This window comes from Embiotoca jacksoni, unplaced genomic scaffold (genome assembly GCF_022577435.1).
Source record: "Embiotoca jacksoni isolate LCO1_2020_lvr unplaced genomic scaffold, fEmbJac1.0.p SCAF_67, whole genome shotgun sequence".
In the NCBI taxonomy this organism is placed as follows: domain Eukaryota; kingdom Metazoa; phylum Chordata; class Actinopteri; family Embiotocidae; genus Embiotoca; species Embiotoca jacksoni.
Window position 1 is genome coordinate 974782 of NW_027185422.1, and position 141717 is coordinate 1116498.

The 141717-nt window shown below is 43.1% G+C and overlaps 9 protein-coding genes, 1 non-coding gene and 1 pseudogene across 15 annotated transcripts in view; 7 read left to right on the forward strand and 4 right to left on the reverse strand.

Moving 5' to 3' along the window:
- The first annotated feature begins 15933 nt into the window (after nucleotides 1-15933).
- Nucleotides 15934-26525, forward strand: pitrm1 (pitrilysin metallopeptidase 1). The gene is made up of 27 exons (XM_069175457.1): nucleotides 15934-16093; nucleotides 16920-17025; nucleotides 17464-17570; nucleotides 17713-17864; nucleotides 17958-18072; nucleotides 18224-18320; nucleotides 18650-18810; nucleotides 19009-19135; nucleotides 19251-19339; nucleotides 19470-19598; nucleotides 19691-19804; nucleotides 20290-20386; nucleotides 20707-20841; nucleotides 21119-21257; nucleotides 21504-21620; nucleotides 21723-21852; nucleotides 22804-22924; nucleotides 23166-23242; nucleotides 23330-23495; nucleotides 23692-23792; nucleotides 24006-24126; nucleotides 24625-24675; nucleotides 24909-25021; nucleotides 25174-25299; nucleotides 25550-25695; nucleotides 26023-26125; nucleotides 26294-26525. Exons 1-27 carry the CDS (start codon nucleotides 16047-16049, stop codon nucleotides 26385-26387), a joined length of 3081 nt encoding a protein of 1026 aa, XP_069031558.1. The 5' UTR covers nucleotides 15934-16046; the 3' UTR covers nucleotides 26388-26525.
- Nucleotides 26526-27387: 862 nt separating this feature from the next.
- Nucleotides 27388-49204, reverse strand: pfkpb (phosphofructokinase, platelet b). 4 transcript variants are annotated; one of them, XM_069175418.1, is made up of 23 exons: nucleotides 48986-49203; nucleotides 46122-46195; nucleotides 45388-45465; nucleotides 44642-44831; nucleotides 44387-44552; nucleotides 43952-43996; nucleotides 43596-43704; nucleotides 42660-42755; nucleotides 41990-42082; nucleotides 41779-41904; nucleotides 41184-41248; nucleotides 40961-41030; nucleotides 38803-38949; nucleotides 37343-37413; nucleotides 37009-37096; nucleotides 35238-35390; nucleotides 32904-33056; nucleotides 31378-31542; nucleotides 30404-30465; nucleotides 29648-29759; nucleotides 29455-29554; nucleotides 29247-29352; nucleotides 28272-28428 (listed from the first exon to the last, which is right to left on the reverse strand). In XM_069175418.1, the coding sequence occupies exons 1-23, from the start codon at nucleotides 49092-49094 to the stop codon at nucleotides 28272-28274; spliced, it is 2535 nt and encodes an 844-aa protein (XP_069031519.1). In that variant the 5' UTR covers nucleotides 49095-49203. The 4 variants fall into 4 exon arrangements, with proteins under 4 accessions (XP_069031520.1, XP_069031518.1, XP_069031517.1 ...); XM_069175419.1 differs by lacking the exons at nucleotides 35238-35390; nucleotides 42660-42755 and adding an exon at nucleotides 43031-43126 and having other exon boundaries at nucleotides 27388-28428; nucleotides 48986-49204; XM_069175417.1 differs by lacking the exon at nucleotides 35238-35390 and having other exon boundaries at nucleotides 27388-28428; nucleotides 48986-49202.
- Nucleotides 43296-43387, forward strand: trnar-ucu (transfer RNA arginine (anticodon UCU)). The gene is given in 2 exon segments: nucleotides 43296-43332; nucleotides 43352-43387. It is a non-coding gene; the product is annotated as a tRNA-Arg (tRNA).
- A 2178-nt stretch (nucleotides 49205-51382) lies between the features above and the next one.
- On the reverse strand, nucleotides 51383-94169 carry LOC138214056 (nuclear receptor coactivator 2-like). 3 transcript variants are annotated; one of them, XM_069175415.1, is made up of 23 exons: nucleotides 94026-94169; nucleotides 86108-86173; nucleotides 78417-78530; nucleotides 77233-77405; nucleotides 73945-74048; nucleotides 71507-71684; nucleotides 70903-71091; nucleotides 69073-69174; nucleotides 68366-68506; nucleotides 67879-68026; nucleotides 66314-67475; nucleotides 63305-63566; nucleotides 63004-63198; nucleotides 62689-62853; nucleotides 62506-62611; nucleotides 62256-62421; nucleotides 61847-62155; nucleotides 59663-59740; nucleotides 58530-58785; nucleotides 57229-57535; nucleotides 56949-57111; nucleotides 56698-56772; nucleotides 51383-56024 (listed from the first exon to the last, which is right to left on the reverse strand). In XM_069175415.1, exons 3-23 carry the CDS (start codon nucleotides 78509-78511, stop codon nucleotides 56013-56015), a joined length of 4386 nt encoding a protein of 1461 aa, XP_069031516.1. In that variant the 5' UTR covers nucleotides 78512-78530; nucleotides 86108-86173; nucleotides 94026-94169; the 3' UTR covers nucleotides 51383-56012. The 3 variants fall into 3 exon arrangements, with proteins under 3 accessions (XP_069031516.1, XP_069031514.1, XP_069031515.1); XM_069175413.1 differs by having other exon boundaries at nucleotides 63004-63201; XM_069175414.1 differs by lacking the exon at nucleotides 86108-86173 and having other exon boundaries at nucleotides 63004-63201.
- Nucleotides 94170-95703: 1534 nt separating this feature from the next.
- On the reverse strand, nucleotides 95704-100286 carry lactb2 (lactamase, beta 2). Its single transcript, XM_069175458.1, has 7 exons — nucleotides 100060-100286; nucleotides 99183-99343; nucleotides 98954-99074; nucleotides 98641-98819; nucleotides 97944-98092; nucleotides 97639-97726; nucleotides 95704-97479 (listed from the first exon to the last, which is right to left on the reverse strand). Exons 1-7 carry the CDS (start codon nucleotides 100179-100181, stop codon nucleotides 97436-97438), a joined length of 864 nt encoding a protein of 287 aa, XP_069031559.1. The 5' UTR covers nucleotides 100182-100286; the 3' UTR covers nucleotides 95704-97435.
- Nucleotides 100287-121441: 21155 nt separating this feature from the next.
- The window catches only part of LOC138214078 (receptor-type tyrosine-protein phosphatase N2-like), a 147981-nt pseudogene continuing 127705 nt past the window's right edge, over nucleotides 121442-141717 (reverse strand).
- Nucleotides 125215-127537, forward strand: LOC138214081 (tripartite motif-containing protein 16-like). Its single transcript, XM_069175449.1, has one exon. It carries the CDS (start codon nucleotides 125227-125229, stop codon nucleotides 126970-126972), a length of 1746 nt encoding a protein of 581 aa, XP_069031550.1. The 5' UTR covers nucleotides 125215-125226; the 3' UTR covers nucleotides 126973-127537.
- Nucleotides 129062-131343, forward strand: LOC138214098 (tripartite motif-containing protein 16-like). Its single transcript, XM_069175467.1, has one exon. The coding sequence runs from the start codon at nucleotides 129111-129113 to the stop codon at nucleotides 130776-130778; it is 1668 nt and encodes a 555-aa protein (XP_069031568.1). The 5' UTR covers nucleotides 129062-129110; the 3' UTR covers nucleotides 130779-131343.
- On the forward strand, nucleotides 132868-135149 carry LOC138214099 (tripartite motif-containing protein 16-like). Its single transcript, XM_069175468.1, has one exon. The coding sequence runs from the start codon at nucleotides 132917-132919 to the stop codon at nucleotides 134582-134584; it is 1668 nt and encodes a 555-aa protein (XP_069031569.1). The 5' UTR covers nucleotides 132868-132916; the 3' UTR covers nucleotides 134585-135149.
- LOC138214083 (tripartite motif-containing protein 16-like) lies at nucleotides 136697-138964 on the forward strand. Its single transcript, XM_069175451.1, has one exon. It carries the CDS (start codon nucleotides 136723-136725, stop codon nucleotides 138385-138387), a length of 1665 nt encoding a protein of 554 aa, XP_069031552.1. The 5' UTR covers nucleotides 136697-136722; the 3' UTR covers nucleotides 138388-138964.
- Nucleotides 140434-141717, forward strand: part of LOC138214082 (tripartite motif-containing protein 16-like) — a 2365-nt gene continuing 1081 nt past the window's right edge. Inside the window, exon 1 of the mRNA XM_069175450.1 lies at nucleotides 140434-141717. This exon is cut by the window's right edge and continues 1081 nt beyond it. Coding sequence (XP_069031551.1) covers nucleotides 140446-141717 — 1272 coding nt within the window. The 5' untranslated portion in view covers nucleotides 140434-140445.

Here is a 141717-nt window from a genome sequence, read left to right on the forward strand (position 1 = left end):
CAAGCTCTGTCAGTCGACCAGTATCGGATGGATTGGTTTGTAATTTGGTGCACATCCCCTGTAGATGAGCTGGATTTGGATGATTCCCTGCCGAGGTGGCAGGTGCGTCTCCAAGAACGATGATGTAACGACGATCTGCATGCTGAAATAAAAAGTCGGAGTCTGACATCAGATGAAGAGGCTTAGTCTGCCGAAGTTTGAGCTGCCAGAAACCAGACTCAGAAAAAGACAACAACAAAAAAAGATTCTGAGTGAAAATAGGGGCATGCATGTCGGAGAAGTGGACATGAATAAATAATAGGACCGAGATCAAAGCTGGCGCAAATGAGCATGTATGTGAAAGTCCTCCGACTCACTTCAGGTTCCCATTAGCCTCCGGTTTTTGTTTTTTCCCCCTCAAGGCAGGCCTGATTGGAGTTAATAGTGCGAGAGTGTGTGTGTGTGTGTGTGTGTGTGTGTGTGTGTGTGTGTGTGTGTGTGTGTGTGTGTGCGCGCTAACTGACTGTCCGACGGAGTCAAATTGGTCAAATGAAATTTCTCTTTTTAAGCGCTGAAATGTCACAGGAGAGTAATTTGCGCCTGCTGGATGAGATAGTGAAGTATCTTGCAGCCGGCTGCTGACTGGTGACGATTCAAAGCGTGTGTGTGTGTGTGTGTGTGTGTGTGTGTGTGTGTGTGTGTGTGTGTGTGTGTGTCAAAGAAGGTGATCAGAGTTTGTATTGAATAAGATTAAGTGCTTATTTCTTCATCTTCACTCGAAGCCGGTTCGTTTTTTTTCCTCTTTATATTTTCAGCTGTCACACTTCCACCTACACACTTGTTTATACGTGCGCGCAACACACACTTAATGTGCATTAACAGATACACACACACACACACACAAAGACGGGAGAATACAGGTAGAGCGTTTCACACCGACATTGCAGGATCCCACACGATCACACATTCCTTCACGCACCCGAACACTCCAAAATATTTTAAAAAATCATTTTTTTTCTGTCCTCGTGTTTGTCTCATAAATTCACACAAACAAAGACATATTGACACATCAGCAAACAGCCACGTGTACGCAGGCTTCTGTAAACAACTGTGTACACATAAAGATAAACACAAACGCCGCTGCTGCAGTTTGTACGTTTGCTTTACTCGTTCCAACAGAACTAAATATGCAAACGCATGCAACACATGCAAAATGCACCAGCGAGTCGCCCAGACACGGACAAAGATGGTGGGACGTGAGCACACGCAGCACACATGCATGACAGCATCGCCATGAATGCATGTGCAGGCACGTACAGAAAGTACACACACACACACACACACACACACACACACACACACACACACACCATATGCTATCTATCGCTCTCTCTCACACACTCTCAGAGTGAGAAGACAGACCTTCCTCCCTCCAACACATTCACACGTGTGCAGCCACCAAGCTTGTTTCCATGGAAACCTCCGGGTGCGAGGTGCTAATGAAAGTCTTTCTGATTGTGTAACCGTCGCAAAACGTTCACCTGTACCTGCACGACGAACGTGGGGTCACGTATTGTTTTTAAGTCACGTGAACCTGTCATTCCTTGAGGATACAAATTTCATCCTCCAGACTTCCTGTTTATTATCTCAACTCTTGTATTTTTAGATTATTCGCAAGTCGTAGGCTATGTTCTCAGATCAGATCTTCACGACAGACTGTCTGCGCTGTTCTTTGCAAGATGAGCAGATGAGATTCGGTGTGTGCAGACATCACCAACCTATCCGCGTCGGTTGCCGCGGTAACGACGTCCGCGCAGCTACGCTATTTCCGCTTCTGTCTTTGGGCGTTTTTGTTATCGTTGTGCTCCACGGAGCAAAAATCTGATCGCTCCGCAAGCGGTGGCGCAGATTCTGCTCACTCGGTGTCTCTGAAAATGACATCATCATTATGCGTCGCATTGCGAGTGACGCAAGAGAATCCGATCTGAGCCAGCGGCAGAAATCAGATTTGAATCACATTTCAAACCTTCTCTAAATGCGGTTTGGATCCAGATTTGCAAAAATCGCATTTCACGTGTTTTTTCTGCTTTTCAGATTTTCAAAAATGAATCTCGATACGACAAAAATCAGATTTAGGCTGACGGTCTGAGACTTAATGTCGCTCGTTCTCTCACAGTAACCAAAACATTTCAGTCAATGTGTTCGTTGTCTTTGTGGCAACTGATATTCAAAAACACTCATTTCCAATATCACCATCCAGGCTGGAAATACTAGACTTGGAAAAAAAAATCGATTTGCATACGGTTCATATTTCTGCATCAGTTATGTAGTATCGTGCTGTTGTAAGTGTTCAAAATGCATCTGTGGGTTCATAGAGTGCACAAACAAACAAAAAGAGGTTGTTCCTTCTCCTTTTGTTTCGTATATAACGCTTAAAACTGCATGAAACTGTGTCCTCCAGCTTGAACTCGCTCCAGTACATGTACAGTACTGTGCACTGTATAGAAGTCAGTGATCAAGGCCTTGCACCCCCCCCCCCCTCCATCACCTACCCCCTACCCCCCCCCCCCCCCCCCAGCTGCCCGTCGGGCGTCGTGTTGTGAAGTGAAGGACTGAAATGTTGCATCACAGCTGCTGAAAGCCTCTCTGTCTCCTCCCGAAGACATTTTTTAGAGTGTTTTGTATTTTTTTAAATAAACGAGAAGATATCAGTAATAACGTGTTCATCTTTTACATGATGCATCTTCTCTGTCCTCGCTCACACCTTTTACTGAACCCACATAATTCCCAATGAAACAAATTCTTGAAGCGGACCGTTTTATTTTTTCCTCGTGTGGGTTTCAGCTCTGGAGGAAGATGCTCGGAGAAGCTGTGAAACCCTTCAGCCTGGCTTTTTTTTGGGTTTTTTTTTCCTCTTTCCTTTTTTCCAGGTGAGTGAACGTCAGGGGAGATAAGCCTGTCACAGCTTCCCTGCAGACTGAAGCACGAGAAGCACATCTCAAACAGCGGGACGACTGGCCAACAGCGATAGCCAGCCAACAACTCGGTGAGACGGGTGAGGCGGGCAGGGACGGGGGAGGGGGGGGAAGGGGGGGGACGCATCAAAAACTTGGCATACTTTCAGAGGAAGCTGAAGCTCTCAGCAGACGTATCTGTGACACAGCCGGCGTAATTGTTTTTGCTTCCAAACGAGATTCACTTTTTAGTCCGAAAAGACAAAAAAAGAAAAAACGAGCTGATTGATGGAACTAAGTGGTGAGTGATGGTGAATGTGAACGAGAGGTTTACTGAAGGCTGACGGTATATTAACAGCCGTTTGTACTCAGCTCAGTATCAGCTCAGATACATCAATGCAGGAACACTAAACACGTCCTCTATCTCTTCATCACTGTTGTATTGACGGGCTGTTTAATGAGAGGTATTCCAACAAGGAAGCACAAAACATGTGATGAATACTGATGTTTTATTATTAGTTTTGGTAAAATGAGAATAAACCTTCAGCTGGTTGAGGTTTGTGCTGGTAGGTGTGGTTTCATTTACGGCTTGGGATTTGATTGGCATGCGGGAAATTCATGAATACGTCTTTTCTTCTATTAAATAATCATTAACAAACCAATACAGGACCAGAAAAGCAGAATTTTCACCGTTACAACGAGAAGTCAGTCAAGATCAGGGGTTCCCAACACGAGCTACCGGTCGCTGAAAAGCTCGCAGAAGGTTCGAACAGCACGCAGTGTTTCCCGCACGTAGGTTTACGTGGGCACAGGTATCATTTTTTATTTTTTTATTTTTCAATCTGTCCGAGAGAACGGCGCTATCACTGCGATGGATTAACAGGTGGACGTTCTCCCCTCGCCTCCCTCCACCTGTGTCAGTGCAGCAGAGGTGGAGGCTCCGCCCACCGTGACACACACAGAGATCAGAGGACAGAAACACAGCAGAGACTCTCACACTCGGCTGGAAACAAACGGCTGCACGTAAAGCAGGTAAATAACACAAATACAACATTTTTCGGCTGGACAGCAACAGCTGGGGGCGGAGCTATAACGAGCGTCTGTCACTGATCGAGTGAGATCAAAGTTCCATCGTAGTTAAGCTGAATGCCACGAGTTTTTCAAAATAAAAGCATACTGCTTCAAAACGTTGACTATCAATTTGTTATTGGTCACATGATGGCACCTTATTCAGCTAGTTTGGGTGGAGCTCAACTATGTGAATAAATGTTACTCAACATAAGTAGCTCTCAGAGGAAAAAAAGTTCGATTGCACCAACTCAAACTTTGAAGCCTTAAATCTAATCTTTACCTTAAAACATACGTAAATTTATAATCTCAGATGCTTCTCTAAAATGAGGACAGACAAAAAAAAAAGTATTTATTTTCCATCACACACACACACACACACACACACACTCCCACACACACACACACACACACACACACACACACACACACACACACACACACACACTCCCACACACACACACACACACACACACACACACACACACACACACACACACTCCCACGTGCACCTCCACACCGCGCCGTCGGGGCTAATAAACGTTCTCCGGGTTAATTATGCGTGCTGCTCATTACGTGACCATCCTGGTTAGAGCCGACGTGTGTAATTTTTCCGACGTTTATGAATGGAGCCCAACAGCCCACCAGAGGCTCATGGGAAGCAGGTGGCTGCCGGACGCTGGCTCTCCAGCGGGGCGACAGGGGGCTTGTTCAGCACGGTGAAACGGTCAAGGACCACGAGTTTAGTCTCCGAACGAGAAGAGCACTTTGGACGGCAGAAAAAAAAACAGCAGAGGTTGAAGTGTTATCTGTATCTTTGGACTCCGTCGGGGATAAATTTGAAGTTTTCCCATATTACAACCGCAGCTGGTTCAGTATATCCTCCGAGTGAGCCACTTTGGCTGGTAACCATTTGTCATTTTGCCATTACTTTGTGCAGTCGAGTATGAAAAGGGTAATTTTCTGCCTTGTTATTTAAAAAGTGGGGTGTGATCTGTTCCCTGCTCGGGCCAACCCGCAGAATCTGTAAGCGGAAGAGAAGTCAAATATGTCAGAGCTGTAAATCTGAATGTTAATTGGAGTCAAACTGTAAAACTTGTAGTGCGTTTTTTTTTATTGTAGCAGGGAGGTCTTTACTTTATCTCGCTGCCCGAGCTGAAGTTATATTCTTTAGCAGTTTTTCCCACAACATTGACTTGAGTGAACGCCAGATTGCATGCTAACGTTGCTCTTTCTCTGGTGGAAATAGGCGAGTGTTTGCTTGCATTATGTGTTGCAATCCATATCAGTGACCTTTTATTCATAAATAAAGTTTGATTGTTGTTTGCTGCTTGTGTTCTGGTGGCTCTGTGTTGCACTTTCTGCAGAGCACCTGTCAATCAAAGAGTGTGGGCGGTTACTGCAGGGGATGTTTTATTAATTTAATGTAATGTAATGTAATGTTTTTATGGCCTCTTTTCTGGCTTCCTGTGGTTACTGCTTTTAAATCAAAACGGTAAAATGTTCAGTCATTACATGAACCAACGACAGACGGTACAAGAACACATTTTGTCAGTTGTGTTGTTTAATATGACTTTAATTGCACGTGAAACAGGTGTAACACGTGTGAGCTGTAAATCTCTGTATGCTCAGTAACCTGTGTGTTACCTGTTGACTGAAACACGCCAATGAATGATGAATGAGCTCAGAGGCAATTAGACCACCGGCACATTAAGCATATAGCACACACACACACACACACACACACACACACACACACACACACACACACACACACACACATAAAGGCTCTTCTTTAAGGTGCAAATGAAATTAATGCCGCTGGGAATCAGTTTGACTGCTTCCCCACATTTCTTTTTTTTTTTGCGTTTCGTGGCCTCATTGGGGAAAGCACAGGAGTATTTACATCATACCTCCACCACCCCCACCTCTCCTCAATACCACCAACACCCCCCTCCCCCTCTCCACCATCCACGGGTTTGTATTTTAACAGCTCTCCAGGCACTTCTTCATTATTGAACACTTTTTCTGACATCTTTTTCTGATCGCCTTTCGAATCCCGGTGGAAACTCGAGAGCCTGCAATTAAAAATTTCGACAAGGGAAAGAAAGAGAAAAAAAAGACTCAGAGGAAATGTTTCCGCATTTGTGCCATTTGATGAATATTTCTCTTCTGTGCCTGAGTGTCTCAAGAGTTTAAAAAAGAAAAGAAAAGTAAAGAGCAAAAAAAAAAACCCACCTTATTTGTACTTTGTTTGTCACCTCCGGAGCGCTGGGGTTGTTGTGAGGTAAAAAAAAACATAAACGAACTCTGCAGTGAAGTTTAGAGGATGCTACCCGGATGGTACGCCTCACCCACGCATCACCCATTTACACCCGTCACAAGGCAGAGATGGCAACGGAGAGGACTGGAGTGCTGTCAAGTACAAAGTGAAGGAGTTAAAAAAATAAAAATAAAAAAAAAAACCTGAGAAGAGGATGTGTGGTTGAGAGTCGGCTGTGGATTTTGACTTTGGAAACCATTCTGGTTGTTGAACACCAGCACCACACTGTTTGGTCTTCCAAAGAGCTGCACTGTGGCAGAATTACTGCATATTGCCTATGACAGCGATAACGACTCTGTGCATATTGGGATTATACTGCTGTGTGAAGTCTCAGCGCCCAAACCATTAAATATGCATGAATGTTTGAAATGAATTTTGGAGGATTTTTTTCTTTCCCCCCCCCCCCACCCCCTCACCCACCCATCCCCTCCTCCACCCTCTCCTGCTCCCCTCCCCTTCATTGTCAAACTATATAATCATATTCCTGTCTATTAAAATTCAGATGCATAATTTAAACATATGACAACAACGGGCTCTGAAAGAGAAGGTTTCTGTTCAGCAGCTGGCAGCAAGGTTGCTTTTGATGAGCGCTGCATGCTAAATTGACATTGTTGTGGTGGAAAAAAGCGAAACAAAACAATAAAAGACAAAAACAATCCTCCAAAAATTTCACCCTTGTGAAAGTCGATGCCGCGACTTCAAAAGTGTGACACAGAAACATATTGCCAGATATGAAATATTCAGCAAGGTTAGAGCGAGGCTGCAGCAGGTGGAAGCACGCCGCCGCCGCGGCAAACACCTGTCAATCTGCGGCGGCTTCATACAGTTTAATTTGAGTCAGAGACTTTATCGGCATGACAGTTGTTCAGAAACAATTTCTGGCGAGAGAAGAATGTAGGTTACATTTTAACAAACAGAAAAACAATTTACAGGTTCAAACCAAACATTCACACTCAGGGTGGCGTGACAACGACGGCAGACGAACTTCAAATGAAGCAATCAACTATCAATCGAAAGTTAGCGTTTAGCCTGTCTAAGACCTCCGCCAGAACAAACAGAGAAAAGATAAACATGAAGAATAGAAAAAGAAAAAAGGAAGGACAATGTAAATCAATGTAACGTAAATAAAATGAATACATATTGAAGCTAAATGAGAAGAAAATTGAAAAACCTCAAACGACCGTCAAATCATAAAGGATCCGTCTGGAGTTTTGTCTCCTGATGTTGCAGAGTTTAACCGAATGTTTTGTTTCTGTCCTAAATGACAAAACCTAAATGATTCAGAAGTAATATATTTTGGAGGAAACATAATTGGATTATCTTCACAGGATGCATATTTCCAGTCTACAAAAGTTGTTGTGCCGCACTTTACAAATTACAGGAAGTGAGTTGGTCGTGCAAAAGGATTGTGATACCAGAGACAACCTGGGGTTACGTTTAGTCAACAAAACACTTTCATTCAGTCTTTTCTGGAGTATTTTCAGTTGCCCGAACTTGAAAACAAATTTCTTTTTATCGTGGTTGGACATTGTGGAACAAGTGAAAAAAAAGAAAGAAAGTTGCAACAGGAGACTAAAAAGCTGCACAGACATCCTGAATAAAACCTCCTTTTCCACGCAGGTACATTAATTAGTCTCCTCTCAACATTCAGGTTCCAATTCTAATTCTTTAAAAAAGTCAAACTGACATAATTAGAGGGACATTTAGGTGAATTAGCAAGACACCGAAAACACAATAAGATTTCCTTTTTTTTCCTCCAATAACAGCAGATGCAGAGAGTGAAGGTGTGCATGCTCCTGTGTAGGTACAGACTGAATCATATATATATATATATATATATATAATACGCAGATATGGAGAATGACAGACCAGGTGCACACACACACACACACACACACACACACACACACACACACACACACACACACACACACACACACACACAGACACACACACGGAGATGCAGCGATAGACAGAGCGAGGAAATTCTGAGGGACTGCGAGAGTGCAAGCTTGAAAGTGAATGCAGAAATTGGAGATATAGCTGTGGGTGGAGGGCAAACTAACTTTGAACATTCATTGCAGTGAAGTTATTATCTGTCATCTCTGGAGGTCACAGCCGAGGCTGCTGGGAAGGCTCCTCAAACAGGAAAAAACTCCCACATACTGAACTCACAGGGCACAATATGAGCCTCTGCTTATTCCCCAGACCTTAGAGCAAACGATCTTCAGACAGACAGACAGACAGACAGACATATAGATAGATAGACAGACAGACAGACAGATAGACAGACATATAGATAGATAGATAGATAGATAGATAGATAGATAGATAGATAGATAGATAGATAGATAGATAGATAGATAGATAGACAGACATATAGATAGATAGACAGACAGACAGACAGATAGACAGACATATAGATAGATAGATAGATAGATAGATAGATAGATAGATAGATAGATAGATAGATAGATAGATAGACAGATAGACAGACATATAGATAGATAGATAGATAGATAGATAGATAGATAGATAGATAGATAGATAGATAGATAGATAGACAGACAGACAGACAGACAGACAGACAGACAGACAGACAGACAGACAGACAGATAGATGCCATGGCGCCACAGTTCAGGTGGTTTTCAGTGAATGTTTTCCCCTCAGAAGGTCCCGGTAGAACTCGGTGTTGACAGTCTGACCCTGGGGGACGAATTCAGGGTTGCGCAACAGTGAAGCTCCGCCCCTCTTGAAACCTGAATGTCAACTCAGAACTTACTTCAGATCTTAAAGCATCTTTCAACTTATACTGAAGGATTTTGTTTGCAGAAAACTGAAAGAATCCAGTGTTAATTTTGGTTTATTCATTCTTGATGCAACCAGTGAGGAGTGCCGAAGTTAGAAATTCCAATGCCACCCAGTGGCTTTAAAGAATTATATCAAATAGTATAATTTCAGTTTATGAGATGCTGCATATTTAGTATGCATGATGTTTGACATTTGTAAAGTAGTGTTGTGTTACCTTCTTACAATAATTTCACTTCAGTCACGTAAAAAATCCGTCCCCGCTGCCAGAAGTGAAGTGAGAGTTGTGCATATTTCCCTCCGAGGCTCCTTTAGGTCTTATTCTGGCTTTTCAACAACAGAGCAGACAATTATAGTATTACAACAGTAAACATACTGTATAAACTCATAGTCATCCAAGTTTAATACATTTGCACTCTGGCAGAATTTGAAGTTGTTTTAATTGCGGAAAATAAAATAACGCTCTTACTTAAAGCAGACTGAATAAAACTGCAGTTTTATGCAGTTTTTGGTACTTTAAGCAAAGTTCAGACTTATTATGGATATTAATTGTTTAAAAAAAATACAATTTTTGAGTCCTTTTTTTTCCGTGTTATTTCTATTCTTTGGTACGTTGTGCCACGGAGAGGGAATCAATCCCATTCAGAACCAACACGGTGGCAGCACACACACCCACTGAGGGCCTATTAGAAACCAGCAAACAGCTCAATACTGAACCCACAACACCTGAACAAGAGAATTCACAGCCAATAATGTTCTGAACCCAGTGGCCCCACGTTATTGATTTCCCTTTCTGAATAGAAACAATGTGTGGTTCAGTGTGTGTGTCTGTGTGTGTGATGGTTTGCTTTTTTAATTTTTTTTTACCACTGTCCAAACAAAAACAACAGAGCCTCAGGTTGTGTCAGGGGAGCCATCTGAGCGTCTGCTCGCACGATCCGTCCAGATTAGCGTCAAACACTCGATCAGCGCTCCAGATTTAACCGGCAGATACGCGCTGCTGTGCGATCCTCAAGTTTTAGGCAATAAAAAGGCATCAAAGCGAAGGACGCTTTCCAAAAAAAACAATGCCATGAATGGATTTTGGTTATCTGTTAACTTAATACAAAGTGCGGTAAACAGACAGAAAGCTGAACAAATCAATATTTGGTGCGACCATCCTTTCAAACTCCGCCAACTCTCCCAGGTACACTTGTGTGCAGCTTTTCAAGGTACCTGGCAGGTAGATTGTTCCTTCTGTTGATTTGAGCCTCCTCAATGTCTTCTGTCTCTTCATGCGATCACCAGACTGAGTCCATGATGTCGAGGTCAGGACTCTGCGGCCGCCGCACCGCCTCTTCGTTTGTGTGTTGCTGCTTTCGTACGGGGTCGTATTTATGCATGAACGTAAAGGAGAAGAGTCCGTACGAACGGCGGCCCGTTAGCTTGCCTCTGTGGCTTCTAGACGCCGTCCATTTTGCCGTTGCCAAGCAACTGTGTTATTAGGACTTAATCATTTGAACTAGACTGCTGTATCTTGGGAGTGCGAACGATTGGTGCCTGATTTTTGAGCTTAGGATCTATTATTGTACGTGTTTATTAATATTTTCATCTTTTGCTTGTAAGCTTGAATTGAGGTTTAGGTAAGAGCATTTTTCTGCAAAAAATCAGTACTTTAAATATCAAAAACTGCTCAGAAAAGTTCGCTCCTTCCCTCTTTCCATGACTCTGACAGCAATTTAACACGTCAATCTCACGGCTGAATAAGTACCTTGATCACTTTTATGTAAAAGTCGTGACCAGTAGCTTAAATGGTTCGACCTAGTGACATTTCTGTAACACTTTGCACGTGGAACAGATAATCAGACGGGTAAAACCAAACCAGAAAACAGCAGAAATGGCAACAACAATGCATTACTCAAGAAACAGGAAGTGTAGTAAAGCAGGAATTGCAGGATAATGGCGGGTTTGCTTTACAACCTCTGTGATTGTGAGTGCTCATGTTTTTCTCCTGTCTGAAGTCTTTCAGCTATTGTGTTCCCAGATCTCAGCAACGAACATAATAATTGTATTATTTCTGATAAAAAACTATGGTTTTAATTAACCAGAATTTTTCTAATCCCAGTAAGACTTTGGTTTGATCACAAAGTTTGGATGGTTAAGGTTCAGGGCTACTTGCGTGTTGAAGTTACGAGAGTGGAGACGATAGCATTTTATGTGTTAGACCGTCTGCACTACACATGCACTTTCATGCACATGCATCCACACGTTCAGCTCCGACTGTTTCTCTGGAGTCTCGGCTCAATAAGTTGGCAGCAAATGCAAAAACCTGCAGGATCAAAGGGAATATCACCCTGCTAATTCAACTTCAGATCAGAGAGAGATCTTCAAATTAAGCGCGAGTTTTTGAAGTAAACGCTGTTTTGCTACCACGTTTCATTTATTTTCGGCTCCAGCACCCTAATTGGCCCCAGAGGTGAGGTGGAAAGTGGATGGGATGGGAGTGCGGGCCCAGGGCCAACTATCCATCTAAAATGTACACTAATGAAAAGGTCTGGGGAGAAATTGACATTTCGGTGCAAAAAGAGCAAAGCCTCGTCGGATTGACGAGTGGCCGAGCAAACAGCTTTGTGGGACTGAAAGCAAGTCAATACTTCAAATCATATAGGTATTAATTAGTCTCTGCATAACAGATATTTACACCTTTTATCACAAAATATGTCTAAACGCAGATTTTGACCTCCGTTGCTCCTGCAGAAAGTCTGTGAAACTACTTTTATTCTATCTGAGCACCTGCATAAGCAACTCGGATGAGTACACGAATCCCGAGAGGCACCAGGCGGCAGGTAGCACATTTAAATTCTTTGTTGCCGTCTCCTGTTTTACAAAAGCATTGCATGCATTGATGGCTGGCATCAAATGACTTCACGCTTTAATGCGTGTTGTTTTACAGGAAGGAAATACTTCATTGCGAAACACATTTTCCCAAATTAATCCAGTTTCTGGGAGACAAAAATGTCGCTGGTTATTGTGCAATTTCTGAAAATTACACATCATTCCACGTGTTTAAAAATGTAGGTTATTATTTCACATACAAACATTCCCTCCTCCTCCGTCCTATTTCCTGGTGCAAGTTGGTGTGATATGATTGACTCGAGGGGGAAAGTTTTGCCCTCCCAAGACGGACCGAGCTTAAAGTAAACAGCCCGTGATAATTTATTTTATTGAATACCCAACCTTTTATTTGCCCTTCGTGAGGCGAGTGATAAAGGGACCATGAGGGAGCTGTGAGATAAACCTTTGCATTGATATGGCAGGTAGCTGACCGGCGCAAACCAAAATGCCACCAACACTCGAATGTGGTTCATGTGCGAGGAATTCCTGGAAATATGGAAATTAAAAATGACTATAAAATTATTTTAAAAATACGACATTCAGGGTCTCCTCGGGATGAATTTTTATATCTTCGGTGTTCCCAAGATGTTGTCTCTGCCGTCTTCATGATCTTAAAGGTGCATTGTATAAAAATCCAATCTTGTAATACCACTTTACACCTGAGGAGGCGATAGTGAGCCGCTGTAGGATCGAGTCTGCAGTCAATCCGCCTTGAAGTTTTGGCAGTTTGGGATAATTTGTCATCTTTCTTATCCTGTCGGTCGTTAATAGTTGGCTTTTTTTGTTTGTTTTAAAGCTGATGATTGTAAAGTTTAAGGACATTTTCACACCTGAAATCCGGACTGATGTTTCTGTTACATTTCGTACATTTGTTTGGGTTAGTTTTGGTTTCGCTTTGCAATTTTGCGAGTGAATTAAAGAACTTTGCACGACGGTTTGTGTTACCGAAGCATTTTTCCCTGAGTAAAGTCTATTTTTAATGTGATCGGTGGGTTTTTTTTCAGAACGCAAGCAGCGTGAATTGGTGTTGAGCTGCGCTTGTCAACGTCTCTTTTTACCGAGCCGTCCAATCACAGTGAAGGAGGGGCTAGACGTGTTTTTGGACAATAATCACAGCAGAAAACTGAACACTACAAGTAATTGCCAGACTTTTTGAATTAACTGGTCGAACCAAAGCCTTGAAAATCCGCCCCAGAGCGACGAGGACTGGACTTCCTTGACATCTTTTACAATATATTGTACATGACAGTGAGAATATGTCGGCGGTTGTTGTTGGGGAGAGAAACATCCTCGCTCAGCAAACTGTCGCTGGATAACAAAGCTGTGGAAGACAGAAGTGAGGAAGAGCGTGAGAAGCCGGGGGTTTTGTTTTCCATTTGACAATGATGGATCGCTTAAGCCTGGATGAACCGGCATCTGGACAGTCCAGGCGTTTATAAAATCCGGTGGATTACGGGAGAGAAAAGAGCGCATCAACAGCAACACACCACCAGTCACTCACAACCCCTGACAACATTACACATACTGTAAATGTAGAGCAAAATTATGTTTCCACTATCTACTGTATGCTTTGCATTTCATTTGAGGATTTTCTATCCTCTTCTTTGGGGGCTCCTTGTTTATAGTTTGACCACCATATTACTTTATTCAAATAAGGGCTTGGGGAGCAGAAGGAGTATAGAGTTTCCTCAACCTAATAGAGGCTTGTGTGTAATCCTTCAGTTGACCTTAAAGTTACCATGAAATGAAAAATGACTTTGTAAAACTTGTTTGTTAATTTTCCACCCTTACAGTATAATCCTTTTTACGAATGCGTTACAAAAATATGTGCACAATTTTATTTTCTTGTTTGTTTGTTTGTAGAAAAAAAATAAAAGTTGGTTCAGACTTCTTGTTTGATCCAGCCTTGTGTTAGCCCCGCCTCTCGTCCATGTTTCAGCAGCAGCAAAAGCCAATTAACAATGCAGGGTGCATACAGACAAAATGTTTTTTTGTCCTCCCGTAGATTGAAGACATCATTTCCACATGAAAATAGCTTCAAGCTGCAAGGTTAGATTTCACCGGCCGCATTTTCCTCTTCGTCTAACCACGTTTCTACGGTGAATATTTTTGCCAGTGTTACAATACTTTTACTTGTTTCGCTCCTCTTTGTGTGATCAAGGTTTTTTTTAGTTTTTTTTTTTTTTTACTGATAACAAACATGTAGGCCTGCTGGCAGACTGGAGCCGTGCAGCGACCGCGTTGGAAGACGCTCCCGCTCTGTCAAAAAAAAGCCTCCTGCTTCCTCACCAAGGCCTCCTATTCAAGCTGCTGGAAAATCTCCCACATGCTGTCAGCGGAGACACAAGGGATGACCGTGGGTGCCTCAAAAGATATTCACACAAAAAAAAAAAAGGGAAAAAGGCCGTCGACTGTTGCTGTCAATGCGGGCATGAGTGGAAGAAACAAGGTGCTGCAGAGTTCATACTATAATGAGAAATGACTACACTGTTCCTCTTCTAATCCCAGAGGATCTCATTGTGAATCTGCAGCTCTCAGTGAGAAGGGTGGTAGTGACTGTATGATACTTTTATAACCCCTCTATAATATCCTCTTAGGATATCAAATGAAGCTTCATTTCTTGCTTCTTCTGTCTTTTTCCACCCACTGACCTGATGGTGCAGTTTTATACCGTAATAATGGTGCTGTGGTTTTTTGAGTACATCCTGCAACCGTATTACCAACTGGAAAGAGTGGGCAACTGCCCCCAAAAGCACAACTTTACGATGTGGCAACTGGTTTGTGGTATGCTGCAACCACCGAAGTACAATATGAACATGATAAACCTTAATTAGCTTCACTGGCTCCCATGTGTCCCCCGTCCCTACATTATTACAGTTCACGTTGTGCTTACAAGGTATATATCCCTAAATTAATTTATATTGAATCACCACAAACATGAAGCAAACAGGATGTAGAAAAGTAAAGTACACAGATGTGTTCAGGGTTATTTTTTTTAAGTTAAGTTTGAAACTACTTGAGAAGAATTCTTTTATTTAGGAGAAATTCAAATTAACCTAAAGAAGATAGAGCAGGGTGATGAAATATTTCTAATCCTGCAGACAGCTCAGACTTGGATTAAAGAGGGCAAAAACTCTTTTGCATGCCAGTGATAGAAAGGTAGTTATTTTTGACGTGGCAATAACTCACGGCAGGCTGTGATTATTATGCAAATGTTCAATAAAAAAAAACAGCAGTTATCCATAAAATTAAACACGTATCAACTGTAGAAACTCTGTTGAGAAAAAAAAATGCTGTCTTTTAAACAAAGCATTAATTCCTATAAATTTTATAAAGCTTTACAGTGAAACAATGTCGTGGAATAAATAAAAGCGACAATAATTCTGCATTGATTTATGTTGCTGTTTGTAAATTAACACTTCAGTCATAAACCCACGTGGTTTTCTTCTTTGATGTAAAAGTGGTACGTTTAGAAAACTTTCGTCTTTAGTGACTAAACGTGATATTACGGTGACATCTGCTGGAGTTGTTTTATAGTTGCATAATATTCAAAAGAAAATCATAAAAGACGACATCTGTATTTTATTTTTAAATTAATTGATGTCGTTTATAAGGTGTAAAAAAAAAAAAAAAAAAAAAAAAAAAAAAAAAGGAAAAGTTTGATATTTGCTTGTTTTTTTTTTAGTTTGTTGTTATTGCTGTCCTTCAAACTCTCCCTGCGCCGTCAAGGTTTGGTAACCTGGAGACGTGACGTAGCTCAGCCAATCATATCTGTTCTTCTTACCACGGCTGGCCAATCACAGACAAGGACGCATCGAGGTGGATGTTCCGCTTGCGGGTGTCGAAACATTCGCTCGCCGTCTTCGTAGATCTCCAAGTCACGTGGTCGGCGCAGCTGGGCTGGAATCAGCTGTGAGATCTGCGATAGGCTCAGCGGTGTTGCGGCCATTTTTGTTTTTTTGAAAAACGTGTGTCACGTCTGACACGTTGAGCCGAAATAAGGACGGCGATGCTGGTCGGACTTAGCGACTAACGGAACCATGTTTCTGCAAACGAAGGCGGTTCTCCAGAAACTTCGGTATCTCGGGTAAAGCTAACTGACGGTGGAGCGCGGAGCTAACAGAGCCTCTGCATGTTTTCAGAGCAGTTTGTTTGTTTGTTTGTTTGTTTGTTTGTTTGTTTGTTTGTTCCTGTCGACTGCTCACGTGGCACGATGACGTCTCTGGACGCGTGGGACGAGATATTCTGATATTTGTTGATAACAGAGGAAACGCGGCTTTAAGCTGATGAAACAGCTGATGCGAAGCTAGCTGGAGTCTGTCACTGATGATGCGCAAAGTCACGTGACGTCACAGTTAAAGTCCTTAAAACAACAGATGATAAAAGTTAAGATCTCAGTTTTTCACCATTATTTTGAGACAAAAACTGAGGATTTGCAGTGATAGATGGAAAAAAAAAAATCTGTGCAGTCCAATTCTTTCATCTTTTTGTTGTTGATTTTTTTAAATTGATCTGTACAGCAGTTATGTTTTTAATGTTTAACCTTCAGGTCCTACTTTTAAATAGCTGATGATGCTGTTGAATTTCATGTAACTTAATCTGTCGAAGAATTACTGTTTATATTGGAACTAGTTTTTCTCTGATTTCTGTGTAAGAAGATGCCAAAGCATATAATCTAAATCTGTTTAGGCAAACATTTGTGACTTATTCTTTCTTTGTGGTGTGTATACCTGTGACTGCTTCGGTTGCCGTGGTTACTAGCCCCCCACCATCCCATGAATGAGAGCCTCCTTCTGCAGCAGGACTGAGGGAGAGGGACCAACCTGGAAGTTGTGCTTGTTTTAAAAGGCTCAATTAAACCCACCAAATCTTTCACTAATCATTTTATTTTTTTTATTTTTTTCCCCTTCAAGTTTCAACGGTCGGCAGCAAACATGGAGGCTGAAGAGCACTTCGGCAGCAGAGAGGGCTCTTCAGTACCAGCCGGGGCAGAACATCCACGGCTTTACGGTCAGAGAGGTGAGTAGACTGACGTCGGTGCGTCTTATTAAATCTGATGAGTTCTGTTTTAAACTCCGGTGGAAGTGAAGTTAATGTTGTAGCAGCACTGTTGAGGTATAAATGTGTAAACAAGCTCTTTTCTGGTTAAAAACCCAACAAGCGGTGACTCCAGCTGCTCTTTGTGTCCCTCTGCTGTAAACATGGAGAAGCAAGCGTTCAGTTTTTATACTCAACACATATCTGGAACAAAATCCGAGAAAGCTGCAGGTCTGCTGCAACTCTCAGCTCCTTTAAAATCAAGCCTGAAGACTTTTTCTTCGGCTTGCTTAATGTTTTAATCACTTCTTCTTCATTGTTTTTAAATGTCCTCATATTTGAATGCTTTTAATGCTGTTGTTTTTTATGTGAAGCACTTTGAGATGTGCTCTACAAACTAAACTGGCCTCGCCTCTGCAGGTTGTCGCGGTCCCCGACTTGTTTCTCACGGCGGTGAAGTTGACCCACGATAAAACCGGAGCTCAGTACCTGCACGCGGCCCGGGACGACTCCAACAACCTCTTCAGGTCGGCACACGTCTTCAGGTCTTCAGACGTCCGGCGTGACGGCGCCGAGTCGCGGCAACCACGTAGAAAAAAAGAAAAGCAGGACTCTGCTGCGTCTCAGTCCTGTCTCTCTCTCTCTCTCTCCCGCCTCCCTGTGGTTTAGTGTCCAGTTGAGGACGACCCCCATGGACAGCACGGGTGTCCCGCACATCCTGGAGCACACCGTGCTGTGTGGATCTGAGAAGTATCCCTGCAGAGACCCCTTCTTCAAGATGCTCAACAGGTCGCTGTCCACGTTCATGAACGCCTTCACCGGTACGCAGAGCTTTTTTATATGTATTATGTTGCTGTAAGAGTTGAGAATTTAAAAGAAATTGTTTGTTTGTTTGTTTGTTTGTTTATGAGCAGCCAGCGACTACACCATGTATCCGTTCTCCACCCAAAATGGGAAAGACTTCCAGAATCTCCTGTCAGTCTATCTGGATGCGGTTTTCTTCCCTTGTTTACGGGAGCAGGACTTCTGGTGAGTTTTGACCTCCTGCTGCAGTTACAAATGAATACAATTCAAATAAAATAAAAAACAGAAACTGAGGTGTTTTAGATCTGATGTTGTGAATGTGGGTCAGTTCACAGTACAGTCACAATGATAGAAAGGAAGTGTGAATATTTTCCAGGCAGGAAGGCTGGAGGCTGGAGAATGAAACGACCACCGACCCAAACTCCCCTCTGGTGTTTAAAGGAGTCGTGTTCAATGAAATGAAGGGAGCTTTCGTAAGTCAACACTTTCTCAATCACCTCCACGCAGCTTCGTGAAGCACCGTGTTTTTTAACACTCGAAGACACACTCAATCCATTAATCCTGCTCACACATAAGAATGTAAAATGTTTTTTTTTCGTTTTTTTTAAATAAAAAAATAACTCAAAAAGGAACCAAATCGTAACGCTGCAGAATTACAGCACAAGAATCAAAAGTTTTTACGTCATGCGTTATGAAATTAATAATCCTCAGAAGTGCCAGAATGTGAAATGGTAATTTATTTATATATATATATGTGTGTGTGTGTGTGTGTGTGTGTGTGTGTGTGTTTTTATTTTTGCAGTCGAATAACGAGCAACTGTACGCCCAGCACCTCCAGAACAAGCTGTATCCGGACCACACCTACTCCGTGGTGTCGGGAGGAGAACCTCTGGCCATCCCCGACCTCACCTGGGAGCAGCTCAAACACTTCCACGCCACACACTACCACCCCAGCAACGCCAGGTTGAACGGGCACACGCACACACACACACACACACACGCACACACACACACACACACGTAGAAACCATGAATCCAGCTTTTAGGCACCAGAAATATTGGTTTAAAGTTTTCTTTTTTTTAAAGTGTGAGAAGGTGGAACCTCGAGCATCTTGTATTATAAATAAATGAGAGTTTATGTTTTTGTGTTTAAACATTCAGGTTCTTCACTTATGGAGATTTGCCTTTGGAGAATCATCTGCAGCAGATCCAAGAAGAAGCTTTGTCCAAGTTCCAACGCATCGACCCGAACACACAAATCCCCCCTCAGCCCCACTGGGCCAGTCCTGTAAGAGAACTATTGTACTTCCCACAATGCACTTCTCCTCTTTTGCAAACATGGTTTACATTTTTCTAGACATGAAAAGTTGAGTGTTGACTAACGGGTGTGGATGTTGTCCCAGAGAGAGGACCGTGTGACCTGCGGCCCGGACGCCATGGCTCCAGATCCCGCCAGGCAGAACACGCTGTGTGTGAGCTACCTGCTGGGAGAGTAAGAGCTCGTCGTCTACTTCCTGTTGAGTTTCACCGAGACATCAGTGCTCAAAACCTTCAGATACTCAGAGTGTGAGAAACGGGAAAGGTTTGACCCTCTGACTTCTGGTTCCCGTGTCTCCGTCCAGCATCAGTGACACGTTCGAAGGGTTCACGCTCAGCCTGCTGTCCTCTCTGATGATCTCTGGACTCAACTCTCCCTTCTACAAATCTCTCATCGAGCCCAAGATAGGAACGGACTTCTCCTCCGTCGTTGGGTGCGTGCATGAGCTTTAAGATAAACAACAACCAAAACCTGCCTTTCAGCCTCCGTCCCCATAAATATAAATATAAACGTTCTGTCCTGCAGATACGACGGCAGCACCAAAGAGGCGTCCTTCAGCATCGGGCTGCAGGGAATGGCCGAGGCCGACACGGAGAAGGTGAAACAAATCATCAGCCAAACCATCGATGACATCATACAGTAAGTGTCGTGGTCACCAGCTATCGTTCAGGTTTATCTGAGGAGAACGTGAGTCTGTTGTTTTCACGCAACACTTTTCAAAACAGGAGTTACAAAGGGAAAGAAAAGAACGAGAAAATTCTACACTGGAAAATCTTTCAATCGTAATTCGAGGCCCAAACAAAGTCGTCACTATTTTTCCGACAGTTTTTATTTTCGTTAACATTCTTGCCGGTTGGTGTTCATCGTTTAAGTTTCAACACCTCATCAAGTCAAAGAAAATTAAACCTACGAAAATGTCTTTCAGAGATTTGCTGATTCGTCCAAAACAACTTAGAATATAGTAAAAACGTCTTCTTGCATTCTTTGAAAAGAAGCTGTCTGATTTTATTTAGTGGGATTGTTTTTAATGAGCACTGGTGGAATATAAATCTCATCTACTTGAGCATTTGTACTTGAACATCGAATACATCTCAGACTTAAATCCTGTACTTTTTATTCCACAGGACCGGCTTCGAGGAGGAGAGGATCGAGGCTCTCCTCCATAAGATCGAGATCCAGATGAAACATCAGTCCACTAACTTCGGCCTGTCTCTGGCCTCGGTGAGTTCACGGACGTTTACCTGCGACCTTGGTTTTGTTTTCACACTTGCATATTTCTAAAGCTCCGTGTCGGCGGTGTGTTTGCAGGACTAACAAAGTTAGTTTGTGTTCTCTGTTTGTTTTCTTTTCTTTATACAAATAAAGATTGTAAACATATTTATTGTCCTTGTGCACCGAGCGGTTTATTTGCTGATTCTCATCCTGTTACACGTGTTGCTATAATTCTGTTTTTTTTTCATTATTTTTTGTTCGATCTTGAGTGTTTTTCATCTGTTGGTTTCTTCATCCTTGACATCGCTGCTGTCTCTTCTTGTTATTAGTACATCGCATCCTCGTGGAACCACGACGGCGACCCGGTGGAGCTGCTGCGTATCAGCGACAGCGTTGCAAAGTTCAGAGAAGCCCTGAAGGAAAACCCCCGTTTCCTTCAGGACAAAGTCAAATTCTACTTTAAGGTGAACAAAGCACAAAGATATTTTTCTTTGTGTGTCTCTGGTATAGTAATTATGTCTTTAATAAGTGGCTGGAAAATTATGAATGAACAATTACAGGCTGTGACTAATAAAATATTTCCTCTATAATTAAATACAGTTAAACTTTATTTCCCTGTTTTATTTCACTGCATCTTTTGGGAAGGAAACTGCTCACCAGGACAGAAACATAAATGAGTTCAGCTCAGGTCCCTTTAGTTGAATATTAATGCTGATTTGTGCTCATCAACCGTCCCTGCAGGAGAACACGCATCGACTGACGCTGGCGATGAGCCCAGACGAGACCTACATGGACAAACAGGCCAAGGCTGAGGAGGAGAAGCTGCAGAAAAAGATCCAGAATCTGTCTGACAGCGACCGGAAGGAGATTCACGAGAAAGGTAACAACAACTTCACGAGTATGGAAATTGAACTTTTGTCCACAGACTTCAAACTGCTCTTCACGTGTTCAGTTGTTTTATGGCTCTTTATTTATGTTTTTCTCTCTACACAATATACTTAAAATAAAATTTTAAAAAATGTAAGTCTTAATGATAGACTGAGCATTTCTGATCAGAACCAGAATAAGCTGTACCTAAATATCCACCAGACGTCACAGTGGTGTGTTTTTATTTCTTCTTGCTAAGGTTTGGAGCTGCTGGCTGCTCAGAGTAAAGCCCAGGACGCCTCGTGCCTCCCCGCCCTCAAAGTGTCCGACATCGAGCCGACGATCTCCGTCACTCCCGTTCAGATGAGCTCTGCGGGTACGATTCTGTCCGTCTGCTTCACAGACTGTTTCAGGAACCTGTTTGTGTCTGATGGAGCGATTTATTTATTTTTATTTTTATTTTTATTTTTTTCCACAGGAGGCGTGCCGGTTCAGCTCTGTGAGCAGCCCACCAACGGTTTGGTGTACTTCAGAGCCATGTGCAGTCTGAACACGCTGCCGGAGGAGCTCCGGCTTTACGTGCCGCTCTTCTGCACTGTTATCACCAAGTGAGTGAACCTGTTAGTCTGCAGGAGCGTAACGAGATCTGAAGATTTTGACCCTTTCACCATTCAGTGCTTTATGAACCAACTGTAGAGGTCGACTTTGTAGTATAAGGATTAGAGAACTGGACTGATGCACTTCCCTGGTATTAGTGAGGACCAGTTTGGCTGCAGCTGTCTGATCAGGTTTTTAAAAGACCTTTATTATTATTATTATTATTATTATTATTATTATTATTATTATAACAATCTACCACATATAAAACATTTGTACATTTCTTTACGCCCTCCTGAGACATTTTAGATCTTTAATTCTTGATATATTCTTAAAATATATTCTTGAAGTGTTAGTAGGCTGGTTTTGTAATTGTGTTAATATGAATTGTAAAATGTTTTTTTTTTTGCTTGGTTTGTGTTTTTAATGCTCTTTCACTCCAAAAACAAGAACTGCAATCAAGTCTTTGTTTAATTTCTAGATAATTTTGGAATGAATGAAACTACAGTCTGTATTACTGTGATGAGATATGTTAGTTTTCTGTCAGGTAGAACAGAAGAGGCTCAGGAATGGAGCCCTGAGGAACTCCACGTGTTGCTTTCATGTGTAATTCACAAAGTCCCTGCTCTTCAGATGGGATTCGAACCGGTTTATCACTGTGTTGGAAACCCAGACCAAGTTTTCCAGTCTGTGTAGTATTTTTGGGGTTGTTTATCTCGGCATGTTGCTGTTAACCTGTTAAGAAAACAGCCTTTTCAATGACTTTACCAATTATCCAACACTGCCAGAGAGAATCCATAAAAAGCTGTTTTTCCTTTTATTGAATTAGATGTCCATCAGATTTGTGATCAGTTTATGTAGAAGTGAGTAGAGACGTTTTTGAAGTCGGGCCTTCAGAGGAATATTGACCTTTTTCTAATGTACCGAAACACCTAACGTGGTGATTTTGTGTGTTTTGTCAGGATGGGCTGTGGCGCTCTGGACTACAGGCAGCAGGCCCAGCAGATGGACCTGAGGACAGGGGGCATGTCTGTTTCCACCCAGGTCATCCCGGACTCCACCCACCTGGACACGTTTGAGCAGGTCGGTGCCAGATGGATGTGTCTTTGAAACCAAACTCCCAAAGCCCCCACAAATAAATGCATCTCTTTATTTTCAGTCATCTCTTTGTGAAGTTATTGTTTGGGCGTCGTGCTGCAGTGTAAAGATGTGAAACTGTTTGATTCTCAGTGCATGTTGGGATAAACTGAAGAAACTCGACATTATTATTTCTTTGCAGTGATATATTGACCTCTAAATGTCCATTGGCTCCTCTCCGTTGCAGGGCGTCCTCCTATCCTCCTCCTGCCTGGAGAGGAACCTTCCTCACATGTTTCAGCTGTGGAGCGACTTATTCAACAAGTGCGTCCTCCCAACGATCCGACAAATTCACATCTCCAACTGATGCCAGAACAACAGAAAAACAGTTGGTTTTATTTTGTCATTCAGGCCCCACTTCGACAACGAGGAGCGCCTCAGAGTGCTGGTGATGATGTCAGCGCAGGAGCTGGCCAATGGCATCTCCTACTCTGGTCACATGTACGCTATGACCCGGGGGGGCCGTCACCTGACTCCAGCAGGAGACCTCGAGGAGACTTTCGGTGGGATGGAACAGGTGAGGACCTCGAACTCAGACGATGTGCCGGATGTTTCAGGGCCAGAAACATGTTGTGATCACATAAAGTCACAAAATGTTGTTGCTATAAAGTGAATGAAAATAATACATGTAAAGGTTATTAAGAAATAACAGTTATTTTCTCCATTTCTGCGAGCTGTTGTCAGTCTGTGTTGCACCTGTGTTTGAACTTCAGGTGAGGTTTATGAAGAGGATAGCCGAGATGTCGGACCTCAGCCAAGTCGTCCGAACGTTACCCCGGATCAAAAAACACCTTTTCAACCTGGACAACATGAGGTGGGTTCACATCACACCTGCGAATACGTGAAGGAAGGTCTGCTTGTCTGTTTTGATCTCTTTGGGTTTTCTGAGCAAAACAAATTTGCATTTCAGCTGCTTGTGTTGTTTTTTTCTGCTGTTTATGTTTTTGTAGATGCTTCATTATATTTCACTATAAATTATATTTTTAAAGACTGCTTGTCTGCGTATTTATTTATTTTCTCCTGACAGGTGTGCAATCAACACAACTCCACAGAAAATGTCCGACACCACAGCGGAGCTCGAGAGTTTTATGAAGGACGTCGCCGGGAACAGAAAGAAACGCAAAGCGGTCCGAACAAATATCGTGAAGGTGAAGTTGGACCTGCAGATTAGAAATACGCCGGAGATATAATTGCTTTAAACTGAATGTTCACATGACGGCTGCCTCGAGTACCCTGCCTCTGTTTGGAGAGTCGGTTGTCCTCTCGGAAATTAGCGCAATATACACATGACCAGTAGGGGGCAGTACGGAGATCTAAAAGTGTAAAATCTGCAAGTCTAAATAGAAACAAGTCCGGACAGCTGATGGCGTTTTGTCCATCTGTGATCTCAGAATCAGGAAAGCAGTGACGCTCTCAATTGTCGCCATGTTTGTTGTTTTAGAAAATCCAGATGATCTAATTACATCCTGGTTTCTCTGGAGGCCCTCTAGTGGCGTAACACAGTAAACGTTTCTTAACGCAAGTGCGTGGTTCAAAAGCAGGAATATCTGCAGCCTGAATGTTTCTCGCCTCGACTTGTTGAACAAAAAAAAAAAAGTAAACTTGTTTTGCTTTCTTTAATTTATTTGTATTCCTTTTTATCGCAGAAGCCACTCGACCCCGAAGACGACGCCGGCCCAAGTAGGAAACTCATATCTGTAAGTTCAGTGTTTACCGACGTTTTCATTTCTCAGTCTGCTGATCGCCATCGAGAAGTTGTTCCTTTTAGCATTTCATTTTACATCACGGTCATGTTCAGTTTATTATAATTACTAAAAAATAAACAGGAGTTTGTGCAACATAATTAGAGAAATGGGTAAACAAATGGATGACATTTTTCTGATCGTCCGATTTCTGAATTAAAGGTGAATTTGATGTTTTGACTTTCCAGGAGACGAACTTCCAGCCTTGTCAGATGAAAACTTTCTTCCAGTTGCCTTTCCCTGTGAACTTTGTCAGCGAGAGCATTCGTACGGTGCCGTTTTCCCACGAGGATTATGCCAGGTAACATCATCAATACAAGACCACCATCTTTAATAATTTATTACAAATGAAAATGAAATTGACAAAAATAGCGAACTTTTCAAAAACAGTTTATTTAATGTGAATTTTGCGTTTGCTCTGGTGTTAACTGTTCTCCATGTTTTGTTTTTTAGTTTGTGCATCTTGGGGAAGATGATGACGGCTAAATATCTCCACGGACAGATCCGGGAGAAGGGCGGAGCCTACGGGGGCGGAGCCAGGATGGGAGGAGGCGGCCTGTTCTCTTTTTACTCCTACAGGTGAGCTGAGGTTCACCATAAAGCTCACACATTTTTAAGCAGCATTGCTATAGGAAATTAATCAATATAGTCACGTTTGCTAATTAAGATTTAATGTTTCATATCTTCATTTGACATTTCACCATTTATAGTTCATATTCCTGAGAATAATAATATAATAATAATAATAATATAGATAAAACTTGAGTTTCGATCTACGATGAGATTTTCAGCGTGTTTGACTTCAGTTTGTGTCTCTTGTGCTTCTCAGGGATCCAAACTCGATGCAGACGTTGTCCGCGTTTCGTAAAGGCGTCGACTGGGCGAAGTCGGGACAGTTCACCCAACAAGACATCGACGAAGCCAAGCTGTCCGTCTTCTCCGCCGTGGACTCACCTGTCGCCCCCGGAAACAAAGGTGAGTCTCCGACTGACCGACGTGATGCGTCCTGACAGCAGCTGCACGGATCGTTCTGCATTTTACATTTTAATACTGGCAACTTTAAATGTCAGGAATTATTTGATAAATCTTCAGAAAGGTCTCATAATAATGAGATATCCTGTTATTAAAAGTTCTGATATTTACAGTGAATTTCTTTTACCTTTGACATATTTTCCCAGGTTTTTGTTGGATTTTGAGTTTCTCCTCGTTCTTTAGAGTCATTCATTTACGAGTTTTAACTGTTTTAGTTGCGGCTGTGATTGTTATTTGCTGCTTTAAAGTCTTTGTGTCTCTGTGCTGCAGGAATGAGTCGTTTCCTCGGTGGAGTCACGGACGAGATGAAGCAGAATCACAGAGAACGACTCTTCGCTGTCGACCACAAAAACCTGGTGGACGTGGCTGAAAGGTAAAACTGTCAAATCCTGCAGACTCGAACAGTGAAAGATTCTGCTGATAGAATTACTGCTTTAACTGAGTTTGTATAATTCTGCAATGTGGAAATATTTGAAGAAGAAAAAATAAATCTCTTTATCTCGAGTATAAAGCCCCTGTTGTTGTTCTGGATGTCCTGCAGGTACCTCGGTGTCGGCCAGAGGACGTGCGGCGTCGCCATCCTCGGACCGGAGAACAACACAATAAAGAAAGATCCTTCTTGGATCGTGAAGTGAAACCGTCAGTAGGTAGTTTTCTAACGAAAGATTTTTTTTTTTCTTTTTTTTTTAAATGGTGGCAAAAAAAAAATCTGAAATACACAAAAGAAAGAGACCTCATCAGTGTTTGTCATTAAAAAGAAATACTCTAATCAATACTGTCTATTTATTCTCCTGTGTATATATTGATGAAGATTAGATGTTAAATTATAATATTGAAACACAAAATGCTGCGTCAGCGCTTTATTTCATGAAACATTGAAAGATTTTGGGGTAAAAAAAAACCTTAACTTTTATACTGTGTGTTTTCTCTGCAGCGGAGAGGTTTTTATGGCCCTGAATACTAATCCAGGTTTTATTCTTTTAAGTTTGGAGGAGGATTCATCTCTCATCCGCAGGGGGAGTTCCCGGTTTTAACTTGTGAGCTCGTTAAAACCTGAAACTCCCCTCCGGTCCATGCAGAACTGAAGAAGCCTTTTTGGATGAGAGATGAAATGTCTTCTAAAAACTAAAGAAGTCCAGCTGCTTTTGGATCAAACTTGAGCCACTGAGCACCTTCAGACATGTTGAATACCATTTTTTTTCCCCTTAAATTCTTGAACAAATATTCAAATGTTTTCATCTGCAATTAACAAAGTTAGACGAAGTGCTAATACTTCAAATGAAAAGCCTTTACGTTTAAAATAAAAATAAAAAAGAACTGTCCTAAACAGATTTAATGTCCCTTATTTTAACCACTAAAGAATTTAACTTCACATTTGCTAAACATATTTCATGAAATCTCACTCGTTTAATTCTCAATTTGTTTGTGTCGTGGCAACTCAGATAAAGAGTTAGTTCACCCAAATTCTACCTGATGTTTGCAGCTGGCCTGATATTTAACTCTGCTGATAGTTTTAGATTTATTTGTTCACGTTTGGAGATTTTCTGTCTCAATAAAAGTAGAATTTTACAGTAAAACAACCCGGTTATATCCCTCTGGTTTAAAAGCTAGAGATAAATGATCACAAAACAACTCTTTTTCCACACACTAAATGCTTTATTACGGTGACAGGACGCTCACATAACGGCAATGTTGTGTAGTTTCTCACATTCTCTGCCTCCAGGACCCGACTCATAAAGAACCACAAAGAAGATGCCAGATACAAAGTCCAGGGTGGATACAAACAGCAAAGGCAAAACAACACAACACACACACACTCATACAGTTTAGCAGGTGACAGGACACACACACACACACACACACACACACACACACACAAGCAGCTCGTCTTAAAGCCTCATTAAACCTCCCGCAGGTTCCCTCGTGTTGCAATCAGGATGGTTAGACGGCGTTCAACAGGCTGAGAGCGTGTGATCCTCCCCAAATATAGTCCCTCTTTATAAGCAGCTTTAGGGGATTACATTAATTATGGGGCTCAAGGTGCTGTAGAAAATAAAAATGACAAAAGCTCGACTCTAAACGTGTCACGCACGCAGATGTTTGCTCAGCTGGTTATTTAAAAAAAAAAAAAAAAAAAGATATCGTTACATTTGTGGGACTAAAACTTGAATACAGTACATAATGAGGAGTGCTTTTCTATATTTAGGTTCATAATAACTTTGGAGATCTCGGAAATTCGACGTTAGAGCTGCTACTTTGTTTGAACTACATAGTTTTATTCCAAAATGACCTCCCTTCAAATTGAATCTAACATGCTGAAGATCCCTTCAGAAAAGTGCCGTGACGTGACCATATATACTCAAACTTTTTGAAATTACTATCTTTTTTTTAAATCTATCTTTTAATGTGCCTGCAGTCAATCAGCGGTGGATCAGTCATTGTGTTAGTAGCCGTCACTGAACTCGTGAAGCCGGTTTCCTGTTGGAGCGGCGCCCTCCGCTGGCGGCGGCGCGGCGGTTTCAGATGGCCGCTGACATGTTGCTCTCTTTGGGTCGGACCCGGGTCACGTGTTCCAGCTGGCCAGAGTCGGACACGTCGTAGCTCGTCTTGTACTTGGCCAGGATTTTCATCAGGGGGCGGAGCTTCAGCCACCACTGCTCCTTCGGGATCCTGTGGCTGAAAGCACAAGATGAAATCGAGCTCCATCAGACATGGAAGCAGGAAGTAAAACCCTCTCCTCCTCTAAAACACTACATGGACTCTTTTCTATAAGGGTTATTTTGGACAACATGCTATAGTCTGACTTTTTCATATTTTAGAAGACGTGCTATTTTTTTTTTCTGGGTTCGATAAGCCCGAAACTTTATGTGTGGATGATTCCATGTTCGTGCTTGAATGTAATGTTTTACATTATGGACTATATGCATAAGTTAGTCATTCATGTTATGGATGACATATTTTACTTTTAGGTTATTAGGTTTGCAGGAACTTGTGGGAATCGAACCCTGGACCTTCAGACTGCGAGGCGACAATGCTGACAACTGCACCACGATGCTGGCTTCAACAACATGAACGAAAGTTATACTTATAGCATGTCGTCTAAAATATGATCAAAAAGTCATATTATAGCATGTCGTCCAAAACATGAAAAAAGTCAAACTATAGCATGTCGAAAATATGAAAAAAAAGTCAAACTTTTGATATTACTCAGGGTCATAGTCGAGATTATCCTGAACAGGAATCCAGTCAAAGTTTTTCACCAGCTATTACGGATTATTTTTAATGAATATTTTAAATTAGGAAATTTCGATGTCAAAAGTTGAAAAAAGTGAACTTTACCTTCGATTTTTATCGTCAGAAATATGATAAAAAAAAAGTCATGATGTCCGAAATTTGAAAAACAAGTCACACTATACAAATATATATATATATATTTTTATATATTTATATTTATAAAAATATATATATATATATATAAAAATTGAAATTCTTACACAAAATCTGTTTCATCCCGAAGCTGCGACACAGGCTGAAAGACCATGGCTCTGCGTCGCATCCCCAACAGGCAGGCAGTGTCCTCCGAGTTCGCAAACACTCTCCCTGCATTAAAGAGAGGAAGTCATTCTGATTCATCCAGACAAACATGAAACTGAGAGTAAACATCATCACGTTTATCACTAAATTCAAGTTTTGGACTTTTACCTCCTTTGTAAGAGTCCTTGAGGGTCCGTGTGATCCACTGCACGGCTTTAGCAGCAACTTTGGTACCAAAGTTTCTATCAAATGGAGATGGAGCGCCTCCCTGTGGGAAGGAAACAAAATGTTCCGTTTAGGAATATAAAAAAAACCTGTGAACTAAAACATTTCTCAGTATTTTAAATAAAGGATGTGTGACCTGCTGCATGTGGCCGAGGATGTTCTTCCTGCAGTCGAACACTCCTCGTCCTTCCTCGGTGTACAGCTGGTAGATGAAGTCGGTGGTGAAGTTCTCGTTGCTGTTCTCGTTTCTAAAAGAAAACAGCAGAAAGGCAACAGGCAGGTTAAAGGGTTAAAGTTCACCAAAATAACAACAGTTACTCTGAACTACCTCAAATACAACACCTTAAATAATCGCAATTATTCTGGAAAAAGTTGATTTGTAAAGACAAATCTCAGACTTACAAGAGGAAAGAGAGAAAAACTACAGTTTGTTTGATAGGCTGCTGATTCTCTACACTCCCGGTGTTGAAGTGCCCTTGAGCCAGGGCATCAGCCTGCAGAGACATTTTTTGCAATGCGCCACTTTGTCTTGTAATAATGAAATCACGCAGGTGCGAACACACAATGTCACCTCCACTCCGTCCAAAGGACTACGTTCGTCCTATTTCCGGACCTCCGTCCTGCTGGGAGACGTTTAAACAGAGTGGTGGTGCAGCGGGACGAAAATAACCGCCGGAGAACACATGAAGTGAAGCGAGGACGGTCGAGCTGACGTCCAAAACAGTTCAACAACAACTTGTTTTTATCTTCTTCATCGATATATAATTATTTATACTATTAACATGGTGAAAAATATCAGTTATTTAGAGCCTCAATCCAACAGTCTGACCAGCGTGTAATGAAATAGGAAACAGCAGCAGCTTTGGAAACAATAAAAGAAGCGGAGTCTCACCTGAGCACCAAACCTCTCTGGATGCTCGTCTTCATCTTCTGCGTCAGATGCTCCACGTTGGCCTGAGGACGAAGAGCAGAGCGTTGACGGCGACCTGCGACGAGCAGCCGACGCAGCCGCAAATCACTCGCCTCCGTGTCCTCGCTCTTCCCCGGGACGGAGAGCTGCAGGGAGACGTTGGCGCCACCGGGGGGCGCCAACGTCTGCAGTTTAAACTCCTCTCGTGGAGCCGGGATGGTTCCTTTGGCTGTTTTAGGACTTCTTCCATGTATTGAATTTTGTTTTCATGATTCTCATCACCTCTATGATTTTTTTTTTTTTTTAACATGATTAGCGAGAAAAAATATTTTACCTTTCCGGATTATGACGTGTTGTCTTCATTATTTATGATTTTCAACTGAAAACGTTGCCAATAAATATTAGTTATCTATGGAGCACTTTTCCAAAAATGGAGTTGCACAGTGGCAACAAGTTCAAAACACGTCAGGATAGTATTTTTTTTTATTTATTATTTTTTTATTTTTTTTTAAAGCGGTCAAACAAATTCCCTAAATAAGCGAAATCCAAGTGAATTTGAAGTTTGTGTGCGAGTAAGAACACGAACACCGACGTTCCTGACGTCTCTAATCTCCTGATGGGATCTGCCTGTCATGGAACGAGTGATGCGGCTCGCGGGTTATTAATAAGTTGCTTCACGTGCACGCCTGTAATCTGGGTCACCTGCACACGCCCCAAACATCCAGGCGGAGGCAGCGAGCGACTGAAGGACGCTCACGTGGAAGTGTGATCTGTGCTGCTTCGTTAGAGCCGGGGGGGGGGGGGGCACTGTGGTCAAAATTACGAAACACAAATACAAAAAGGAGGGAATATAAAACTAATGAAGGACCATCAAAAGGTCTTTGTATTCTGTGGTGATGATGAGGAGGAGGAAGAGGAGGAGGAGGAGGAAGAGGAGGAGGAGGTTTCTCTCTGACCTGAACGTCCCGGATGTCAAACGGCTCCTCGTAGATGTAGACGGTGTCGGCGCCTGCAGCCAGACCGCCCACGGTTGCCAGGTAACCGCAGTAACCCCCCATCGTCTCGATGATGAAGACCCGCCGCTTGGTGCCGCTGGCCGACTGCTTGATGCGGTCGCACGTCTGATTCACACACACACACACACACACATTTATTAGACGAGCAAAATGGCGGCGGTGGTCACCATGGAGATGGACAGCATGCTGTTTAAAGTAGAGCTGAGAAATTATTCTTTCGAATTCGGTTATTCGGTAAATACTGCGATCAGTCATTAACATGAAGACGTCACTTAGCAATTCAACTTATTTATGACCTTTTTCGTTAATTATTAATTCAATTAAAATGAGTAAAATAAGCAACAGCTCTACTTTGAAGCGGATCAAATATCTGCAGATGCGTCTGAGTGACGCACAGGTCGACTACAAACTGGTGATTTATAACATCACACAATGTACTGTGAACTGAATCTACCTTATTGATCAATTATTGTTTTGTTTTTTTACCTTCCACACTGTTTAAGTTCAGAGTTTTCTGTTGTCTTTTTGTTGTTGTTGATGTTTATATTAATGCTTTTCTGCAAACTCGGGCAGGAAACCAGAGTCGACCTGTGCATCTCAGACGAGTGGCGTCGACCGGATCAGGACGCCGTCGCACACAAAACAGCAAACACGCCGACCAAACGCTTCAAACACAATCAGTCACAAACTTCGCTGCCGTGCACTCTGGAGGAACGTGAACTCAGACGGGCCGAGGTGGATGAACAGTTTGAACTCTCGATGTGTGCAGGTCATCAAAGTCTGTCAGCAGGTTAACTCAGGATTTCTCTGCCTTCATTTCTAAACACGAAGTTTAGTTCGTCGTTAATGAATTCGGTTTCATTTTTCTGGAGTCTTGTAAATACTTTTTCTTGTTTTTTTTTAAATACAGCATATAAAATAATAATAAATACGAAATGTAATTGGATGCTCTGCATACAAAAAAATGAACTTTAATGTCTTTTTTGGTCCCTAAAATTGTTTAATCTTTATGGAAAATCTGCTGATGTTAGTTTTCATTCATTTGTGTCTTATTTGGTTGTTGGTCCGGTTCTTGTTAACACGTTATGTCAAGATGGGTCAAACTTGGCAAAAACATTCACTTAATACCAAGAATGAACTAATTTTAAAAAAAAAAGAAAAAAAAAAAAAAATAAAAGGGGGGGGGGGTCAAAGGTCAAAGGTCAAGGTCACGGTGACCTCTACACATTCACGTGAATTTGATATCTCAGAAATGCCCGGACAGAATGTCTTCAAATGCGGACCAATCGTTCACTCCAGGATGAACTGATCGGACCGGTGGTCCATTTCTTGGACCTGAGAAATGCCGAGTTAACCTTGAAGTCGTCTTCCTCGTCACTTCTTCCCATTAACAGTCATCGTGATAAAAACCGGCGTCACCGTAGAATACCTGCAGCTGTGAGAAGTCTCGCTCTCTCTCTTCTTACCTCCACGATGGCGTTGAGCGACGTGTCGGCTCCGATACTGAGGTCGGTGCCGGGCACGTTGTTACTAATGGTTGCAGGCAGCATGCACATCGGGACGCAAAACTCCTCGTAGTCGGCCCGGGCCTCGTACAGCTGCAGCAGGGACTCAAGGGCCTGATGGTGGCGGTCGTAACAAGGAGTTAGACCACTGGGGGGGGGGGGGGGCTAGATGTCTGAGTGTCCTAATGTGGGAGATGTTTTTCAGAGGCTGCTTCATGGCGCTCAGCTTGTATCCTTCCTGAGTCCTACTCTGACGCTACTTGTGTGCTGTTATTACATCACAAAACAGTTTTCATACTAACAGGAAGTGATGTAATATGTTCAGCTGGGGGGTGGGGGGGGGCAGCGGTGGATCTGACTGATCTGATCGGCAACCTGACGATACTACGTCGGGAACCTGATAGGCCTGTCAATCAAACAGACACGCCCCCACCAAACATACAGTTTTTGGGAAACTCATGATTAATTCACGACGAGACTATTTTCAGACGGATCGGGAGAAAACCAAAGAGAAGAAGAGAATGACATCATAATGACTCGTGGAATAAAGGTCGACTAAAAAACATCAGAAGTAATTACTTGTTTTTTCTGACCCTGACCAGAAATAGTCGTCAGCATTAAAGTAGTTGTATCTAAGTTTAGAAATGATGTTTCGTATGATGTTTAATTGGTTAAACGGATATAAGGAAGTTGTTATAAGGAAGGATACGAGGAAAGGCCGTCGTCTGAACCCCACTGAGACCATGAACATGCAGCTCTGCAATGTGTGCACGTGGCCAACAGTGTGTGCTGCTGGCCGGCTCTCTCCGGGACAAGGGAGGGGGGGGGGGGGGGGGGGGGGGGGCTTTGGCTTCTCATTGGCTGAGAGGAGATGGGATGGGGAGGGGGAGGTGTGGGGGGGGGGTGATTTTTGATGTGACAGGATAAAGATTGAGGCTCTGAGCGATGACTCCTTTTATGTCCAAGAAGCAAAAAGGTGGATCTTTTTTTTAATTTGGTCTCGTTTGCTCAGACGTGTCAAAAGAAGAAGAACCCGGCTCGGCTCGGCTCGCCACGACCAGAACTTCACGGAAAGACAAATCGTGTGCACACGGCATGCAAACCGAACTCTCACGAACTCACCGAGCGCTGCCGTTTGGAGGACGAGGAGCGTCTCCGTGAGGTTGTCGTTTCTTTTTTTTTAAACCAGGCACTTAATCTGCTGTTGAGCACACCAAACACACAGAGGGCCGCACGAAACAGGCCGGGGGCCACGCCCCCGAGGACAAAACATGCCACAACACGTCACTCGCATGCCCCAAACACTTACCTGGGACCTCCGCTGACCGGCTCGCCTCCGACATCAACCAGCAGCAGGTGTGTTGTTTTATTTTGCTGCAGGAAGTCTGCTGGCTGAATCATCTGCCTCAATAAACTCGGTCTGAACGAAGCGGTCATCCGAGTGCGTTTCATATTTCTAATGTGTTTACTGCCACCATGATGGAGTCGTGTTTACGTGGAGGCTGAAGGTCTTTGCTTTGGTTCTGCAGCCGGGAGGCTGCCTGCGTTTACACAATATATCAGAGACCTCCTCTTTAAAGGAACGGAGTTGACAAAATATTCAGGAGACGCGGTTCAGCGACTGTCTTCTACAAATCGGTATGCGCCGATATGAAAATGTATTTTACAGAACATATTTCAGAGAATGATGCTTGATGGGTAAATTGGAAATTGTTGTATTTTATTGTTATCTATAATTATAATTAGCATCCCAGTGTGGACAGTCAACTTTGTGTCCACATTTTTTGACCGCATTTCAAGGATCACTGCAAAAAAAGTATGCTTATATATATATTTATATATATATATATTGATCAAAATCAGAATTCTCACTCCTTAATATCAATATCAGCCCCAAAAATCTCTTTATATTGACAGAAAATTGTGTTTTTTCATCTTAGTCAAGTCAAATCTGCCATCTTGTACTTTACATGTTGTATTTTTTGCCGTTTGATTAATCTAACCTGCATCTTCATTTTGTTTGTTGCTCCCTGAAGCCACTGCTTTCTATTTTAAAAGAAACTTACTGCATATTTTCCTTTTTTTCCCCCCGAATCCCAAATGTCCAGACTTCTAAGACAAAAACCATCTAACGTGTCCCGACATCCTGGACGTGTCCTATAAAGTCCACCTCCTGCTCGTCGATGTGAGGACGCGAGCTGTCGGTCGGCGAAGCCCCAAACTCTGACGGACCGGGCCGTGTTACCGTGTTCAGTCCACAAGCGCACACACACACTGCGGCCCGACCACACTTACATCAGTAATGGCGTTCAGAGCGGTGTCTGAGCCAATGCTGAGGTCTGAGCCGGGTATGTTATTGGAGACGGTGGCGGGGACCATAACCATGGGGACGCACAGCTCGGGATATTTGTCCCGTGCAGCAGAAAGTTCCAGCAATCCCACGTAGGCCTGCAGCGGTGAGAGCCGGCGTCTTATTGGTTGTTGTTGAGCGGCGACACACAGATGGGAGCAGAGTGAAGAGGCCTAACGCCCGAGGTCTTTACCGGCACGGCGGACGAGAGGACACGGGGGGAGCTTTTAGGGGAAAACGTCATGTTGGGAGGAGCTTGGAAATATTAGGGGATAAAAAAAAGCTGTATCCAAAATTTCATGCTACATACTGTAAATAGAGATAATACGGCGTTTCACTTTCTTCACCATTAGTTTACTGAAGACTGCCGGAAAAAGTAACGAGTAAAACCTTATTTATCCGTTGTTTCACAGGATATTGTTCAATGCAGCTTTTATCGTTTAGTAAAAATAGGAATTAATATGCAAGACATTTGTAGCAATCTGCAAAGCTTTGAAATGTTATTGTAAATTAAACATGAAGCGAAATTTAGTCTAGAAATCTACTCGAGTTGAAATTTGATGTTACAGTGAGTAACGGCCTTTATACACCGGGGACGTGATGATTAAACAACAAAAAACAAAATACGAATTACTGCAAATATTTTTTCTTTTCATACTGACAACAAGGTGAATTTGCGACAATAGTTGAAAAATAAAGTTTGAATAGATCGGCATCTTCTTATTCTTTAGAAAAATGTATGCGATTAAATTTTGTCCTGCTAGAAATATAAGCTGCTTTTTTGCCGTTTAATATTTCTGTTCTCTGTGAAAGTATTCAAAAACATCAGCTGGAAAGAATATAATGACGTTCAAATTAATTGCACTTAAAAAAAAAACCTAAAAAAAACATGTTTAAAAAAACGCTTGCGTTGAATTTGATCCTTTTTAGGTATGAACCCATTAAAAACCCCAAATCCCCTCAAAGGTTTGACGTATGTAGCCTGAAATCTGAACACCGGGTTTGTTAGCAACATGGGAAAGACAAAAGCTAGCAGTGGGTGTGGCTTGTATGCGAGAGGGAGGGGCTTCGAGGTGGGTGGGGCCTGCTGATGGGAGCATGGCTCTTTAGGAGTAATGCGATGGGGAAAAATCACAGGCAGCAAATGGGACAAAACAAAAGCCTGGGAGGAGTGGGAGAAGCCAAGGGGAGAGAGCCAGGCCAATCAGGACGGATGATGAGACACAAACAGGAAGTAGATGTTGTATCTCCTCTCAGAGAAACAAACATGGAGTGTGTTCATATTTTGGCGAAGCTGCAGAAGCCCAAAACTCTTTGTTACTTAATTGTTTAAATTTGTTTTAGGTATTTATGTCTTTGCAGCTCGGCCAATAATTAATACCCAAATAGGGACAGACAAGGAGAGAGCCTAGGACATTTAAAATGTGTCTTAAATATATTTTGAAAATATTGAAATTAAACGTGTTTTGCAAGTTAAAATGTCAAATCGGTGAGAAACCAATGTTGAAGAATATATGGTGCAAAGCTTCACGACAGGTACAACATGGCTGAGCAATAAAAAGAATTCAGATTTATTATCTTTTATAAAATTATCAGTCGCTTTTTTTGTAAGGAAACAATGGCAGAATAAAATTTACATCTGACTTTTTCTAAGTGATAAAACATGTCCTGAAAAAAAAAAATACTATTCCTAAAAAATAAGGTAAAGTCACGTACCTCAAATCCTCCGATCACCAGCAGAGCGTTGATGTTGTGGATCCTCATCTGCTCAGCGATCTTATCCAGATGTTTTCCTGGAAGAGTTCTAACACATAAACAATAAATAAATGATTTTATTTTTTATCCACCTCGACTGAACCAGAATTTTAAATTCTTCCACTGCTTCTTCTTTTTCTTTTATAATGGCTAAAATCAAGAGTACAAACATTAAAAATACATGTAAATAAAAAGGTTTACAAAGGACAATACAAATTACAAATATCTACAGTACGACAAATAAAAAACGACTTCATCTTCAGACTGGACGTCCAACGTCTTTCTGACCGCTCACCTTTTGGTCCCGAGCAGCGAGCCTCCCTGACCGGTCCAACCGCCGACATCGCCCCATTTAATCTCCTTAATCTGACGAGAGAGACGGACGTCGGCATTATTCTGACTTTAATCAAGTTTGGCTGCTTTCTTCACTTTTTAAGGACGATTCTTCTGAGTCACAACAACACAAACTGATGAACAGAAGAAGTCAACATGAAGTTTTCATCGGAACAACCATCTACTGAATAAAAAAAAAAAGAAGAAATCCCTTAAAAGCAGTAATAAGTTATATTGTATTTTTCAATGCTTTGTGCACTTGAAAAAAAAAAAAAAAATCCTCTGTTGTATGATGGTGGATGTTTTAAAATGTATTTATTTCATCCACGAATTTATATATAAATTATAAATTATAAATATAGAAAGCCTCTTTGGGTGAGCGAGTGTGGAAGAAATGTCTTCTGTTATTTGGTGCTTCTGTAATCCTTCATGCTTCATCGACAGGTCGCCTCGACTCTCCGGAAATATCCTGTCGCATGCGGTGATGTATGCAGACGGGAATGTTGTGCAGCTTTCCTACAGCGAGCGGCGACGTTTATCTGGAAACACTCGGTCGTTATCGGCGCAGCAGCGACGGCCGGTTGAACCGCGGCGACCTCCGAGGAATGTTCCCCGTGTTTCCCCTCGATGACCGCAGACGTAGTCGTAACTTTAATTGTCGAATCTCTGCAGGCGGACAAATTAGATACGCCGAGTGGAATAAAACTGTGCTCAGCACGACTGGGACGTTTATCCGAGTTGAACGAACTTCCTCTGAACTCGCAGTGTTTCCAAAAAAAGCTGCGTAAAATGCAAATAAAAACATATAAAATTGAAAAAAAAAAAAGACCAAAGAAAACATCAAATGTTGAAACGGATACATTTTTATTGTTTTATGAAAAATATATTCTCATTTTGAATTTGATGGCAGCGACACGTTTAAAAAAAGTTTGGACAGGAGTACGTTTACTGTTGTTTTAACAACACTCTGTAAACATTTGGGAACATAAGGGAGACCAGCTGCTGGAGTTTTGAAAGTGAAATGTTCCCCATCCTTGCCTGATATTCAAAAATTTCAATTCAGCACATATTTTTCATAAAACAGTCGAATCTCTCAGTTTCAACATTTGCTATGTCGGTTATTTTCAACGAAACGTGTTTACGTGATTTGAAAATCACCGAATTTAGTTTTTATTCAGTTTACACGGCGTAAAAACTTTTTCATACTTCTGGACTATTTATTTCCGCTTGGAACAACAATTCTCCATAAACAAGAGAGCTGTGTGTGCAAAAGATTTTTTTTTTTCCGCTTGCATGGCACGTTTTCAACGTCCGTGTCTCCAAAAAAAAAAAAAACTGCTCTAAAACAAAAAGGTCTGAAAAGATCTCTTAAATATTCAGAGGGAAGTTGCAGACGTGTTTTAACAGTCTTGTGACGCTCACCTGTCCTTTGTAGAATCCCTCGAAGCCGTCGTTGACGGCGAACATTTTGTGGCCTTCGGTGATTCCCACTCTGACGGCAGATCGCACGGCGCCGTTCATCCCGGCCGCCGGCGCGCCGACGTTCATCACCGCCACGTTGAAGCCGCTCTGAGGGGGACGGAGAGCAGCAGTCGTAAACACACCGTACTCAGAGATGCAGTAAATATAAAAAAAAAATATATATATATATATACGGAGTAGGCCATATGCTGCAACAACCCCCCCCAAGCTTCATCACATTTTATACCATCTTCTTCACAGGCACGTGTGAAGAAGATGGTATAAAAGAAATAATCAGAGGCTTTCAGAGGCGATGAAGACGAGCAGCGAAGTCCGCGGACGAACTCTTCTCCATGACGGCCATGGAGGCGTCCGTCTTCACGCCTCCGCGTCTCGCCGAGACTTTAAACCTCCGAGCAGAAGAGCAGCAGCAGGCAGAGAAGCCGTTTTCATGCAAGAAGCCGCATGCTGCGAGAAGACGAAGGGAAGCGGCCGCTGCTTCCTCACGACAACCGACGGAAAAACGTCCAGCCGATATTTTCTAACTCTTTTCAGACGTTTCGTCGTCAGTCGTACTTGAAATCGTTCACAGCGATCTTCAACCGCGACGTCGGAGAGGACCACAGTTCACACGTTGGACACACCGGGCACCAACGATGGATCGAGCTGTTAAAGTTCCTCTCGTTAAAGACAGTTAATCATTTTAATGATGACAAATAATAATGTGGAGAACCTCAAAATGGACGGACGTCCCACTCTGCTGGTAATGAACCGTTTAATATCAACACTCGCGGTTCAAAGTCTATCGAGTACTTTTGAAAAGTGTTAGATTCCCTAGAAGTTGTTTCCTTGGAAGGGTTGGGTATCAGATATCAGTAACGGATGTTTAGGAGTTCTTGTTGGGCTGCACAGACACTCGTTGGAGGAAAAGTTCAGACCAAAGATCCGTGACGAGACTCAACCGTTTCAGAAAGTTGCAGGAAAAAGTTGCATCAGCTGACGTCAGCTCCTCTCAACGATGAAACCGCTCCAGAAAAAGTCGGAAAGATCTCCCGTCATAAGTTTACGGCATAAATCTGCAGAAGTCCAAGTTTCCACCATTTCATTACTACTAATAAAAAAAAACCTCCTCATTTGTGTTTTAAGATGCTACAAATTCGATCCAGCTCAGAAAAAAACCTCTCAAAAGCCACCTTTTACAACTAAAGTACAGAGAGTCGTTGCCGTGGAGACGTCACACCGTCTGTCCGGTTGCTTTGCCGTAAACTAGCAGGTTTCAAGATATTCCAAATCATCTCGTCGCCAGTCTTCGGTCTGAACTTTTATTTCCGTTTCTCTGAGGTTTTAAAAGAAAGCGTCTTCGGTGGAGTGAATTAACTTCAGCTTGAGACACAGAGAGCGTGGAGTCCGTCCAGTTTTGAGTCGGAGACGCTCTCCGTCTCCGCAGAGTCGACGTTAAACTGCGAGGAGGCGGCTTCAGGCTCACGTTGAAGCAGATGCGCCGATGCACCTCTTCGCACGTCTACTTTCTGAAGCAGAGCCGACGAGCAGGTAAGCAAAGACAGACAGAGCGACGGGTAAGAGGAGCGCTGAACGCTGTCGTTTTGTGGCACCGTGTTACCACGGTAACGTGTAGTTAAAGATTTTGTGTCTGTAAGATAAAAAAAAATTCTCATAAAAACTCACAAAAGATTAGATTTCCTAATTTTCACTCAGCATGAGGAGAGTTTGAAGGAGGATCAGCGAAATAGGTCAAAGGTCAAAGGTCACGGCTCGTCATACCGGACTACAGCCTGCAGAAGCTTTCGGACCTACAGCCCGTCTCATCACTCATCACATACATGACACTGCTCTTCCTCTTCCTACTCTCCCCCCCCCTCCCCTCCCCCTCAGGGGACAGACAGCCACAGAAAATACACTCTGTTAGTGTCACAAAAAGACTGCAGCACCCACAATGCACCTGGGCCCGGGGAGGTACCTCACTCTAATCTGAGAGCAGCTGGTGGGAAAAGACACATTAAAGGAAAATATTACAGGAAGGATTTTTTTTAATTTTTTTTTTACTGGTTTGATTATAATCACCGTGATGTTCTTCATGTTTAATTGTAGTGACACTCACATTGGGAAGCTCAGAGTCTGCTTTGCGGTACGAGAGGAGTCGGTAGGTGCTCAGATTGTTTTCAAAGCTCCTGCAGGGAACAAAACAAAGTTCAGCAGTGAATGAAAACGTGTGGCGTCCAACCAGAAATCAATGCAAACACAGTTCAACTGGGACACGTCGTCCCTCTGATGACGTCTCACAGGGATTTAACTAAAGTCAAAGTAAAAGAAAAGTGGATTACCTGCCGCGCAGTCTGACCGCTTCCTCGAACTTCTTCTCGTCCATGGCCTTCTGCACCTCCTGGGTCTGATGACGAAAAAACCTTCTTCACCAAACTTTTCCTCCACGTGTTCATGTTTGCGCCTGTTTGACTGTCTGCTTGTTAACTGTCCTGCAGGTGAACGGGTGGGCGGAGCTTGGAGAGTGTGTGTGTGTGTGTGTGTGTGTGTGTGTGTGTGTGTGTGTGTGTGTGTGTGTGTGTGTGTGTGTGTGCGTGTGCATGTTGTGTGTCTCCTGTGTGACCTGAACTGTAAATCACATCCCTGTAAATGTCTCACTTTGTTTTGGGGCAACGTTTCAGAGTCACAACAACACGTTCTTTCACGGTTTCATTGCTGCTGGTGGTTTTGTTTGTTTGTTTTTTTATGTCAGTGGAAACAAAATATTTGTAATAATTAAAGTGAGTCTTCTTCTATAATTCATCATAAGGGAAGATTAATGCGAAGAGTTAGTGCAGCAAATCTGTTCTGTATGCCCTGTGGCTCTACAACACACACACACACACACACACACACACACACACACACACACACACACACACACACTCACACACTCACCATCTGCACACACTCCATGAGGGGCAGTCGAACAGCCTGGTTTCCGACCAGAGACACGACGCAGGCCGGCGTGTTGGCAGACGCCTCCAGCAAGGCCAACACCGCCTCCACGCCCATACGACTCGCCTGCAGAGGTCAAAGGTCATTTAATCCATCACGCCAGAAGTGGGAAATTCTTTATATTGTTACGACTGATCGTCACGTGACTCACCAGGATCCGGTCGAAGGCCGACGGCGTCCCTCCTCTCTGCACGTGACCTAAGATGGTGACGCGGGTGTCGAAGCCGAGGCAGCGAACCACCAGCTGGTCACACAGAGAGCACGTCAACAACCGGGATCAACACACAAATACACAAACAAGAGACGCAACGATGCCTCTAAAATCTATTCTTTGTCTTATCTAGATGCATTTCTGTAACATTAAAACGAGAATTAAAGGGTTTTACTTTATAACACTACAAATACGCATCGTGAGGATTAAAATAAACGACCAGCTGCTCTAACTACATTATTTATGCAACATTTATTCTTTGGTCCATTTTGAAATGAAACAAATAGAAATAAAAGGTGTCAAAAACAAAAACAAACAAACAAACAGGAGAACGCATGCAAAACATCTCCTGTCATGTTAAAAAAGTGCCAAATAATGAACAAAAGGGTGCAAACATACGTGATGTGAAACATTCCTCAGCGGATGAAGGATTTATGGAAAAGAATTGAGGTTTTTTAGTAAAAAAGAAAAAAACGTGCTCAAAAAAAAAAAAGGTGAAAAGTCGTAAAATGGACGTAAAATGGGGTTTTGTGTCTCGCATGCAGAAATGAACGAACGTTAAAGCGTTAAAAGACAAAGATCCGTTCGACTCCACCGAGTTTCTACTCACGTCCTTGATATAATCGGGCGTTATCGCCTTGTTGTGGGAATCTATGGCACCCTCGGCTACAATTATAATGTTCAGCCGTTTCTTATCGGCGCGGTTCTGCAGAAACACGAAGAAGCACAACGTGAAAACATGACAGAAAAATGTTCTGCATTTGCCAGAAAAGCTGGATCTGATGACGGAGCGTCACGTTTTTATTTCTGCTTTGATTTTCAGCCGGCTGTCGGCAGACGCTCGCCACGTTTTTCGGGGAGAAGTTTCGTTGCGTCTGGACTCCAAACAGACTGTAACTTTTGTCCTGACGTCCGCCCATCCGGCAGCTGATCCAGCTCCTGGTTCTCCTCTGCGTCAGCGGGACGCCGAGCTCTACTCACATCCTTCACAAAATCAGAGGTAATGGGTCGTCCTTGTCTGTCGATGGCTCCTTCTGCAGCTATGATAATGTTCAACCTGGAACCCCGAGATCGACTCTGGACATTCACAAACACACTCAGCGCGTTAAATCTCTCGTTACTCTCGTAATAATATTTACTGTTGGACATGTTTGATGGAAACTATGATCTGGAAAATTCCTGTTCGTCAGCGCCTCTGAACATGAGCAGGGAGTGTGTGTTTCTATTAGTAGCAGCAGCAGCAGCCGGCTCTGTGGCGCAATGGATAGCGCATTGGACTTCTAGTCAAGCACTTGAGAGGTGATTCAAAGGTTGTGGGTTCGAGTCCCACCAGAGTCGCAGTTTTATGAGCCGAGCGGAGATTTAATTGTGTGCAGATGTTCCTGCAAACATTTTATCTGCGTGTTTATTTATGGGATGTGTGAACAAACAAACTTAGAGCTTGTCCGCTTGAGATCGGATGACCCCGGGACTCCTGTTGTAGACTCAACACCGCGCACGCGTGTGTGTGTGTGTGTGTGTGTGTGTGTGTGTGTGTGTGTGTTACCTCAGACAGTTTCTGACACATGCTGTCCTCCCAGCCGTCTTCAGGAGGCATTTCGGGGATAAAAACCCAGTCAGCTCCGCACGCCAAGGCGCTGACCAGGGCCAGATATCTACACACACACACACACACACACACACACACACACCGTGAATAACTTCTGTGGACATTTCCTGCAGTGTAACAGATGTGTGTCGTGAAGTATTTCTTCTCCACACATGCGTGGCTGAGTTGAAATATTCAAGCAGTAAAACGTGATTTACAAACAATAGAGGTTTAAAATGATTACAAATGTTTTATGATATTCGGTCACTGATACTGAGCATGTGCAGTTCGCTTATAAGAGAAGAAGTTCCTACCCGCAGTGTCTTCCCATGACCTCCAGCACAAACGTCCTCTGGTGGCTGAAAAACAGGAAGAACGTCAAAAAAGCTGATTCGGTGAAACTGGATTCGTTGAATCAGCTCAACGCAGGACGGATGATGAAGAGCACTCAAACGTTCACCATGAAATGAACCAGACTAAAGAAGACGTGTGTTCGAGGTTCGTCGGGACGTTGATAGCTACACGTAGACAACAAACTAACCTACTCTTAAGTAGTCCGATGATGTCGTCACATCTTAAAACACCACGTTTGTCTCCTCAATCAAATAGTTTATGCAGCGACTGTCTCGTCTCAGAATTTATATTTTTCTTTGATTTTGCCGGCGCCTGGTGGTGATGCTTCACTGCTACCAGAAGGGGGCAGTAATTCACCTCGAAGCTCTTTGGATTCACTTTAGGATTTTGTTCACCTCTGAGCGGTGGTCATGATGGCGTCCACCACTTCGATGATGCGGTGCAGGGCCGAGTCGGTGCCGATGGTCATGTCGGTGCCGCAGAAGTCGTTGTCGATGGAGCCGACCATCCCGACGATGTGGAGCTCGGAGTTGGTGCGCGTCGCCTCCTCGTCGATCAGACCTGGAAAAGAGCGGACGGACGGACGGACTCTCGTCACTCCTGTGTGTCGGAGGGTGTCGGTGTGTGGACGTCCTCCGGGGGGCGCTCACCTTGCTGCAGCAGCTCGTTCAGCAGGCCGCTCCACTCCTCCCTGAACAGGTTGGCGCCCGTCAGGCTGCCGTCTCCTCCGATCACACACAGGTTGGTGATGCCGCGCCGCACCAGGTTGTGCGCTGCCTTCAGGCGTCCCTCGTGGGTACGAAACTCTTTGCAGCGGGCGCTGCCGATGACCGTCCCCCCCTGAGGAGGAAACGGGAAGTCCGGCTCAGGTTATCTGGTTTTCTTTACGTTTCAATGTGACGGTCAAGGGGTCAAATTTTCCGGAGATCATCACTGGACAAAACTGATTCAAAGTTACATTTTATTTGTTTTATACTTTGTTTGTTTTTTACATTTCCCCAAATAAAATGTTGATTTAAGGAAGCATCCTGTTGAATCTTTGTGAGGACCTTGTGGCTTATTTACGGGATGAATCTGTTCTCTTTTGCAATGAATGGAAACCTCTTTATAAAATGAAGGTCTCATTATTACGACAGTGAAAAAGTCTAATTCAGTCACCGACTCATTCGGCCGGCAGCTGACAGCTTTGTTGCTGCGTCACCTTCAATCATCGTCGCAGACGTCCAGCAGATATTTCACTGTGCTGAAACCGGCATGAAAAACAGCTGAGCTCATCTTTCACCGAGAGTTTGGTGACGCTGAAATGTGAACGATGTTTTCTACATCAAGATAGGTTCAGCTGTGTGAACGCTGACTGAGTTTTTATTTTAGGAGAGAGTGAAAAATGTCGGCCCACCACTTGCAGCATGCTGGAGACGCTTTCCCACGTCGCCTCCTTGATGTTGTCTCCGCCGTCCACCATCCCCTGGTACCCCTGAGAGGACAGACAAACACCACGGAGACTCAGAGTGGTACATAAGCGGCTAAATCGTCACATTTAAGAACGCTGAAGTCAAAACAAGTGACTTTATTATTCAATCAATCAGCCGTCGTCTGATTCACTGTCAGTTTCCACTGTTGTTAAAGCTGCCGTGCTGCGTTCAGGGTCCCCGTCGTCGCTCACCGCCCGGTGGTTATTCGGGGCTGATGAAGATGACGGTGCAGCCAGTGAAGGATGAAGCACCTTTGGGCTGCGAGATGTTTTTAAGAGCAACTTTATTTAAAGTCAAAGTGTTTTATGATTTAAAATTAAGTTTGTTTTGCAAATGATGAAAATTTGATGCTTTCGCATTTGAAAATGTGCTTTTTCGTGTCAGATTTTTGCGACGGCTGTGTTTGCGTCTTCCTCCTGGTAAAACTAACATCACTGATTGTCTGCGATTGGTGGAAATCAAGCACTAAACGATAAATTTCACATTTTACATTTCCAGACTTCAACATTAAAGTTATCTGAATGACTTTTTGAGGTCAGTTCTGGCTTCTAAAAATCATCTGAACTGCTGCCGGTCCTCAGAGACGAATCCCGGCTGCGTCCAGCCGACCCGTCGGTTCTGGTTCTGCAGACTCCCCCGAGGCTTCGTCACGTCTCACCTCGTGGATGAAGTAGACCTTCGCTCCCACGTAGATGCCCATCCGGACGACGGCCCGGACGGCCGCGTTCATACCTGCCGCACGGAGACGAAGAGTTAAGAGGTTGTCACGGAAACGCTCGATCGCGACGTGGCAGACGGACACCGAGGTCCCCGTCGCTGTTGTTGTCACGTGTTTTACGTACAAAAATATATGTATTTAAAGTGATGTGGACATGAAAACAGCAGCGTAAACAAAGAGAGGACGAAACCAGACGGACCGGAGGACGACGGGAACGAGGTCAAAGCAGAGAGACGAGGACAGAACGGGAGTCGCCCTGAGGACGGAGGGACAAAAAACAACCCGTCTGTCGGAGCACTCAGTGAAATAAAAAAAGAGGACAGACCACAAATCTGCGGCAACACGGAGATGCTGCACTTTTACATAAACACTCATCATAACTGAGCGGCGGACGTTTGTCATAAAAATGTTAAAATAGATGAATTCATAAATTAGTGGATGATAAACAACGCTGTTGATCATGTGACCGTCTCAGAGACGCATTTCGGAAAGATGCTTCACTTTAAGCAGCCATTAAAACATCTATTATAAATAACAGTCATATTGTTTTTGTAGCTTCTCTGCTACGTCACAAAAATGTCATGAAATAGCCCGTTTCCATGGCTACCGCTGACCTCACGGCGGGAGTTGTGACATTGACAAAGTCTGGATGCCTGCAAGTGGTTTCAGGCTGTTTAGGTTATATGCTAACGAGTGCTGACGGGCTAGTGTTGCTAAGAGACCAGGTCGGTGCTGATTGGTCGGGTGGGGGGAGGTTGGGGGGGGGCAGGGTGGGGGGAGGGGGGGAGGGGGGGGTCTGCACAGACATGTGAAACGGGGTCGAAATGCACAATGTGTTTAATGAGTTTTACAGAAATAATTAAAGAAGGGGGGTGTGTGTGTGTGTGTCATGACCCAGCTGGTGTGTGTGTGTGTGTGTGTGTGTGTGTGTGTGTGTGTGTGTGTGTGTGTGTGTGTGTGTGTGTTAAAACGTAATAAAACCAGCAAGTGTTCGACGTCTCGATGACTTCAGAATGTTATTTCAAGACGATATATATATCAATATATCCACGTATATCCAAGTCCTTGTTCAAAATAAAGAAAATAACATTACTGATATTAGAACTCGCTTCTTTTTTTTAGCCTTTAAAAAAAACTGACCTACATTTTTATTAGGATTTCTGTCTCGCCTGCTCCGGTTTACTTTGTCCCGTCCTGTGCCAGTAACGACCACCGTCTCACATCTACTGAATCCAGACGCACAGAAGATCGACTCTTCTCGGTTCTCTTATAAATAAAAACCTCAGCAGGATCGTCCCGTACGCCGTTCACGCACGTCGGTACCGAAGGTTTGGACCCAGCGTCCTGCGGGACGCGCTGCTGTTCGCTCTGCAGCCTGTCGGCGCACGGTGTTACGTAACCGACCGCGTCAGCCGACCGTGGCTGCGACCTGCTGCACTGCATTAATATTGATCAACCATCAAATTTGGATGAGATAGGACTCAATTACATGAACAGGGATCCTGTTAGTGATATAAAAAAAATAATAATAATCACATAATTAATCCCTATGGAGATACTTCATGAATAATTAATTAACATTAATGACGGTTTTATATCTTAAAAATCTCATTATGAGGATTAAAAAAAAAAGACTGACTATTTGTGGTACTTTTCCCTCATCACCACATTACTCATCACTGCATACTAGCTGCTCCTCACGTAGGCGCCTCAGCCCTCCCGGAAGTCACTGCAAATGCCCCTTCAAAATTAAAGCGCCGCCACGCAAACTGGAGCGAACAGCGTTTTACTGTTAAAGGGCACAAAGCAGAGGAAGCGCTGGTTTTAAGTCTCGGCAGCTTTCAACACTGGTGAGAGGTCACGACTCATCCTCCGGCGATGCAAGGGCACGTGCAGTGGTTTTTATTTCTTCTTCTAACAGGAAGTGACCAAATCATTCACTGAGATGGCAAATGAATGAGTTAGTGAAGCGCGTTTCTTTTCTTTTTTTTTTACACACAATTGCAGATCTCATGCTAAATTATAGGGATTCTTACTACTAAAAGAAACCTACCAACACTGACAACACTCCTGCGCCATGCATGCAGCCCTTATAGGTATTCAAGGATCACTTGTTGATGGCTTAAAAAGAAAGAAAGAAACCATCCAATGCTTCTGCAGCCTGGGCGCGTTAATCTGATCAGATCCGGATTGTAATTATAATCTAAACATCACTCCCCAACAAACACCGCAGCACGCTGCGCGGGGACACAACAGTTGTGCGTTGGAGGCTGTTGCGTAACAGTCATCCAGATTCATTAAACGCACTATAAATAACGGCTTTCACCAAAAAGAAGGGCCGGAAATGAAACTCCACCTCCTCCCCCCCCCCCCCCCCCCCCTCCGTGGTGACCGCTGCTGGGACCGCACCTTTAATTGAGTCGCTCAGCAGCAGAGTGCGCGTTTATTCGGCCAACACATCCATTATCGGACACGTCTTCAGGGGATTTCTCCTCCGTGGGAATATGCGCAACTGATTTCGGCAGAAAACGAAATATTCTGCCAAAAATGTGAAATTAATTTTCCCACACGTAAAGTAGAGAAGAAACTGGGTGTCTAAATGTTATAATATCAACATACGTGCACAATGAGCGTGCATTAACGAAGATAAAAGGATAAATAAATATGTGAGAGCATGAATAAAGTCTCCCTGTCGTTTCATGTGTTTTGTTGGCAGCACTTCTTCTCTCAGTGATTTCACTTCAAAGACTTCCTCCAGAGCACCTCGCGCCCTGTCCGATAATGGAACTGCGGCTTCTCGTTACCTTGGGCATCTCCTCCGCTCGTCAGCACCGCGATGGATTTACCGGCGCCGGTCAGATTCTCGATGAATTTCCGGGTGTCCTGCCGCTTCGGTGGCGCCGCGCCCGCCATCGTCTGTCCGTCCGGGGGTCTCCTGTCACCTGCCGACGAACAACCACAAACACGGAGCACCTGAACGAGCCGCGGACTGCAGACTTGAGGCAGCTCGGGGGAGATGCTGTCTGTCGGACTGCAGCGGGCACCGCCCTCTTTGCGCCGCGGACACGCCCCCTTCTACAAAGATCCTACACGTGACTCGTTCCTTGACTTCACGCGCCTCTAAACGCCTTTAAAACAAGAAATAAAACAATATTAATATATTTATTTTTAGCAATCTAATGCTTATTAAATCAGCTTTCACAGCTATTATTCTTTTTCTAGCAGCTCAACTCATCGGACGACTTTATAACTTTCCGTTGCTTGTATTATTATTAGCGGCTGACAAATGTAATATTTACATTTCTTTCAACAAAATAAGAAATAAAATAATATGAACAACACTTTTGCTCAGTTCAACACTTTAAAACTATTAGCTACTTACTTAGCTACCTTTTTTATTATTATTATTATTATTATCATTATTTTTTTGTTTGTTTGTTTGTGGGTTTTTGTTGGTTTGGTTCATCTTTTACATTTGTTAGCAGTAAAATATGTTTCACTGTTGTAACATTTGGACAAACACATGAATCATAAAAGTCTAAATGATAGTTCTGACTATTAAAATATGAACGTTGTAACTGGAATATTTAACCATGTTTGAGTCTTTTTTTATGTTATTTTTTTAATCCATCTCCCACTTTGCGGTTTGGAAAGAAACACCAGAGTGATACATCTTTACTATTGTCTTCCTGCTTTGGCTGTCACGAGCCCGAGCGTGGACGCTAAAGCCAAAGCCGAAGAGCCAATCACGCAGCTATCTCGCTGACTGACAGCTGAATCCACCAATAGGCGCCCAGATCACGCTGTACAAAGAAATCCAACCAATTGCAGACTTCGGTCTCTCAGTCAGGAAATGAAACACTTTGCGCAACAGTTCACAAGTTTCTGTGTAATCTAAACAGTAAAAAGTGAATGTTGCAACATCAGGGAAAGTTAATATAATGCAATAGATTACATTCATAGAGGAAATTATATAATCACAGCACTATAGAACTGAATACAAAAAAAAAGGATTTAGTAACTTAAACATCTGTTGTCTTCAGTATTAATAACGTGTCATATGCAGAAATTCAGATATTTGTGTGTATAACCCTACACAAATATTGCAATGTTATTTTTAAATCTCTAAAACTTGACCGAATCCATGACCTTTCGTGATAGTTCATGACCTTGAGAAATATCTTGCACGCTGCAGCCTTTATCTCAATAACCATGTCAGGCTCTATGCAGCATCCGCAGCTAAATTTCATCATATTATAATCCACGACAAAAAGGTTTATTTGAGAGTATACGCAGGAGCCGCTTTCATATCCTCACGTCGCTGTGATTAGATTTGAAGGGCCACGCAGAGGACATCAGGACCACAGCCTGCAGGTCTGATGACATTTCAGCTGTTCCTGACTTCTTAAAATTAGATTCCTGAACTCAAAATAAGGAACTACTTTGGGCAACACACGAGTCTGAGTGTATCACAAACTGTTACGGAGCCAAACGGTTTCTCATTTTACAATAAAGTTTTAAAATATATAAAAAATGTGAAGGCGAGTGACCGCAAAGTTTGAATAATATTGAAAAAAAAGGCAGATGAAATTGCTTTGTTGTTAAAGAGTAAAGCTAAAAAAAAAAAAAAAATCCAAGCTTTTCTTCTGCTTCATTTTTTAAATATTTTCCTCATGTGCATCCTGATGTATTTCATATCTTAGAGACTTTATGATCTCGCTAGAATCTAAAATAAAGCTCGTGGATTTTGGTAGGGGAGGCTAAATTAAGGAAAATCACAGAGTTGAGGAGTGAGAACTTTTTTTAAGCACTTATAGCATCCAACAAGCATGAAAATGTATATGTTGCGTGTTCAAATTACTTTATTGACGCCATCTTAATCACTAATCATGCCTTAAAAAACACACATAGAAAGAAAATTATGTTTTGCATCTGAAATGGATTTATCCCACATAACTGAATCATTAATATGTCTATAAATGGTATTTAATAAATAAAATATAGTATAATAAGTTATGTTTATCATTGTGTCTGAAGACTTACTTTAAACATGTGGAAAATGTCGACCCCTGCTGGTGAATAGAGAGAATTACACGGGCGAAAATTTGCCTTTGCTGGTGGATAAAAATGCCTTTTTAATCTACACAATCAGCATCAATAGGTGAAATAAAAAAAATAAAAAAACACAGAGGCAGTGCGGCTCAATAAAAATAATTTATTTACAGTGGCATGAATCATAAATTAACAAGCAGCATTGGCAAAAGCAACATCAGAGTCGACAGCTTGCATAAAGTGTGTGAACGTCCGGACTTCTGCATAATAAAAACTCTCACTAAGAATGAACTGACCGTGAACTGGACCGCGTCACCGCCGAGGTGTTTAATATGAACATCCCAGCAGAGAGGATAGTTGAAAAAAAATAAAAAATCAAACCATCTTTGAACAACCTTCACTCTCCTTCTGCTTTGACATATTGCTCTGATTTACTATTTGAGGATATCAAACACATTTTATAAGTTGAAAAACTGATGGAAAATAACTTCTACGGTTGCTTCATTCTCGTAAAAACTTTCTTAAAGAGGCAGTAAGTATGTTTTTATGTGATATTACAAGCAGAAAATAAAAAATATCTGCGCTGTGGCTTCAGTTTCTGAGATTACGCTACTTTATTCTAAACATCCCGATTGGCTTCAGGCCCAAATTTAGTTACGATGCAAGGTCGGTGAAAATGATTTAGTTTTTTGTTGCATTGTTGATAAAAAGATTTCTTACTTTACCACCACCTGGTGGTTGAATCACAAACAACATCCCGACCACAGGATGCCATGCTAAAAAATCTGGCATTGATTTCTGCAAGCATTCTTCCACAAACAGGAGACCATCAGAATAATTTTACAGACATAATAATCACATTAAAAAAATTGAACACGGTAAATTTAAATCGAAAAAAAATAAAGACGCGAAAAATGAGAGTAATATTGACTAAATTCTCTCCATCTGGTGAACAAGGGAGAAAAATGTATGAAATTATGGATTTCACTTTTTTGGTGTTGTATTATAACAGATTTGGTCAGATACACTCCCTCAGTGTAAGTTATATTATTTTAGATATTTCCCAATTTAGATAATAATTTTTTCGAACCGTAAATGTAATCATTCTTATACGATGGCTGGTGTTTAAACGTCATTTAAAATTGTATGAACTTTGGGCTTTTTTTCGTGATGTAAAAAAAGGGTCATTTTTAGAAATTACTTGACTACATTTCTTAAAAAAAAGAAAGAGCTACCGAAAACTTTTCAATTTGTAGTGAAACTTGGAAACCGACTCAATTATAGCATCAATAAACTTATAAACAGTACTCAGCCCTTTTCCTGCTGCGTTGACCTTTTCTTCCAGTGGTTTTCTATTTTAAAATTGAACTTTATGAGCTTTTAATGTCAGAAATAGCTCCCCCAGTTGGTGGAAACGCAGCTCTGCATTAGCGCTTAATCAGTTTGTGGCTACGATGTAATTTTCAGGCCACTGTAGCTCAAATAGACACACTTAAAGCAATAAAAAAAAAATACTCAATGCCCCTTTAAAAAAAAACAAAAAAACTGCATTAATCAGGGAGAATACAACAAAAACAATTAGCCATTTTTTTTGCTAACATACAGCAGTATATGGCGTCAACTTGTTGGGAGAAAATCTAAAAAAATACTGGTTGTGTAATGATTCCAGTAAAAACCTTCGCTGAGCAGTGAGAGACAGGTAAAACACACCTGTAAAACTTACAGACAGAAAATCACAGATCTAAGGCATTATGCTAAATCGTTAGCATCTTAAGGTACTTACATGAGATCGATAAAATATACATCTATGAATCGAGAAAAAAATCTTCAGCACTCTAAGAGTTAAAATCAAGAGGAAATCATTCACCTCCATGTTGAATATTAAGAGTTAATAAATGTACGCAAGTGTTAAAATCCTGCAGAGTTTTCTTTGGGATTTTTACGAAAAAAAAAAGAAAAAGAAAACTAAGAAAAGATTATTTTCAGTGTTGCATTTTCACATTCTCCTCATCTGTGTTACAGTAGAAGTTTGACAGATAGATAAAGAGGGATTTAAAAAAACTAAAAACAAATCTGTGTTGACAGTTAGTTATTTTTGTTGACAATGACAAGCTTATGTGCGAGACAGCACCTGGCGAAAAGCACCTTTCAAACCGTTTCCAAAAATGCTCCAGTCTGTAAAAAAAAGTAAAAAAAGAGATAAAAGTTTGATTTAATGTGTTTATAGGAACCGGGTCAGGAGTTATCCTCGACGAGAGGAGTTTTTCTTAAATGTAAATAAATCTTATTTTAAAATCGGCAAAGCTGCTTTGGAGGCAGAAATAATGTCACTGGTTAAATCTCAGAGGGCAAAAATAAAGTCGGTAAAAGAAGAATAAAGACGCTGCTCACAGTTAATTTTAACAGACGGACGTTTAACCGCAGTTGGTTTAAAGTGTATTGACGCTAACTGTTGTGTCGCTAATGAGCACCGAACAGATCAGGTGAGGGGGAAGTCGCTAGTTTTTGTTTGTACGAAATCCATCAAATATATATTTTATTCTGAACCCCCCCAAAAAAGACTACAGCGATTAAAAAAGCAAAAGGGCTAAAAGTCCAATGGGTAAGTTTTACAGATTTACTCGCAAAAATGAACATACGCTGTGTTCATAAATGGCGTAATTTTAGTCGTATACATTTTTTTCTTTGGAACTTCATCATACGTCTAAGTAACATGTCGATCTTCCCGACGGACTTCATCTTTTTCCCTCTGTGCCTCCGTATTTCCTGCATTACATTACTCGTCTGCTAGTCTGCTAAATTTGTTAGCCTTCGTGGCTTCTAGACGCCGTCCCTCTTCCTGTTACCTAGCAATGCTGCTCACACACACAATGTAACCAATTTAATTGTTTTCCCCGCCATTTTAAAGGCTCCTTCACGACGACGAATACACTTTTTAATGTAGAATAAATGTAGTTGGGGCCTTTATTTTTGGGTTTATCGTGCATTCTGCTAGCGGAGGCGTGAGTAGAGGGGAATTCAGTTTAGAACGATCTGCAACCTCAACGCCAGACGACCCCGCCGACGCTCCGTTACCTTTCCAACTTAAAAGTAGGAAAACCAGTTAGCTCGTCAGCAGACAGGAAACGATTTTACAACGCTCACAAGAGAAAACAAACAAACACGTGACAGGTAAACATTTTGTTTACATTTTGAGCTAATTAAAAGCTAATTAGCCATCTGACGCCGGATATAACCAATGACATGTTTCTGCTCTCTGAATAAACGACCTAAACTCCAGACTGCTGCTTTACAATACCACTTAGGGGAGAGAGGGCGTTAAAAATCTATGTACACTATCTATACACATTCACCTTCATTCAAAAAGTCATTAAACAGGGACGCAGGTCCTCTGAAACTACAGCAGTTGAAATATATTAATTTTTTTTTTTTTTTTTTTTTTTTTAAATCGACATCAACATGTACCATGAGATTTTCTTAAAGATAGATATCCTTGATTTTTTTTCTTCTTTTTTTATGTGTCATACAAAGAATCTCTAAAACTTCTTCAAAACTATAAATAACTGTAAAATATTTTTTCATAAACCTTCTTCGTCGTCTTCAGTCGGGCTCGAAAACAGAACCGTTAAAAATCCAGAAGTTTCATTTACGCCTGTCGACCGAAGTCACGCGTCCAGTGTCAAACTGCGACATTCAGTTTCACACACACACACACACACACACACACACACACACACACACACACACACACACACACACACACACACACACACACACACAGAACATGACTCCATCGAAAACACACACCGCCCGGAGCATCACAGCCGGGACAACGGGAGGAATACATTCATCTGACCAGTCGACACTGCGTCCGTGTGGAAACAACCTGGGAACCTTAACGCAGGTTTTTTTTTTCTTTTTCAAAATCATCCTTCTTCACGTTTGACTTTTTTTTTTTTTTTTTTTGTTAAAGGAGCTTTTAGAATAAAGAGGAGCATCTCCTGATTCCAGTGGTTTGTTTTCTGGTTTTCTTGGACCAACCTGAGGTTTGTTTTGATTTTAAAGAAAGAAAATAGCCCGGTAATAACATCTTTTGATAAAAATCAGAGCGTGCATTTGTAAAAATGATTCACCTCAAAGATTAAAAAAACAGGTGTATTTTTTTTATCTTCTAAGTGAAATGATTGTTTTGTTCTGCACAACTCCAGCTCAGCAAACTTTAGCCTTGCTGGAGCTGCTGATTTGTCCCTGATTACAGACTAATTCAGTTTTCAAGCTGGAGTTTAGGAAAATACATATTGGACATCTTAACTTCATTTCAACGTGATTTTAATTTAAGGGGAAATAATATTTATGTTAAAATGCTCCTTTAACACAAATTATATTTGATTTAATGCGGGTTTTTTTGGAGCAGCTTTCACTTGATAGTTTGAGGACCATGTAGGAGTTTAAAGGATACAGTATATTAATAAATATAACATAAATTGATTTAAAAGGATAAAAGCTACGATGTGTCCCGTGAAGAAACCCGTGAATCACGATATTTTCCTCCCGGTGTTGTCACGAGGTTTCAGATGACAGTTCCCCTCCTGTAAGTTCACGACTTTTTTTTTTTTGCATAAAATGTTACACAGGGACTGAGCCGCTCTGCATTTCAGTTTGAGGAGCTCTGACGTGACGGACGGGCGGCGTTTCCTTCGTACGTCTCCGTTAAGCTGAGCCGAGCGGGTGTCAGCGTGTTTTTGTTCCTGCGTTACCTTCTTTGAGCTGCAGCCGGGGTCAGCAGAAATTCTACAGAAACACAGAAAAATCAATCAATCAATCTGAAACACATGAGCACGTACAGCTTCTTGTTGTGATGAGGAGGGAGGAAACCGAGACACCAGAGGATTTTGAACCCAGGAAGTAACAGCACTAACCACCGATTATAAAAGTTTCCATATGCAGATTATGAAAGGAAACAAAGGATTTTTATATAATTATGGGCAGCAATTTAACAAATGGTGCTGATTTGGTGACTCTATCACAAGATACCAGTAGTTTCCGAAAAGATTTTAAACATAATTTTAGTACGATGCAAAACCAAAAATAATGTACTAAATGTAATTTGCACGGCATGAAAGGTGTGCAATCCTGATTTTCAGTGGTGCATGAATACAAATGAGGCCGTATGCTGAAGTAACTCGGCTTAACTGATGGTAATATAAAGCATGAGGTGGCCAAGTTGTAGCGTGAAAACTGAAAACTAATTAGGACCTGACATCGAGCCCTGAGGTACACCGCTAGCTTACAAACAGCTCCGGGTGTACAGAGCAAGTCACTGTATCCCAAATACAACAACAGCGCACATCACAGAGTTATTTTACATCTCTAAATGTGTCCTTGATGTTCTTTTAAGTCAAAAAATCCCACCATCTGTAGTGTGGCTTTTTTTTTTGAAGAAGAAGAAGAAGGTTTTACTTACAGAACTGGCTTCACCCTCTTGCGTCAACATGTCGATTCCTGCGAGCTGCTCCAGGATCAGGCTGCCGTTGTTCACCTGCACCATAAAAGTCAAAATCAAACTAAATTAGAACTAAAAGCACAGCAAAGAACAGCTTTGAGTTTACTTTGCCTTAAATTGACGTTTTGGGTGAATTTTACTGGATTCTTGAGGCAACGTGACCGAAAGAAATAAACAGGAAGTCTGAAATATTGTTGTTGTTTTTTTTTCACCTGTTCTGTGTTCATGGAGGACATGGAGCTCATCTGTCCCGACATGGGGTTCATGGTGCCTCCGTTGGTAGCCATGGCAACCCCCAGGTTCATGTTGTTTCCGTTGTACATTCCTCCGCCGGGTTGTGTGGAGTACTGGGACTGGGACTGTTGGGGGTACACGCTGAAAGGAGGAGGGGGCGGAGTCAAAGAACATCTATAATGTCCTCAAAAGAAAGACTCAACGCTTCGGTTTTTATGTCAAAAAAGAAGATTTGCTGAATAATCAATCTGTTGTTACTTGTTGCTGGTGGAGATGTTGGCAGGCTGAGGCCATCCGTTGAGGTCGGCGCTCGACTGGTAGCTGGGTGGGCCTCCCTGGTTCGGACCCTGCGGTTGGGTTTGGGGCGGGCCCTGGTTCTGCTGCAACATGGGGCTCTGACCCTGCCCCATCCGGGGGGACAGCAGGGGGCTCTGCGGGGTGGCGGCCCCGCACGGGAAACACGACGCTGGATCCTGGTGGTGGTGCTGCTGCTGCTGCTGCTGCTGTTGCTGCTGCTGTTGCTGCTGTTGCTGCTGCTGTTGCTGCTGTTGCTGCTGGCTCATTCCTGCAGGGCAGACACCAGCATGTAAAAAGTTGAAACTCCTAGTTGGTAAATTAATGTGTTTCGACTCTACTCTCAGATCCTGAACAATATTATTTGGAGATTTTGCGAAAGTGAACACAGAATTCAAGACAAATGGGAATGATTTCACCTCTAAGACAAGAAATAAAGAGAAAAAGTCCCCAAAAATAAATCTCCAAAATCTTTGCTTTTACATCCAGTTCTTGGTTAACCCTCGTGTTGTCCTTGGGTCAAAATAACCCGCAGCTGTGTTCAACCAATTTCTATTTTATTTTCATATTTTTGGGGATCATTGGTGACAAGAAGGCTGTGAGGGTTTCTTTAAAGAATGATGACCAATGATCCCAAAAAATATAAAAAAAATATAGAAATAAAATATAACTTGATTGAACACAGCTGCGGGTCATTTTGACCCAAGGACAACACAAGGGTTAAGATGGACGTACGATTATAAGACCAAGCAGTAACACAAAGATAAGATAATAAATTTTTTTGATGCAACCAAAATAAAATACGAAATCCTCTGGATCATGTGCTGGCCTCACTTCAACAAAATCATCTGAAAAGTCCAGAAGGATTTTTGTTGTTGTTGTTGTAAAATAAGATTTGGTTAATTACAGATTATCTGTTCCATAAGTTCCACCACCACCACAGCTGTTTCCCTACAACACATGCCGTCTCCTGATTGGTTGAAAAGATGGTTGAGCTCATACATAAACAAAGAGTCTGCCTGTCAAATGACGATGTTTGATCACCACGGCGACGTCGCTGCTCTGCTCTGATCAGATACCTGAGCTGCTGGACTGGAACGCACCGTGCTGTGACAGCGGACTCATTACCCCGCCGTACTGCCCGCCCACATTTCCCATCATGCCCTGGCTAGCCAGATGTTGGCCACGGGAGTAAGGGGAGGAGAAGGGGCCGGAGGAGCCGGGATGAGGATGAAGAGGACGAGGAGGGGAGGGCGGGCCAGTACCGTAGCTGGAGGCCGGGTAGGGGAACTGCTGCGGGTTGCCCTGCGGGAGCCGCGGGTTGGTGCCCCCCATGGGCATCGGCGTGGGAGCGGCGCCACCGCTGGGCATGTTAGGCGGCATGTTGATGCCCTGCGTCCGCATCATCATGGCGTGCTGCTGATGCGCATGCTGCTGCTGCTGCTGCTGCTGCCGCTGACGCAGGTGGTTGCTGAGGTACTCGCGCTGACGCTGAGCTAGCATCTGGGCGTTGAGGGTTCCCTGCAGGAGGAAACCAACGTCAGTCACGATCTACCAGAGGACCAAAGATCACTCTCAAAGTACAAAGTGGTGCCAGCAGCTGTAATTATGAACGCATTTATTTTATGATAAAAAAAAATAAATCTGAGTTTTATAGGGGTATTGCATCAGTAACATTTGCTCTCTCACTCACATAGTAGATATAGACTCTCTGTTGCAGAGTATCAGCACTGTGATTGGCCCCTTTGCATTGCATTTTTCTTGTGCTCTTCCCCTCCCATTTCCCAACGTGCCCTCTTCCTTTCCATTTCCCAGCATGCCCGCTTCCTTTCTATTTCCCAGCATGCCCGCTTCCTTTCCATTTCCCAGCATGCCCGCTTCCTTTCCATTTCCCAGCGTGCCCTCTTCCTTTCCATTTCCCAGCATGCCCTCTTACTTTCCATTTCCCAATGTGCCCCCTGTTCCTGACTTTTAAGAATAAAGCAACCAAGTTAAATAGATCTTAGTGATTGGTAGAAATGGAACATTAAAAAAAAAAAAAAAAAAAGACAAATTCAGATACATTAACTGTGATTGAAAACCAAAAAATGTCTACAAGGTGAGAAGGTGATATATGTACTTGTTCCAGTAGCTGACAGTGAGCAAAATAAATGCTAAAAGCGTATGTAACGCTTCAATCCTGCACATACCCGAGCTACAATTACATCTGGAGCGAGATAAGTTGTGTAATTTATAATACGGCAGCAATGAGAACCTTTAACCTGAGTAATCAGCCGTAACAAAAAAAAAAAACACGTAGACGGAAGCAAACTGCGTACATTTAAAAGGGAATCCTGCCGCTGCCAACGTGTTAGTGCTCATGATTGCAGGGGAAAAAAAGACGAGACAACAGACTGACCTGGTTTGGTACGTTAGACCTGAGAGGTAGATTCATGTTGGACACACCGCCCATCTGGTTCACCATCGGCTGACGGTTCTAGACAGGAAACAGCAAAAAAACAAAAAACAATCAAATTAATTTGATTCCAAGTCATTTATGGATGCTAGAAAACCTTTAGTTACTAAAACACGATGTGATAGTTTTAACTTTTGTAATTTAGAGCAAATCAGGGCCAATCGGTCTTTTAAGTTAATTATATAAACAAGTAATCTCTTAATATTTTCCGCGTCAACACTTTGTGTGCTCGTATAAAATCATTACAAATTGTTCCACTTGCTGTCACATTGTTTTAGTCGGTAGTGTGAAATCTTTTAGTGCAAGTCTGCCTTGTTTTTATCAACCTAAAACCACTTTATATCAAATATAAGGTTACTTAACTGATTTAAAATGCATTTTGATGGTAATTACCGTACTGAAGTGCTGAAGAAATGTATACGGATATGGTACAAATGACAATAAATATGTATTATAATGGCATTATTGTTTGTGAAGTGTTTATTCCCGAGTTTAAGCCCTTCAAAACGACCGATCAAAGTTTATTTGGATTTTTTTCTTCCAGACTCTGACTTCACTGTTTCCCCACTGGCACAAAGGGGAAATGTAAAAAAACACAGAAGTGTAAAAGTGGTGTTTCACGTCAGAACTGCTAATTCCTGCTATTTTCCAGTGGATACACACAAGCTGTTGTCCCTCGACTCTCCACCAGGGGGCAGATTGGGCCAAACCACTGAATATGTTAGCCGTGAACAAACTCTCAAAGCAAAATGAAAAGAGGAAAAAAAAAGGAAAACATGTACTGAGAAACAAAATGTTTGCACGAATACAAATATAGTAAAAGAACATAAAGGCGTTTTTCAGACGACAGGAAGATTACAGGTTCTTTAATGAGATCATCCGGTGTGTTAACAGCCTGTCACATAACGTCCATGTATGCTATCATATTGGAGTGTTCGGATGTGTGTGTGTGTGTGTGTGTGTGTGTGTGTGTGTGTGCATCTGATGTGTTCATTGTTAAGTGTCTCAGCAGCAGGGAACTGCTGATGAAGCCAGAAAGCTGAAACACGTTTGTTCCCTTCTGGCCGCTGCAGTTTAAACTCGGTGAACTCTGCCGGCCCGCCTGTTCTGTTGCTCCTCTGCGTTCGGAGAAAAATATATATGTTTACAAAGGCGTCGGCGGATACTCATTAAAAAGAGACTGATGTAAATGCGAGTGTCTCGGAAAAAGGTTTTCTGATGGTAATGAGTTTTTTTTGGCACTTGAAACGAGATGATGAACCGACGCACACGACCGCATTTTATAAAACTGTCTTTACACGGAGGAAGAGATGCAAATTTATGATCATATTCAGGTATTAATGAGGGAAGGACCTCACGAACATCTGCCTTAATATACTGTAGATCTATAACGGGTCTGTTACCTCTGAGATAATACAAAAAAATAGAGCTCTCTATAAGAAAACGTCCAAGTCAAGAAGAAAAAGCTTTTTTTAAGGTATATAAATTTAATATTTTGTAGTTAATCACTTCGACCAAACGTCATGACAAAGCTGGATGATTGATTTGTTCACACTGACTAGGAAGCTGTGAATTTATCCTGTTAACTAAACTGTAAAACCAGGTTTTGGACCTTGTCATTCAGGTTCTTGAAACTTTTATCCCAAGTTTGATAAGTTCTGCCACTTGGGGTCACTAAAGTACAAAATTGTCCTTTTCTTAAAGACTAATTACCTCAAACAGTAAAAAATAAACACTTACATTAAGAAGCAGCTGATTAATTATCAAACTTGGTGACTGTTTTTAAGGGCTTGGCGATAACAGCAGTTTCCACAGTTTCCCTTTTTTAAATCAACGGTTTTCAAAGTTTAACTTTGGAAGTGAAAGTTCACAATCATTTTTTTCCCACGATCACATGCAGACAGCTGTGAAAACGCTGATCTTTGAGGGAATCTGTCATTTTCTTTCATCCACGTCGCACCTTTCAGTTTCATAAAACCTTCCTGCTGAAAAGCAAAAGTAGTTTTCGTCTCCGTTTTTTTTTTTTTTTTTTTCACTGTACAATAAGGACACAAGATGCAGACAAACTGTCAACCCTCATCATGGGAAACTGGAGGACGAGTGATAGAAATGTTTGGTGCGACCTACCAGCTGCGCCTGGAGTCGGTGCTGCAGCTGCAGCCTCAGGTTGTTGGGCTGGGAGGGGACGATAGGATTGGGCCCCCCGGGTCTCATGCCGGCGGACCTCGGCCCGGCGCCGCCGGGCATCCTCATCATCGGGGGGTAACCCGTGGGGGCCATCCTCTGGGGCCCCATGTGGCCCATGTGGTAGCCGCCATCCGGAGGCATGCCGCCGTAAGCCGGCTGGCCGCCGTAGTGTTGACTGTAGAGGGGAGGCTTCATGCTGACCGCCGGGTCCGAGGAGACCAGGTACTGGTTCTGCTCGGACAGAGGACCCTGGAAGGTGCGGGTTGTCCAAGTCAGATGCAGGAACAGCGGATGTCATTTAAATTAACCGAGATGAAGGATGTAAGAGATGTCGGTGCGATGAGCTCACCTGTCCCGCCAGCGTGGGGATTCCCAGCATCTTGTCGATCTCCTCCAGACCCTCGTAGTCCTTCAGCACCGAGCACAGCTGGTTCAGCAGAGCCCCTTCGTCCGGCGGGCCCTCGTGCACCCCGCTGCAACACCCCATCACCTCCTGGGGGACGCCGTACGGTGGCCTGGAGGGTAGCTCGGTGTTATTGTCCTGCCAAAGTCAAAATCTACAGTTTCTGACTCCTGCATTCGTGGAATGAACGCTTTACCTGCTTTGGTTTCCATAGTGATCCATCATCATTCGGTCTGGCCAGGGAGCGGTCTGATTGGGCGGAGCATGCTGGTGAGGGTAGGGCGGGGCTGCCATCTCCATCTCTGCAGGGGATGCACATTAAAGCATCAGAATCGGAGCGGGATACGACGACATTTATTATCTTTTCGTTCTTTCTCACCTCCGCTCATCATCTGCATGTTGACCATGGCTCGTGATCCGGGTGGACCGCCGCCTCTCGTGGGGAGGGCGGCGTTAATGTTGGGGACCATGCGACCAGGTCCGACTCCCTGGCCCATCATCGGCCCCTGGGGACCCCAGCCCGGCTGCATGGAGCCTCGCATGCCTGGTTTTAAAGAAAAAGGATTATTTTGAGATTTTTTTTTTAAGTCATTTTATACAAAAACAACAAAGATATTTGGTTTAATCGCGTGACTTTCTATTATTCGTCTACCAAAGCAACATAAACTTTGTCCAGAACAGAAGGGATGTTTACCTGCGTTGGCCATCGCAGCCTGGTTGGCCATGCCTGCGTGCGTTCCCATCATGCCTTGCTGCTGCTGGTGCTGCTGCAGTAAGGAGTAGGAGTTCCTGTGCTGAGGAGGGAAAGGCCTGGTGGCGTTGGGGCCGGGTCCCATACCGCTGTCCAGAGACACGCTTCTGATCTGACCCGGCCGGAGGCCATTAAAGCCTGCTGGGAGGAAAAGTTGGTTTTAAATTTAAATTGAATTCAGATTTGAACATTTTAAGGACCCAGACGTCCTCAAATAGACACAAACACTCTGCTGCAGGCGTACCTGAAGGGCCGATGGCGGGGAAGGCTCGGTGCTGGTTGGGGGGGCTGCCGCTGTCAGTCATCTGCAGAATGTCACTGATGATGGTCTGTTTGTCCACGGAGGAGCCAGGTGGCACCGAGGAGGAGGAGGATGAAGAGGAGGAGGCAGCACCTCCTCTGGCTGCTGGCTGACTGGAGAACAGCTGCTGCTGCTGCTGCTGCTGCTGCTGCTGCTGCTGAGCTCCACTCTGCAGGTCCTCCAGCAGGTCCTCCAGCTCACTGGTCTGACATCAGGAGAAAAAACAGAAACAGGATTAGAGGATAGATAAATCATTGCATAAGATGTCAAAAAAAAAGAAAAGAAAACACACCATGTGACGTGAGCATCACGGTGCCCAAAACCAGATATCTTTACTTTGGCCTGCAGTACGTTTAAACTGGGTTTCATAACATGTTCAGTGAAGTTTTATTGACATTTAGGAACTTGCTGAAATTGAAGGCCTACAAATCTGCATGATTCAGAGTGAGACATGACACCGGCTGCATTTTGTAGTTCTGATTGCGTCGTGGATAGAAATCCTGATTTATTATATTTCAAAAGTCACATAGTTTCAGATCTTTCTTCATTTGCGGGTGATGATCCAGAAATCCAAATAAATTTGGTAAATGATTTAAACACTGTATGTTGTTATGAACAAAAACCCGTGTATACCAAAGAGCTTTGACTCATCATGATCAGAGAAGATTTCAGACTGTAATGTTAGAAACAGCCGTAAACAACCATGTTTAAATTACGTTCTTTCTTTTGAAGATGATTTTGAAAGCAGGAAACAGAATCTCAGTCGACAAAGAAATTTAACATCCGGTACAAAACATCAGAAATATCTTAAGTGTTTCGAAAGTTTCAAAAAGATCAGTGTCCTTCCTAACGTTTATATCATAAAATATTCATAAAAAGTAGAATAAGGTACTTTAAACGGAAGCAGACGACAAAAAATATGCAAATAACCAAACGGAAAAAAAAAAGACAAAAGACAAAAAAATGTAAATATAAAAGCTGATATTCACCTCTGAATGACAACTTTGACAGTAATGGAAACCCCCTCAGTAATGCAGTGTAATTTAACCCGCTGTACACACACACACACACACACACACACACACACACACACACACACACACACACACACACACACACACACACACACACAGGGATGGTTTCCTCCGGCCGTTTGGCTGATGAATAGAGGAGGAGCTAAAAATAAACTGCCGGCACTAATGAGGTCATGTGTGATGTACAGTAAGACACAGTCAGAGCAGTGTACACACACACACACACACACACACACACACACACACACACACACACACACACACAGTGACCACATAACACCGGCAACACTTCAAAAGTGGACGCTCGTTCTCCTTGCGAATCTCTTTCTGCTGCACGGATGAACAACTATTCATGTATTCAGCGTATCATAAATATCAGCTGACCTCTGCATTGCGCCCGCTCACAGTCATGTTACGAACATCCAGGGGTTTCTTATGTAGCGCTGAATATTTGCTGCTGTTTGTCAGTTCATGAATGCAATAAATCCCAAATGAAACCTCGGATAACTTTTAGCTTTCGCCGCCAGCTGTGCGGCCGAGTCGCACTCGCGCTCTGCATTAAGTTACAGGAACGGCGAGTACGTAGATACTAAAAATATTTTTCATGTGCAGTCAGAGATTTAATGTCCGCTGAAGTGTCGGGTTAAAGATTTTTCAGGCCATCTAAATGTAGGATTTTGTTTTGGAAGATGAAACTCTGATGCACTCTGAACAATGTACACACTGTGAAATGTACACCGTCTTCTACAAACACTTATTATTATTATTCACAAAAAAGAAATTGCCTATTTGGCGGTTTTGTCATGCTTAAAAACTCATAAAAGTTGGCACTCCTGGTGAAAAATTACGTACTTTAGTGCTTTCGAAAGTGGGCGTGGCCAAATGACTCGCTAGCGCCCCCTAGCTTGCAGCCCACGAAATTCAGTGGACAAAAAAAAAAAAAAAAGTCTCTTATTTATATTAGTTGTTCGTTAATAAATTAAAAAAAAGATGGTGAAAATGTTCGTTGAGTTTTTCTTGTGAGCATCGATCGCCATGACAACCAGGCCGAACGAACCTTCCCGGCTTCGTCACCAGCAGCTAAACAAAGCTTCATCTTCCTCTAACGAACTACTACACACACACACACACACACACACACACACACACACACACACACACACACACACACACACACACACACACACACACACTGCTGGCAGAAGGAGGGCTGCCTCTTTGTCTCGGAGGCGGAACCTCCGCCGTCCTCCTTCCTGGAAACGAACTGTGTTCACGCACCTGCACGTTCAATAAGCACGGCGGACCTCTTTGATTGCATTAACCAACGATCGGACCGTTAACCAGCTCCTCATAATGAGCTGTAAGACTTTGGGCAGTTTGTGCTGCAGCTGCTCATCGTGTGGGATCGTGACCACCCGGGTCAGAAACCCCCCCCCCCCCCCCCCCCCCCCCAGCCCTCCCCCCTCCTCCTCCCTTTCTGTATGATTATTTCAGTTACTGGATCAAACTCCACAAGATATAAACTTCAGGACACCCAATGTGTTGCTGACTAAAAAAACAACAACAACCTCATCAATTCTTCAAGTCTATTATTGTTTCTATTCATAATTTTTTCCCGAAAGAATATCTGAAACTTTGAGAACCTCTCATTACAATTTATTCTGTATCGGTTGTTTTGTTGTATTTAGTATGTATGTTAATGTGTTCTTGTATTTTCATTGTGTCTCGTCCAACTGTATTTATGGTTTACGTGCCGATTCATTTTTATATTGACACAACTGTCTTTTCTTTTTTTTTCGTTGGATTTACGTCCTTGTCGTTATACTTTTCTGAAAACTCTGTGGTTCCCAATTTAAATTAGTTTAATTCATCCAATACTCTCTCGAAAAAACATCTGTTAATGTTTTTGCTAACTGACCTGGTCCTCCATATTGAATCCCGCCTCCTCTTTCTCGACCTTCACGTTGGGCAGCTTGTGTCCGTCGCCGGGCTCCATCTTGATGGCTTTATCCAGGATGCCGTTATCGTCCCGGTCCAGAAGATAGCGAAGCAGCGCGTTGTCCTTCTTTTTGGGGCTGCCGGGCTCCTGTTTGGGGATGAGTTCACCCGGAGCGGCCACGCTGTCCCCCGAGGCCGACTCGGGGCCGAGGGGGTCCTTCCCGGTCGCCTCGGCCGTGAGCTTGGCCAGCTCCACGGGCGAGGTGCTGTTCTGCAGCAGCCTGTGGAGGATTTTGTGTTTCTCCTTTAACAAGGTGGAGTGGTTGTGTCCCGCCCCGCCGACGCCGCCGATCCCGCCCAACTGGTCCTTACAGTTCTGGTCGTCGCCCAGGGGCTCCGGCGGCGAGCAGGGATCGGAGGGCTCCTGCTTGGTGGTGAGGAGCTGCAGCAGCTTGGTGTGGCCTTTGGTGTTCAGGAGGCGGTTCGGGGCGTCGCCGAGGTCGCCCGGGTTACCTCCAAAGCCGTCCCGGTCCTCGTCCTTCCCCTCCCCCGCTTCTCCCTCCTGGTTCTGGGACGACAACGAGTCCTGCTGCTCCTCGAAACTTCCAAACAAGTCGGCCTCTAAGCCGGCATTGGTGAGCGGTTTCCTGTCGGGTGACCTTGGATTCTGTCCGTCGCCGAGGCCCTGGGGAACCCTGTGGCCCTGGCTGAGAGCCTGCAGGGCACTCAGGGAGTTGAACCCTTGGCCGGCTCCCGTGCTGCTGCAGACCGACGCCGGCGAGTGGAGGCCGGCCGCGGGGGAGAAAGGGCCGGGGGGATGCTGGGGGACGTGAGGGCTACTGCAGGTGCTGCTGCTGGCCGCCGCGCCGGGGCTCTGCCGATGACGAGGAGACAACATGGCGCTCGGGCTCCCGTGGGCCGAAGGGCTGCCCAGCTTGAGCGCGTGGCAGCTTCCCTGAGGCGTGGCCGCCCGTCCCGACCCGACCCCAAAACCACGTCCGGGGGTGCCGGAGGTCGCCGTGGAGTGGAAGGTGTTGCTGGTGACGCTGGCGTCGGGGGAAGGAGAGGGACCACCCGCACTGGTGGGGGTCATCGGCTTGACCATGCCCTGACCGCCGGGCGAGTCTGCAGTCATGTTTTCCCTGGAACAAAATAAATAAATTCGAGCTATGTGTGGCCACGTGCTGTTTGCACATCATCAGGTGTGAAAATGCAGGAATTTTACTTTTTTGTTTTTGTTTTCGTAAAACCTGCAGGTTGTTAGCCAGCGTTCCCCCGATTAACTACAGCTTGACAAAACTAAATAAAATATAATTATAGGCTGTCAAAACTTCGCCAGTCTGAGTTTAAAACAAATAATTTAAAGCATTAGACTCTAAAACTCCTGTTCTGTGAACTGTAATAAATGAGAATTTATGGGGGAAACTATGTATAAGATTTAGGAGGAAAAAAAGACATGAAATTAACTGAAACTTCACTGACTCCGCGTCCTAAAAGATTCATGATGAGTCAGTAGAGACGGAGGTAAAGAAAAGAGTGAGGTACCTCTGCAGGATGTGCAGGGACAAGTAAAGCTGCGGTTCATTGGTGGCCTGAGAGCGGACCAGTTTGCTTTTGGTGTGAGCCGAGACGACGCCGCCGTCCGCCAGGGAGAACCGGTACAGAGGGCTGAGGGCGTGGCCGTTCCTCAACACTGAGGAGAAACGGAAATTACACTTATCTCACCAAAAAACATATAAATAAATAAAAACACCACCATCATCACGATCACACGACACATGACTGAAACCCACCGATCAAAACAGAACATTATGCTTCTGAGGATTTAAGAAATGAACAGCAAAAACAACACAAAACAAACAATGAAGTATTGTCACATCAGATTATTTGATCATGAATCACGATAATTACACCGATTAAAATTATACACTGACAATTTTCAGCATGTAGTGTGTATTAGTGTCGACAATCCTTCTAAAAAAAAATCTCCGAATCTTGAAGTGTTTCGGCCGTGATGAAAACGCAGTTTTACCGTCTTGCTGGTGTTTCTTGGCGAAGGACATCTCGCCGTCATTCTGCAGGTGAAACCTCTGGATGCAGCGCCGAACCAGGTCCTCCCAGCCCGGCTTCATGGACGCCCGCAGCAGGCTCGTATCCAGCGACGTGATCTTACCTGCGCAGGTGGAGCAACGTAGTCACGCAAAACTTTCAGCCCACATGCTGGCGAAGCAAACTCCTCAAAACAATCCTCCCGGCTCCACGATGCTCTGAACACTTCAGAATATGTATTTTAAAGCCGTTTACATTTACTCACTGTAGATAGCATGTAAACAACAACATCATACAGTTTACATCCTGGCACTTTGGGCTTGCGACGTTAAAATATCAAACTACTAGAAAACCACCGGCGTTGAATTCGTTTATAAATGAACCAAAGACACTCTGACAGTAAATATATGTCCACTCTGCCTGCCTAAGAACAAAATATATATATCGAAAAGTTTAATTTCATCCCTCTTCAGTCTCCTGATATTTATGTCTTCCCTTCGTACAACTTGGAGCCATAAAGTCCTTCTATCAGGATCTTTTTTTTAATTTTTTAAATCAGAGCTCAGCGTTTTTGATTTAATCGTTGGTGCAACTAACCACACAGAAACTCTTCAACATAGAGTTATTAATTTAAATTTAAAGTAGAAGTTTGGATGCATCTGGCATCGGATTGATGCAGGTCCTGCCTACCTTGAAGGTCCTGCCGTGTGGTGAAGCTCTCGTACGTGGGCATCACGGCTCGCTCTTTGACTGGCACTCTTCTCGCCACGCAGATCAGACACGACTGGAAATCTGCAGGTTTGAAAAAAAAACACATTACAACTTACAATAATCTTTCACGGGTACAATCCTACATGAGACGGGCCATAATATTTACCCGAGGATGTGGATGAGAGAGGTTGGTACGTAAAGCAACAATGGGATTTGAACAGGGAGGGATTGTTTTTCCTCCCCTTCAGTGTGTGTTTTGTAGGTAACTGTGAGGTCACTCCGCCTCTCTTGGGTGGTCTCGTTGTTGGGCTCGGCAACTGTTTTAGGTTCCCCGTTATAAAAAAAACACAACGTCTGCCTTAATTCCTTCACTGTTTATACCGCTAAACTGTGAATATAATGCAGTCCCGCCTAATGCCATTACAAACCAAGACCTCAATGTAAACACAACAGACCGTTTATAAAAGTGTTCATAGCTTCCAGGTCTGACAAATGAGGTCGATGCAGAAGTGTCTTCAGCTGCGATACCAGCGAGTGCCACTAGAGGTCGGCTCCAAAAAGCCTCCGGCTCCATAGACTCCCATTCAACTTCTCTCATCAAATCCAAAGTGAATAAAATGTGTCCATCAGTTATCTCGGTGTTGTTAGCTAAAGTCACTCCTTCTTGTTAGTTTTCTGGAGGTCCATCTGAAAATAATCCCTCATTCATTAGAAAAGAAGATTCAAGAAGACCTGTTTTTGGGGGCGTGTCTGTTTGATTGACAGGCCTGTGGTGCAGTCAGGTTACAGCTATCGGTGGGCGGGACGTAGTATCGTCAGGTTTCCAATCAGATCGGTCAGATTAACCGCTGGCTCCTCCCCCAGCTCGTCCAAATATGGTCACTTCCTGCTCCAAACCGCTCCGAACTGGCAAAGATGGTGACGGACAGAATCTGAACTGGAGGATTCATAACGTTCACAAACCGACGGGTGACGTCACTGCCGGTCGCCGCTTTGGTTGACGCATATAACTTGATTATTCTACTGGACGTAAAAATCCTGAATATTATAAACATGATAAAACCAGACTTTCCAGCTGCAACACGACAACAGCATCAATCCTCTCCGTTCCACAACTTTAACGTAAAGCTTCACCGTCAGCACTGAAATCAAACAGGACGACCGCGAGCTCAGCGTCGCCGTGGAGACCACGACCAGTCGCAGTCGAACCAAACATCAACCGAAAGCTCCGTCTCAACCTGCAGCCCTGCGTCTGTCCAGCAGACGTCCTCCTCCTGTCAGCGCAATATCTGTCTGTCAGACGTCTAAAATTAGAACGCCAGACAGATTCTCCCCGTCGTGTGTGTGTGTGTGTGTGTGTGTGTGTGTGTGTGTGTGTGTGTGTGTGTGTGTGTGTGTGTGTCATTAGATTAGATGGGAAGATGACAAAGTGCCACGCGCTAATTAGTGTCTCCCGGAGGAGAGCAGCGGCGGTGGAAGGAGGACAGGACACAGGAGGACGGGAGAGAACGAATGATGGGGGACGAGACAGAAAAGTCAAGACGCAGACGGAAAGAAAATAACCGTTAAAAATACACATTAGAGAAGAACTTCACCCGACTGAGAATAAAAAATTAATGACGGGACGTGGAAATAAAAGAGGCACCGAAATTAAGAGAGACGGAAGAAGAGATGAAGACGAGGACTGTAAATTAGAGGGAACGAGGAAAAGGTGAATAACAATAAAACTGAAGGCAGAAATCTGAAACAAAATCAAAGATCCACAACAACGACGAGGACGACGGACAGGAACGTGACGAAGAGCCTCACCTTCCCCCTCCTCTTTGATCGACTTGGGTTCGGAGACGGCGAAACACTGCATGGTCTCGTACTTCTGCTGCACCGCGTCCTGCGGGTCGGAGGTCGGCCGGGCTTCGCCGTCGCCGTGAGGGTTGACCAACATGCGACAGTTGAAGGTGTGGCTGTTCCTGTTGGACGAATCACCGCCGCGGTGATTGACTGCGAGACAAAAAAAACAAAAACAAAAACAAGAGAGGAGACGTTAGAAGATCGTCGGGTTGGAAATATTCCAATTATTTTTTTATGGTAGATGGTTAGTTTAATTAACTGCTTTTACTTTTGTGGTGCAGTGAAGTTGAAAAAAAAAAAAAAAAAAAAGCTATATGGGATGACGCAATTCACAGACGTGTATTTTCGGTTTATTGCCATTTATTCGTATGCATATATTTACCTGTACATTTATGGGTTTCTATGTTTTTGTTTGTATTTTAAGGTTTTTCACCTATCGACTGACAGCTAATATGATTCATGGAAAACTCTGTAAAATAAAAGTGGAAAAAAAGGAACAAAACGACAAAAGCACTCCTTCCTCCTCCTCCTCCTCCTCCTCCTCCTCCTCCTCCCGGCGTCTCACCGAGGCTCTTGGGCAGCAAGTTCTTGATGAACTCGGCGTGATCTCCGACGTGCAGCACGCTGTAGACGCTGGTGTTCATCAGCTCCTCCTGCTGGTAGCGCAGATACTGGCTGACGTTCTCCGACACGAACACGACGTTGCCCTCCATGTTGACCACGAAGAAGAAGCCGTCCAAGGCCTGAAAGAGGTGAAGAGCAGACGTTGCAGCAAATATAAAAAAGTGATCTAACAAAACAAAAGGTGGGGAGGCAACAGTAACTCCTCCACTTCAGGTTTAGCTAAAAAATACTTTACATAATACCCATTTTTGTTGCAAATTTGGCACTTGATCAGCACGATCTTTAACCAACTGTCTATTATTATTAATAATAATAATTATTATTATTATTATTCCCATATGTGTATTGGGATCATAGACTATATAAAAGTGTTTGTAGCTTCCGGGTCTGAAAAATTAAGCCGATGCTGAAGGGTTTAAGCTGCAATACCAGCGAGTGCCACTAGAGGTCGGCTCCAAAAAGCCTCCGGCTCCATAGACTCCCATTCAACTTCTCTCATCAAATCCAAAGTGAATAAAATGTGTCCATCAGTTATCTCGGTGTTGTTAGCTAAAGTCACTCCTTCTTATTAGTTTTCTGGAGGTCCATCTGAAAATAATCCCTCATTCAATAGAAAAGAAGATTCAAGAAGACCTGTTTTTGGGGGCGTGTCTGTTTGATTGACAGGCCTGTGGTGCAGTCAGGTTACAGCTATCGGTGGGCGGGACGTAGTAAAAAAAAATGGGTGTTTTTGGGGGCGTGTCTGTTCAATTGACTGGATTTCTGCCCTGGCTCGTCCATATATGGTCACTTGACGGCACAGCTGGTTGCTGCTGGATCGGGACACTGATTACTGTGAACTACAGTCAACACAATCTTTCTTGCAGATGCCACAAACATTCAGACGTGCGCATAAGTAAAAAAAAGTGTGTGATTCAAAATTTAAATGTAAAAAACCCCGAATTAAACTATATCACGAAAAAACACAGCGCTCGATCTCGGTGGGCTGTGAGCGTCTTACGTTGGCCACCGTGTGCAATTGTGTTTGTGTTTTTTTCCATTCTTTCATTCCCGTCGACTCAGCATTTTCCAGCTAAATGTACATTGGCCTGTATGTACGCCTGCTTATTATCCCCGACGCCGCTGTGGAACAGAATGGAAAAGGGGTCTTGGCACAGAGTGATGTTTATCTTTCAGACTCGCGAGCAGACACCTTGGCCGGCGTTGCTGCTGGTGGACGCTATATATAGCCTCCTGTGTGTGTGTGTGTGTGTGTGTGTGTGTGTGTGTGTGTGTGTGTGTGTGTGTGTGTGTGTGTGTGTGGTCAGGCTCCTCCCCTTCTCCGTTCTAATCTGGCTTTTCACTAAGGTATTTACACCTCATTGGGTCCCGTGTTATACGTCATCACACACCCGTGTACACACCAACACACACACACACACACACACACACACACACACACATACACACACACACACACACACACACACACACACACACACACACACTGGAGTGTGTTTGATGATGGCATTGCCGTTAGTCAGAGGAACTCTGCAGAGCAGCGCCATTTACAGTCAGAGAGATGCTCCACCTGCTCTGACTGACGACACATGAAACACTGGCGTTTGTCCACTTCCTGTGTTGTCGTAGTGACATTAAGAGCTCACGTAATTAATGTCACTGCACGGAAAATTACGGTGCACCGGCCCGTTCTGAAAACACAACCTTTAGTGAGTTTACTTGTTGTGAAAATGTTTCGGGTTCACTGGTATCAGCAGGAACACCCATTCATGGTGTTATCACACTTCTGTTTTGTGTCACTCTTGCTTTGACCTTTAAACTATTTTTCTTTTCTCTCTCTCTCTCTGACAGTGATAACGCAGGCAGACGGAGGTTTGGTCGAACCGCAGACTGGATATAAAAGAGTTCGTAGCTTCAGGTCTGAAAAATGGTTCTGATGCAGAAGTGTCTTCAGCTGCAATACCAGCGAGTGCCACTAGAGGTCGGCTCCAAAAAGCCTCCGGCTCCATAGACTCCCATTCAACTTCTCTCATCAAATCCAAAGTGAATAAAATGTGTCCATCAGTTATCTCGGTGTTGTTAGCTAAAGTCACTCCTTCTTATTAGTTTTCTGGAGGTCCATCTGAAAATAATCCCTCATTCATTAGAAAAGAAGATTCAAGAAGACCTGTTTTGGGGGGCGTATCTGTTTGATTGACAGGCCTGTGGTGCAGTCAGGTGACAGCTATTGGTGGGCGGGACGTAGTATCATTGGGTTTCCACCGCTTAGCCATCCAAATATGGTCACAAACCGCTCCGAACTAGCAAGATGCCGACGGGACAAAATCCGAAACTCTCGGCTTCATAACATCCGACCAACCAATGTTGGGTTGAACGTACCTCCAGCATCATGGGCCCGAGAGCGTCTTTATCGATGACGCCCTGCCCAGTGGACGAGACGTCGGCCTTCTGCACCTCCTCGGCATCAGCCACCGGAGCTTTCTCTGTAACAGACGAGGAACAATTTGAGTTTTTGCAACATTATTATTACATATTTTCTTTGTCTTAAGAAAAAAAGAAAAAAAAGGCTTTTATTTACTGGTTTCATTGTTATTTTTTGATTAAAATAAAATAACAAATATTGCATTCATCCCATCATGAAGAACAAACACAGAACTTCACCAAAGCGTTGTGAGGAATCCGGAGAGTGCACGACTCATTGATGATACGGTGAAAACGGCACGTCAAACGTTTTAGGGCCCGGCATGAAAAGAAAGGCTTGTACGAGATGAAGCGAGCTGCTGTTGTGTTTATCACAGACTGGGTTTGTTTTCTTGGAATCAAACATCTTCATCAGAATGAAGCTTTTCTTTTTTCTCTTTTTTTTTTCCAGGACACACTGCGGGTGTTGTTGTTTTTTTTTTTTTGTGACGACGAAAGCCTTCAGGCGAAAACCGACACGCCGACTTTGAGTTTTCATGTAAACCGAGACCTTTTTTCTCAAACATTATAACTTATATATAAACCGTGTTCCTGATGTGTAGGTTTGAGTAGCGGAGGGTTTCTCAGTTTTACAGTCTCCACTCTCCTCCTCCGGCTGTACCGCTGGACCGTTAAGCCTCCCGTGGCCCCATTAGGCCACATAGCTGACATTCCTGTTGTGGGACCGGAGCTGTACGGAGTCGTCGGCCCTTAAACCCTCGTCACCGGCGAGCCTGGAAACGGCTCCACTGTGTAGGTCGAAGGGTTTTAAAGTCTGTTTCTTTAAAAAAAAAAAAATTGTTTTAAATCAATAAATATGAGTCGCTGTGTTTCACATGCTCAGGTTCGGGGGGGTTATCGAGCCTCCCGACACCACAGCGAAAGCACTCTGAGGCAGCACTATGACTTGCATATGAATGGCCTATTAACAGCTGGTGTATCGTGCGGTCCTGCAGTATCGACTAATGCACCGCTCATTAGCTCTAAAACAAACAAAAAATAAAGAAAAATACTTTCTCAGGTGTTTGCAGCTAACAAACAAAAAGCACCCCGAGCAGCGGTTTCATTACCGAGAAGACTTCGGTCTTAACGAAGCCGGCTTCACAAAAACAAAACAACATATGAATCTGTTACTGATTTGTTTTCAGGTCAAGCCGAAGACTTCTCTTCTTGCTGTTCTTCACTCTCAGTTTGGTTGAGTTTGACCTGCTTCAGAGCGGTCGTCACCGTCAGCGAATCAAATGGTTGTTTGACGGAAAAGTAACAGCATAACTTTGTGTTTTCATTTTGTAACCTGACTTTTTACTTCATTATAACATTATGACTTGATGTTTGTTATTTCCAACAAACAGTCGGAGCAGACAGGAAACCGAAGAGCTCACCTCCTGTTCTACAATCTAAACCTGTGGTTACTGTAAATGTGAGGTGTGGGCCAAAACACACACACACACACACACACACACACACACACACACACACACACACACACACACACACACACACACACACACTTCCTGATGATGTTTTTGTTCTGTTTGAATTCATGCGTTTTATGTGAAATCTTCATCAGTTCAATTCTTAACAACAACAGCAGGTTTCTGAAGTCGACCAGGCAGCTGTGTGACTAGTGTGTTTTCAGTGTGTGTGTGTGTTTTCAGTGTTGTGTGTGTGTGTGTGTGTGTGTGTGTGTGTGTGTGTGTGTGTGTGTGTGTGTGTGTGTGTGTGTGCTTATTCAGCTGTTGTTTTCAGACACAAACAGCACTACAGCGCATGGACACCAACTGGCTGACCACAGGAACCAAAAGAGAGGAGAGAGGGAGAGAAAATGAATGCTAGAGAGGAAAGGAAAGGAAAGGAAAGGAAAGGAAAGGAAAGGAAAGGAAAGGAAAGGAAAGGAAAGGAAAGGAAAGGAAAGGAAAGGAAAGGAAAGGAAAGGAAAGGAAAGGAAAGGAAAGGAAAGGAAAAAAGAGAAAGAATAAAAAATGGGGCGGAAAAAAAGAAGAAGAGTGACAGAAGATAATTTGTGGAAGGATGACAGAGTGATAGAAAGAGTAAAAGAGAGAGATTGAAGATAAAGAGGAAGAGAACGAGAGGAAGACGAGGAGGTGAAGGAGTTGAGAGAAAAGAGAACGAAGAGCAGGGAGATGGCGAGACGGCGCTGAGGGCAGATCGTCCTGGTTTCCCCGTGAAGACTTACATCACATTGACCAACAGCGTTACATAAGAGCACCGCCTCGGTCATCATCACACATCAGGCTTCACGCTCACACACCGAACATCTCCGTACGTTTCCCTTCGGCCACCAGTTCAACTCCACTTCTGAATATTTGTGATCTTTTCTTTGGTTGAAATATTCGGACATTTAAAAGAGGCCACGTGGGAAATTTAATCTGCATTCACACACTACAAAAAAGTATGTGGAACAAGTGTAACCTGTGAGGAGCTCCTAAAACCATTATTATTATTATTTTTATTATTATTATTATAGTGAGTTTTCACTTCACAGCGAACACGCTCTCCTCCAGCAATTTGTCCACGTTTTTATTTTTTTTTATCAGAATATGAAGACTTTCTTTGATTATGAAAGCATTAACTGAGTTTTATGCTGCTTGATACTTTCTTTAGAAGTTTAACTTTTTATCTCCACTTCAATAAAATAAAATAAGACAACAAAAAAAACCTGTTGTTCACGTTTTGAAAAAATACCTTTAAGTTTAAACTGGCCTGTACTTTAATTTTGTACTTAGTATTTTATTGTAATTTAAATTCAACTTCAATTTATTTTCTCCGTATCGTTTATAATTTATCGTATTCATTTATGCATTTTAGTTGGCAAAACTTTATACTATATTTTAGTATTTTATTGAACTCTAATTGGTACGTCGGGTGTTTGATCATCACTCATTAGTTTGTTCTCGACAATGTTCTCATTTATTGCATTGAGTGTGGAAGGTTTTGGATGTGTGTGTGTGTGTGTGTGTGTGTGTGTGTGTGTGTGTGTGTGTGTGTGTGTGTGTGTGTTAGGAGGGTGTGTTTATTGTTTTCACTGTAAATCATTGTTTTTATGCCATTTGTATGAAAAGTGGCAAACAAATAAACTATGAATGATTGATAATACATGACGCTGATATTAAGAGGAAAGCCAACGAGCCTCATTAACGTTTGGATGTTATGATGATGATTATTTATTGTGATGCAGCGCCTCACCCTGCTCCTTGATCTGCCTGATCTGCTTCACCGTCTCCTTGAGGATGGCACATTTGTCCGGCTTGACGTTCAGGTCGTCCATGTCGTTGATGTTGGCGAAGATCAGCTCTGCCAGCTCCTCGATGTATTTGTTCTCCTGCTCCCGGTTCCTCCTCTCGGTGCTCCTCTTGGGGCTGGACGACGGGGGAGGGGAAACAAACAACGGTGACCGAATAGTCATTCGTAGCGGCATCGTGACCGAGGACGTCGTCGTGACGCATTCTCCACATTAAGTGGCCGCAAAATGCTTCATTAACTTTTGAGGGTCTTTGCACGGTGACCGTTTGTTTCCAGTCACGGAGACGTCCTCGGCGACAGAGACGATTTCATAACATCGCCGTCATTATGTCCTCATTACGGCCTCCGTGCATCATCGCTACGACAACCGGTTTGTTGTTATATAAACTGTTGTCTGTAAAAAAAAAATTTAAAAAATTGCTGCAGCGGCACTTTTCTCCGCTGACCTGAAAGAGTCTCTGTCTCCTCCCCCGAGGGGCCACGAACAACCTTCACAGGATTAATGACTAATTATCTGATGGCAGGTAAATCAGTTGTTGATTATCAGCATATTTTATTTCTGCCGGGTAACAAGACAAAATCTAAATTAAACCAATAAATTGTACATGAGGGTCTGGATAATTAATACTTGTGATGCCCTGAGGGGGGAGGAGGGGTGTGATTTTTGGACGTTGCCATTTTGCTAGTTCAGCGCCAGAAGTGACCATATTTGGACGAGCTGGGGGAGGAGCCAGCGGTGGATCTGACCGATCTGATTGGAAACCTGACAATACTACGTCCCGCCCACCGATAGCTGTAACCTGACTGCACCACAGGCCTGTCAATCAAACAGACACGCCCCCAAAAACAGGTCTTCTTGAATCTTCTTTTCTAATGAATGAGGGATTATTTTCAGATGGACCTCCAGAAAACTAATAAGAAGGAGTGACTTTAGCTAACAACACCGAGATAACTGATGGACACATTTTATTCACTTTGGATTTGATGAGAGAAGTTGAATGGGAGTCTATGGAGCCGGAGGCTTTTTGGAGCCGACCTCTAGTGGCACTCGGTGGTATTGCAGCTGAAGACACTTCTGGATCAGAAGTCTACATAAAGTCTACGATTGGTTAATGTATTTTTTTTACCTGGGCCCCAGCAGATCTGACTGACAGTCCTTCCTCTTCAGCGACCCCGCCCCTCCTCTGGGGGGCTCCCGGGTGTCCGCCCCCCCACTACTCATCTTCAGCAAATATCAGCACCTGGAGAGAGAAAAGAGGATAAAAGGGGGGAATTTTTTTTGTCATAAAAACATAAAACATTGAAAAAGTTCATCCTGTAAAAGGCCCAAAAGAACTTAAACTGTTTGAACAATGCAAATGTTTCTGCCTGACATAATATTTACACACCAACAGCTACAGAACAAAGCAGAGGAACCGGCAGCCACGTGACGATTTACATGTTTACACTTATGATTTCAAATACTTTCCAAATAATGTTATTTTTAAAGTCATTATGTATCTAAAGCTGCTTCATTTTCTTTTGTTATCTGACAAAATTAGTACGCTTTTAAATCTAAACGCACTTTGTTACAAGTGCAGCCGAGCTCGATGGAAATTAAAAAGTTAAAAGTCATTTTTTTTAAAAGCACAGTGTTATTAACAGACAGTTATTGATGTGCTGAAGATGCACACAACCTGCGCGGTGCATTATCAAACAGGGAGCGCGCTCGTGACTCACGAAAACAATGTACCATTGTAATGGAGGCAATAACGTGGGAGGCCCAGTGGGAATACTGGAGGCGTCAATAATTACTTCAGTTAGAAAATAGATAATTCATGTAGGCATTCGCTGCTGTCATGATGTCCAGAGCCCAGTTGTTTTCAATAGTATTTCTGTCATCCTGAAAGTGTTGTGTAAGTACCGTACTATTCTTACTTTGTATTTATTTATCTCATTTTAGGTGTTTTTTTTGTTTTTTTGTAGATGTGACTTGAAGATTATTTCTCAGGTTTACGGTGAGTAAAAAAAAAAAAAAAAAAAAAGCAAACTGATTCCAGACTGACAGCAGCAAGCGGGACAAATGTTTTTCGATCACAAAGTGAAGAGACGTAGCGTCCGGGGAGGACAGTGGGCCTTTAAGGCTCCTCGACGGACCGACGCATCACCTGACTGTTACATAACAGCCCGTCGGTGGGGCTGATGAAAAGCTGGAAGGACGGAGAAGGGAAAGACAAAAGAGAGAGGAAAAAAAACACAAAAAAAACACAACAGGGAGTCAAAGAAAAGGAGACGAGTGAGAAAGTTAGCAGGAAAAAAAAAAAAAAAGAAGAGGGGGAAAAACATTTTCTCACACCGGCTTAGAAGTTGTTGTAAAATAAGAGAAGTTGAGGAGGATGAGGTGACAGCAGGAAGAAAACCAGAGGAGCTGTAAATAATCAAGGCCTGAGAAAAACATGTCCTAATTACAGCATAACGGGAGAGTAGGGAGGTGGGGGGGAGAGTAGGGAGGTGGGTGGAGGGGGAGGGAGGTGGGTGGAGGGGGGAGCCTGTTGGTCAAAATCAATCTGAGACCCCTGAATAAAGATGGAGGTTCTGTTTTTCAGGATAAAAAAAAAAATGAGGTGATGAATGAAAAAGGACTCGTTTATCGTCACGATTAGAATCTGCTGCAACCGATTTATAATGCAGAAGTTTTGAGTTTCTAGTCTTGATGCTCAAAAGACGGGACTTTATTTTGAAAAGACGGAGCACGTTAAGAAGAAAGATCCACTTCCTGCTTCGGTTCTCGCCAACTGAGATCATTCAAGTGCTCGACATCTTTTTTTCTGCTTTGTTGTATCTCAGACGTTTTGGTCTCCTGTCTCTGCTGCAGTTTGGTGCACATGAACAGAAAGTCGTTTGCATGCGTGACAATACTCGCGCTTCTTTTATTAACATTGAAATTAGCAGCCCTAATAAATATGGAAATTACAGCATGTCAAGTTAATTAAAAAGACCTGTCAATCATCATTTAAGAGCTTTAAATATATATTTTTTTACTTTAAAGGTGGAACGAGTAGGTCGCCACACAATACATCTTCAATGAATCTTCCCAAAACTGATATAAATTAACTTTACAAATATTAAGTTCAATTTTGTAAAAACTAAAAAAGTGTTGTTATTGTTGTTAGTGGACAGCAGGTTGTTGTAAAGGTACAGGACGTGTCACGGTGCCTGAAGGCAACATCATCATCATCATCATCATCATCATCATCACCATCATCAACGGTATCACTTCGATCAATGCTCACAAACACATACATGTGGGGAGACACACACATGGTGCACCAACACACACGATGAATTAACACTAATGTAGCCCGCGACAAAAGCCTTTACCCCGTCCAGCCCTGATACTAATGCAATCAGAGGAGCCGAGAGCTTCGCAAAGTGAAGCCATTTAAAAACGATTTGAGCTGCAGAGCAGAGACGGGGGCCGGAGGGTCAGAGCGGCCATTAAGGAATTAAAGCCGAGGATTGATCACCGCCTGCTTTAAGTGGACTCCGTCTCCAGTAGAAACCACCTCGGCTCCTCACTCCCTTTGTTTTGGTAGAAGAAGAAGAAGAAGAAGAAGAAGAAGAAGAAGAAGCAGAAGAAGAAGCAGAAGAAGCAGAAGAAGAAGCAGAAGAAGAAGAAGAAGAAGAAGAAGAAGAAGAAGAAGAAGAAGAAGAAGAAGCAGAAGAAGAAGCAGAAGAAGCAGAAGAAGAAGAAGAAGAAGAAGAAGCAGAAGAAGAAGAAGAAGAAGAAGAAGAAGCAGAAGAAGAAGAAGAAGCAGAAGAAGAAGAAGAAGAAGAAGAAGAAGAAGAAGAAGAAGAAGTGGTTACCGTGGTGAGGCTGTCACAGATTATGATTTAGGGGTTGCCGTGGAAACGTGGGCTATACGTGTTGATTCTTGACGAACGCTTACCACCGCCCGAATATTATCGTCAATCAAATTTGCCCACAAACTCTCGGCCTGTTCGGCTTTCAGATAACATCCTCGTAGTCTCCACTTCCTGAGCTGAGCTCCCGGGCGACGGAGAGCGAGGTAAAGTGTCAGATTACATCCAGGTGGAGGTCAGGTGTGGCGGGACGGATCAAAACAACAGCTTGCAGTCTGTTTTTAGCAGTAATGTCTTTAAAAAAAAATTAAAAAAACACTAAGAAAAATAACACACGGCGATCTGGAAGGTTTGTTAATGACGCCGTGCGACAGGGAACGGTCGGTGAAAATAAATAAATAAATAAATCACGGGGTGCACGACAGACCGACTCTGACAAAATGATAGTGGTCATGCAAGTAAAACACACTACGGCTTGTGATTAAAGTGATGAGTCATCGTCAGGCCTTCAGCTTCCAGACTAATTGAGGTTTTGAGAATGTAAAAAAAAAAAAAAAAAAAGAAAAAGCACTGACCACGCAGTCTTATGTAACACAAAATTAAAAGCAAATGTGTCTTCGCTGCCGATGGTGAAAAAAAACCTAAAAAACAAGCTCTGTCTTTTCCACTCGACTTGACTATCGCTCACAGCTGTTAGTTTTAACGCCGCGATTACGACTGCGGATGTGTGGTGATGCCGCTCTGAGCCGGTGGACGTTAACAGTACATGCTATACTATATTACAGGTGCACACGTAGGGTGGTTTTTTTGTGTTTTTTTTCCACGTGGCAGACCAGCCCTGTTTTTTTGTATTGAATCATCAGTTTCCAAAGGACTCGTGACGCCGGCGTGCTGGAATAGAAAGCAAACGTCTTTTTCTGTGTGACGAGAAAGTGAATTCCCCCGTAAAAAACAACAACAAAAAAACAAGCTGTACAAATTCAACCAATGCTCTCTCTCTTTGTCTAAAACAAATGAGACTAATTGTTGGGGTTTTTTTGGTCTGTTGAGTCTGTTACCGTTTCATTTAAAAAAAAAAAGAAAAGAAACACACTTCATCGTCTGCAAACTTTCGTCAGAAACCAAATTGTAATCGGCAGAAAATCCATAAAAAAACAAAAAAAACAGCTGTTTTGATCTGAAGCGGTGGAGAAACACCACAAAAAAAAAAAAATGATCCCAGCATAATAATAATAAAAAAAAATAATAAAAAACCAGAGATCCAATCAGGAGAAGGAGACTCAGAGCAGCTGGCGTCCTGCAGCTGCTCATTGTGTGCAGCTTCATGCAATGTGAGAGCCTGATGCCTGATCGATTATAGGCTGCGATCAATACCATCGAACATGCCTGCCCGGATGCTAACTTAATTGTGAACACACACACACCCACACACACACACACACACACACACACACACACACACACACACACACACATAAAACCCAATACTCTTCTACACGCTGCAGATTAAAATGTACAGCGAAGCAGAAGAGCACTTGTGTCCCAAATCGGACCCTCGAATTACAAAAAAAATAAATAAAAAAATCATCCGACACGCATGAAAACACACGCAGAGATGTGAGAACGAGGCTCGGAGAGGCTTTGTTTATGGTCGGCGACACTTTGCTCCGTCATGGTGGTCCGTGCAGCGGCTGAAGCTTCGCGCAACACAAACATTCAGCGGCGGCCAAAAAAAAAAAAAAAAAATTCACCGCTCGAAACTCACGACGCAAAAGTAAACAAATACAAGTTTCTGTTAGATGTTGGGATATGCGAGACTAAAATTAACACTTACGTTAAAATTCACTGCAAAACAAACCATATGTTGTGAAATTCCCGGCGTGATAATTAAGTAAAATCACATCCTGTAACGCGCTGATAAGCCGGATAACGACGCGGCTTACATCGGACGTGACGAGAGAAATTAACCGATGAGTCAAACGGCTTATTAATATGCAACACACAAAAAACAAAAAACGAAAGCGAAGGCAAAGCGTCGTTTCCTTTTCCTGAACCGGAGGTCAGAGAATCCAGGAGCTCGGCTCGCTGATTGAATTATCTCCACATTAACATACAGTCGCTTTCAGGAAACTTTTCCTCGGTGTGAATTTGAGATGTAAAGTTCAGAGAAAAAACAAAAAAAAACAGCTTTTATGATCTCAAACAGGAAGAAAAAGATTTTTATAAACATAACATCCCAGAAACAAACACCTAACGGACGTCTTCCTAAAAAAAAAAAGTTATTTTCACTTTTTTTTTTGTTCCCCAAAACTGCAAACTCGTCGTTTCGGCTTTCTGGACGACTTTTTAAAACAACAGTTGTTATTGAAGAGGAGCGAAGTGAGCAAACAGTTGGCCGGTTACACCTCAGGTGACAGAGCAGCTTCAGGCCTGCTGACTGTGCACTCTGTGTGTGTGTGTGTGTGTGTGTGTGTGTGTGTGTGTGTGTGTGTGTGTGTGTGTGTGTGTGTGTGTGTGACCAGTCATTCATAACCACTCCCCTCGCAACACACACACACACACACACACACACACACACACACACACAGTGTCAAAACCACAATAACAATACATGACAGCTCAAAGTCCGAGTGTGACTCAGACAGCTGCCGTGAGCATTGAACTCATCACCGTCCGTCCGCGAAGTAAAGACACACAACGATAAATATTAGAATCACAGCTACAACCGAAATATATTCAACAGCTCGTTCCAATTATTTGTCTCCCGTGTATCATAACCTACAAAATAAGAGAGATGAGACGATTAAAAACGAACAAATATTTCCATTTTCACTTTGCCTCATCGTTGAAGACCGTTAAAGGTTCTGTTTCAGTTTTTACTCACGGAAACGTTATAGTTCTTCAACAAAGGCACTTAAACACCTTTACGTTATTTATGTTTTAAATAGCTGGAACCTGAAAGTCTACAGACTGTTCCTTTAAACCCACTGAATGGAATATAATGGAGTGTGTTGGCCACTCACCTCCGCTTTGGTTAAACCGGTCCATAACCAGTCCAGAGCCGGCCAAACATCCCATGCCGGCCCGCTGGCACGCTGCTCACCACACACACACACACACACACTCACTATTTCCTCTCTCGCTCTCCCCCTCTCTCTCCCCCTTCTCTATGAGATTACTCCTGGTTGTGTGTGTGTGTGTGTGTGTGTGTGTGTGTGTGTGTGTGTGTGTCATCTGCACCTAATGACAGCTGACAAACTACATGCCACAAATCCTCTCTCTCCCCCTCCCTCCCTCTCTCCCCTCCCCCAATCACATAGAGACTACAACACACACACACACACACACACACACACACACACTCCTCCTCCTATTGGCCAATGTCCAGAGAGAGAGAGAGAGAGAGAGAGAGAGAGAGGAAACAAAAAAAAACCTCCCCCTTTCTCTCTCTTTCTCTCTCTTTCTCTCTCTCAGCCTTTCTAGTTACTGAGAGTCACACAACCGGTTTGTTCTTAAGTTTTGAGGAATTACTTCACAGATACTAATCATACAAAATGCATTGAAGGTGTGAAAATGAGCCAAATCTTTAATAAACACGCATATATATATATATATATATATATTTTTTTTATTTATTTATTTATTTATTTTTATTATTTTTTTTTTTTTTACTAGTTTCGGTACTTTTAAAGCACTTAAAATGCTTGTATGTGAAGTAAAAAAGAAAAAAGAAAAGAAAAGAAGTAACGTTCATGGATAAGACCTGAAAGTGGTTCAAAAATTGCACCCAGAGATGAAATTGTGTGCCGATTTAAAAAATATGATGATAATTTGTGGACGTCAACTTGAGCATCGAGCTCAAAGTGCAACATAAATTAAATAAAATAACAAAACAAAAAAAGAATATGCAGGACTAAAGATACAACAATAATACAACGTAATAAATATCAAGAAATAAAATTCAATCAAACACACTAAACACCAGGGATGGAAAACAATAATTAATACCTAAAAACCCAGATGATAAATATGACTTCAAATTAAAAGCCAGATTAAAGAGCTAGGTCTTTAGTTACCCTTTTAAAAATACACAAAATCACTATAGACACCATATGACCAAAAGTATACGGACGCCTGAAGAGAGAATGAATTCTGCTGAATAACAAGAAAAATACACATAAACACACTTTTACAGACAAACCTTTGTTTTTTTCCCCCAAACTTTGCTCAAATCCGCTAACTTTCAAAATAAAAGGCAGCGATGGACAGAGAGAGACTGCTGCTGCTACTTTCAGCATAATGCATAATAAACCCTGCTTTGATAAAAAAAAAAAAAAAAAAAAAAAAAAAAAGCGTCACTAAGTGTGATGACAAAAAACAAATGAGCAAGAGAGTCACAGAGAGAGAGAGAGGTAATTTTACAAATGGCAAAAAGCACTAAGTGCTGGTGGAAGCAGCTGCACACACACACACACACACACACACACACACACACACACACACCTTCCCTTGCTTCCACTCTCCATGTTGTCATGTCAACATTGACGTCATTTCAAGCACAAAAAAAATTCTCCGGTTGCAGTTCTCTGCACCGACCGGCCGCGTTTGGATTTTTGCATATGCGAACTCTGCAAACTGCCGTGCAACTGAAAACAGACTCGACGGGCGTCCATTATACATTTAAAACAAAACTCAAATATTTGTTTTGTTTTTCTTCACGGATACGAGACGACGTGTGAAACTCTTCCGCAGTGTTTTTAACCAAAGTTTGTGAAAGACTTCGATGCACCTCTTTGGTGTAAATTTCATGTTTTTCCACAACAACATTTTTGAATATTATCTGCATCTTTGGAAAAGAAATTGTCCAAAAATGTGGAGAATAGTTCATTTTGACGCCTTTCACAAGGTTCCCATGTTGGAGGTAAAACATCATTTAAATCTCAGGCCGAAGGAACACAACCGGGAGCTCACTCACCTCGTATGCAAAGCATCCTGGGTAAACATCCACAAAGAGTTACATTGCGACATCACTCAGTGGTCTCTGGAAGACATAAAACAAGAATGAAGATCAATATATTAAAAGAATAATTTAGTTTTTTGCACTTTTAAAACTCAAGCATGTAAATGCGAATTTCTAACGCGTACGTCCGCAGAACGGAGGCCGGCCGGGACGACCCGGCCGGGACGACCCGGCTGGGACGACCGGCCGCCTCCCTAAACATTATTTCTCAGGAACATTATACCACGGTTACGATGAGTCATACTTTTGTAGAGATCGAATGATAAAGCGAACGTGTTCATCAGAACTTCACCCACCGGTTCTGCTGGAAACATCTCCCCGCTGCCCACAATAACAAAAGGAAAACCCCGCAGCTTTTCCCAGACGCTGACCCCGCCCGCGAGGCCGACCCCGGACCGGTATGGTGCCGGTCCAGGTTCACCGAGTTCCCACCGGCTTCGCTTCACATTAAAAAAAAAACATCCTATTCAACGAAATGATTCGTCTACTTTTTTTTTTTATTTGAACAGCTGAAGTGACGTGGAAATAAATCTGTCTCTCTAACAACGTGTTCCAGACAAACCGAGCTGCCACTGAAAAGTCTAAAACACCGGATCACATGTCCTGTGAAAGACTCAACCTGCCTTCTGGATGTGGAGAGACTCGAAGACGTCCCGTCTCATCTTTTGTTTTCTGGAAAAACTAAATAAACTTGTTACACGTCAGACGTTGTCTCCGGTGAATCACATCCTCTTCTCCCACTTTCTGCTGCCTCGTTAACATCCTGGAAATGTTCGATAAGAAAAAGGTGACTGACCGGGACCCTCCTTATTATTTTCACTTCTTGGGAAAAGATTATAAAGGCGTTTTTTTTTTTTTTTTTTTTTTTTTTTTTTTATCAACGGGGAGTTTATTCCGTTTCATTAATGGCTGCAGCAGAACCTCAGCGCTCGATGTTGTTGTGTTTAACATGGAAATAATAAATAATAAAAACAAAAATACTCGACGATTCTTAATAACGCAGCTGAAACACTTTATAATGTAAAACAGGAAGACGAGCTGCAGTAAATGTAGTGTGATGAAACAGTCGAACTACAGCAGAAGAGACCAATCGTACCACTTCTGTGTGTCTGTGTGTGTGTGTGTGTGTGTGTGTGTGTGTGTGTGTCTGTGTGTGTGTGTGTGTGTGTGTGTGTCTGTGTGTGTGTGTGTGTGTGTGTGTGTGTGTGCGTGCGTGTGTGTGTGTGTGTGTGTGCGTGCGTTTGGGTGGGAAGAGTTACTATAATCAACAACAAAAAAAATGAAAAGTAGTAAGAAGAACTTATACTTTTTTTGGACAGCGGCCAAATCCGAAACATCTGCTGGCTCTTCTTCCCTCTGGTCTCATATGTGTGTGTGTGTGTGTGTGTGTGTGTGTGTGTGTGTGTGTGTGTGTGTGTGTGTGTGTGTGTGTGTGTGTGTGTGTGTGTGAGAGAGACAGCCGCCCTTCTCGGTCAGTTAGACACAGCTCACTCCAATCCCAACAACACTTCGACATGCACCTGCCGCTGATATAGTTGCGTGTGTGTGTGTTTGTGTGTGTGTGTGTGTGTGTGTGTGTGTGTGTGTGTGTGTGTGTGCATTTGTCAGTTTGTGTGTGTGTGTGCATTTGTCAGTTTGTGTGTGTTTGCATTTGTGTGTGTGTGCATTTGTCAGTTTGTGTGTGTGTGTGTGTGTGTGTGTGTGTGTGTGTGTGTGTGTGTGTGTGTGTGTGTGTGTGTGTGTGTGTGTGTGTGTGTGTGTGTGTGTGTGTGTGGACAGCTGATCTCAACCCAACTTGGCTTTTTGTGAGTTGCTCAAAGCACACATGCGATGACAGAAAGCGAACCCCCGCTCATTCGGTGCTCTTGAGACTTTATGTAGGTCGCCGGAGGTCACGGCGAAGTTTCGTCGATATTCATCTGCTGGAGAGAGACGGTTTTTAATTTTTTTCTTCTTTCTTTGTTTCTTTTTTTGTTTCGCCTACTTTTTCAAAAGACTCCAACATTCATCAGCGTCCTCGAGCTGTCAGCGAGACGCGGACTCAACACGACATATCAGGAAGTGATTTAATTGGCCGTGTGCTGCTGGTTTTTAAAAGGATAGTTGGAACCGTAACATATATAAAATATACATTTTCCCCCTTTTGGGAACCGCTTTTATTTTCACAGGGAAGCACAGGGCACGCAAATATACTGCTGCAGACCATTTTGAAAACTAAATAACAAGCCCCCAGGTATATGTGTGATTTACAATTTGCCTTCAGCAAGAAGGTGAAAACACACACACACACACACACACACACACACACACACACACACACACACACAGAGAGAGTGTAGTAACTGTGTTGGAAGACCTGATTGTGTAGTGAGCAAGGGAGAGTTTCACTGTTAATTATTTGCATGCCAGGCATCCGTGGTAAGCAAACACACACACACACACACACACACACACACACACACACACTCTCACACACAGAGTCTCTGTAAGACAGAGAGAGGGCAGCCACGGAAAGTCAATGAGAGCCACACAGAGAGACGGCCTACTTCCTGACTGTGATTAATTTCTGTTACTAAGCAGCTCCATGGCAACGCAGACATCCACGGCGCCGCCGAGCCCCTCGGAGCTGATTTTTTTTTTTTTTTTTTTTTTTTTTTTACAGTACGGCCGCGTAACACGGGTCGACCCCCCCTCCTCTACCCCCCCCCCCCCCCCCCCCCCCTGTAATCTGGGCCAGAATCACGAGATGCATCCGCACACGGAGGAAACACGCATCGGCGTCACGTCGAGTCACGTTTCACGAGTCGAGATGCAGCCGAAGCGCGTCGTGAATGAAAGTGTCGTCCTCGCGTCGGAGAAGTTCACAAATTGCTTTTTGCAACGATCAAAATCTTTTGTCTGAACTTCGTACTGAAGTCGTATTTGAGTCACCGATTAACCAACTTCAGATTCAGCCCGTAACGAAGAAGTGTCTTCTAAAAATAATAATAATAATTTTTCGATAACCATCCTTTATCCTCAAATGGCTAAAAGCATCCCCCCTCCCCCCCCCCCTCCTGCAGCTGCTCCAGATGTGTGACGCTCAATCAAAAAACAAAAGAAAAGTTGTTTTTGTTCGTTTTGATCGCCATCTGTGGGACAAAAAAGGAAAAAGTTCCTTTAAGTCCGTGGCGAACACCCACGATTAGCGCCGCGCCGCGGACTGTTTGTTCTGTGAAAGCTCGTTCTGCTATCAGCTGGTGTTACCCGTCCGGAGGCCGGCGGAGCCTCGTCCCTCCGGATCAGCTCCGCTGCCACAGCGGGACAATTACAGCCAGCTAACCAAAATTAGCGCTCGTTACGCAACCCGCTACGCTCGGGCTCCCGGGTCGGTCCGGCGCTTCGACCCCCGCGGCGGCTTTTCATCCCGCCGCCCGCCGGACGGCCCGACACGCGTTCTGTCCCGCAACGGTCTGACATCACGCCGCCTCTCGAGGGATTTAGTCGACGGGAGAGAGAATATAATATCCTGTAAATTCCCGCGATGCTTTTTGTGTTTGAACGAGTCTATTTCTGGCTCTTGCGTCCGTGCTGCGCCTCCCTCCCTCCCTCCCCCTCCCCCTCCCCCCCGCACCCCCCCCCCCCCCCCCCCCGTCCCGTTTCAGAGCACAAGAAGAAGCCACAGTTATTTAATACTAATTTTTTCTCCAACTGATATTTATTCTTCAGAGTTTGAAGCATCGACCAACAGGACCTGAGTCGAGTCCGGCCGGCTCTGGTCTGCTTCCTGTTCCCACAATTAAAACTTCACCTCTCTGTGAAAACGCTTGAGATTGAAAGGTTGTGGGTTTGAGTCCCACCGGTTTATGTACGACTAGACTCAGGTCCTCCAGTAACCAGCAACTCGTCACGTATTGTTTGGGACCGCTGCGGTGCACTAAATAAGTCTGGGGGCGGGGCTAACGTATGATGACGTTGAAATCAATTGAGTTGTTTTTTTTCCTGAATGTAATTGAAGCGGCGGGTCAATGTTGATTAGTTAAAGGCGGCTCCAATGATTTCCAAATTAAGCTGAAGTCTACTCCCGACAGGACGCAACGACTTTAGACAAAGACAGTTAGGAGACAAAATAAATAGAAATGGGACTTCGTTAACTGGGTCAAACAGAAATGGACCAATACATTTTATATCAGCTAATATTAGTCTTTCGCAGATATATTGTCTCGGCACACATGGAGTAAATTACAATACTGAAATAACAAAGATATGCTTCGACTAATTTAGAAACAGGGTCACCATTATAAAAAAAATTAATGAAAATTAAAGCTATCTTTAACCAAAAAAAAAAAAAACCCCGTGTCTATAAGTTACGCAGTAGTAAAAAGAATATGACCAAATATATCACGGTAAGATTCATGTATGAATACTGACATCGACATCTTCAAAATCACCCGTTTCATGAGACTCTTCTCCGATTCTTCTCCGCGTGGTTCCGCAATGTTTGAGGAGAAAAACGTGCGTCGATAACGGAGATTAAAATATACTTTGATTTGAGACTAAAAGATTTTTATCATCGTGTAAACTGTCAGAACATCTCGTCAACAAATTTCGCTGAAGGAATATTACAGTGATTATGGTGTTCGGGCACCGCGGGAGGCTTTCAGAGGAGTCGTGACATGGCTGTGTGTGTGTGTGTGTGTGTGTGTGTGTGTGTGTGTGTGTGTGTGTGTGTGTGTGTGTGTGTGTGTGTGTGTGGGTTAATTAGAGCAGTTGGTCTCAGGAGGATCAGACCTGAAGACGACCGTCTCTGCTACGTGACAGAAAGCCAGCGGCAGTGTGTGTCTGTGTGTGTGTCTGTGTGTGTGTCTGTGTGTGTGTGTGTGTGTGTGTGTGTGTGTGTGTGTATGTGTGTGTATGTGTGTTTGTATGTGTGTGTGTGTGTTTGTCTCTGATAAAGTCGGTGGCAGCGAGAAGATCCAGACATACACAAACATAGACGTGTAGACAAGCGTGTGCGCACGCGCACACGCGCGCACACACACACACACACACACACACACACACACACCTTGTTAAATACCAATAAATGTACATATGAACCAATGAGAAGAATTAAAAGGGAAGGAGTGCACGTAGGAGGTTCTGGAAGGGATTACTGTGATGTGGATGTGAAATCAAAGATTATCAAGTAACGCTTATCAGTTTTGATTGGTCGCACCCGTTTGGCCAATTTCTTTTCTTTTTTTTTACAACCTTCAGATTCAAATCACCTTTAAAAAATAAATTTTTTTTAAAAAGCAATGAATACGAGGGTTTCTTTAATCCAGAATGGGAACACATCAGAGGAAGAGGATGAAGGTTTAAAAACAAATGTGTGTTTTCTTTAGCTTGTTTAGAGGATAAGACCTTGTAGAAAACATAGTATGAAGAACTGCACAGTCAAGCCTCTGCCCTTCCTCCTTCTCCAACTTCTCCTCCTCCTCCTGTTGCTGCTGCTGCTGCTGCTGTCATTGGTCGGGACATTATTTGAGCTCTCACGTGGTTGAGTGAATTCAAGCCACTAAGGATCCCTCACTGGGCAAACTGCCAATCTCACGTTAAGATCTTGGTCTTAAGAACATTCCTGCACTCTTGCTGCAGCACTATAAGGTTCTTCTGGCATTAGAGGAAGAAAAAAAGAAAGAACTATGGAAGCATGCTGTTATTTACCCAGAAGAATCACTACCCCGGAGCATGATAACACAGTTTAATGAGGATAAAGCCGTTAGAAAAAGCACACTGGAAACGGATCCAGGTTGATCTTTGAATGTAAAAAACAAAACCAAGCATGCACAACGTCGCATGTTACCAAGCCGTCTTCCCTCAGAGAAACGCAGAAAGCCGCGTGTCGCAATCCTTTTTCAAAGTTCACTTTACGGTGCAGTGAGAGAGCAAATAATCACACAAAAAAAACCAAAAAAAACAGAAAAAAATCGTGAGTCCAGCCAGCAAAGATAACATATCCAGAGGAGTCAGGTGGCACCTGTCACGTAGGCAAACCGACATGTTTCCTACGGTAACATACCAGCACAACAGCAAATAAAAGACTAATTCTTCTGCTGGCATGCACAAAAAAAAAAAAAAAAAAAAAGGCCCGACCGACCTGACTGCTAAGAACCTGCAGCATGGGTCAAGTCGCAGGTCCTGCAGCTGCCAGGTTGCGAGCATGCATGCATGCTGGCGCTTAAGTGGTCAATATGTTGCTTGATACACAAAATGGAAAAATGCCACAGTGACATGGAAGAGATTTGGTACAAATAATCTTTCCCCTTTTACAGGATTAATTTTCATGACTGTCTTGTTGTGAACATTTAACCTGTTGGAGAGATAAGTGTCTCCTCACATCACTGCCCACGGGGCTGATCCATGTCAAGTTATATGAACCAACAGGAAGTAGACCAGCCGCTTCCTTGACTTACTCTTCAAAATAACAAGCAATTAAGTAATAAAAGAAAATAAAATGCTACAGAAATACAAAAAGCACTGAGCTATAGATCTTTTTTCCATTGTATACATTTAGATTTGTTATTGTAGGGAAGGCACAGGTGTATTAATAACTTTGGGGATATCCTACTTTTTGAGCGTGTTGGTTAACTGTCTTTGTTTAGTGGGATGCTTAATGTAACTGAACCATTATTAATACACAAATTTATTAATACAAAAATGTCTGCTGTGAAAAAAGGTGTATGATGCACTTGGCTGTAACTCTGTACATGAGGTTACCTCAACAAAACATCCCCGTAATACAACATTTGATGTGAAATAATACACCATAACAGCTTTAATACAATGTTAAGTCGCATTAAATAACATGAAACTGAGTAAGTCATCCATAATGAACAATTTATACGCAATTAAATAAAATTATTCCCTGAAAGTACCAAGCAAATCTTATTTTATTTTGAAAGAACAAACCGGAACTGTGGGGTTACTCTCGTTCACGTGACGCTTCAGTTGGTTGAGGAAGTCAGAGCTGTACGAACCGGCCCGGGGAATAACTTAAACTGTTCACCGTAAAATAAAACTGACCTCAGTCACATAAACACCACGGAAAATTGACCAAACACTACATTAAAAAATAAAATAAAATAAAATAAAATAAAATAAAACTTTGACAACGAGCGACAACTCGTTTTCTCGAGCTCGGTTTCACGTTAAAAAAAAAAAAAACCGCAGCTGATCAGGAAGTGGAGGCTTTTAACAGCGAAGTGTTAAAGTTAAACAGCAAAGTCCCGGTTGGGGATATTTTATACACACACACACACACACACACACACACACACACACACACACACTCACGAGTGTTTAAACACGTTCAACAAACACGCGCGCGCGCAGTGTTTTTAATTCTCGGTCTTTGGCAGATTTTTTTTTTTTTTTTTTTTTTTTTTTTTTGGCACCGTAACCGACGCAAAGTAGCATTTTGTTTGTTTGTTTGTTTGTTTGTTTGTTTTATCCGTTTAGCTGGTAAAAAAAAATAAAAAATGAAAAATAAACAAACCCGGTAAGGTCGTGAAAGCTGTCAATCAACGGACAAAATATTCACGTGTTTTTACTCGCGAACAATTCGTTAAATACGATTTTCGAAAACCGAAGACGCGAATAAATAAACATGCGCGATAAATACCGAGTGATTCTGACGTTATTTACGCGTGTACATATATATATATCTATATAACGGATATATAACGGTAATCTGACCGCGCTATTAAAGAGAATAAATAAAATAATGTCCCTTTAAGAGCGATAACCTCGATACACACTTCTTTGCACGAACGTTTTATTTTGGAGGAGCGGCGGCGGCGGTGGGGGCGCGAGGGGGGGGCCCGGCCGGGAGAAATGACAGGAAACTTACCTGAGAGTTGAGCTGCCCTTCACCGGGGATGTTTCTCCGTTTGTCGCCGGTGTCGGTTGTCGGTCAGCGGGACGGAGCGGCGGCGGCGGCGGCGGCGGCAGCAGCGGCGTCCAGGGCCGGAGCCGCCATGTTCATGTGGCTCAGAGGCTCCTCGGCTGTTTATCTTTACCAGTAGACCCCCCCTCCTCCTCCTCCTCCCTCCTCCTCCTCCTCCTCCCTCTCCACCACCCCCACCTCCACTCATCTCATTACCAGCCTGCAGAGCGCGCACACATGCAAACACACTTTGAGGAGAGCTGAACTAAAAACCTGCATTATATAGTTTGGGACACATTATTATTATGTAATGACAGTTTTAAGGTGTAATGTGGTTGTTTTAAGTCTTAAAACGTAAAAACAAAAACACATTCCTAAATCTAATAATAATTTAATTCTTTAAATTGCCCTAATTGTGTTAAATAAACGGCACTCTGCCTCATTCCTTCATAATGCAGTGACGTTACGTCCATCTAATTTTTGAGCTTTGTGGGATTTTAAAGGAGTTTCTGGTGTGCTCGTGTCCTAATATGTTGTTGTAATATCCCTTTAAGTATTTCATATGAGTATCTGGCCACTAGCTTTTACTGTTTGCACTTTGCTTGAGTATTTCCATTTGACTTCATACTTCCACTTCAGTCCATTTCAGAGGGAAATATTGTACTTTCTTCTCCACGACATTATTTTGACAGATTTAAGTTACTTTTCAGATAAAGATCTGACAGCTTTTAAAATACAAGCCACTGTTATTAAGTTATTATGACATGTTAGATGTTTATTATGAGCGGTTTACAGTTCCACCAAACATGAATGTGTCTCTAAACTCCTGATATGGCTTCATTTCAAATAACGATCTCACTCAAATTTAAAAGATGAGATAAAAAGTCACTGAAAACTAATGTTTGGATCAGAAGTTTAGTTTTTCTGCATTCTTTCTTCTCTTTCAGTAAACATGTAGATTTAAAAACTGGATATAAAGAAGTTCAAACCAGCTCCACCTGCAGCAGCTACAAAAATGCTGCTCACACACCGATATAATAATTTAATGATGTCATACACAATATAATATCAGTCAGAGGTCTTTTGTACTTTTAACTACATTTTGCTGCTAAAACCTCTGAATTTTCCATAAGTAGGTCATTCTTCTTTCAGGATTTGTAATGGGGGACTTTTACTCTGCCGTTTTAGTACTATTACTGAAATAAGTGAATTCAGCTCCACTGTTTGGTGCATGCCGCTTCTGCTACACGAACACACTGCGTGTCCTTCCTCTGTCCTGCACGAGTCGTGCACTGTGGTTGTTCCACTGTAAGGTGAGATCACCTTCAGCAAAGTCACCGCTCGGCCCCAAAATAAGCAGCTTGGGTAGAGAAAAAATAAATAACAGAGAAACATAGACAGTCTCGACCGATTGCAACAGAGGCATCATGAGTCAATACAGAAAACAGATGAGACTCGGTGTGTGTGGGTCGGTCACAGTTCAAGAGTTCGTAGGAGAAATCTGATTGTCACTCGCAGGATGTTGGTTCATCATTATTTAGTTGAGATTATTTTCAACAGGTCAAACTCCAACACTCAGTGTTTTTCCAAAATCACCACAAATATACCGTAATTCTTATTTATAACCAGAAAACAGCATGAATTCACATTATTTTCATTTAATATTTTTAAACAACCCATTCCAACATATATTTACTTCTTTGTTTTTGTTTTAAACAATTTTCTGGAAAAATACAATATTTTCTGAGGGTTTTCTTTGTTTCTGTCTACAAGAAGGTGATGAGTCGACTCTTTTTCTTGAGGAAACGTCGATCCTTCAATGTGTGCAACGAGATGTTGGAGATGTTCTACCATCTGTTGTGGCCAGTGAACTGTACTTCTAGTAGTCTGCTGGGGAGAGGGGGGGGGGGGGGGGGGGGGGGGAGCAGTGGAGCCGGAGACACCAACAGACTTAACAAACTGGTGAAGAAGGCCGGCTCCATCATCGGCTACAAACTGGACAGTCTGGAAAAGGTGGTGGAGAGGAGGACGCTGAACAAACTATTATCCATATTGGATAATCCTGACCACCCTCTCCACCTGCTGCAGGGACAGAGGAGGACATTCTCCAAAAGACTCCTCCAGCTGCTGTCACAAGGACGGATACAGGAGATCATTCCTGACAAAGGAGATCATTTCTGTCCACTGTAATAAGACTGTACAATAAATCACCTCTGGCAAAATCCATCACAGTACAATAACACCATTGATTGTATGTTTACACTATTGTTTCGTTTGTTTAATTTATATTTAATTATTCAATTTTATTGTATATACTGTGCATTTTTATATTTAATATTTTCTACTGTTGTTTTATTGCTTTCCTGTATCTATGAATGCTGCTGTAGCAAAAACATTTCCCCTTGTGGGATTAATAAAGTAACTAACTAACTAACTGTCCATCCGTCTGTCCGTCTGTCTGTCTGTCTGTCTGTCTGTCTGTCTGTCTGTCTATCTATCTATCTATCTATCTATCTATCTATCTATCTATCTATCTATCTCTCTATCTATCTATCTTCTAATTGGCTGTCATAAAATGAACAGATGCTTCCACCTAGTGGATGACTGGAAAATGTGTGAGCCTTTTCTCAAAAAGTTCATAGTGCTCAAGAAGGCAAAGTCAGACTTATAAAAAATAACAACAAAGGGGGAAAACAGATGAAAATATTAACTTCTAACTGGCAGTGTGGATAAAAAAAAAAAATCAATATCTCCCTCTCTCAGAGTCGACAGTCTGAAAACACACTTATTTATTTCTGCTTTATTTTTTTATCCTACGTATTTTCTGCTCCATTTTCTGACTTTTACAGCGAATATGAATAAAGTTTGGAAGACAAAAAAAATGAGCAGCAACAACAAAAAAATGTGTCATAAGAAGAGAGGGAACAAGAGAGGAAGAAAAACACGCTTGTGCACCAAACTCCACTCAAAAAAAATGGGTATTTTTAACGAATCAAATTGCTGTTTAGAATTAGATTCAGTTTAAAGTCCACAAAAAGTGCTCAACTTGAAGAGGCTCAAGGGAAATCCTTCTGGAAGCAGAGACGATGACATATTTAATTCACAGATCAAATTCAGCTGACCTGAGAAGTTTTTCGTTTTGTTCAAGCTTTGACACGGAGGCTGCAGCTCCTCACGAGTCTCGCCGATGCTGACGATTTTCTACGCTCTCCCGAGTCAAGAAACAATCCGAGGCAACTTTAACCGAGCGACGTCTCAGAATTTCCATCAGCAGAGGCGTTCGAGCACAAACGTAACACCGTAAAACTGATCGTTTTGGCTTTTAAAAATCACAAGCTGTTGACCAGAATGATCAATTTGATTTCATCTCAGTGTCACAGATTACTCTTCCATTGGCTGTTCTGCGAAGAGTCGTTCACTGAAGGAAAAACAAAAGAAAAAACAAAGGAGTTCACTTTTGTATTTTATTGTGCAAAATTTAATATTCTAAATTAAAACTTTTAATGGAATCTTAATCTAATAATGATATTATGAAGGAAAACGACGGTAGTTTTTGCAGTAACAAGAGAGGACATACCCAGAGTGATCTTGCCTTCCTTCTCCAGCTTCTTCAAGTGATGAACCAGGTTCACGTTAGCAGCTTGGTGTAAATATTCAGGAGTTTCCTGGAAGAAGAAAAAAAACAAACAGTCAACTGTGACAAAAAAAAAGAAAACAGCAAAGTATAAAAGTCTGGCGGTCAAAGAACTGGTGGTTTGTGTGATTGTTTGCAGCTCACTTTCACGCATGTATGCTGGTTTTAATGAAATAAATGAATGTGTTGAAGGTGCGCTATACGATATTAAAATGCATCAAAAGTAACCGAAGACGATTTCCCAAAACCTTATAGACGATCTTCACGAGTTCCATGGAGGAGAAAGGCTTTCCCGCTCCGTCCTGAACGGCCGCCAGGATCTGTTGTTCTCTCTGGTCCCGGTGGCTCATGTAGTGTCTGATCTTGGAGCCGGCGTCCTGAACCACAGGTCCGTGACCTGCACACAGAGCAGCGGGGGGGAAGTTTTTAATGAACAGAACAAGCATCAAAAGCTGTGGACATCAAAGCTGCAAAAACTGGTCCATCGGCAGAAATTTAAAAGAAATTCTGCTTTAAAAACGGATAAATACTCGCTGGTTTCACCCGTTGAAAAATCGGGATCATTGGCCAAAAAATAAAACCAAACAATCAGATCAAATGTCTTTTGTTGGGCATCTTTCTATATTTTCTAATAGAATAATTAATGAATTTGAAGAATGCATTAATAATAGTAAAACTAATCATAACTGTGGCCCTTTGTGGTGAATGTATTGCAAAAAAAAAAACCTGTGAGAATGAATCTTAGAAGGGATGAAAAACATCTCGATTCAGAAAGTTATCATTTATTCCATCATTACTCTTTTACCACTAGGCTGTGCTAACTTGTGTGTGTGTGTGTGTGTGTGTGTGTGTGTGTGTGTGTGTGTGTGTGTGTGAATGGGTTTGAAAGAGAGATAAAAAAAGAAAAAACAGTGGTAACCAAACTACCAGCGTGTCCTCGCTCACCGGGGTAGATGAGGTCGGCCTGAGAGTCCAGCAGGACCTTCAGAGATTTCATGTAGTCGTAGAGATCCTCGAACACGGCCGTGCCCTCGCCCAGGATGCAGTCGCCGGAGAAGAGAGCGTGCTCCTCCTCCAGCAGCAGCGCCATGTGGTCGTCGGTGTGGCCCGGGGTGAAAAGCACCCTGGGAAGAAAATTTGCTCAAATAACTCACTGCGACAAGATTCAGACGTTAGCCGCACGGCACGGCAGAATGTTTTTGGTTCGGCGTTTTTATTTCATGTCCTTTCCATACATTCAAAATTGCATAAAACTGACTTGAGTGTGGCTCCCTCCGTTCGGACAACATCTCCATCCTTCAGGAAGGTGTAGCTCTTGTTCCCAGCTGTCTCTCTGGCTCGGGTGGACCGAGGCAGTTTGCTGACTCGCACCTCAGAACCTGCAGGAAGACAACAGAAGAAACATGAATATTTTTGTGTGTTCTTTTTCTCTCTCTCTCTCTTGAAACTATAAATGTCGGTAGTAATGTGACAGCTGCAGCTCTCACCAGTTATGTCCCTGCAGATATCTTCCACTCCGCCCGTGTGGTCGTGATGCCAGTGTGTGACGATGATCTCCTGGATGCTCGTGTTGAACTGCTTCAGCGCACGTTTCAGGCTGCCGATGTATTCGGGCACAGCAGGTTCCCCGGTGTCTATCAGCACCCGTCTGCAATACATGTGTTGTTATTATTATTATTATTATGTAGTCAGAAAGAAGCTATCCATACTCATGCATTAATAATTTTCCTATTTTTTCTTTTGTAGTTTTTAGTTATTTTGCTTTCTTTCTTTTTTTTTTAACATGAAGAACTTTTGTTTAACTAACTCAAGTCAAATAACCTAAATAGTAGCTAAAATAAATATTAATATTTTCACACTGAGTGAACGCCGATGTATCCAGTAGACCTTAATTATTCATTTCATACTTCCAGTTTTGTTGTGTATGCTGCGTTTTATTGCCTACAAGCAAGGACATGCTAATTCCCCCCAAAAACTACATGGAGTTTGGCGTGACGTCACTTTCCATAAGCGAACAGAAGGCACACTAATGGATTCCTAAATAGTAGCAAAAACTATAAATATTTTCACACTGAGTGAACGCCGATGTAGACAGGAGACCTACATGATTAATTGAACACTTCCAGTTTTGTTGTATATACTACATTTCATTGCCTCCGAGCAAAGACATACTAAATTCCCCCAAAAATTAGATGGAGTTTGGCGTGACGTCTCTTTCCATGAGCCAACAGAAGACATACTAATGGCTTCTTGGACTGTCTTGTCTTTGGTCAAGTTGTCTTTCCCAAATGCAGATATGTTGGAGTGGAGAACACATGAAAGGACGCTTCATTTTGGAGAACATGATGAAGGCCGACTCGTCACCTTTCACCGGTTCCGACCAGGTACGTGTTGGTTCCCTGCAGCGTCATCGGTCCCGGGTTGCAACCCAAAACCCGAACAACGCGGGCAGACAGCTGCTCTATCCGAGGAATAATGGCACTCATAGCTCCGCAGGTTGGGACGTGAACGACACGATAACAGAACACAAAACACTTGGAGGTAAAAGTTCAACAAACCCTCGTCAAACAGGACGTAGAACGGAAGCAGCATTTATTTACTTCCTGTATACGCCAAAGCGCCCCTTCAAAGTAAAAGTCTCAGTTTAACTTAGTTTTCTTTTCACGGTGTTTTCACTTGTGCCATTATTTGATGCTATTGACATAAATGTTTTTACGATTAATAAATAAATCCTGTATTTTCACCCATATAATGTTTGCATACAACTTGTCAATTTGTTAACAAAAAATAGCCTCATTTCAATTTTAATAGAACAATTTTTTTTATATTGATTCTTATTCTGGATTTCAATTCTGCAGGAACTACATATGTTTTGCTATCAGACTGATAAAACCTGTCCTTTGTACTATTTTGTGCCTTTTTATGTATTATTATTACTCAACTTAAAGTTTGTGTGAATTTTGAAGTATATTTTTTGTACTTTTTTTTTTATATCTAAATATGTAAAACAGATCACTATGTAAATTTACAGCTTCTCGCCTTCTCCTGACACATCCGGTTTATTTAATTGAAATAAATAATTAAAATGAATCTCTCTATGAGTATTAGTTGCTTTAGGCCAAGCTCCTTTTACTGGCACATCATCACAAATATATAAAAACACTCTTGCATACATTACTTTCACATTAGTGCCACAAATTCTCCTTTCCTTCATTTTAATAATTGTCCAGCTGTAAATGCAGCTCCAGCTACGCTGCTACCAGGTTGATTACAGGCTGCAGTACAAACCAAACACTAGGTGGGGCCATTGTCCAGTCTGAGTCACCTCTCACCTCATAAACTAAACCACAGCACACATGGCAAAAAATATATAAAATATGAAAGAGTCTGGGATTATCGGTGTTTCACAGAATGAGCGTTTTATTACGAGGTAATGATAATGATGTTCGCCAACTCCTCACAGTTTAACCTCAGATATCGAAGCTATCTGGTTTAATGGCTGTTGTTATTGCCCTCATTAATCCTGGAAGTTTAAATTGGTTTTTTTTGTGTGTGTGTGTTTTTTTTTTATACAACTCCAAATTGAGGAAACCAAAGTCATTAGAAAGCTGTAAAAACTGCAGGGTGAATGGTCGCTGCTCTGTATCTGGTGGTGACCTTTGACCTCCCTATAGGGCGCTTAATGAAGTTTCACGTATAGATGTATTGATCCGAGAGCGACTTTATGGAAGGTTTTTAGAGATGTTTTAAGGGAGTTTTCCCCCACAGCTGACAAATGAAAATGTCATCACAATTAAAAAAATAAAACAAATAAAAACAGTGCATTTGTGTTCTTTAATTACGAGAAATGCTACCATTGTCATTGACGTAGTTTATAGCGATGTTTAGGCTAAGCGGCCATCTTGAAGGTAATTGGTATACAACCATATTGGCTCATTTAGTTCTGCTCGTTGTTATGGTAACCTTTCTGCGTGGCAGGTAGTGTGCATTAGACCCACATCAACCTGTATCTATATATGATTTATCTAATATTTTAACAGTAATTAGGACCTCTAAAACCACTAACTAGATAAAAGATGTTGATTGCAATCAAAGTTGTCTTAAAACAACTTTTTAATCATGTTTCTTAACGATTAACTTTATTTGACCACAAAGCAGAAATGCGATGGTCCAATAGGGAAGTAGTTCTTTAGTGGTTTGACCTCTTCAGACTTTTACTCTCCGTCTTTATGCATCTTGGTGCCGCGACAAAGTTATATGAAGTCATGCTGGAGACAATTTATAAATGGAACCAGTCAGCTTACAATGTGCTTTGGACCTTAAAATCAACTTAGCTTCGACTCTTCCCTCTCTGATTCCATCAACGCCAACATCTTCTCTGTTAATACCAGCGATGCCGCCGCGTATTAGAGTCGTCAAAACTGACCGTAAATCGGAGTGGAAGTCTTGGAATCGACCTCCACTACATCCACCGTATCTCAGATCCTGTGTGTCTCACAGACTTTAAACCTGAATTTTACTAGAGAGGAAATAAAACCGTTTTTGAGGAGACGTCTGAGTCCATTTATTCACTGTTTTGCCAAGTTTTTAGAAATGAATTTAATAATCCAGATTGCCTTTGTCATGATGGAAAAGTCAACGACGAGCCTGAAGGATGAAGAGCAATGACAGCGTGTTCTCTTTTACAACAGGACTGTTTGGTTTTACTGTAATTTATAATGTACGAGTTAACAATATACTATTTTAAGAGGGGGAACAAAACACTAACGCAGTGACTGCATGTTGTTAAAGATGAAGATTTATCCCTTTAAATATTCAATTAAAATAGATTTGAAGAGTTTTATCCTCATTTATAGTCAGACTGTAAAACATGAACATGTGGGTGGAAAGACAGACGACTTTCCAAACAGCGAACTGAGGACCTGCAAGATGGAGAAAACACACAAAACCATACCTGAGATTTCCTGCTGTTTTCTACGGATGTAAATAGCGACTCCATCCAGACACTTTTGGACAAACAAACAAAAAATATAGATTTAATGACGAGGGATTGACACGAGATCACCGAAACACATTTTTAAAAACACTTTAAGTGTGTTTTGCGACGTGTTTCATGTTGATCCCGACGAAGGCCACGAGCCAAAGAACGCATTGGTCTAAATTTATAGTTCTTCTATACACAACCAGTTTTCTGCTGGAGTTTTGACCTTCGGGGAGATTCTTCTTCCTTGTCCGTGCACCGTGTCAGTGGGCGAAGTTGAAAACCTCCAACATCCTGCTTCCATAGAAACGGGATGTCGAGTCAGGACACCAAGGGATCACTTGAAATCAGAAGTCACAGAGGGTAGCGAGTTAAACGTCGTATTTTCATCTACCTTCATGAAATCTAAAAAAAAAAAAAAAGAAAAAAGAAAAGGAATGGATTTATATTTCTACTATTTCAACTTTGAAACTCCAAAGTCATCCATGTTTACTGACTGATTGACAGGATTATTTTGGCATCACAGCAACCGCCTCCAACTGCTGAAGCAATAAGGCTTTTAACCAGGTGACATCACTTCCCCCTCTGACCTCTGACCTCTTCCCTCGATGACTCCCCCATTAGCCGTGGAGCTGCTCTTAACATCCAGCTGTTTTCCTACATTTCACTAAACGCTCTTATTGCCTTCATTTTTTTGAACTCTTGCTCCCAAACAACATGTCAGAGATCTGAAGTCCTCTGAGAAGCATCTTGTCCGTTTCGAAGGCAGGACTGAATGCACCCCCCCTAAAAATGTTCATCCGTGTTATGCTGGATATGAAATATAAATTTAAAAAAAGCTGAGTTCATTTGGTTTGATGGGAGTTGGTGGGAAAAGGATTGCTCACGGATCTGTTGAAAGTTTTACGGCTGGAAAATTAGTTGAATTTAGTTTTAATTGTGATTTAATTGAATTTATGTTCCCTGTGATTACTAATCCTACAAAACTGGACTCTTCTTCTTCGGGCTGTCACACCTACAATTACTTTACAAGGAGGGGAAACACAACAGATAATCTTTCCCAACGGGGCTTTTACATTACGTTGACCCCATTACATCTTTTCCCCGAGTGCACGGCCCGGTAATCCTACAAGCATTACAACAGCAGATCGATGCAGTCAAATGAAGCCATAAAGCAGATCGAGACGCGGAGGTAAATCACCTGATGGGGGGTGGGAGGGGGGCGTTAACGCCTCGTTTGATATTTGTCTCCAATAATACGTGACCCATAAAAACAGGTGTAAAAGAGGGGAATGTTCGGCTCTCTGTAATATTTACAGGTGAAATAAGTGGAGGGGAAAAGCAGAGAGACATTATTTCCCCTTAATGAAATAGATCCTGGCATCTGGGAATCCAAGAGGGGCCCCCATCTTCCTCCTCTTCCTCCTCCTCCACCTCCTCTTCCTCTCTCTCCTTCTCTCTCTCTCTCTCTCTCTCTTTGTAATTACACGACATAATGGTGGTGCAGTCGGCCCGTAATCTCCCATTATAATCAGTCTCGGCTGCCTCCACTCGCTCTCCACCATGGCTTCTAATTCAATATAAATGTAAATGACTGGGGGGGTGGGGGGGGATACCGGGGGTCAGGAACAGTATAGAGTGTAAATGTGGGAGCCCTGATCTCACCGCAAATCCTGCACTTATATTTGCGAGTGGCGGTGTTTATAATGACACGTACGGACCAGATGTGGACGGTGAGCACCGCAGACTGATGCTGACAGTTTGTTGCCAATATGTTTTAATCTGGAAACCTAACGAGCAGATCTAGATTAGTTTAACTAAAACTTTAACCTTAAGCAGTCAGATTCTTGTTAGCGTAGACAATTTAAGTTTTAACTGTCAGTTTTTTAAGAGATTTCTTTTTTTCTGAGATTTTCTACCACTAAATACAGTGGAGGTGAACATTTCAGCAAATTCAGCAGCTTCAGCAATTGAGGAGGGTCCCCCAGTAAACTCTGTTTTAATAAAGCTGATTCAGCATCCCGGTATCACAGCAAGGCGTGAAATAGACACGCCCGTCCACTACAGCAGAAACGTGAAATAGACACACTTTTGGGCCGTCCAAGCGTGAAAGTTGCATGTTTTTCCTGTAGTGGATGAAAATGAAACCTACTTACATGCTTTGAGTCATGTGATTGACAGGAAAAGGAAACTTTTAGTTAAAACACATTATTGGGGTTAAATGAGCTCACGGTTGGGGTTAGGAAACAAAAAACAACTCAGGAAAAACCTCGTCACTTCCTGGACTCAAAACCTCATCATCCCACATGATAGTTTGTGACTAATCCCTCCTGCCTCCTTGTACCACCAAAAAATGTCCTATGTTCCTGTGTTGTTGGACACCCACATGAGATGACTTGTGTTTAAATTTCACACCTTCAAAACGTGTAACTTTAACGCCTCGGCAGCCCAAAGCGTGGCTATCTCACATTTTTGCTTTAGTGGACGGGCGTGTCTATTTCACGCTTTGCTGAGATACCAGGTTGGGCTCAGATGTGACCTGCAGGTGGCAGCACTGTACACAGCCCCACCTAAAACACTGGATAACAACAACAATGGGATGGTTGGACAGAAAAGCAGATTATAGGTTGCGTGATTGTTTGTTTTTTTCCTTTACTGTGAGTTATAGTCAGAAGAAAATCACTGACTCTATATTCCACCAGGTTGATGCTGCCTTCATTCGACCATCTTCTTTAAACTTCTTGAAATGCATATTGTTTTGTTTTTTTTAGCACAAACAGAACTCCATTCACCTCCATTGTATCGGAGCGGAGACCGAAACCTGGACAATATAAACCTGTCTGCATGGGTACGTGAGAAAAAGTTGTTTCTTTGGTGAACTGGTCCTTTAAATCGACAATCCACTACTTTGTACAGATGCTCAAGGAAAAATAATGATTAGATTAGATGTGTTGAACTGATCAAATTGTTATCATTGCCATCTCCGCTATATAATTATTAGAAAGTCTTTTTTTTTTTTTTTTACTTTTATACGTGTTATAACAGACATATTATAGGTTACTGCTAAGTAAGAAATATTGACTTGAAGGAATACAGATAGCAATTTTTGCTCCATATTTAATTCATATGATATCTCATTTTGGAATGAAGCCCTTCATCTGTCATGTGGGTTTTAACAAAAGATGATATCGAGTTAATATAAAATTCAACTAATAATAAAAGATCCCAGTGAGCATGGCACCTTTGATACCTGCAAAGTAACTGTGAAAAATCTCATCGCCGCCTCAGTCCACGGTGAGAAATGAGGCAATATGTTACTAAACTGTATCGCAATTCATAATTTAAAATGCTGCGTAATTAACTTTCTCCTCCGGAGCCCTAATGTGATACCAAATTAAATAAGTAGAGGCAGAGAGACATGAAGGAGATGGAGAGGAGGAGAGAGAGCCGGGGAAATATCAATTTAGAGGACGGGAGTGCAGAAGAAGAAAGTAGTAGAGAGACCGGAGCGGTTAAGAGAGGCGACGACACACATGTCTGTTTTAAACCTGGTGATCATGTTTTCATACAGTGCCAGATTAACTGTTCATGTTTGAGTGAGTCCTGTGGGATGCAGCGACGTAAACCCTGCCGTGGCTGGAGTTCGGTTTTCCAGTCCGTTATCTCAGACACCAGTAAGGCCGGCTAACGACGCTTCATGTTTTTGAGAAACACTTTGTTTAGAGGATGCTGTCCCCTCATTGGTGGAAATTACAGATCACTTTCATTTTGTGGAGTTCAGTTCGAAGATTTGTTTTACCTGCTGAGTGTAGTTTGTTCACTTTATTTTACTTCGTGAACCACTGAGTGCATCAAAAGTTCTGCTTCGAGTCAGTTCGTTGTGTTGAGTTCTCACTAAAGTGTTTAATACGACCGTCGGTCCACGAGAGCGTGCCGAGTGATGAAGTCCGAATGGTGAGGTGTGCTCAAACCCGAGACTCACACCACCCAGAGGGCCGAGGTCCGATTCTGAGAGAAAGCCAAGTAGTTATGGTCCTTAACAAAGTACTTTTTGTGCCAAATCCTAATCACATGGTTTTTGGTGGCTAAACCTAAAAAACCTTGGCAGCAGCTTCAGATTTACTGCGGTATCCATCTTCTGTTCTGAAAATCCCGACGTGTCGAACTATTGCTGCATAAATTTGCTCGTACGCGCGCTGAACAGCTCCGGTGTACCCGGAGTTAATCACTTAAGGTTTGCATGCTTGTATTAACAGGAGTGTGTGGGCGTACACTCGCAATGTTCCCCTGTTTGAATATTCAGCAGCACCGGTAAAACTGTGTGTGTGTGTGTGTGTGTGTGTGTGTGTGTGTGTGTGTGTGTGTGTGTGTGTGTGTGTGTGTGTGTGTGTGTGTGTGTACCAGGCTTGTCAACATGCAGGCAGCGCCTCCAAATGAAACACAAGTGTGGAGGTGAGAGACAGATATTCAGCAGCCGACACAGCTTCCCTGTGGACTAAATTAAGGTGACTCTCCACCGACATGCTGACTCACTGCGACGAGACGGACGAGACGGACGGGCCGCTAGACGGACGGCAGAGACCCTGACAGAATATGAATGTAGTCTGGTGAGATGTTCCCGGCGCATGAAAACTGAGCTGTGCAGTTAAAGTATGTGCACTAATACTCTGGGAACTTCCTGTTTAGCTGTATGGCCATAAAATAACTCAATCAATGTTCTCCTCCAGACCTTTCAGATGTTTTTTTTTTTTTTAATGAATGGATAGAATTCTGACAGTGAAATATGAGTCATCTGTTTTATAGCTGCAGAAGTGACCTAAACTGCAATACCACCGAGTGACCACTAGGGGTTGGCTCCGAAAAAGGTTCCGGCTCCATAGACTCCCATTCAACTTCTCTCAAGTCAATGAATGAGTCATTTTCTGAAGTCAGTCGTTCTTATTAGTTTTCTGGTGGTCCAATCTGAAAATAATTTCATTATTAAGGAGATATTAGGCCTCATATTAGGGGGCGTGTCAGTTTGATTGACAGGCCTATAAATGACCAGGCGCAGTGTCCTTGAGTTCCCAATTAGAAGGAGTCAGATTCACTCCTCGCTTTCCTCCCCCAGCTCGTCCAAATATGGTCACTTCTGGTTCCATAAAAAAGGTGCCGAAGGTCGAAATGTCGAACTCGAGGTTTCAAAATGACAGTTCACAAACTAATGGGTGTTGGTTGCTGCTGGAGCCAAACTTAAAGGGATCTGCAGTTCAAACTCGACATAAACTGTGTACATAATCAAACCCAAATGGATTTTCATCTGCACCTCAGGCCCATCCAAAAAAAAAAATGTTCCTGTGATACTTCACACTATATATCTTAGTTGTGTTATACGGCACAAACTGAAGTAAATACGAAGCGAACCGTAGTGACATCTTACGGCCAGCTGGGATAAAGCAGACGGACGGAGAGGAAGAGTCAGACAGACAGGCAGGCAGACAGACAGGCAGGCAGACAGACAGGCAGGCAGACAGACAGACAGACAGGACAGGACAGGGAGCTGGTGTCTAACACTGTCTGATTTGGAGGCCAGCCAACGAGGGGAAAACTGTCAGACACTGGCAGGAAGCTGCTGATTAATCTGAGCAGTGATGGAGAGAAATAAATCCTGAGAGCCAGAGTGTGTGTGTGTGTGTGTGTGTGTGTGTGTGTGAGGTGTGAGTGTGAGTGTGTGTGTGTGTGTGTGTGTGTGTGTGTGAGTGTGTGTGTGTGTGTGTGTGTGTGTGTGTGTGAGGTGTGAGTGTGTGTGTGTGTGTGTGTGTGTGTGTGTGTGTGAGGTGTGAGTGTGAGTGTGTGTGTGTGTGTGTGTGTGTGTGAGTGTGTGTGTGTGTGTGTGTGTGTGTGTGTGTGTGTGTGTGTGTGAGTGTGTGTGTGTGTGTGTGTGTGTGTGTGTGTGTGTGAGGTGTGAGTGTGAGTGTGTGTGTGTGTGTGTGTGTGTGTGTGTGTGTGTGTGTGCACGAAAGAGAGGGAGGAAGGACGACAGAGGAAGCCAGAAAAATACGAGGTGTAAAAAAAAAAAGGAGAAAAAGGGAGAAGGAACATTTTACCGTCATGTTGAAGGTATTTTGTTTTGTTTTCATGCAATTCCTTCAGAAGCGCTGCCTCATCCAACAATAAAGCAAAATCTAACGGGAGGAAAAAAAAAAAAAGTGGAAATGAAGTACAAAGGACGAGTGGGAGAGCAAAGATAAGAGAGAGAGGCGGGTTAACGGGTCGAACACGTCCAACCACCAAGCAACACTTCTTTTGACCACACATCAACTTAAAAAAAAAAAAGATGGATTTGCACTCCCGCCGCCCACGTTGAATTTTGGAGGAAGCAAACCGGGATATTTAGAAAATGGACACCGATATTTCGATCGCTTTTTGCCGTTAAGTTTCCAAATATTATTCAGGTCCAAATCACGGCGGCGGGTGGAGCGGAGCGTATTTGGGCGAGCTGGGGGAGGAGCTAGCGGTGGATCGGACTCGATGTGATAATAAGTCCCGCCCACCGATAGCCGTAACCTGACTGTCAATCAAACAAAAACGTGTGTCGTTTTCCCCTCAGCGGTCATCATGTGACCCTCGACAGGATTTCATTACACCGACATTTGTTTTCAACCTCTCTCTCTCTCTCTCTCTTTCCCCAAATATCCAGACAAGTCTTCAAAAAGCAGCCGGAGAGATTTGCAATTCAATTTTCCGATTCACTTCGGTGAGAAAGAAAAAAAAAAAAACAGGTTTAAATATTAAATATCCAGAAGTCCAAATGTGATCCTGGTTGATTGGATGTCATGTCAAACTGCGAGTTCCCTTTAATGACTTATTTAGAGAGCCGTGGGTGACTCACTCACACTGAAGCACCGAGTCAGGGCTTTTTTTTAGTTTTTTTGCTGCACCACCTGTCGAGGGACTCCGAACTTTCTGATCTCGGTCTGAACGAGGATGGTGTCTTTCTGCTTGTCAGATATTTTAATGGCGTCCGCCTACACACACAATGATGCTTTTTTCTTCTTTTTTTTTTATAATAGACATGCACATGCAATCATTTCGAGGGATTCAGCTCAAACTCGTGCTTTGTTCATCCGCTGAATACCCGTTTTCGAAAGCGTGAATATGACAATTTATAGTATTTGTTGCTTGCAAGAAGGGCTATTTTGTCATTTATTGATTTTAATATTACATTTTTTGTTGCAATCAGTGGACTATTTTGCAACAAATCCTCAAATTTCAAAAGATGAATTATTGAATGTTTGACATTTTCCCTCGTTAAATCACTGAAACGTTTAATCAGTTGCTGAAATTGCTCAAATTAAATATTGATTTTGCTGAATAACTGATTAACTGCTACCGTGTCTACAGCTTAGAATATTTATAAAAATGGACGTAGTCTCTTAGTTCTGATAAGTAAGTGCCTTAAAAGTGCAATACCACTGAGGGCCACTAGGGGCTGGCTCCAAAACAACAACAACCTCTAATAGATTCCATTCAAAAAGCATCAACGTCTCTCCTGAAAATACAAAGTCAAGGATTCCCTCCGTTTGGTGTTCATGACCAAAACACATCCAGCTGGTAAATCACAAACAACTGAAAATGGAGACGCCATCTTAACTCTAAAGCACCCTTCCTCTTCCTCCTCTTCCTCCTCCTCCTCTCTTGGTTTGAAGATTGCTTCGTACTGAATGAAGAATGAGGCGCGTCAAGCTCCCACACACAAAAAAAAAAGCAGGTGACTTTTAAGCTTCACTTTTCATTCTTCCATTTAAGGGCAGGGAATGAATCTCCAGATAATACTCACACCTTTGGTCCGGGGAATTGAAAAGTCCACGTATGTCTGCAGAGCGGGAGGCCATATTGGAGGGGGTGGGGGGTAGCAAGACACCATTACTACTCATTTAAAGGTACATCTTTTCTTTTGCCCGGGGGTGTGGAGTCTCCTCAGAGATATATTAGCTTTAGTCACTAGATAGGAGGGAAGCCTTTTTAAACGGTGCAATGCTTGTGAGATGGACAGTGGAGCGCTGCTTACTTCATACTTCACACCAGGCAACAATAACGAGGAAATACAAGGCTGAAAAAAAGGATTCAAAACAATGTAAAATCGTGAAAAAAACAACGACGCCTGGCTCTATTGGAAGTTTTATTTGTTAAGACGTCCAGAGACGTACGCGGGGCGAGAGGAAAAGCAGTAACCTTCACGAGGAAGTATTCCACGTTACGTCGCTTGATTTACACTCGTTGGTAACGTGAACATTTGTGATTTCCTGAAACTGGAGCAGAGAAACATCTGATTTTTGGGGTCAAAACTGGGAAAGGTCAATAGAAATGCTTCAGAAAGTCTGCGGCGATGAAGCGACGAGCCGGGTGAGGCGTTCTGAGTGACAGTCAGGTTTCAAAGAGGGGCGGAGCTTCACTGTCGGGAGGTTGTGCAACCGTGAATTCGTCCCCCGGGGTCAGACTGTCAACACCGAGTTCGACCGGGACCTTCTGAGGCGTCTGAGGGTTGTTAGCGTTGTTAGCTGGTTGCTATTTTTTATATTAGCTGTTGGTTAGCTTCGTCAGCTGTATGTTAACGTTGTTAGCTCTTTGTTAACTTGAGTTTATCTGTATTTTTTAAGCTGTTTTGCAACTACTGCATGCTGGGAGAAAATGGAGGACAAAATGCACAGGCCTTCATCTGCAGGGAACTACTTTTCCAGGGAAATAAAAAGAGGGAAATTTGGACTAAATGGACTGAAAGTTTTAAAGATATTGACTCGGCATTTTTTTTTTTTTTTTGCATGGAATGAGGGCTCTGCTTTTTTGCATTTCAAAATCTCGAGAGCCCGAACTGACGAAGAAATGTAGAGTAATGTTTTAAAACAGACTTTATAAATCCCGAACGTCTCCTTTAAGAGTGCTTTCTAAACGACTTCATCGGCTCTATCACTCTTTAACTGCTTTTATTTTGACTTGTAATAGGACAAGGATGAAGTGACTGAATGTTGTCATTGCCGTTATAAAAATCTTGCCACAAAAACCCGACAATGAATCGTTTAATAATTGATCCGCGTAGACGCAGAATGATACGCTTTGTGTCATGGATCTCGACTGTCAGACGAAACTATTGAAGCATTTGTTCACCCAGATTACAAAAGAGCGATTTATTTTATTTTCCTCTAACGCGAAGCCGTCATCCAGATACATTTTGCTTTGACATGTCTATCTGCTTTCATCCCACTATGAGATGAATGGGATCAGAGCAATAATACAAAAATTAAAAAAAGACATTTAGAAAACTGAAGTGTCGTGTGTTTTCAGTAAAAATGTCACAATTACTCCGGATAATTCACTGACATCACTTCAAAGGCTTTTTTTGTTTTTACATTTTGTGTAAAGACACCAAGCTGATGAAAACTGTTGCAAAAAAAATCTGTTCAATGTACTAAATGTCATGCCACAAATAAAAATCCAATCACTCTGTCGGGTGAATGCAGTGATCTCAAAAGCATTTTCAAAATAAAGCAGCAAACCAACGATGTCAGCCGTCGGTTTTGTGAATGTTTTGTTTTGACGCCATCTTGCAATATTGAAGCCAGAAGTGACCATATTGGAAACCTGACGATACTACGTCCCGCCCACCGATAGCTGTAACCTGACTGCACCACAGGCCTGTCAATCAAACAGACACGCCCCCAAAAACAGGTCTTCTTGAATCTTCTTTTCTAATGAATGAGGGATTATTTTCAGATGGACCTCCAGAAAACTAATAAGAAGGAGTGACTTTAGCTAACAACACCGAGATAACTGATGGACACATTTTATTCACTTTGGATTTGATGAGAGAAGTTGAATGGGAGTCTATGGAGCCGGAGGCTTTTTGGAGCCGACCTCTAGTGGCACTTGCTGGTATTACAGTTTACGGTACTATTTGCATTGAACTCATTTTTCATGTCCATTTTTATATACAGTCTCTGATCAAAACCTCAAATAAAACCAAAACTATCCGTATGAATAAACACTACATACAAATATGTAAAAAAAAAAAAAAAAAAGATCTTTTGTAATTTTAGCAACTCTTTAAAAACACATACTGACCATTTGAAAACACCTGATTGCATTTCGCCAACACATCTCTAATGCAGATGGTGCGAATACTCGGTGGTTCTTATCACCAAAAGAATTTAGGTGTGCGTCCTGAACGTGTGTGTAGTTAACCTGAGAGTGTGTGTCCTGCACCGACTCACTCTGTGTGTCCCTGAAGTGCACACTTATACAGATGCGAAGGCTACGACTGTGTGTGTGTGTGTGTGTGTGTGTGTGTGTGTGTGTGTGTGTCCTGTTTGTATATGCATGCGTTCCCTGTCCGTGTGCCCAATCAGCTGTGCGATGAAAAACACACCCTCCTCGCTCTCTATCTCTTCGCCGGGCGCCGCTCCCTCCCCTGATTGGCTGCTGGGCGTCATAAAAAAACGCTCCCCCATTGGCCGGCGGGCAAGGAGGCGGCAGGTTTGTTGCTGTTGCTAAGATCCTGTTGCTAGGTTGCCCGCTGTTGCTAGGAGACATGCGATCCATTATGGATGGCTGGTTTTTCGTCACGCAGGGGTTGAATCTGTAAAAGGCTGACGACCGGAGCCTCCATCGTTTTCATCTCTCGCTCTGCGTCTCCGTCGGTCCTGTCATCGTGTCACGCGTTCAAATCTGCTTTAATGACATGAATTACGGACAGTGTTGACAGAGCAGGTTACAGGATGCTGTGCGCTGTAAGGCCCATATTTGGACGTGTTCCTCCTGTAATTAAACTGATCATTCTGGAGGGCCTTTTTAAAGCAGCGACACCAGGAGGATCCGTCCTGTCGTCCTCAGGGCGCTTCGTCCACTCTCTCTCGTCATGGATGAGACAGCTGAACATTTCCGATGCATCTGTCTGCCTCGACCGTCTCCTGTTGAACTATGACCTGCGTTTATGACCCCGCTGACAGGAAACGACTGCTTCCTCCCGCCAGAGCCGTAATAAAACCACAACTCTGCCTCCGCTCCGAGGGACCTGGTGGTTATTCATATCGACCGAGGTTCTCGTCTCTATCGTCCTCCTCGTAGCTGCAGATGTGACTGAACTGAGAGGATAATTTGTGTCTTACTGTTTTACATTAAAAAAAAAAATCCTGATTTGCTCATCAAGGTGCAATTAAAACGGCAATCAGTTCCAAATGGCACTTATTTACTTACACTCACTCTTTTGAATATGAAAACATGCTCCGAAGTACCTGGATGACGCCACTTTAAAAAAAAAAAAAATGGTCCAAAAATTCAAACGATGGACACTTTTTTTTTACCCTAAACGTTCGCCATCTCGGCAACGTAGAGGAAAAAAGAGGAGGGAACGCTGACGCGAAGATTTTCAAATTTATAGGCGTCAGGAAGCTGCAGCTTCCTGCAGGGCACAAAAAGGGAACAAAAGCACGTTAATTTCTGGGTAAAATAATTAAAGCCAGCAGAGATGTTGGCGGGTGATGCGTTCAAATGTTCCGGTTTATTTTTCAAGTGAGTGCAGAGCAGCAGACAACAGTATCTTCGTATAATTAGTACACTATTTATTCGTCGATGAAGGAAAGTACGTCATTTGAAAGACAAGCGAAATGACTGACAACATTTCACGTCTCCGTCTTATCACTTTATCATTTTTTCTTTTCTGCTGCAATCATGTCGTCTTTACTGGATTAAATAGAGTTTATCTTCAGGTCATAGTGAAAAAAACAACCCTGAAAGCAGCATCTGAGCAAAACAAATCAAACAGCATGTGAGACAGCAAGGGTCCAATTAATCACTAATTTACTAAGTTGGATATCTTTTAATTTAGTAAAAAAAAAAGTCTGGTTCAGTTTGATTTTCTGCCCGAAAGCATTTCTGCACCGCTTGCATTCATCGGAGAAACTTTTTTTTTTTTTTAAATCCTAATCTTCCCTGTAAAGTCCTCTCTTTACCTCATTACTGCCGAACCGCGTGAACACCGACCGAACACGGTGACACGCGACCTCGGATGGGAACGCTATTGATTGCTTTTAGGGGGGAAATCTCACACAAGCCAATTCCATTGCGGCGCTCTTTTTTTTTTTTGGGGCCGAGATAGGAACCGGCAGCACCGGGCGCGCTTTCCCCAATGTGAAGTATAAAATGAGCATTATTACCTTCGGGTTGTAAAGTGCTCAGGAGGTGCAGCAGCCAATCTTTTCCCTCAGCACTCAAAAAAAAAAAAAAAAAAAGACACGCTGGGTCACTGCATCAAAGAGCTGCCCCCCCCCCCCTCCCCCTCCCCCCCGCCTGATCAAAGACTTTTTTCTCCCCGGCTTGATGGACAGTCGCTAAATTGCTCCCGCAACCATGTCTGCTTTTTTTTATTTTATTTTTTTACAAGACAGCAGAGAATTACATCAGATGTTACGCACACAGTTCACATTCTGCAACATGCTGCTCATCGGGCCCGAAGCTGCCGGCTCCCTATATATTTCTCACCGAGACAAAAACAATGAGCCCGCCGAGGTTTCACGCATCCTGCGTGGCGGCGTGGCAACAAGCTGTCCAAAATGTTCAGCAGCGGAGCCAGCTGGCACGCGGCGCTGAAACGCTGAAACGAGCAACCTGAAGTTTCGTCTGAAGAGGGATCAAGAGTTGTTGGTTTTTTTGTTTTATGTTTAAACTTGTAAGAGTTTGTAACGATCTTCTCGACGGAGCAGCCACCGGGGCAAAACTTTGCATTTAAAATGTTTTCATATCCAAATAAACATGATTCCGCAACGATTCCAGATGTTTTTACATCCCACTTCTTTGAATTTGGGTTTAAAAATCGGTATAAAAATCTATTTTTCATTTAACACAAGAAGCCAAATATCTCAAATGAGGTCGAATCTGATACGAGTTCATTGACTTCAAATCTGTAAAAAAAAACAAAAACGTTTTCATGCATTTGTGATAGTTTTTGTTTCATTGTTTGTTGACAGCCTTTAAATGAATTAACTCTGTTACCTTAAAAAAAAAAAAATCACATTATCAATATCCTGTCATTTGATTGAAGGTTGAAAATGAGGCAAACTTTTATCTTAAACGTAATTAGACTTCTTATTGCAATCAACCGCAGCCTGAATAGAAGTTTGCAGTGTTTTTTTTCTTTCTTGTATCCGTTTTTGTCATTTTGTGCGAACAAATGAGTTAAAAACGGGCCGACACCTGCAGAGATCAAAGTTTTTTCTCACACGAACAGAAAAAAAAAAAGAAAAATTCAGAAAAGTTGTGATTCATACTACGTATTCGAAGGCGCTCTTTAAAGGAGCGCACCTGGCTACAGGTGAGCCTCCTCCTCCACCATGCACGGTGACATTTGGAGAGACAGAAAGTGTTTGGACTGAGGACTCCATCTCACACACACACACACACACACACACACACACACACACACACACACACACACACACACACACACACACACACACTACCCAGATGGCAGCAGAGCCACTCAGTCGCAGCTCTTATCTTTGGAAACTGCTCAAGTCTGCACATCGGAAATACCTGCTGCCACTGCCTTTGATTCCCAGAGACGGAAGGCAGACGTGTGTGTGTGCGTGTGTGTGTGTGTGTGTGTGTGTGTGTGTGTGTGTGTGTGTGTGTATAAGACAGTTACACAGACATGTAGGAATGAGTGTGTGTGTCTCTGCATGATTGCCACAGCGGGGAGTATGTCATCTTGTGTGTACAGTTGTGAGAATTAGTATTGTGCAAGGTGGTGTGTGTGTGTGTGTGTGTGTGTGTGTGCGTGTGTGTGTGTGTGTGTGTGTGTGTGTGCGTGTGTGTGTGTGTGTGTAGATCTGTGACAAGCCAACTGTGACAGGCTCTAATAGCTCTCCAACACATCCGTCTGAACACGCTTTGCCGCTCGTCGTGTGTGCGTGTTTCCTCTGTCTGTTTTATCTCCGTTACTCCGTTATCACTTCGAGTCTTCTCCTCCACCGCCGACGCCGCCGGAGCGAGACAGATTGAGGAGGAAGTTGGCCGGGAAATGGCATCGCCGGAAAAAAGTTCTGCTCCGCGGCTGAAAGAGCTCAGCGCTCGGACCGTTAGCGAACACCGAGTCGTCCGTGTTGCTGCCTGAAAATACAAAAAAATGTATTGGCTTTGGATTTGATGAGAGAAGTTGAATGGGAGTCTATGGAGCCGGAGGCTTTTTGGAGCCGACCTCTAGTGGCACTCGCTGGTATTGCAGCTGAAGACACTTCTGGATCAGAAGCTACGAACACTTTTATATCCAGTCTGTGCTTTATATGCAAAACTCCTAAATTTGCCGGCATATAATTGAGGGAGTCCTGCTTCCAGCTTCATCCTCTTCGTAAACAGCTGAAGAGTTCATCACTGGACGAGGTTGTCGATTCGACGCTGCTACTTTCCTCCAGTTACAACCCAGACTGAAACGCCGTTTTTATTCTTTAATGCAGGTATCTGATTATGCTTCATGTTGCGTTTAAACTTTCATTCGACATGAAGAGTCTCGGCTTTTTCTTCGATGTAAAGTGAAGACTGATTTTATCGACGCTGCACTCGCCGGACGCTGAGGGAGCGTCAGCGTTTTCCAGATGGAAAATCTGAGGCTGCAGAGAAGTGAACACGAAAACACTTCATCCGCCGCCTTGATGGAAGAACTTCATCTTCCAGCCTCGTTCAGTTCCCAGGTGTTACGCTGCACACGATTATTCAACCCCCTCCCCTCCTACGCACAGAAATAAGTTCAGACCCGAGAAGTCAGATCATTTCACAAACCGTCGTTTCTAAAATTCATAAAAACGCCCCGGGGAACAAATCCGTCCGGTGTCCAAATGTCAGAGTTGGAGAGAAGCTGGTGAAAGAAAAGTGGAACATTCAGCAGCTCGAGAGAGAGAGAGTCAAATGTTCTTCTTCAAGTTCTTCAGCAGCTACGAGGCGAGTGGACATCGGACCTACGACTCCAAATGACTGCTGGGTTTGTAAAATAGGCAACAGGTTGCTAACACGTTAGTAAAAAAAAAAATCTGATCCAAAGTGGCCAGAAACTCACGTATGTACATATCTTTAGGTACAAATAGTTAGTAGTAATAGTAAAAGTAAATTACGTGATATCGTATATTCTTAAAATGTGTCTTATTTCAAAAGGTACGACCAAGTTTGGACAGAGGCGAGCAGTAGTTATGCTAAGCTAAGTGAAGCTAACCAAATTGATACCCACTAATTCCCATAAAAAAACAAAGCAAAAACCAAGTAGGAAGCATTTCTGTATGCTTTCAAAAGTTGCTTTCATATTTTGTTTTAATTAAGAACAATTAGAAACAGTAAATAAACCGTATTTATACTGAATGTTCGATTTAATCCTACTTTGTCGATACTACAACTTGTGCCAAGTGGACTTGACTGAAATGTGATTTATTACCGTCACAAAAAGAAACCAAGAAGAACTGCAAAACTTAATTTCTAAAAAATCTCTTTTAAAACAGACAGGAAATGAAATAAGTCTCCAGTTATGCGACGAGTCCTCCGAGTCCAACCGACACACATCGTATCCGTCGCCGCGCCAATCTTCCTCCTAATTGTCCAACGCGCCCACGTCAGCTCGGTCCGGCCGCCGCTCATCATTTGTAATTATGCAAAACAGCGGCTTTGTCGTCGCGTGGAGGAAAAGCAATTTTTCTATGCAAATGGTTAAATTCCCTACGAGGGCCGTCGTCGGAGGCGCGCTCACGAACGCGCTAACGATGAGTGACGGCGGGTGATATTGGGGTCACCGAACGTGCGACACCGACGAAAATGATCAACTAAGTGCCAGAAGTGTCCTCGCGGCGAGAAGAGACGTCCGCGATCCAGCTGGACGAAGCGATGATGAGACAAAGATCTTTTCCCTGCGATTTAAATCAAAGAATTGATTTCTTCATTTTGATCATTTCCTTCCCGAGATGCCGGTCGCAGCGGTAAATGTCCCGCGCGGTAAACGCACCTGAACGTCGCACGATCTAAAAACAACAAAAAAAACGGCTCGTAAATATCACCGGAAATTGGTCTGAAACCCGTTGGACCTGCCCTCATTCAGGGAAAACGACCTCCGGGTCGTCACGCTCGCCGGTTTAGACGAACTGGAGTTGGTGGGCACCGACTTCATCACCGCGAGGCTCCAAGTCAAAGAGACAGACCGAGGAACGACGTGTAGAAGAAGAAAACCAGAGTAAATGATGGTGTCGCAGCCTCACTCACGCTTCATCGTAACGTTTAAGTTCAAGAGGAAACAGATCTGTTGGACCGTACTAATCTTTGAGATCTTAGTTTGCATCACGAGCTGCAGAAGAAAATATCCACGCATGTGCACGCATGATCCATCAAAAAGAGAAATCATTCAGTTTATTGGAGAATAAGGCACCTTTATGTTTTATGATCTGATATGTTGGATTTTACAAACCAAAATTTGTTGGCCTTTTTCTTTTAGGAAAACAAAAGTTGAATCTTTTCTTGACAATAAAAGCAGCGTGCCATTTTTTTTTTCACTATTCAAATCATGAGAACCAAACTACACAAACCAAGTGTCACATTTTGATTCACAATATCTTCTCTACTTTAGGTGAGAACTCGGCTACGTGTTCGGAAATGAAGTAGCGGAGCAGGTTTCAGCTGAAGATCTGAACTAGTTAACGAGTCAGAAGTCACAGTGTGAAAAAGGTAAATGTAGAAAAATGGAAGCTGCCAGATGGGAGACGTTTTTTTTTTTTGTTGTTTTTTTACAGTTGCGTTTTTATGACACAAAACAGGTGAAATTTCTGTGTTATGACGGAACAAAAAGCCGCGTCTATCTGCGAAGCCTCTTTTAATTTGTTCCGGTCCATCAGGAGGTCATCAGGAGGTCATCAGGAGGTCATCAGGAGGTCATCAGGAGGTCATCAGGAGGCCAGGCCACAGCGACTGTGTTGTTTGTAAAAAAAACAACTTTACAAATAACAGCATATGATTTTTGACTGCTGCCTCTCAGGGAGAATAATAAAATGCCGATATTACATTTGAAGCGGCGCCGACACTGATAGCAGACTCGGTGCATCTTGTTTCGATGTTAAATGAAGTAAAACTACTCCGAGTCTCAACGTATAATGCTGCTGTCTGAGGAGGGAAAAAAAAAAAAGTCGAAGCAATCATGTTGCCGTTTTCTTTTCTTCCTATTTCACTTGAATTGAAAGTTCCTGCAGTCATTTATTTGCTGAATGAGTTTCATGACCTCTAAGGCCCTTAAAAACCTGTTAAAATCCCCATTGTAGAATTTCAAATATGGCGACGTGTCAAAAGGAAAAATAAACACTCGTTTCCTCTTTCCTCGACACTTCATTTTTTTTTTTTTGCAGCAGCAGCAGCCAATGACAAGAAAATGAGTACAGACTACTTTACAACTCATCTTCTTCAAGGCTGCTCAAACCTTTTGTGTATGAAAGACTAAATTCAGCAAAGGCTTGGATTTGTAAAAAAGTCCATTAATTAATCGCAGTAGAAATGTTTCACCTACAACCGCTGTTGTAGATTTGCATTATTGAAATGCCTTCAAGGCTTCTCCAGTTTTATGTATACGCAGCAAAAAATTAAGTCAGCAGTTGCACGAAGAGCTCGGAAAAACACGCGGACTCAAATGCAACTTCACTGTTTCTTTGCTGTAAATGGTTCAACTCGGGCCTCTTTAAGTTCAGATTTAAACCCAAAGGGCAAAACAAGCAGGCGAAAAGTCCATAAAAACACACAGAAGCAGCAAAACACAACATGTGACATTCAGGAAAAAAAACTAAAGTTTCTCTTTACGCTCGGCGTTACTCACCAAAACACATTTCTTTCTCCATGAAGCCATGTTTTTCCTCAAAGCTTGAAGCCCGTCCATGTGTATGAGCAAAAAGGTTCTTCTTTGTCTTTTTCTTACACTTTATGGCAGGTGACATCCAGCGCTATAGCGCCACCTACTGTGCTGGAGTGTGGATCAGCGTTATCTGTTCTTTTGATCAGCCCACGTTTTAAACTCACATCTTCCACTTCAAGCTACCCGAGTTCCTTCTCTCATGTTTTCACTATTAAGACTATTAAGATGTGTTTCTTTTGTTATAATCTCATCTAAATAAGGCTTCACTCTAGCCCCCTTTATATGACCCCAATCTGAGGGCCCTAAACCTGTACATAATACTTACAAGGTATCTTCCTCAAATCCTGTCCTCATCCCATCTGCCACAGGTTCGTAAGCAGCTCGGTGTGAAACTTCAACTCCTTAAACATTCTAAATCTACTCATATAAATCACCACCGAGACGAAAGCAGCCGCTCGCTGAATCGATTTCCCCACTTCCTCCTTTCTAAGTCAACACTGCCAGTCAGCAACACAAGCTTATGTACCGAGAGTGTTTTTTTTCCACCCACAATCAATACCAAGCTGCTGTTTCACCTGAATTAAATAAGCTGTAAAAAAACAACAACAACAACCTATTCAGCCACAATTTAAAAAAGATGCCAGTTGAACTGAAAGCGGTGTGGTAGGTGGAGTCTGACGCCCGTCTTACTTTGTGTCCTTACATTTCAAAATCTATGAACAGTTGTTCATTAAACCTTGGATCCTGTATATCCGACTGTTTCGCCCTCACCCTCTATTAAAACAGATGTTTCACCGCCCGCCTGGATGGTAAAAATTGTGTATGATTTCATTTACAGTGTTAAGAAAAGAAAAAAAAGAGACAAAACTCAAAAGTCAGGATTGCATTACGATACTGCATCAACGATGAGACTTTATTCACAAGTTGTTTACACCAATAGAACAAAAATATCTTCTGTTGAGTTTTTCTGGGTTTATATACAGTGTTAATGCAACTGACCGGCCGTCTATTGGGGGTGGATGATGGGGAGGGAGGGGGAGGGGGGGTGATTATGCATCCTCACTGCAAAAAAATAAAATGCCCATTATCACAAGTTCAGCTCTGACTCTGAATCGGATCATTTAAATTATTTCAACGGCGTTTCGCTAGATTTCCACGTTTGTTTTGTTTCCACCTGACAGAATCCTTAAAAAGGCAGAAAACAAAAAGAATTCATTCCACGTTAAACAAGCCGTCAGAAGAAGCAGCGTGTTTCAGTTTTCGTGATGAAAAATGGAGTCGATTTCCAACATGACAGCGGCTTGCTGCAGTGTTACATCATGTCGCTACTGCACCGCCTTTCAGCCGGCTTTAACCGAGATCTGCACACTTTAGATGATAATCCTTGGCGCTTTTTTTTTTTTTTTTTTTTTTTTGCACTTTTAAGGTCCTTGGAACATAAAGTTAATAGATAAACCAACATTTTGTTTTTTTTCCTGCTTTAAGAGGTTTTCAAAGATCGTCTTGAGGCAACGAGAAAACTACAGCTGAATAACATAGCCATGCACTAGTAGCATCGTGTATCCGAGTCATATTACCGGTGGATTTAAATAAGACTGTAGAAACAAAACTACAATTCAATGGATGAAATCATTAAAACTGTTCAGTTACTGTCAACACAAATTCCAGATTTTAGACAAACTGTGAGCTGGTTTCCCAAAGTCATCTTGAGATAAACCTGTAACTTGTGTTTTGTTCAGTTTGACCTGAATTCGAGTTTTTGTTTTTTCCACAAATAGTTCTCAAACTATTTATAAATGCACGCTGTGTAGTTTCAGATATTTGTAGGTAGTTTTTCTGCTTTCAAGGCAGCCATTAGCTTCCATTAATTTCCACGTAGCACATAGGTCAGTTTCACGTCTTGCCTCACCTCGGCAAGAAAAAAGACCACCGGTGTTTGAGTCCGTGACAAAGCTAAAGCCTACGTGGATTTGTTTTAACTAATTGAGTTATGTAAATAACGAGACGTATTTAACGTACGTTAAGTAACTTGAGCGATGTTATGTCGTGTTACGAACATAAAACGAATTATTTTAACCCAAAAAACGATCTTTTCCTAAACGAGACGACGTGGTTTTTGGCATCGTACGAAATCAGACACTGACACCCTCTAGTGGACAGACAGGTGTGTTACATGCTTTGGCGTGAAATCAGGTTGGATAATAAATGAGCAGATTCTTCAAACTTCGAATAGAATTTTTGCTTAAAGTTGTCCATTTTGATTGAAGTCTGCTCGGCATTATTTTGTAAGAATAATTTGTTTTGTAATAGATTTTCTTTCACAAAAAATGAAAAACAACGAATGCAGGTAAAATGCAACACAACATGACCTGATTAGCAACAATGCCAAATATGAGTAGTTTGCAGTGAATGTGCTATAACATACAAATAAAATGCTTTCTGTGCTGTTTTTTTTTTTTTTAACAGCGGTTCATTTTAAAATGCTTTTGGGAAACCGCAAACCAGATTTCAATGTAATACAAGTTTAGCTACCGTACATGTACAAATCATCCATTAATGCTACATAGAGGACCAATTACTCAAAAGCAAAACTATCCCCTTTTTTATCATAAAAATACTCGTCAGGAACACTTTATTTTACAATGACTTCATTCCAGGATTCTCGGGGTTCAAACTCATTAATAATTAATTATGTAAAGTACAGTAGTTTGTGAGAGTCTTTGAATTAATGCAATGACTCTCAAACTTCCTGCCCCCTAAATTATTAAAGGGCTCATGTTCTCCGGTGTTTATCAGAGGGATTTTTTTATTATTAAGCTCCAGCACGGCTAACCTTTAATCCGCAGGTTAATGCACTAAAATAAGGCCATTTTAAAATAAAGTGTTCCCCACTAGCCTCGTTTCCACGTGGCTTCTTCACCAATCCATCTACTGTATTTTTTAAATTTTTTTATTAAGGCAGACATGAGTGTAACTTCACTGACAAGCCACGATATTGGTTGTCCACAAGAGAGAACAATTCAGGTTGAAGAAACACAATATTGCTTCGACTAAGATGATAAAAACTACATGTTGAGAAAATCATATCCATGCTGTTTCACCTCATTTCAAGTAAATGTTTTTTTTTTTTAAATTAAAATAAGTGTAATAACACAAAAAAAAACGTGTTGTATTTCAGCGTATCACCACTTACATTACAGAAAATATGCCTTCGTGGGAGATGAAATCACTCGTGATTTGTCTCGTATCTACCCGACGACCGAACTGCATGGAAACATATCAGAAAGCATGACACTAAATATCAGACACAAATAGGATTTTTGCGAAAGACATGATGATCGACAACACACACACACACGCACACACACACACACACACACACACACACACACACACACACACACTCAAAACTCAAAACCCGATCAGGGGCATCAATTCAGTACAACACGCAGGTTTGGCAATTATAACGTACAGACGTAAACTAATTTATTCGAGTTTGAGTGAAGTGATCAACTGATGCCCGTGAGGTCAACGCTGATCTAGAAACAGAAACTATGATAAATATACTCTTAACAGAACATAGAGAAACTTTTTTTTAACTATATATATATGTATATGTATAGAAAATTTAAAAAAAAGTTTAGATGCAGTGAAATGTTTACTTTGGGAGACAGACAGCATGGATCATTACAGTAGACGGAAGGTCGATCTATGTACATGAGTGGATTCCTGGTAAGATGTTTAGCGGGATGGGAGACGAGTTGGAAAAGGAGACGAGACTCAAACGAAGGGACGGGAGGAGGAAAAGAAGGAGGTGAATAATAGGAAACATTTCAAGGAGGTGGAAGAAGGGACGATCCACCATTTGGACCAGAAGAGGAGGAGTAGGAGGAGGAGGTGGAGGAGGCGGAAGAGGAGGAGGAGGCGCCGCTTCCTACTGTGGAAGAGCTTTCAGGATGGCGTTCACCTCCTCGGCGACGGCCGTCAACGCGAACTCAAACTGATCCTGCGGAGACGACAAAGAAGGAGAGAAAAAGGAAAGAATGTGAAAAGTACTGAAATATAAACGTAGGGAAGAAAAGTCGTGGAAAGGAAAGAGGATTAGTTCAAGTTTGATTTCAGAGATACCGGCTGCCAACGAGCCGGCGCTCCTGCAGAAACCTGGAAGATCAGGACAACAAAGCCCCTCCAGAATCCTACTTTGGTTGACGGTTACTACGGCAACGCTGCATTGAGAGAGTACTATCTACCAGAAAAGTACCCGGTACCAAGTAGAGTCGAGTAAAGAACTAAACCAAAACCAGGAACTCATCTTCACACCAAATGTGAAGGTATACAAATGGTGAAAGGTCAAAGTTCAGGGTCTCTGTGATGTCACGTCCCTTTAATCGTTCCAGCTATCCCTCCCTCCCTCCATTAATCTACAGAGAAGAGTTTCCTTCCTTAACCCGGAGCGGAGCAGCGTTTTAACCTCTCTGCTGTAAACGAAGGGTTAAACACAGCTAGAGCATCACAGCTGGACTTACTGGAACCACTCCCTCTTCTTCCTGCTCTGAAACACACTTCCTTGTTCCCTCCTTCAGATCTGCAGCTTGAAGATGGGCGGAGCCAACATGGGGTGGAGTCTAAGAGCTGACTTCCTCATTGGCTGCAGAGTCACATGATATTTAAATCAGCTGAAACCAGTTTTATCTTTGAGGAAGTGAAACTCACACAGTCACTGCTGCTGAGAGGTGAAATGGAGCAGAAAGGAGTTCAGTTGGACCGAGAAACCTTCTCTTGTTCCATCTGTCTGGATCTACTGAAGGATCCGGTGGCTCTTCCATGTGGACACAACTACTGCATGGAGTGTATTAAAGTCCACTGGGATGGACAGGACGGGACAGGAGTCTACAGCTGTCCTCAATGCAGGCAGGACTTCATACCGAGGCCTGTCCTGGACAAAAACACCATGTTGGCAGCTTTAGTGGAGGAGCTGAAGAAGACTGGACTCCAAGCTGCTCCTGCTGATCACTGCTATGCTGGACCTGAAGATGTGGCCTGTGATGTCTGCACTGGGAGAAAACTGAAAGCTGTCAAGTCCTGTTTATTCTGTCTGGCTTCTTATTGTGAGAAACACCTTCAGCCTCATTATGATGTCGCTCCATTAAAGAAACACAAGCTGGTGAACCCCTCCAAGAAGCTCCAGGAGAACATCTGCTCTCTTCACGACGAGGTGATGAAGATGTTCTGCCGCACCGATCGTCAGATTATCTGTTATCTCTGCTCTGTGGATGAACACAAAGACCACGACACCGTCTCAGCTGCAGCAGAAAGGACCGAGAGGCAGAGAGAGCTCGAGGGGAGTCGAGGAAACGTCCAGCAGAAAATCCAGGACAGACAGAAAGATGTGAAGCTGCTTCAGCAGGAGGTGGAGGACATCAATCAGTCTGCTGAGAAAACACTGGAGGGCAACGAGAAGCTCTTCACCCAGCTGATGAGTCTCCTCCAGGAAAGAAGCCGCGATGTGAAGCAGGAGGTCAGATCCCAGCAGGAAACCCAAGTGAGTCGAGTCAAAGAGCTTCAGGAGAAGCTGGAGCAGGAGATCGCTGAGCTGAAGAGGAAAGACGCCGAGCTGGAGCAGCTCTCACACACAGAGGATCACAACGAGTTCCTGCACAACTACCCCTCAGTGTCAGCACTCAGTGAGCCTACAGACTCATCCAGCATCCATATCCGTCCTCTCACCTACTTTCAGGATGTGACAGCAGCTGTGTCAGAGGTCAGAGATAAACTACAGCAAGTTCTGGATGAAGAATGGAAGAAGATCTCAGTGTCAGTGAATGAAGTGGACATTTTACTGTCACAACCAGGACCAAAGACCAGAGCTGGATTCTTAAGATATTCACAAGAAATCACACTGGATCCAAACACAGCATACAGAAAGATGTTATTATCTGATGGGAACAGAAAAGTAACAGTAATGGATCAGAATCAGTCTTATTCTGATCATCCAGACAGATTCATTGGATGGTGTCAGGTCCTGAGTAGAGAGAGTCTGACTGGACGTTGTTACTTTGAGGTGGAGAGGAGAGGAAGAGGAAGAGTTCTTGTAGCAGTCGCATACAAGAATATCAACAGAACAGGGATCTGGATGGAAAGTGTATTTGGATGTAATAACAAATCTTGGTCATTAAATTGTTACAATAACAGATTTTCTTACGACAACATTCAAACTCCCGTCTCAGGTCCTCCATCCTCCAGAGTGGGGGTGTACCTGGATCACAGTGCAGGTACTCTGTCCTTCTACAGCGTCTCTGAGACCATGACTCTCCTCCACAGAGTCCAGACCACGTTCACTCAGCCGCTCCACGCTGGACTTTGGATGTACAGCTCTGGATCCACAGCTGAGTTTGTGAGAGTCTGATAGGCTGCAGTCGTTTCTGCTCACGATCACGTGAACTTCTCTGAAGGTTTCAGGAACATGTGGACATCGTTGAAAAGCGTTGAACTCCGGTACCGATACCTCGACCTCAAAACTGGAACGACACTTTTTTCAACACCAATTTTATAGAATCTATTTTAGAAAAATTACAAACAGGTTGTTTTCTTTGGGCACGATTACCCGTCTAATGTCTCCCCGACGCTACAATTTACCGGTGTCCCTGAACATGCCATCGGCAGACTCTGGTTGGTTGGCTGCTTCCAGAGAAGCCTCCAGTTCCTGCAGCGCAGAGGTTTTTTTTATTGTTGTGATCATAAGTGTTTGATTTTACGTCTTCTCTCTATAATCATGATGTCATTTGTGGAGTTTTAATTGACATTTTTTCACTGTAAAATTTGCAGAAATGAGCAAAAATTGCAAGACAAAAAAAAATAAACGTGTTTTTTTTTCTTTCTAAAAACTATCAATGTAATTTGTGGAGTTTAAGTGAATTTATTTTGCTGTAAAATTGCAGGAATCAAAATAAAGCGTGATTTTTCTCTCACCACCTCCCTGCTGAAGAGTAATCTGTTGACTTCCTGTGATAAATGAAATATTAGACTTGTGATGTGTTTTTCTTCCTGTGTTGAACTCAGAGAACCATCAAGGAGCTCAAAGTGATCAAAAGAGTGTGAACGTGACGTATCTTTCCAGAACAGACCGTCTGTGACTGGAATATAGAAACTAAGAACACATCTGCTTTCAAAATAAGAGCTTTACATGATGAACACTGACAGAGGTCACGAAGGGTCACGGCGAGAAGGTTTTTTTTCCAGAACACTTTTGCATTTGCTTGCGACATATTTTGCGTTAACCTCGCGATACTTTTCTACTTCCTTTCCCTTTTGAGTCACGTGTCTGTTCAAGGAAAAGCTGCAGGAAACAGGAAGCTGCACGGAGGGAAGGATGAAAAGAAGGAGGAGCCTCCTCCGAGCAGCCAGATGGACTTCCTGATGAGAGGTGAGCCGTACGGTGACGATTCAGCACGGCAGCCTGACCACCTCCGGTTCAAGTGTCAAAAAGCAGCAGTTGTTGATTTGGGTTTTTCCTGCCCTGAGTTTTGTCTTTTTGGTTTCCCACTGAGGTTTGTGCGCTGCAGACAAAACTCGGGGCTAAAAAGCTACCTTCAACCTCCTCTGCATGAAAACATAGTCTGTACTTTTGATTTCCAGTTGACGAGTATGTTCTCCGAAAAAAGAGGCTGGAGTTGCACGTGTATTAAAACATGATAAACGTACCAACATCGGCGATTTACTTAGAAGTACGTTGAGCTCATGTTGAGTCACGTTTAAAGAGGTCTCTCCTCCGTCAACACTTAGAAATCAAATCGAGAGTGGCGAGGCTGAGAGGAATCAATGCGATAGACGTTCAGCTGAGGATACACGGAGGAAAAGTACCGAAATATAAACGTAGGGAAGAAAAGTCGTGGAAAGGAAAGAGGATTAGTTCAAGTTTGATTTCAGAGATACCGGCTGCCAACGAGCCGGCGCTCCTGCAGAAGCCTGGAAGATCAGGACAACAAAGCCCCTCCAGAATCCTACTTTGGTTGACGGTTACTACGGCAACGCTGCATTGAGAGAGTACTATCGACCAGAAAAGTACCCGGTACCAAGTAGAGTCGAGTAAAGAACTAAACCAAAACCAGGAACTCATCTTCACACCAAATGTGAAGGTATACAAATGGTGAAAGGTCAAAGTTCAGGGTCTCTGTGATGTCACGTCCCTTTAATCGTTCCAGCTATCCCTCCCTCCCTCCATTAATCTACAGAGAAGAGTTTCCTTCCTTAACCCGGAGCGGAGCAGCGTTTTAACCTCTCTGCTGTAAACGAAGGGTTAAACACAGCTAGAGCATCACAGCTGGACTTACTGGAACCACTCCCTCTTCTTCCTGCTCTGAAACACACTTCCTTGTTCCCTCCTTCAGATCTGCAGCTTGAAGATGGGTGGAGCCAACATGGGGTGGAGTCTAAGAGCTGATGTCCTCATTGGCTGCAGAGTCACATGATATTTAAATTAGAGCTGAAACTGGTTTTATCTTTGAGGAAGTGAAACTCACACAGTCACTGCTGCTGAGAGGTGAAATGGAGCAGAAAGGAGTTCAGTTGGACCGAGAAACCTTCTCTTGTTCCATCTGTCTGGATCTACTGAAGGATCCGGTGACTCTTCCATGTGGACACAACTACTGCATGGAGTGTATTAAAGTCCACTGGGACGGACAGGACGGGACAGGAGTCTACAGCTGTCCTCAGTGCAGGCAGGATTTCATACCGAGGCCTGTCCTGGACAAAAACACCATGTTGGCAGCTTTAGTGGAGGAGCTGAAGAAGACTGGACTCCAAGCTGCTCCTGCTGATCACTGCTATGCTGGACCTGAAGATGTGGCCTGTGATGTCTGCACTGGGAGAAAACTGAAAGCTGTCAAGTCCTGTTTAGTCTGTCTGGCTTCTTATTGTGAGAAACACCTTCAGCCTCATTATGATGTCGCTCCATTAAAGAAACACAAGCTGGTGAACCCCTCCAAGAAGCTCCAGGAGAACATCTGCTCTCTTCACGACGAGGTGATGAAGATGTTCTGCCGCACCGATCGTCAGATTATCTGTTATCTCTGCTCTGTGGATGAACATAAAGACCACGACACCGTCTCAGCTGCAGCAGAAAGGACCGAGAGGCAGAGAAAGCTCGAGGGGAGTCGAGGAAACGTCCAGCAGAAAATCCAGGACAGACAGAAAGATGTGAAGCTGCTTCAGCAGGAGGTGGAGGACATCAATCAGTCTGCTGAGAAAACACTGGAGGGCAACGAGAAGCTCTTCACCCAGCTGATGAGTCTCCTCCAGGAAAGAAGCCGCGATGTGAAGCAGGAGGTCAGATCCCAGCAGGAAACCCAAGTGAGTCGAGTCAAAGAGCTTCAGGAGAAGCTGGAGCAGGAGATCGCTGAGCTGAAGAGGAAAGACGCCGAGCTGGAGCAGCTCTCACACACAGAGGATCACAACGAGTTCCTGCACAACTACCCCTCAGTGTCAGCACTCAGTGAGCCTACAGACTCATCCAGCATCCATATCCGTCCTCTCACCTACTTTCAGGATGTGACAGCAGCTGTGTCAGAGGTCAGAGATAAACTACAGCAAGTTCTGGATGAAGAATGGAAGAAGATCTCAGTGTCAGTGAATGAAGTGGACATTTTACTGTCACAACCAGGACCAAAGACCAGAGCTGGATTCTTAAGATATTCACAAGAAATCACACTGGATCCAAACACAGCAAACAGAGAGATGTTATTATCTGATGGGAACAGAAAAGTAACAGTAATGGATCAGAATCAGTCTTATTCTGATCATCCAGACAGATTCATTGGATGGTGTCAGGTCCTGAGTAGAGAGAGTCTGACTGGACGTTGTTACTTTGAGGTGGAGATGAGAGGAAGAGGAGGAGTTCATGTAGCAGTCGCATACAAGAATATCAACAGAACAGGGATCTGGATGGAAAGTGTATTTGGATGTAATAACAAATCTTGGTCATTAAATTGTTACAATAACAGATTTTCTTACGACAACATTCAAACTCCCGTCTCAGGTCCTCCATCCTCCAGAGTGGGGGTGTACCTGGATCACAGTGCAGGTACTCTGTCCTTCTACAGCGTCTCTGAGACCATGACTCTCCTCCACAGAGTCCAGACCACGTTCACTCAGCCGCTCCACGCTGGACTTTGGATGTACAGCTCTGGATCCACAGCTGAGTTTGTGAGAGTCTGATAGGCTGCAGTCGTTTCTGCTCACGATCACGTGAACTTCTCTGAAGGTTTCAGGAACATGTGGACATCGTTGAAAAGCGTTGAACTCCGGTACCGATACCTCGACCTCAAAACTGGAACGACACTTTTTTCAACACCAATTTTATAGAATCTATTTTAGAAAAATTACAAACAGGTTGTTTTCTTTGGGCACGATTACCCGTCTAATGTCTCCCCGACGCTACAATTTACCGGTGTCCCTGAACATGCCATCGGCAGACTCTGGTTGGTTGGCTGCTTCCAGAGAAGCCTCCAGTTCCTGCAGCGCAGAGGTTTTTTTTATTGTTGTGATCATAAGTGTTTGATTTTACGTCTTCTCTCTATAATCATGATGTCATTTGTGGAGTTTTAATTGACATTTTTTCACTGTAAAATTTGCAGAAATGAGCAAAAATTGCAAGACAAAAAAAAATAAACGTGTTTTTTTTTCTTTCTAAAAACTATCAATGTAATTTGTGGAGTTTAAGTGAATTTATTTTGCTGTAAAATTGCAGGAATCAAAATAAAGCGTGATTTTTCTCTCACCACCTCCCTGCTGAAGAGTAATCTGTTGACTTCCTGTGATAAATGAAATATTAGACTTGTGATGTGTTTTTCTTCCTGTGTTGAACTCAGAGAACCATCAAGGAGCTCAAAGTGATCAAAAGAGTGTGAACGTGACGTATCTTTCCAGAACAGACCGTCTGTGACTGGAATATAGAAACTAAGAACACATCTGCTTTCAAAATAAGAGCTTTACATGATGAACACTGACAGAGGTCACGAAGGGTCACGGCGAGAAGGTTTTTTTTCCAGAACACTTTTGCATTTGCTTGCGACATATTTTGCGTTAACCTCGCGATACTTTTCTACTTCCTTTCCCTTTTGAGTCACGTGTCTGTTCAAGGAAAAGCTGCAGGAAACAGGAAGCTGCACGGAGGGAAGGATGAAAAGAAGGAGGAGCCTCCTCCGAGCAGCCAGATGGACTTCCTGATGAGAGGTGAGCCGTACGGTGACGATTCAGCACGGCAGCCTGACCACCTCCGGTTCAAGTGTCAAAAAGCAGCAGTTGTTGATTTGGGTTTTTCCTGCCCTGAGTTTTGTCTTTTTGGTTTCCCACTGAGGTTTGTGCGCTGCAGACAAAACTCGGGGCTAAAAAGCTACCTTCAACCTCCTCTGCATGAAAACATAGTCTGTACTTTTGATTTCCAGTTGACGAGTATGTTCTCCGAAAAAAGAGGCTGGAGTTGCACGTGTATTAAAACATGATAAACGTACCAACATCGGCGATTTACTTAGAAGTACGTTGAGCTCATGTTGAGTCACGTTTAAAGAGGTCTCTCCTCCGTCAACACTTAGAAATCAAATCGAGAGTGGCGAGGCTGAGAGGAATCAATGCGATAGACGTTCAGCTGAGGATACACGGAGGAAAAGTACCGAAATATAAACGTAGGGAAGAAAAGTCGTGGAAAGGAAAGAGGATTAGTTCAAGTTTGATTTCAGAGATACCGGCTGCCAACGAGCCGGCGCTCCTGCAGAAGCCTGGAAGATCAGGACAACAAAGCCCCTCCAGAATCCTACTTTGGTTGACGGTTACTACGGCAACGCTGCATTGAGAGAGTACTATCGACCAGAAAAGTACCCGGTACCAAGTAGAGTCGAGTAAAGAACTAAACCAAAACCAGGAACTCATCTTCACACCAAATGTGAAGGTATACAAATGGTGAAAGGTCAAAGTTCAGGGTCTCTGTGATGTCACGTCCCTTTAATCGTTCCAGCTATCCCTCCCTCCCTCCATTAATCTACAGAGAAGAGTTTCCTTCCTTAACCCGGAGCGGAGCAGCGTTTTAACCTCTCTGCTGTAAACGAAGGGTTAAACACAGCTAGAGCATCACAGCTGGACTTACTGGAACCACTCCCTCTTCTTCCTGCTCTGAAACACACTTCCTTGTTCCCTCCTTCAGATCTGCAGCTTGAAGATGGGTGGAGCCAACATGGGGTGGAGTCTAAGAGCTGATGTCCTCATTGGCTGCAGAGTCACATGATATTTAAATTAGAGCTGAAACTGGTTTTATCTTTGAGGAAGTGAAACTCACACAGTCACTGCTGCTGAGAGGTGAAATGGAGCAGAAAGGAGTTCAGTTGGACCGAGAAACCTTCTCTTGTTCCATCTGTCTGGATCTACTGAAGGATCCGGTGACTCTTCCATGTGGACACAACTACTGCATGGAGTGTATTAAAGTCCACTGGGACGGACAGGACGGGACAGGAGTCTACAGCTGTCCTCAGTGCAGGCAGGATTTCATACCGAGGCCTGTCCTGGACAAAAACACCATGTTGGCAGCTTTAGTGGAGGAGCTGAAGAAGACTGGACTCCAAGCTGCTCCTGCTGATCACTGCTATGCTGGACCTGAAGATGTGGCCTGTGATGTCTGCACTGGGAGAAAACTGAAAGCTGTCAAGTCCTGTTTAGTCTGTCTGGCTTCTTATTGTGAGAAACACCTTCAGCCTCATTATGATGTCGCTCCATTAAAGAAACACAAGCTGGTGAACCCCTCCAAGAAGCTCCAGGAGAACATCTGCTCTCTTCACGACGAGGTGATGAAGATGTTCTGCCGCACCGATCGTCAGATTATCTGTTATCTCTGCTCTGTGGATGAACATAAAGACCACGACACCGTCTCAGCTGCAGCAGAAAGGACCGAGAGGCAGAGAAAGCTCGAGGGGAGTCGAGGAAACGTCCAGCAGAAAATCCAGGACAGACAGAAAGATGTGAAGCTGCTTCAGCAGGAGGTGGAGGACATCAATCAGTCTGCTGAGAAAACACTGGAGGGCAACGAGAAGCTCTTCACCCAGCTGATGAGTCTCCTCCAGGAAAGAAGCCGCGATGTGAAGCAGGAGGTCAGATCCCAGCAGGAAACCCAAGTGAGTCGAGTCAAAGAGCTTCAGGAGAAGCTGGAGCAGGAGATCGCTGAGCTGAAGAGGAAAGACGCCGAGCTGGAGCAGCTCTCACACACAGAGGATCACAACGAGTTCCTGCACAACTACCCCTCAGTGTCAGCACTCAGTGAGCCTACAGACTCATCCAGCATCCATATCCGTCCTCTCACCTACTTTCAGGATGTGACAGCAGCTGTGTCAGAGGTCAGAGATAAACTACAGCAAGTTCTGGATGAAGAATGGAAGAAGATCTCAGTGTCAGTGAATGAAGTGGACATTTTACTGTCACAACCAGGACCAAAGACCAGAGCTGGATTCTTAAGATATTCACAAGAAATCACACTGGATCCAAACACAGCAAACAGAGAGATGTTATTATCTGATGGGAACAGAAAAGTAACAGTAATGGATCAGAATCAGTCTTATTCTGATCATCCAGACAGATTCATTGGATGGTGTCAGGTCCTGAGTAGAGAGAGTCTGACTGGACGTTGTTACTTTGAGGTGGAGATGAGAGGAAGAGGAGGAGTTCATGTAGCAGTCGCATACAAGAATATCAACAGAACAGGGATCTGGATGGAAAGTGTATTTGGATGTAATAACAAATCTTGGTCATTAAATTGTTACAATAACAGATTTTCTTACGACAACATTCAAACTCCCGTCTCAGGTCCTCCATCCTCCAGAGTGGGGGTGTACCTGGATCACAGTGCAGGTACTCTGTCCTTCTACAGCGTCTCTGAGACCATGACTCTCCTCCACAGAGTCCAGACCACGTTCACTCAGCCGCTCCACGCTGGACTTTGGATGTACAGCTCTGGATCCACAGCTGAGTTTGTGAGAGTCTGATAGGCTGCAGTCGTTTCTGCTCACGATCACGTGAACTTCTCTGAAGGTTTCAGGAACATGTGGACATCGTTGAAAAGCGTTGAACTCCGGTACCGATACCTCGACCTCAAAACTGGAACGACACTTTTTTCAACACCAATTTTATAGAATCTATTTTAGAAAAATTACAAACAGGTTGTTTTCTTTGGGCACGATTACCCGTCTAATGTCTCCCCGACGCTACAATTTACCGGTGTCCCTGAACATGCCATCGGCAGACTCTGGTTGGTTGGCTGCTTCCAGAGAAGCCTCCAGTTCCTGCAGCGCAGAGGTTTTTTTTATTGTTGTGATCATAAGTGTTTGATTTTACGTCTTCTCTCTATAATCATGATGTCATTTGTGGAGTTTTAATTGACATTTTTTCACTGTAAAATTTGCAGAAATGAGCAAAAATTGCAAGACAAAAAAAAATAAACGTGTTTTTTTTTCTTTCTAAAAACTATCAATGTAATTTGTGGAGTTTAAGTGAATTTATTTTGCTGTAAAATTGCAGGAATCAAAATAAAGCGTGATTTTTCTCTCACCACCTCCCTGCTGAAGAGTAATCTGTTGACTTCCTGTGATAAATGAAATATTAGACTTGTGATGTGTTTTTCTTCCTGTGTTGAACTCAGAGAACCATCAAGGAGCTCAAAGTGATCAAAAGAGTGTGAACGTGACGTATCTTTCCAGAACAGACCGTCTGTGACTGGAATATAGAAACTAAGAACACATCTGCTTTCAAAATAAGAGCTTTACATGATGAACACTGACAGAGGTCACGAAGGGTCACGGCGAGAAGGTTTTTTTTCCAGAACACTTTTGCATTTGCTTGCGACATATTTTGCGTTAACCTCGCGATACTTTTCTACTTCCTTTCCCTTTTGAGTCACGTGTCTGTTCAAGGAAAAGCTGCAGGAAACAGGAAGCTGCACGGAGGGAAGGATGAAAAGAAGGAGGAGCCTCCTCCGAGCAGCCAGATGGACTTCCTGATGAGAGGTGAGCCGTACGGTGACGATTCAGCACGGCAGCCTGACCACCTCCGGTTCAAGTGTCAAAAAGCAGCAGTTGTTGATTTGGGTTTTTCCTGCCCTGAGTTTTGTCTTTTTGGTTTCCCACTGAGGTTTGTGCGCTGCAGACAAAACTCGGGGCTAAAAAGCTACCTTCAACCTCCTCTGCATGAAAACATAGTCTGTACTTTTGATTTCCAGTTGACGAGTATGTTCTCCGAAAAAAGAGGCTGGAGTTGCACGTGTATTAAAACATGATAAACGTACCAACATCGGCGATTTACTTAGAAGTACGTTGAGCTCATGTTGAGTCACGTTTAAAGAGGTCTCTCCTCCGTCAACACTTAGAAATCAAATCGAGAGTGGCGAGGCTGAGAGGAATCAATGCGATAGACGTTCAGCTGAGGATACACGGAGGAAAAGTACCGAAATATAAACGTAGGGAAGAAAAGTCGTGGAAAGGAAAGAGGATTAGTTCAAGTTTGATTTCAGAGATACCGGCTGCCAACGAGCCGGCGCTCCTGCAGAAGCCTGGAAGATCAGGACAACAAAGCCCCTCCAGAATCCTACTTTGGTTGACGGTTACTACGGCAACGCTGCATTGAGAGAGTACTATCGACCAGAAAAGTACCCGGTACCAAGTAGAGTCGAGTAAAGAACTAAACCAAAACCAGGAACTCATCTTCACACCAAATGTGAAGGTATACAAATGGTGAAAGGTCAAAGTTCAGGGTCTCTGTGATGTCACGTCCCTTTAATCGTTCCAGCTATCCCTCCCTCCCTCCATTAATCTACAGAGAAGAGTTTCCTTCCTTAACCCGGAGCGGAGCAGCGTTTTAACCTCTCTGCTGTAAACGAAGGGTTAAACACAGCTAGAGCATCACAGCTGGACTTACTGGAACCACTCCCTCTTCTTCCTGCTCTGAAACACACTTCCTTGTTCCCTCCTTCAGATCTGCAGCTTGAAGATGGGTGGAGCCAACATGGGGTGGAGTCTAAGAGCTGATGTCCTCATTGGCTGCAGAGTCACATGATATTTAAATTAGAGCTGAAACTGGTTTTATCTTTGAGGAAGTGAAACTCACACAGTCACTGCTGCTGAGAGGTGAAATGGAGCAGAAAGGAGTTCAGTTGGACCGAGAAACCTTCTCTTGTTCCATCTGTCTGGATCTACTGAAGGATCCGGTGACTCTTCCATGTGGACACAACTACTGCATGGAGTGTATTAAAGTCCACTGGGACGGACAGGACGGGACAGGAGTCTACAGCTGTCCTCAGTGCAGGCAGGATTTCATACCGAGGCCTGTCCTGGACAAAAACACCATGTTGGCAGCTTTAGTGGAGGAGCTGAAGAAGACTGGACTCCAAGCTGCTCCTGCTGATCACTGCTATGCTGGACCTGAAGATGTGGCCTGTGATGTCTGCACTGGGAGAAAACTGAAAGCTGTCAAGTCCTGTTTAGTCTGTCTGGCTTCTTATTGTGAGAAACACCTTCAGCCTCATTATGATGTCGCTCCATTAAAGAAACACAAGCTGGTGAACCCCTCCAAGAAGCTCCAGGAGAACATCTGCTCTCTTCACGACGAGGTGATGAAGATGTTCTGCCGCACCGATCGTCAGATTATCTGTTATCTCTGCTCTGTGGATGAACATAAAGACCACGACACCGTCTCAGCTGCAGCAGAAAGGACCGAGAGGCAGAGAAAGCTCGAGGGGAGTCGAGGAAACGTCCAGCAGAAAATCCAGGACAGACAGAAAGATGTGAAGCTGCTTCAGCAGGAGGTGGAGGACATCAATCAGTCTGCTGAGAAAACACTGGAGGGCAGCGAGAAGCTCTTCACAGAGCTGATGAGTCTCCTCCAGGAAAGAAGCCGCGATGTGAAGCAGGAGGTCAGATCCCAGCAGGAAACCCAAGTGAGTCGAGTCAAAGAGCTTCAGGAGAAGCTGGAGCAGGAGATCGCTGAGCTGAAGAGGAAAGACGCCGAGCTGGAGCAGCTCTCACACACAGAGGATCACAACGAGTTCCTGCACAACTACCCCTCAGTGTCAGCACTCAGTGAGCCTACAGACTCATCCAGCATCCATATCCGTCCTCTCACCTACTTTCAGGATGTGACAGCAGCTGTGTCAGAGATCAGAGATAAACTACAGCAAGTTCTGGATGAAGAATGGAAGAAGATCTCAGTGTCAGTGAATGAAGTGGACGTTTTACTGTCACAACCAGAACCAAAGACCAGAGCTGGATTCTTAAGATATTCACAAGAAATCACACTGGATCCAAACACAGCAAACAGTTGCCTGTTATTATCTGATGGGAACAGAAAAGTAACAGGAATGAATCAGAATCAGTCTTATTCTGATCATCCAGACAGATTCAGTGAATGTTGTCAGGTCCTGAGTAGAGAGAGTCTGACTGGACGTTGTTACTTTGAGGTGGAGAGGAGAGGAAGAGGAGTTGAAGTAGCAGTCGCATACAAGAATATCAACAGAACAGGGTGCTGGATGGAAAGTAGATTTGGATGTAATAACAAATCTTGGTCATTAGATTGTTCCAATAACAGTTTTCGGTACAACAACATCAAAACTCCCGTCTCAGGTCCTCCATCCTCCAGAGTGGGGGTGTACCTGGATCACAGTGCAGGTACTCTGTCCTTCTACAGCGTCTCTGAGACCATGACTCTCCTCCACAGAGTCCAGACCACGTTCACTCAGCCGCTCCACGTTGGGTTTTGGATTTACAGCTCTGGATCCACAGCTGAGTTTGTGAGAGTCTGATAGGCTGCAGTCGTTTCTGCTCACGATCACGTGAACTTCTCTGAAGGTTTCAGGAACATGTGGACATCGTTGAAAAGCGTTGAACTCCGGTACCGATACCTCGACCTCAAAACTGGAACGACACTTTTTTCAACACCAATTTTATAGAATCTATTTTAGAAAAATTACAAACAGGTTGTTTTCTTTGGGCACGATTACCCGTCTAATGTCTCCCCGACGCTACAATTTACCGGTGTCCCTGAACATGCCATCGGCAGACTCTGGTTGGTTGGCTGCTTCCAGAGAAGCCTCCAGTTCCTGCAGCGCAGAGGTTTTTTCTATTGTTGTGATCATAAGTGTTTGATTTTACGTCTTCTCTCTATAATCATGATGTCATTTGTGGAGTTTTAATTGACATTTTTTCGCTGCAAAATTTGCAGAAATGAGCAAAAATTGCAAGACAAAAAAAAAATAAACGTTTTTATTTTTCTTTCTAAAAACTATCAATGTAATTTGTGGAGTTTAAGTGAATTTATTTTGCTGTAAAATTGCAGGAATCAAAATAAAGCGTGATTTTTCTCTCACCACCTCCCTGCTGAAGAGTAATCTGTTGACTTCCTGTGATAAATGAAATATTAGACTTGTGATGTGTTTTTCTTCCTGTGTTGAACTCAGAGAACCATCACGGAGCTCAAAGTGATCAAAAGAGTGTAAACGTGACGTATCTTTCCAGAACAGACCGTCTGTGACTGGAATATAGAAACTAAGAACACATCTGCTTTCAAAATAAGAGCTTTACATGATGAACACTGACAGAGGTCACGAAGGGTCACGGCGAGAAGGTTTTTTTCCAGAACACTTTTGCATTTGCTCGGGACATATTTTGCGTTAACCTCGCGATACTTTTCTACTTCCTTTCCCTTTTGAGTCACGTGTCTGTTCAAGGAAAAGCTGCAGGAAACAGGAAGCTGCACGGAGGGAAGGATGAAAAGAAGGAGGAGCCTCCTCCGAGCAGCCAGATGGACTTCCTGATGAGAGGTGAGCCGTACGGTGACGATTCAGCACGGCAGCCTGACCACCTCCGGTTCAAGTGTCAAAAAGCAGCAGTTGTTGATTTGGGTTTTTCCTGCCCTGAGTTTTGTCTTTTTGGTTTCCCACTGAGGTTTGTGCGCTGCAGACAAAACTCGGGGCTAAAAAGCTACCTTCAACCTCCTCTGCATGAAAACATAGTCTGTACTTTTGATTTCCAGTTGACGAGTATGTTCTCCGAAAAAAGAGGCTGGAGTTGCACGTGTATTAAAACATGATAAACGTACCAACATCGGCGATTTACTTAGAAGTACGTTGAGCTCATGTTGAGTCACGTTTAAAGAGGTCTCTCCCCCGTCAACACTTAGAAATCAAATCGAGAGTGGCGAGGCTGAGAGGAATCAATGCGACAGACGTTCAGCTGAGGATACACGGAGGAAAAGTCCTGAAATATAAACGTAGGGAAGAAAAGTCGTGGAAAGGAAAGAGGATTAGTTCAAGTTTGATTTCAGAGATACCGGCTGCCAACGAGCCGGCGCTCCTGCAGAAACCTGGAAGATCAGGACAACAAAGCCCCTCCAGAATCCTACTTTGGTTGACGGTTACTACGGCAACGCTGCATTGAGAGAGTACTATCGACCAGAAAAGTACCCGGTACCAAGTAGAGTCGAGTAAAGAACTAAACCAAAACCAGGAACTCATCTTCACACCAAATGTGAAGGTATACAAATGGTGAAAGGTCAAAGTTCAGGGTCTCTGTGATGTCACGTCCCTTTAATCGTTCCAGCTATCCCTCCCTCCCTCCATTAATCTACAGAGAAGAGTTTCCTTCCTTAACCCGGAGCGGAGCAGCGTTTTAACCTCTCTGCTGTAAACGAAGGGTTAAACACAGCTAGAGCATCACAGCTGGACTTACTGGAACCACTCCCTCTTCTTCCTGCTCTGAAACACACTTCCTTGTTCCCTCCTTCAGATCTGCAGCTTGAAGATGGGCGGAGCCAACATGGGGTGGAGTCTAAGAGCTGACTTCCTCATTGGCTGCAGAGTCACATGATATTTAAATCAGCTGAAACCAGTTTTATCTTTGAGGAAGTGAAACTCACACAGTCACTGCTGCTGAGAGGTGAAATGGAGCAGAAAGGAGTTCAGTTGGACCGAGAAACCTTCTCTTGTTCCATCTGTCTGGATCTACTGAAGGATCCGGTGGCTCTTCCATGTGGACACAACTACTGCATGGAGTGTATTAAAGTCCACTGGGACGGACAGGACGGGACAGGAGTCTACAGCTGTCCTCTGTGCATGAAGAAGTTCATACCGAGGCCTGTCCTGGACAAAAACACCATGTTGGCAGCTTTAGTGGAGGAGCTGAAGAAGACTGGACTCCAAGCTGCTCCTGCTGATCACTGCTATGCTGGACCTGAAGATGTGGCCTGTGATGTCTGCACTGGGAGAAAACTGAAAGCTGTCAAGTCCTGTTTAGTCTGTCTGGCTTCTTATTGTGAGAAACACCTTCAGCCTCATTATGATGTCGCTCCATTAAAGAAACACAAGCTGGTGAACCCCTCCAAGAAGCTCCAGGAGAACATCTGCTCTCTTCACGACGAGGTGATGAAGATGTTCTGCCGCACCGATCGTCAGATTATCTGTTATCTCTGCTCTGTGGAGGAACATAAAGACCACGACACCGTCTCAGCTGCAGCAGAAAGGACCGAGAGGCAGAGAGAGCTCGAGGGGAGTCGAGGAAACGTCCAGCAGAAAATCCAGGACAGACAGAAAGATGTGAAGCTGCTTCAGCAGGAGGTGGAGGACATCAATCAGTCTGCTGAGAAAACACTGGAGGGCAACGAGAAGCTCTTCACCCAGCTGATGAGTCTCCTCCAGGAAAGAAGCCGCGATGTGAAGCAGGAGGTCAGATCCCAGCAGGAAACCCAAGTGAGTCGAGTCAAAGAGCTTCAGGAGAAGCTGGAGCAGGAGATCGCTGAGCTGAAGAGGAAAGACGCCGAGCTGGAGCAGCTCTCACACACAGAGGATCACAACGAGTTCCTGCACAACTACCCCTCAGTGTCAGCACTCAGTGAGCCTACAGACTCATCCAGCATCCATATCCGTCCTCTCACCTACTTTCAGGATGTGACAGCAGCTGTGTCAGAGGCCAGAGATAAACTACAGCAAGTTCTGGGTGAAGAATGGAAGAAGATCTCAGTGTCAGTGAATGAAGTGGACGTTTTACTGTCACAACCAGAACCAAAGACCAGAGCTGGATTCTTAAGATATTCACAAGAAATCACACTGGATCCAAACACAGTAAACAGACAGATGTTA

What these genes read in the sequence shown, in the direction of transcription:
- lactb2 (XM_069175458.1), bottom strand. Translation starts at nt 100,181, where the DNA reads ATGAGTGCCATTATTCCTCGGATAGAGCAGCTGTCTGCCCGCGTTGTT. An exon ending in ACGGAGGGAGCCACACTCAA is followed by an intron (nt 98,820 to 98,953) that starts GTCAGTTTTATG and finishes TTTTCTTCCCAG; the next exon opens with GGTGCTTTTCACCCCGGGCC. An exon ending in TCGTGAAGATCGTCTATAAG is followed by an intron (nt 97,727 to 97,943) that starts GTTTTGGGAAAT and finishes TTCTTCTTCCAG; the next exon opens with GAAACTCCTGAATATTTACA.
- LOC138214081 (XM_069175449.1), top strand. Translation starts at nt 125,227, where the DNA reads ATGATATTTAAATCAGCTGAAACCAGTTTTATCTTTGAGGAAGTGAAA.
- LOC138214099 (XM_069175468.1), top strand. Translation starts at nt 132,917, where the DNA reads ATGGAGCAGAAAGGAGTTCAGTTGGACCGAGAAACCTTCTCTTGTTCC.
- LOC138214056 (XM_069175414.1), bottom strand. Translation starts at nt 78,511, where the DNA reads ATGAGTAGTGGGGGGGCGGACACCCGGGAGCCCCCCAGAGGAGGGGCG. An exon ending in TCAGATCTGCTGGGGCCCAG is followed by an intron (nt 77,406 to 78,416) that starts GTAAAAAAAATA and finishes CCCGTCGTCCAG; the next exon opens with CCCCAAGAGGAGCACCGAGA. An exon ending in GGTCTAACGTACCAAACCAG is followed by an intron (nt 58,786 to 59,662) that starts GTCAGTCTGTTG and finishes TTCCTCCTGCAG; the next exon opens with GGAACCCTCAACGCCCAGAT.
- pitrm1 (XM_069175457.1), top strand. Translation starts at nt 16,047, where the DNA reads ATGTTTCTGCAAACGAAGGCGGTTCTCCAGAAACTTCGGTATCTCGG. An exon ending in TTACGGGAGCAGGACTTCTG is followed by an intron (nt 18,073 to 18,223) that starts GTGAGTTTTGAC and finishes AATATTTTCCAG; the next exon opens with GCAGGAAGGCTGGAGGCTGG. An exon ending in TTCTCTTTTTACTCCTACAG is followed by an intron (nt 25,300 to 25,549) that starts GTGAGCTGAGGT and finishes TGTGCTTCTCAG; the next exon opens with GGATCCAAACTCGATGCAGA.
- pfkpb (XM_069175418.1), bottom strand. Translation starts at nt 49,094, where the DNA reads ATGGCGGGCGCGGCGCCACCGAAGCGGCAGGACACCCGGAAATTCATC. An exon ending in AGGGATTCTACAAAGGACAG is followed by an intron (nt 37,414 to 38,802) that starts GTGAGCGTCACA and finishes CTCTCTCGTCAG; the next exon opens with ATTAAGGAGATTAAATGGGG. An exon ending in CGGGATGAAACAGATTTTGT is followed by an intron (nt 28,429 to 29,246) that starts GTAAGAATTTCA and finishes TTGTGCTTTCAG; the next exon opens with CCACAGGATCCCGAAGGAGC.
- LOC138214098 (XM_069175467.1), top strand. Translation starts at nt 129,111, where the DNA reads ATGGAGCAGAAAGGAGTTCAGTTGGACCGAGAAACCTTCTCTTGTTCC.
- LOC138214083 (XM_069175451.1), top strand. Translation starts at nt 136,723, where the DNA reads ATGGAGCAGAAAGGAGTTCAGTTGGACCGAGAAACCTTCTCTTGTTCC.